Raw genomic sequence first — 144,179 nt, 5'->3', positions numbered from 1 at the left:
TTTAATGTGGATATTTTCTCCCCGGGCCTTCACTGTAAATGGACTCTTTATGGCTCAGTGGACTACCCCGGTTAACAAATGTCAAATAAATAAATAAGAGTAACAAGCCCTCTTCAAGCATACCCTTTACTGCTGAATTTGTTTCCTACCTTACAAGCTGATAAGTGATCAAAATTCCCATCTCCTCCATTTTATAATACTTCTATTTTAATCTACGTTGGGCTTCTGCATTCTTTTCCTTAGGAGTCCAGATGTAGTGCCTGAGAGGAACCAGTTCTTTAAATTGTTCTTCAGCTGCAACTCCCTAATTTTTTGCTTCACTTTCAGCTTAGCAAGTTTAGCATTCAGGGATATTCGTAAACTTTTTTAGATATTCTGCTGTCATCCACTTCAGTTTATACTATAGGCATATAATAGGGCCATGACTGGGAATCACCTACTTCATAATTTATCATTTCTCTCAAGTCCTGCGCCAGAACCTCCTGCTATGCATGAATAACTTATTGCTCTCACTTTTGTAATCAGTCTCAGAGGCATTTCTATCAAGGAAAGGTCAATTAATGACCTAACCTCCACTCTAATCTCAGTTGTCTCATTACCAGCAAGAAATCTATTATTTTTTTAAACAAGAAACATCTTTATTAAATTATTAGTTGTGACATAGGCAATCATACATTCATATAAATGAAAACAAACCATATCAACATATTTTCAGTTGCAAAGGTTATACAACACCTATATCTATCCAGTCGTTGTCAGTCAAACATTACAAAGCTCATTCAATTCCTGCCCTCCCTTAAACATCATTCCTCCTCCAAGACATTATTTTGCATGTATTGTTCCCACAATTCCCAATTTTGCTTCCACCCTTTTTTAAATATCTCAATTCCAGTTGTTTTAGCTCTGTTAATATATTCACTACTTCTAGTACAGTTGGTTTAGACTTTAATTACAAATTTCTAGTAATTGCTTTTCTGGCAGCCACCAGAATTAAACTCAGCAAGGCCTTTCTATGTCTAGATAGTTCTGATTCTGTATCATAGCTGAAAAAAAAGTAATTTTCTTAGTTATACCAATCTGCTCCCCCTTCTGCTAGAGTAGTCTGCAGGGAATTTTTTAAAATTTGCCAGCTCATTACACTTCCAAAAAATATGTTCCAAATTACATCTTTCTTCCCCATCATACCTCCAACAATTGCAATCTACCAGAGGAAAGATTCTGTGGAGTCTGCTTGGGGTATAAAATACTTATGTAAATACTTCCAAGCACTTCCATCTGGATCATCATTGTTCGGTTAAAGTTATCCAATGTTTGCCTCCCCACCAGAAAAAAAAAATTTCATATTTATCAATTTTGGCATCTCCTTTGCCCTTCTTTTAGCTATTATAGACATGAACACCTTATGATCATGGTTTACAATTGAAATGGGCCAATATGAAGTCAAATCTGATAGGCCTTTACCATCTTTAGATATTACAGCCACCACTGTTTTCTTCCGTGATGTTGGTGCTTCCCCTACCTTTAAATTACTGTTAAACTCAAAATATCTGGAAGGTTTTGTTTGAATCTATCTGCACCACTGGTGACCTGAGTTCAAGAATGGACTTAGACTGCTGGTAGGTTTGACTGTGGAAACAGGATGAAGTGTCCGGTGTCTGACTCTCTTATTTCAAGTGGTTTGAAGAACCCATGGGCTGTGTGAGGTCTTCTGAAAAGCAGAATACTCACAGGCCAGCTGAAAGTAAATAGGGGAAGGTGATGGTATTCTGATGTCCTTGTCTTAGCCACTCCCACAGCTGGGGAACATGGGAAAAGCCTGCATATATGGTCAATCTTAGCTCTCTAGTGTTACTACTGAATTGCCACAATGTTAACTTCTTAAAGAGTCAGGGCATCCATATGGTGAATGGTTTAATCCAGTGGAAATAAAGATGGATAACCTGACTCACATTTATCAAGCCACTACATATGTGTTCATCAGACACTTACAGTGCACCAACACCATATTTAAAAAAAAAAAATCCATCTTATCTCCTATATTTTCTGTCATATAAAATAATTATGAAAATAAAAAAGGGGTGGAATGGGGGGGGGGGGCAACAGTCCATTGAAGTCATATTTGTTTTTTTTAAATTTGGGGATCTAGGATTGGTCAGTTAGGGGTAGGAAGAGCCTTTAAGAAAAAAAAAAAAACTTTCAAAAGGTGTACTAACTTGCCACAGTATTTATTGTACTGACCATATGTACAAATCACTGCCATAAGAAATTAACACTTTGTTCTAAAGCAGGTGTCACAAGACCACATATTCATCCAATTACCAACAACTATACATTCAGGTTCACCTCTGGTGCCTAAAAACAGACAACAGGACCTCCACTTAACTTATGTCCAACTACTTAAAAATCTTTTAGGCTATATAGGCTATAGTAACAAAAAAGTGCCCACTTTTATTCAAGAAATGTATAAATTAACATACCCCAAGTTTATTGTACACTTTGCAGAGATTATAACTATGCAGTTATTTCCCACACTAGCCTTGGAACCATAACATATTGTCTTTTCCTTGTTAAACAATGCATTCCAATTTTACAATATATTAAAACAGACTTGGTCACAGAGTAATTTTCTAAGACATAGCTAAAACAAATGTACACTTTACACATAGAAAATTTGATTACACAATTCCCAGGCTCCACTAACAGGCACGTTATAGGTTCATAGGTAGGTACTAGGCTATCGGCCCTGGGGCCTATACAAGCCCAGCTAAAAAGGTACCCTGGCTTTTGCCACCCAAGCAAATTATTTTCCTATGCCACTGTCGAGCAGAGCCACAGAGGTGATCCCCAGGGTGAATTTCCTATTTCCCATCCAATCATCAAGTTTTTTTCTTGAAGAGTGTTAATGAGGAGCTTTGTTTGATATAGATAGGTAGTTTATTCCAGAGTATGGGAAGTCTCTGGGACAGGAATCTATCCCTCCGGCATGTTCTGTTTATTGTGGTGACAAGGTTTAGGTCCCTAGAGCATGTAGCTCGTAGGGATTGGGATTTCTTTAAGTGGAGCATGTCCAACAGCTCTGGGTTTGACATGGCATTGTATGTTAGGCAGAGATCACCTCTGAGTAGGCGATATGCAACTGAATAAAGCTGGAGTTTTTTGAGACGGTCTGTGTAGGGCATCTCTTTGAGGCTGGTAATCCTCTTTGTGAGGTATTTCTGCAGCCTTTCCAGTTGTTGTAGATGTCTTGTGAGGTACATACTAAAATGGGCATTGTACTTTATAATGGGTCTAATGAGTGATGAGTAGAAGGGAACAATGACCTCTTTTTTTCTGGATGAGAAACCTTTTGTGATGAGGTGCGCCACGTAAAAGGATTTCCTGACTACTGTGGCAATGTGATTATCAAAAGAGAGACTACTGTCCACCTGTGTCCCGAGGTCTCTTATCACACTTTTGGTGTTAAGTATACTACCACCTATGTTGTAGTTCATGGGTACAGAGTTTTTACCAAAGGGGATGACAATGCACTTTTTGGCATTGAGTTTGAGGCCATGGCTTTGACACCAGGCATCCGTCTCAGTGACGCCCTTTTGTAGGATGTCCACATCGTTAGGAGTTTCGATTATGGCTCCTAGTTTGCAGTCATCTGTGAACTTCGTTAGCCAAAGACCTTCTGTGTTGGCCTGGACTTCAGAGAAGTAGATGCCAAACAGGAGAGGACCCAGGACTGAACCCTGTGGTACTCCACTTCTCACTGGTCTGAAGTCGGATTTGGAGTCTGCTACTTTCACAGTGTGGGTTCTGTCAGTGAGCCAGTTGGCAACCCATCTTGTGACATAAGGATTTATACCTAGTTTAGTGAGTCTATCTATAATTCCAGAGTGGGGGATGGTGTCGAAAGCCTTGGCAAGATCTAGATAGGCTGTGTGAACCACCTTACCCTTGTCTACGGCTTTGGTGACTGCTTCAAAGAAGTCTATCAGGTTTAGGAGACATGATCTGCCTTTTAAAAACCCGAACTGGGTGGGGTCCAGAGTTTGGAGATTACCAATGTCTTTGTTTATAAGTTCCATGATGATACGTTCCATGGCCTTGCAGACCAGGCTCGTCAGGCTAATGGGGCGGTAGTTCCCAGGGTCCGTGGTGGCTCCCCCCCTTGTGGAGTGGGATAACCGTCGCTGTGCACCATTCAGTAGGCACAAAGCCTGAGGTGAGGCTATGATTGAACATGGTACTTAGGTGGGGTGCCAGTTCATTCTGTAGTTCATGTAGAACACAGCCTGGGATGTTGTCTGGTCCCATGGATGCTGTGTTCTTGACTTTGGAGAGTGTGTTTTTTACCTGTGCAGCCATGATTACAGCAACTTTGCATTCTTCCGGTATAGAGATGGGCTCTTTAGGGGGTGAGAGGGGGGTAAAGTTAGCACTGAACCTATCTGCCAGGATGTTGGCAATATCAGTTGGGTCTGTATATTTAGTGCAATTGTGCTGTAACTCGAGAGCAGATCTGAGTGTTGCCATTGAGATTCTTGACATAGCTATAGAATGCTTTGTGGTTGTCTTTAGAATCAGTGGCAATTTTGTTTTTTATTTATGTATTTTAACTTACTGGGCAGCAGGTTCATTTACTAGATTTAGCTATTATTCAGGCACCTGTTGATAGTCAAGTAGCAAATTCACATATCCATCAGTAGTTTCACAGGGTCACCAAAACTGAATGACATATATGCATGTCAGCCTATACCTGTTACTGCAATTACAGTGATATTTCTGTCCAGACCTTTGTTTGTTACTTTTACTGTTGTAAAAATGTTTTTTTTTCTGTTCAGCTAAACTTCTAACAAATAAATACCTCCTCTGATACCAACATTTCTTTTGTCCTAGCCACATGCACATTCTATGAATAAGATATAGCCTTGCAATAAAGCTGGTCTGAGTTGCCAAAAGCTGACTATGATTTCATTTTTCAGTCTAACTTAGGAAAAAGCACACACCTTGCTAACCATGGAAGAGTTTCATACGGAGTGGCAATACACCGACCCCTATTAGCAGGCTGTCTTTAAGAATAATGCAGACTGTAGCATGTTTCAATGAAATCTAAAATCATCTTTCCCCAAATCTTACAAAGAGAAGGAAAAAGCCGAGGAATGACTATCCAGCTGGGAAAAAGAGGGCACAAAACCTTGTTACAAATGTCATTTTTGACCATAAGCACTGATGTCAATTTCATACATCTTATTAATGGAAGGATGATCATTTTTAGACCTACAGCCACGTGTACTACTGAGAACATAGTGTATTTAGCTAATTGTGAAAAATGTCATATTTTTTCTATAGGTAAGACTAACTGCAAGTTAAAAGAATGTATTTGTTCACATTTATCTGAAATATCATAGGGGGATAGACACTAATGCACTTTATAAACATATCTCATCTAGTGGAGAAAGACACTCTTTTAAATTTACAATAATAGAGAGGATACATACCTCTCAAATGTACAGATTTTCACAGAATATCTAGACTTTTGCCTCATATTTTTGGTCTATTTGTCATAAGGTTTGGGGTTCTCTGGCAAATCATTGATGGTTGAAGTCACTAAACATATTAAATAATGACAGACATTTATGTTTCAGATTTTATATCCTTCAGAAAATACATAATTATGCAAAACCTGTTATTCTAGCAACTTTCTAAGTTTACAGGAGCATTATTTAAATTCTGTCCCTATTTTGGGCCTTTGTCCCCTCCCCCCATTCTTTCTGGCTTTGTCCAGATTTCTTACACTGACAGCTTGAGAGGTATGAGAGGATATATAAGAATGAACTTGGTGGTGATACCACATTAACTGAAGCTGCTGAATATAAATGGCTAAACTTTTTTCAAGGCTAACTTTGAACCAGGTTTAAATATTAAAAATAGTGTAAAACCTGTTCTAAAAATGAATCAGGCTTTCCATTTTTAAGTTTTTAAGATATGAATTAAATGCAATATTCTTGTTTTTAATGTATTTTATATAATATATATATATATATATATATATATATATATATATATATATATATATATATATATATATCTGGATTACTTTGATCCAGTGAATTTACGTTTCATCGAAACGTAAATTCGCTACCTCACTTTCGTGAAAGTGCATTTTTTCGAAAATGCACTTTCGTTTAAAAACAAACACAAAACCCAAACCAAAAAACAAAACACAAAAAAACACACTAAACACTATTATGCAGGGGGGCAAGCCCCCCTGCACCCCCCCCCCCTACTTTACTATTCGCACTTTGAGATTGCACTACAGTGGGGGAAAGGGAATATTCCCTTATCCCCACTGTACCTCGATCTCAGCAATAGTTTGCTTAGTTGTACATCAACACAAAATGTTGATGTACAAACTAACGTTACATGCAAACTGCATGTTTTTATTTCTTTTCTGTTATTTTTTTATTTTTGTTTTTACTCGAAAGTGAGGTCCCGAATTTACATTTCGATGAAACGTAAATTCGCTGGATCAAATGGGATCCATATATATATATATATATATATATATATATATATATATCTATGTGTGTGTGTGTATACACACACACACACATATATATATATATATATATATATATATATATATATATATAAAATATTTTTAACATCTTTTCTATACATCATATTTATCTTTCACTTATTCTGGGATAAAAAACTGTCTTTCAGCTTTTCCTGGTTAGGGGTTGCCACAGCAGAACTCCGGTCCACTAATGATTGGCAGTTAACTTTTACGGTGTCGAGTTGCCAGCCCGGTGCCTGTCTTTTAAAGAGGGAACACCCACACAAACTCGCACCTACCTGTATGTCTTTACATTCACTCGACCTCAGGGAGGACATGCAGACTCCGCACAGAAGGCACTCCAGCCGAGAATCCAACTGGAGAACTGAAGAACCTCTTGCTATGAGTAGACGACACTAACCGCTGTGCCACCACGGCCACATATTCTGGGATATTTCTTTAAATTATGTAATTATTTAATTAATTGATGAATGCTGTTTTTTATATATATATATATATATATATATATATATATATATATATATATATATAGATATACATATAGATATATGTATGTGTATATGTGTGTGTGTGTGTGTGTGTGTGTGTGTGTTTAACATGAGTAGTGATTGTTTATCTGCACTGACAAAGAGCCTGTTGTACTTGAAAGCTTTGCATATTAAATTGTGTTACATATATTTGGTGGTGGTCTTAGCTTCTTTTTTGATTATCATACTTTTAAGTGTAATGGGGATTCTAATGTAAACAGATGATCCTGTTTTTTTCTCCCTTCTTCTCTCTTTCTCCTTGTTCAGTTTTAAAAAAATGTAGGTGCTGCAGTGTAGAAAAAGAAGAAAAGACTGCCCAAAAGAGCATGACAAAAGAAAAAAAATGATGGATGTACTTTTTCTCATTCTTGCATAGGAGAATGACTGGATTAAGACCCTTAGCTTGATCTCGTAACAAGTTTTAAGACAAAACAGGTAAACAAAAAGGAATATTAAATAATATAAAGTTTTTTTTTGTTTTCTAGTAAATAAATGTATGCCTTTAGTAGCAACTTTGTATCTGGTCCTCATGTCTCCTTGAAAACAATCTGATAAAGAAAAATGGCTTGGAGATAATGTTTTCTGAAAGCATTCAAATGTTTTCCTTTCTGGGAGAGCTATAAAGATAAGAGAAAACCAGACAGCACTTAGTAGAAGCACAGGCTGTACCATGCATCTTAGCATTCATAAACTGTCTTTTAGGTTAACCCAAGTCTATGAGTGCAGCTGTCAAGACATATGTTCCTATTAGGAGGGTAAAACTTCAATATTTGAAGATGTACATAGTTTTGTGTGTTACTATTAAGTTAATAGGTTTTAGGAGATATTGGGCCATGTTTGTTTTTGTCTGAAGGATTTCAGTGAAACAAAAAGTTTCATAAGATGTGAAATAGGCTCAATTGTACAAAAGATCAATCTGCCAAACAGTGTATGCATAGGTTCATAGGTTGGTGCTGGGCTATCTGCCCGAAGGCTTATATTAGCCCAGCCACATTGTGCGGTATTCACTGCCCCTTTAGTAGTTCCCTAGACCCTTGTACTAGCAGCTAGTACCCTTGGCCCCTATCTAGTAGTGCTGTTGGTGTGATCCCCAGTGTGAACTTTCTGTTACCCATCCACTCATCAAGGTTCCTCTTGAAGAGTGATAGTGAGGGGCTCTGTCTTATGTACATCGGGACCCTGTTCCGTAGTAAGGGAAGTCTCTGTGAAGGGAATCTATCCCTCCAGCATGTTCTATTCATTGTTGTGTTGAGGTTTATATCCCTAGAGCATGTAGCTCGAGTAGATTTGGTTTTGCTAAGATGGAGCATGTTCAACAATTCTGGGTTGGACATGGCTCTGTACGTTAGACAGAGATCGCCTCTGAGAAAGCGGTATGCAACAGAGAACAGTATTAGCTTTTTCAATCGTGCTGCATAGGGCAACTGTTTGAGGCCAGTAATCCTCTTGGTTAGGTACCTCTGTGGTCTCTCCAGCTGCTGGGAGATGTCTAGCCAGGTACATTCCAATTGGTGCATTGTACTCAATAATGAGTCTGATGAGGGAAGAGTAGAGGGGCACCATTATATCCTTAGATCTTGATGCGAACCCTTTCGTGATCAGATGGGTCACATAGAAGGATTTTCTAACCACTTTGGCAACATGGTTATCAAAGGAAAGCTGACTGTCTACTTGGGTCCTTAGATCCCTTATTTCTTCTTCAGATTTCTGGGGATTACCTCCTATGTTGTAATTTGCGGGTACTCTGTTTTTTCCAAAGGGGATTACTAAGCATTTTTTTGCATTTAGCTTGACACCATGGCTTTGACACCATGCATCAGTCTCATTTAGGCCCTTCTGGAGGATCTCCATGTCGGCCGGAGTCTCCATTATAGCACCCAGTTTGCAGTCGTCTGCAAACTTGGTCAGCCACATCCCTTCTGTGCTTGCCTGTACTTCTGAGAAGTATATGCCAAACAGGAGGGGCCCAGGACAGAGCCTTGAGGCACACCAGTCATTACTGGTCTGGATTCGGACATAGATCCCACTACTCTTACTTTATGGGATCTGTCTGAGAGCCAGATCTGCAATCCATCTTGTGATGTAAGGGTTTATGCCCAGGCTGGTGAGCTTATCAATAATACCTGAATGGGGAATGGTGTCAAATGCTTTAGCAAGGTCAACGTAAGCCGTGTGTACCTCCTTTCCCTTATCTAAAGCCTGAGTAACTGTCTCAAAGAAATCCATCGGGTTCAGGAGGCATGATCTGCCCTTGACGAAGCCAAACTGTGTGGTGTCCAGCAACTGGAGTTTCCCAATCTCTCCATTTAGGAGTTCCATAATGATTCGCTCCATAGCCTTACAGATCAGACTGGTCAGGCTTATTGGTCCATAGTTCCTAGGGTCAGTTGTGGCCCCACCCTTGTGAAGCGGGACCACCGTTGCCGTGCGCCATTCTATGGGCAATATCCTGTGGAGAGGCTGAGACTGAATAGGGTATTAAGATGCGGGGTTAATTCCTTTTGGAGCTTGCATATGACACAGCCCGGGACACCATCTGGTCCCATGGAGGCAGTGTTTTTAGCTTTAGATAGAGCCTTGTCAACCAATGTATCAGTAATAATTTGACTTACACAATCCCATGGAATGGTAATAGGCCCTGTAGGTGGTGAGGGGGTGGAGAAATTTGCACTGAACCTGTCAGCCAAGATGTTGGCAATGTCAAAAGGGTCAGTGTATTTTGTTCCATTTTGTACTAGCTCAGAACAGACCCGAGCATTGCCATTTAGGTTTTTGACGTAGCCATAGAAGGCCTTATGGTTATCCTTGGCATCCTTGGCAACTTTCTTTTCAAAATTAGCTTTAGTTGACTTGATGAGAGCCCTCAATTTCTTTCTAATGCTGATCAGGGATGATTTTTCTACTTGAGATTTGGCCTTTTTTTGTATAAGTCTCTTTTGTATAAGTTTGTATAAGTTTGCTTATGGCTGGGGTCCACCAGACTGGTTTCTTCTTGCTTGAGGAAGGAGTCTTGGTTTTATTTGGGATAGCACGGTCCATGCAATCTTGAAGATGCATATAGAGTGCCTTGGTGTAGGATTCCGCATCCTGGATATCATTATCCTTCTGCAAGGGAATAGTGAAGCTTTCCACTTCTGAAGCAAGTAGTTTGAAGTTTGCTTTGGAAAGGTTTTTGACTATGGTTTCTTTGACTGGGGGAGGTGGAGGGGTGAGGATGTCCAGGGTTATCAGTTTGTGGTCGGATCTGACCAAGGAAGGAATGATAACGGCTGTGGTACAATGGGCACCCATATTTGTGATGATTAAATCCAATATGTTGTCCCCTCTAGTGGGGGAACATACTAGTTGTTCAAGGGCATTTGAATTTATAAATTCTATGAATCGCTGAGCATAGGAGTTGGAACACTGGTAGTTCGCCCAGTCTATACCAGGGTGGTTGAAATCACCCAAGATTATGGTGTTGGGTTGGACCTTTATATTTTCCAATGCCTCAAGGTATGCAGAGTGAGCATCTTGGGACATGGTGGGCAATCTATAACCGGCTACGATTTGAAATGTAGTTTTGCCTGTTGATAGTTGTGCATGGATGATCTCTGGGGCATCATGCTGCGCTACTGACCTGGAGATATGGGTATCCTTGATGAGTATGGATACACCTCTGCCCTTTGTACTACTACAAATCTGGTAACTGAGGCCGGAAGGTATGATATGAATTGTAACCTAGCAGTGCTGGGGTGTTCTCTTGAGCCTAGAACCAGGTTTCCGTCACTGCACAAACATCGATTTTCTCCATGCTGAGGAGAGCTTCGAGTGTGTGCATTTTGAGGTTGAGACTTCTGGCGTGGAGTAGCATTACCCTTAGTTTTCGGTTACCTGTAACATGCCTGTAGCATGTAACACAAAAGCTGGAATTAGACCCTTACCAAAAAAGCTGTTACACATAAAAGGTGGGAATAATAACTAATGATGCTTTCTGTAATATATTTAAATGTCAATGGTCTCACAGATAAATACAAAAAGAAAGAGTAGTGAACTATATTAAAAAAGTAGTGTGCAAATAGCTGTGCTGCAGGCGATACACCTGGAAAGAAATGAGCATGTGAATTTGATAAAAAAAAGTTTTTCCGGATGGTTATTCCGCAGAATACCTGTGACAAACGAAAAGAGGAATATTTATATTAATTGCAAGAGGAGCTCCAATAGTGATAGAAGAGGATAAAGATAACAATAATGGTAGACTTGTAGTGCTTAATGGCTACTGGCAATGGAGGAGGATTACACTAGCATGTATTTATATTCCATCTAAAACTGCTATAACAGAACTTAACAAAATACTGGGAGAAATAACCAGCATTCAGCAAGGAATATTACTTACAGGTGGGGACTGGAATTTGATTTGCAGCAGTGAAGATGTGTCTGGGCGGGGGGCAGAAGGGAAAATATAACAAAAGAGGGTATATTTTTGAAGAAAGGTAAGAAAACATTTGGCATGGAATATGTGAATTCAGTACTAAAAGTTTGGAGTGAATTTACATATTATCCACCAAGATACAAAAATGGGGCTAGGTTAGACAGAATTTACATTTCACAGGAACATGTGCATTTTATTAAAAGTCTTGATATGTACCCAATAACTATTTCAGATCATGTGTCAATAGTAACTAAAATAAAAACAGGGTAATGAAATAAAAGTGAGACACTGACGTTTTCCTACCTATCTGTTGGAAAGAGAGGAATTTAAGGAATGGGTAGTGGAAATTATTCAGGAGCTATTAGAGAAGATAGAAATTTCTTCTGAAAATATAGCTAGGGAGTGGAATAGAATTAAAGTGGAGTTTAAAAACAGGGTGTAAATAAAAGAAAGAGAGATGTGGTTAAAAAGTAACAAGACTTATTTAGTGGGATTGACAAATGTTAAAGCATTGCAGAATATGAGGAATCTCACAGAGCAAGAAGAGGAACTACTGCAGAATGCTAAACAGAAAACAAGGGATTACCTCAATAGTATGCATGAGTTTAGAAAGATTGCTGTTAAGCAACTGTTTTCTGATGATAATTCTAGAGAACAAAAATTTTTAGCAGAATGACCCGAGCAACAGAAAGTGGAAAGGGCTGTCGCCAATCTTAGGGTACCTATAACAAGGAAGATAAAAGATCCTGTAGAGGTACTAGAAATATTTTGGAAATTCTATGGAAGTCTGTATAAAGCAGAGAAATATGAAACTCAACAAATTTAAATGTTTATGCAAGAATTAAATATTCCAAGTTTAGAGGTAGATGAGGCTCAATTACTAACAGGTAGGCTAAGAGGTAAAAATGGTGATGTATAACCAGTCTGCAGGAAAGTCCTAGAATAGATGGTATTCCTATGGAAGTTTGTAAGTTAAGAAGGAAAAACTGATTAAGATTTGGAAAGTTTTGTTTAACAGTATTTTAAGAGGAGGAGAAGTACCAACATCCTGGAAGAAAGTGGTGGTGGCTGTTGTGATGATGTGAGGCATTGCCAGCTATGCCAGGAAAAGTAAGACAGTGAATGTGTAACATATGCCAGTATAGTTAGCTAGAGTTTTGTAAATAATGATATGTCATTTGTTTATCAAACTAGTTTGTACAGGTGCTTGTTTTGAAAATGTATTTGTAAAGCTGCATGTGTTAAAAATCTACCAATAGTAGGTCCTGCTGTGCAGCAAAGAAATACACCTGTATGTAAGACTGTATTGTAACTGTTGAAATGAATATATTGTAATACAGGATACTGGAAGAGAAGAACTTCATTTCTGTCCAGCTAACTTTGAAAAACAGTCTGAAATTAAATTACCTGGTCTTAGGCCATAAGGATTGTATCTCACAGTTCTAACTGCAGCCACAGATGAAATGTCTGTGATAAGCCTGCCTTAGTAGCTCTGTAGGAAGAGTGGAAGTATTAAAATTGTTTTACAACTTCCAGATGCTGTAACACAGCTTACCAAAGCTTATATATGTGTTTATGGTGACACATATGTGGTAGATTCTGGCTCAAGTTTCTAGTAAAGGGGGTAGTATGGTAACCAGAGTAAGATGACCAGATGTGATGTCATTCTATAGCCAGCACTGAAATTATATTTAGATATCGGTGAGAGATGTCACTTAACTTTCAGCAGTTTGTTTGTGAAACCTGACAAAGAAGGACCAGTCACCCACTTCATCTTTCCTTACTCTAGCAAGTGAACTAGGGGACAGTAATTCTTTAGATCAGTCAGGAAAATATAGTGAGATTAGTTAAGTATTGTTTTTCTGTATCTGTGTGACCCTTTGCATCTGTGTTATTTTTAATATTTCCTGTGATTGATACTCTGGTGTTTATTGTAAATGGATATTTAGTATTTTCATGTTCTTTTATTATTTATTATTAAATATGTTTAAACCTTTCTTTGTGGCTGGTCTTTTAGAGAATATTTTAATCTTTGAGAGTACTTATATTTATTTGGTGACACTGTGGCTACTCCTGAAAACCTTGCTGTTTCGTCAACCTTACCATTTGTATTAGTATTAATTTTACTCAGTATAATTGGGTACCCTGGTAAGACCCTTAGAGTAGCTGGCTTAGTGGGTGCTCTGGTAGCAGTGTATCTACCTTATAGCCTGGGCAAAAGCCTTTCCCAGGTGTGTGTGTGAAAACCAAAGCTCAAAGAAAGTGCGTGTGTCAGCTACTTTGATCAGGGACATTGAGAGCACTGATTTCACAGAGAGGGTGGTGAGGGACTTGGCTTGGAACACCCGGCTAAGGACCTAACTGTATAGCTGTGTCAGGGGGGAGTCTTATTTGGGCCAATAGTGAGAGGGGTGAAACCCAGCCCTAGGATGGGGATATGTTCCCTATGTGCTCTTAAGGGAAATTATGCCTGCAACAGAGAGCTGCATTTAGAAATAGTGTGTGTACCTATTTTTATTCAAGTGAACATCCCTCACCAGTGTCAGTGATATGGATTTAGGCTCCTTCATTACTAGCCCAGAGATGGGACATCACAGCTGTAATACCTAAAGAGGGTAAAGACCCATCAGATCCAGCTTCATATAAGCCCATTTCAATACTAAACTATGATTATAAAGTGTTTATGTCTATAATGGCTAAAAGAAGGGCAAACGTGTTGCCAAAATTGATAGATATGGATCAATGTGGATTTATGTAGGGGTGGAAAGCATTTGACAACATTAAAAGAACATTGATGATCCAGAGGGAAGCAGAATATAAGAAAATATCACTGTTGTTGGTGGGTCTTGATGCAGAGAAAGCATTTGACAGAGTAAGCTGGGACTTTATGAACAGGGCAATGGAAACATTTGCATTCCCTGATAAAATTATAAGGTTGATTTGGAGGATATATGAGGGATCGGAGGTGAAAATTAAAGTGGGTCAGTTCCTCTTTGATAATTTCTGCTTGAGCAGAGGAACCAGGTAGGGGTGTCCTCTTTCCCTTTTGTTATTTGCATTATATTTAGAACCATTGGCAAAGAAAAAAAGGTACTCAGAAATTCAAGGATATAATTGGTATGGTAGTCAAGAAAAGCTGGCTCTGTTTGCAGATGATATTTTACACCTCACAAAACCAGAAAAGGACATTTCAGTTTTGTGGAACATTCTGAGACAGTTTCAAATCTTTGCGTGATGCAAAATTAATGAAACTAACACAAAGTCAATAGCTGTAAATTATGTACCCACACACAAATTGGTTCCTAAATATCCATATTTATGGGGACATGATAAAATGAAATACTTAGGAGTATGGATTAAAATGATTCTGGTTTGGCAGCTAAGGATATGTGAGAAGAGACTAAACAAAAGATAATACAAACACTGAGAAATTGGAAGCTTTGTTATATGGATATGGATAGTAAGATACAAGCAGTCAGAATGTTTTAGTCCCTTTATTCTTATACACGTCAGGGATATTTTTATCAACCAGATGAGAAGCTGTGGATAGCAATTAATAATGAGCTAAAGGATTTTATCTGGAGGAGAAAATGGCAAGAATCAAAGTGAGATAAGATGATTCTCCCAATAGAACAAGGTGGATTGGGATTACCTGATTTGAAGGAGTATTTCAGAGCTACACAGTTAAGGCTCCTATACATAGGACAAACACAAATCTATAATTCAAATTAGAAAGGGATGATGAAACATTGGGGAGCCTGTGATTTTGGATACAGATCTTTAAGGAGAATAACAGTAATCATACAGAATATTATAAAGTAGCAGAACGTATTCTAAGAATTAAGCCAACATGGGGATGCAGAAAGGAGATTCTGCCAATACAAATAACAGCAATTAAGGATACAGATAATGGTCAAAAGGGGGGCTGGAAATTATTGGAAAAACTGGCAAAGGAACCAAGGTATTGGGAGCAAATAACTAGAGAGGGAAATGTAATAGAATGGGAAGATGCTAAGAATTTATTTGGCTTGCAGGTTAGAGATTGCCTTTCCTATCAAGGATTCATATCAGAGTTTAGGCAAAGAGAAATGAATGGGGGGGGGGGGGTCCTAAACGGAAGACCAGAACTAGTAGAGTTTTTATTAGAATCTAGGACAGAGGCTGCTGTTAAAAAAAGAATAATTAGTAGAGTGTACAAAATATTGCATGATAACAATAAGAATCAATCAGAGGTGGTTAGAAAAGATTGGAAAGAGAGACTGGATAAGCAATTCACAAAGAAACAATGGGGGATATATGTATGTCTCCCAAATATGCAACAAAATTTAGAAGATTTAGGATTTCTGCTTGGAAATGTTTATATAGGTGTTTTTATACCCGAAGTAGACAGAGAATTTTTCCGCAGGTGGACAACAAAAATTAGAGGAGTGCTGGGGAAGAAAGAGATAATTGGGAACATATTTTCTGGGAGTGTAATGAGTTGGGAGACTTTAAAGATTTCCTGCAGACCACTCTATCAGAGATACTGGGTGAGAAAACTGGTGTGTCTAGGAAATTATTTTTCTGAGGCTTTGATACAGAATTGGAATTGCCTGGACATAGTGAGGCTTTGTTGAGTCTAATTATTGTGGCTGCCAAAAAGCAATTTCTAGAAAATACAAGTCAATGTTTAAACCAACTGTACTAGAAGTAGTGAATATTGTAACAACCGGAATTAGGATGTTTAGAAAAGGGTAGGAGCAAAGTACATAGAAAAAAATGGGAATTGCGGGAACAATACATACAGTGGGGGAATGAGGCTTAAAAGAAGACAGGATTTGACTGAGCTATGTATTGTTTGACTGACAATGATTAGGCAGATTATAAGTTATGTATTATGTTTGCAACAAAAATTATGTCACTAGGGTTTGTGATGTATAATACTTGCAACTAAGATTAAGTCAGTACTGTTTGTTTTCATTTATATAACTGTATGCTTGCCTATGTCATAAGTGATAATTTAATAAAGGTGCATCTTGTTAAAAAAAAGATAAGAGTGGAAATTAGCCATTCATCAATCTGGCCCAGTATTTAAAATGATTCTTCAGAGGAATATATGGCATGAGCCAGCAGTCCAGCTGGCCAGACAGTCACAAAATATATAATTTACCTAAAACAATCCTAAAACACAATGTGTGAGTAATATCATTTATATATGGACAGCTGCCCTAGAAAATTAAGAGCTGCAAGCTCAGGCAGTTGACATTATTACTTCAACCCCATCCTCATTTTTGTTTACTAATCTAGATTGGCATCTTTGTCAGCCATTCTGTTCTTTTCTGTTTCAGACTGTACCACCACAGATAAGGCAGTGCTGAGAGAAGAATTCCTTGAGACTATCCTTCAAATTAAGCTTAATTTTTCAGTAATACCCCATGTGGTTCTGGATTACCCTGTCCCTGTAAAAAATCAGGATGTCTTTCTTTGCATCTGTGCTAGTTTAATTTTGGCCAAATTCTGGTCTGCAAAAGTGGTAGCATTCTTGGACCTCATGATTTCATGTACTCTAGTACATCTTCGTTAAACATAAGGGGTGAGACCAAAGGACTTTGGTAGCTCTGTAAGTGAAACTTTCTCAGGATCTAACTTGTCCCCTTTACCTATAATTTATTATATTTATGTATTTATATACTTATTTGTAACTGTGTGCTCCTTACTATTGTTTCAGTCTCTTTTGCCACTCCTTGAGCTTGCAGCACAGAAATAGCATCAGGCTATTTTTTTTTCTTTTGTTAAAAAAAATGTTCATTTTTGTTCAATGCTCTTCTTTTGAAATCTTTTTTGAAACTTCAAAATGTTATTGATCATCTTTAAAAAAGTTATTTGTGTTACACTATAAACTTATTTACATACAACATTCATTATAGGCATACCCTGGGATTCAATAACTATCGAGTAGCCTTTGCTCTAAGCCTGCACGATTGCAGTGTGTTAGCGAGATGAGCAGCAGCGCTCATTGCATATGCATGTTGCTAATCGTGCTTACATGATTCCATTCACCATTTCATGGCCAGCAACAGTGTTGGCAGCCAAGAAACAGTGCTGGAAGCATTAGCACACACACTGTAAACAAAAATACTTGCTTGTAGGCAAATGTATTATGTGAGCACTCATGGACAGCTTATATGAAGTAAAGGCAAGTGACATTTAAGCATGTAAATGCAGGGGGCATGCAATTGAGATACTTTACATAGAATACAATGTGAACAGTGCAAGGATAATTAAGAAGGGAGGAAAATGAAAAAAATTCACTCAGTTAATGCATTCAAATGTGATGATGCCTAAAAGAAACATTTTTCAATAGGAAGACCTCCATATTGATGGCAATAAAAAAAATCCTGTTTGCAACTGTTTACCCATATACATGTGTTAAAAACAGGCATGCTAATAATGGATGTGAGAGGGACACAATGCACCATTGGGGGTTAAATGTTATATTAATGTTGATAACATATCGAGTTGAGATAATAGTAGCAAGGACAGTGGATACATTATGGGCTATTTGCATTTAGTACAGTTATTGAATATGACACATATATGCAAGGAAGGTATGAGTAATAACTGCCTGTACTGCTGTATCTGCCATTCCACCCTGTATAAGCAAGGCATGAGCCATACAGCAGCTGTGTCATGCACAGCCAAAAGTGACATGTTTTAACATTTGTCTTTGGGCAACCATAGATAATAGAGGGTAAATTACACTGACACATGCCTTAGATAAGCTAGTGTTTTATATATATTTGCATCATTAGTGGTAATATGTTAGCAATCATAATACACAGGCCACAAATGACAACACACATCTGATGATATTGTAATACTTCAAGCTGTCTGATTGTAAATGGAACACATATAATACAGGATTATACTGTACATGCTCTCAAGACATTGTAGTGAACACTGCCATAACAGCAGTTAAACAACACAAACGTATATTATTTGCATTAATAATAAATTAATAAAATCTAAGAACAATAACTTCATGCATTGTTGTTTATGTAACATCGATGCATTCATAGCATGTTATCCTTGGTTAGAATTGAACAGCAAGCTATGTAAGCCCATTGACTACAAACATGTATGGATCACGTGTACCATAACAGAAGTCTTATTAAAGCTGTGAGACTTCTGCTACATGAAGTCATTACATCACATGATTGTGTTGCAATTTGTATGAGATAAAAGACCCGGAAGAGGTTTCTGCCACAGAACTGTCACATTATATCACTTGTGGATGTCATTCGTGCATAGCAGCAGTAGGATAAACAATGCTTGTAGCCAGCCAATGTGGGGTTTGAATAATGGAACACTGACTATGTGATGACAGAAGCTACATGACTTTGGAAACGATGCATGTGCCACAGTGCCACTGGTACTCCAGTGTGAGATGTTTTGGTCTCTGAAGCGGTGACATCATTTTCTTACTGCAAGGGAGATGTGTGCCTGTCATTTCTTTCTCACACAGCATTGCCTGCTGCCAGGTATACCTAGACACATGAGATAAGACAGTCATCACTATGATGGGAGAATAGCAATCAGACCAGATGAGTAGATAATCACAGATTCAAACACATACCTTACTAAGGCACAAGCATATAGAACATAGTCTCGTATACTCATGCCACAGGAAAAACCTTAAGAGTGCACTTTTGGCAAGATAACCTCATCACTGTGTCTTGGAGAAGATGTTTGTGGTAAAACTGGAATAATGGGATAGTGCAATACTTGGCCAGGTTAAATTGTTCACCTGACTGGAAGTTGATGCAACGTCTGTTCAGGAAACTATTTTTACTTGATTTTGCAGCCACACACAGACTTTCTCAATGTGAGAAATAAACCACTTTCCTATCTAGTTACATAATCTAGAGAACACAGTATTAGTTGTAAGCACCACAGAAGAAGACTGACATTTGAAGGGAAAGAGTGCACTTTTGACAGGATGTCCGCAGGAAGGATGTTTGTGTTAAAAGTGGGATAAAGTACAGAGGAAGCTGTGTGCAAAGTTAAATGTATTCTCTTCAGTGGAAGTGGACACAGTGCATTTGACATTGACGTTTTAGTCTATCTTTCTCTTTTCAAAATAGTGGCTCTTCACTAAAACATAACTTTTTAAACAGCTAAAACTTGTTACCCACTTTCATATGTAACTGCTTAGTGCACAACGTAGTGTTTAGGATAAACCATTTTTTCTTCATCTTACCTTTAAGCATCTATTGCAAGACAACCAGTTAATTGGAAAGCCCACATTCTGCCTCTCAGTAGTCATCTTGGGATTAGTGCTTCTGTTTTCTGCTGGTGAGAGAAGGAGTACATGGACATTAATTTCTGGAGACTGCTGATCACCAGAAAGCCTAATAACTGTTTTATAGGTGACAGTTTAGAATCTGTGCTTATATTCTGATCCTGGTGAGAGAAGGAGCAGAGTGCATTGATTCCTGACTGCTTCTGGATGGAGAGTGAGAGTCTGTCCTTAATGTAACTGATTGGTCTGGTTGCTATTTGAGGCCTCTACCAGAAAAAGGCTACAAGCCTACAGACCCTTGCATTATCTGGGACAAGACTATGGATCACCAAATGGGCTGTGCCTGCTTCTCTTCTTGGGATCAGTGCTAACATTTTGCTTCTGGTGAGAGAAGAAGCAAAGGAGTATTGTATCCCAACAGAGTGAAACTGTGGTGAGACCAGCATTAGTAGTAGGCAGGTAGTAGCCATTCATCTGACTCCCTTCTTTTCATAATTCTTGAAAAGCTAATTCTTTGTTTTCAGTAAGTACTGCTTGATTTGTTTATAACTTCAAAATATCTGCCTAAATACTTTCCTCCTTAAATTTTCAGGGTTTACGCATTAGTTTTCCCTCAAGTGTTTGACAGTGGTCTGTATAGACTCAGATACCTTGAGTGACATTTTTCCTGTAAAAGCACAATTGAAATTTCTCAAACACCTAGTTGCACATAGGACAACTAGTTTGCAGTAACAAGTGCTGCCCACACAGTTGCAAATCGGATACTCCTGACACTAATTGACATTCTCACTCCAACTGTCTAATCAATAAAAAAGGGTTAGTTGCCATGGATATGAACTTTCCTACTGTCTCCCTTACCAGGTTAGTGGATATGAGCATCCTGAGGCAATGTAGAAATTGCCTCATGTTTACTAACAACCAGTTAATTCTCAAACTGATATGGTATGTGAGAGATGTATTTACACATTGTCAATGGAGGCAAAGCTCTCACATAAAAGTACTCCTAATGTCAATAAGGTTGTCAGTAGTACACACACTGCACCCATCACGCACAATTCAAAGCAGATCTATAGACCCGCATATGCTGAGGCACTTACACGTAACCTTCCTAATCCACAAAGGCCTCATAGACAAAGTACATATAACAAATGCACTTGGCAGCCCCATATGTGCACTTTCAAAACAATACCCACATCAACACATACAGCTACAGGTCATGAAGCCTCTACCTCTTAGCCCATAAGACAAGCCACCACACAATCCAACATTCTAGTCATTGGAAACTCTATCATGAGACACACTGATGTCCCCCTCAACAGGTTGAGTAAGGAGAAAGTTACAGTCAGTTGCTTATCAGGGGCTAGGATCCACCATGTTATACATGCACTCAGGTCACTGGACCACAATTACCAATATAACTCAATCATAGTCCATGTGGGAGTAAATGACCTGAGACGTACCTCCCTAAACTATATGAAGAGAGATATCATGGAGCTCTCGGAATATGTACATCAGGCTGGTATGAACCTAGCACTGAGCAGCATTTTACCTTCTCCAAGGATGATGTCACAATACAAACAAAAGATTACTGACATTAGTAATTGGCTTAGTTTCTGGTGTCATTCAAGGGGGTGCATTATTTGTCAGCATGGAAGAAGATGGTCAACAGACCACTCTGCTTTGAGAGGGATGGTCTGCATCTCTCCCCTCTAGGCTTTCAAATATTAGCTAAAACATTGTCTTCCCCCTTAGTGCCTTTTTTAGGCAATGCCAAACTGAAAGTTCTTCCGACATAGCAAATCAAAACCAAGAAAAACTAAAGGTATTACTGCTCAATGCTAGACGTCTAAACAAAAAACTCCACTCCCTAGAAGTTCTTTTTAACTAGAGAATGCTGATGTCTGTGCTGTCACTGAGACATGGTTTAAAGCCGTGGAGAGCACACCAACAGTGCAAGGTTATAATGCCTCCCACACATTTAGGCCAGCTACTTCACAGGCAGGAACTAAAGGTGGAGGTGTCTCTATTTACATCAAAAATAAATATTCTTCAAGGCTGGTCAAACAGGACAATGCACTTGAATTGCTCCATGTTCAAACCACCATAGGTAAAATCCAATACTACTTCCTTGCAAGCTACAGGTCCCCCTGTATGACCCAGGAAACCCATACCATATATTTAAACTTATTAGAAACACTAAATATCCAACCCAATACCATATTCATGGGTGACTTTATTTACCCCACTATTAATTGGGAATCCAATACGACACCAAACGCACAGGCACAGAGATTCCTGGATTTTGTAAACACAAACTCCCTGGACCAGATAATCAATTCACCAATCAGGGGAGCAACCATACTGGATCTGGTCCTCACTAATATGGGAGATGCTGCATTCCTCCAACTGTAATGCCTTCTCCGTTAAGGTCAGACCACAAAATGGACTCCTTTGAAGTAAAATTAAAACCTGGACCCCAAGCTAAACCTGGAATATTCAGGAACTATTCTAAGGCTAACCTCCTGCTATTAAGTGAGAATCTGGCAAAATTTCAAGCCCCCATAAACCCTATGAACATTTCTGCCTATGCAGCACTGTTCACAGAAACCCTGTACAAGCATGTTAATAGCTGCGTGGAGGCAGCTGTACCCACCAGGAAGAAGTACAGAACTAACTTAAAAAACAAGCCATGTTGGTGGACTCACAAAATCAATTGGCTATATAACAGGAGGAAGAAAATCATGGTAAAAATTAGGAGGTGCAGCACCCAGAAGATTAAAAGCACTCATCAAATTAAACAAACAACTCAGAGAACAAATAAAGTTTACCAATGCCAAATTTGAGGTAAATTTGGCCTCCCAGGCCAAGGACAACCATAAAGCATTCTTTAGCTATGTCCGCAACCTCAAAGATAATACACAATTGTGTGCAGAGCACATTGTAAATGGTGCCACCTATATTGAGCCAGAAGATATAGCAAACCTCCTGGCTGATAAATTTAGCTCCAGCTTTACTCCTCTCTCCCCCTCAACCTTTCCTCAGAAAATATCAACAAATATTACTCCCCCTACTATCACTAGGGAACAGGTCCTTAACGCTCTTTCTAAGACCATGAACACTGCATCAATATCCCAGGATGCCTTCTAAATAGCATGAAGCAGACCCCACTCTGATGAACCTCCTGCATATCCACAAAACAAAGAGCAGCAGAACTACCCATTCTAAAGACTTAAACCTTGCCTGTGATATAAATAGGACCTGCTGGAGAGATAGGTATGTATCCCAGAGACTACCCCATCTATGGAACAAGCCCCCCATCCATTTGAAGCAGCATTTCTCCCTAACCCAATTCAAGTGCAACTTGGACAATTGGATGGAAAACCAGAAATTCATCCCTGGTTTGGCACCTATGTCTCTAAAGATACAGGTAATCTGTAAATGGTTCCTCTCCCAGGTCCATGCTTACACTTATCAAGGGTATCAGAACTTGTCAAAGATTTGGGATGTATGGCTCGGATTAAAAAGGCCCTTGTGGTTGTTAGGCTAGTAAACACCTATGATATTCTTGGGAACAGGGTTTGTACTTGGCTAGGGTTGTAAGGGCCCTAGGACCATTACCTTAGTAGCCTCCTATGATCCTAAGTGGTTCTTACCTGTCATTACACTCCAACACAGACACACATACCCAATCACACATAAGTTCCCCATGTTGGGGATTGAACCTACCTATCTAACTATACAATCTAAAAAGCAAAGCATTAGCTGTAACCATCAAAGAAGAAGCCTAACACTTAAAAGGAGAAAGTGTACTTTTGACAGGATGACCTCATCAGTGTGGGCTGCAGAGAGGATGTTTGTGTTAAAAGGGGGATAAAGTACAGAGGGAGCTGTGCCCAAAGTTATATGCATTCTCCTCAGTGGAAGTAGACACAGCATATTTGACACCGAAGTGTTATCTATCACTACACCATCCCAGACCCACGGGCTAGTTCCCAAAGGTTAGAATTCAACCTATTACCTACCTAGTTTATACAATCTAGAGACCACTGTGCATTAACAATACAATAGTTGTAAGTGCTGCAGGAAAAGACTGACTCTTAAAGGGAGAGAGTGCACTTTTGACAGGATGACCATATTAGTGTGTCTCAGAGAAGATGTTTGTGTTAAAAGTGTGATAAAGTGCGGAGTTAGCTGTGTTCAAAATGAAATGTATTCTCCTCAGTGGAAGTGGACAGAACAAATTTAACATTAAAGCATTGCATACCTGTTACTACACCCCTCCACCCAGACACACGTCTCTCAATGTCGAGAAATTAACCTCCTATCTATCTAGTTGCACAATCGAAAGAGCAAAGTATTAGTCACAAGCACCACAGGAGAAGACTGATGCTTAAGGGGAGGGAGTGCACTTTTGACAGGATGACCTCATCGGTGTGTTGCAGAGAGGATGTTTGTGTTAAAAGTGGGATAAAGTGTGGAGGAAGCTGTTGGCAAAGTTAAATGCATTCTCCTCAGTGGAAGTGGACACAGCATATTTGACACGGAAGTGCTACTTATCTGCCACTATACCAGCTCAGACACACGCACAAGTTACCAAAGGTTAGAACTCAACCTCTTACCTATCTAGTTTATACAATCTAGAGACCGCAGTAATAGCTGTAAGTGCTGCAGGAAAAGACTGACTCTTAAAGGGAGAGCGTGCACTCTTGACAGGATGACTGCATCAGTGTGTTGCAGAGAAGATGTTTGTGCTTAAAGTGGGATAAAGTGCTGAGTTAGCTGTGTACAAAGTTAAATGTATTCCCCTTAATGGTAGTGGACACAGCACATTTGGCACTGAGGCATTACTTAACTGTCATTACACCCCCCCCCCCCGAAACACAAAAAGGTTCCCCAGTGTGATAATTGTATTTCCTACCTATCTAGTTAGACAATTTAGGGAACACAGTATAAGTCTCATAATACTGTGGGGGGAGGGGTGTATTAACTGGTAAGCAATGCTGCTACTGCTCATCACAGGTTTTGTGACAAATGCATATGTGTGGACAGGCTAACATAATGACACTGTGATTGTCCCACGTAATGACATACCTTGCTAAGATTTATATACTGTCCTTTATGTACATTGTGTTACTGTGAGGGACTTGTTCTTGTTTCACAGTGTGGGATGTCAATGATAATTATAGTTGTAAAACACTGGATTAGCAATCAAGAATTCCTGCCACTTCATTCCAACATGATTGCGCACTTGCCTTGTCTCATGGTTGCACAATGTGCATTAACAATACAAACATACCCTTCCTAAGTAGGACAGTGCATTGCAAAATAACTGTGATGGATTATGTGGAAAATAACTGTGATAGATAATGTGGGAATAGTTTAACCAACATTGTAAAACAGCTGTAAGTGTTTACATTGGTGTGCAGACATACATTAACAAACTGGCTTAACTGAGTCAACATCACTCTGAAATCTAGATAACTTGTCAAAATTCAGTACAGACATACAGATGTTGTGGAACATAATCAAACATTATTTGCTGTAACTTTTTTTTACTTTCTGCCTGAAGTGCAGCACTGGAAAGCTTAATTGCACTACTGATGGGAAAGTATTTGAGGAACATGGGCGAATTTCTTGGCAAGGCTTATAACAGCCTCCGGGCCAAAAATCTAGTATCAGCCTACGAATCTATGCATAATAATAGCTTGAGGTATTGAACTCAGAATGAAAATTAGCAGTAATCTATATCGCTCTATGCCATCTTTCATGCAAATATGCATTTCTGATGGAATACAGAGCAGATATGCGTTAGGGTCATGTTTCAGGTGTCATAATTTACACATTTCTCATGACAGTTGCAGTTACTCAATCGTTTTATGCATGCTAGAGGTGTATTATGAAACCCATGAGGGACCAGGCATGGTATTACTGCTGGAAACATGGCTTATGGAAACAGCTGTGAATTAAAGAGGCTTAATGGATGACACAGAAGTCTTGGAAAGAGGAGGGCTGTTGGTGAAAGGAATACGTAATACAGACATACTAACACATTAGCTCATGTTTCTGTTCTGCACATATTTCTGTTGCGTTAGTGATTGCTTTATCAGCATAACTGTTCATGCAAGATCTGTGCAAGAGTGGCTTTACTTTAGGAAACAAGCACATTAGTATCACAGCAGAATAAGGGCGTGTTTGGAAAAGGTGTAGCCAACATTTACACCCACAGGAGTCATAAAAACATTCAAAAACATTTGGCATACATCTGGATTAAAAAATGAGAGAATTGCTAGAAAAATCTGCAGACTTGAGTATTATCTAAACACAACACATAGGGATTCCTACCTCACAAAGTTTCCATGTTAATACAAATTGCAGAAAAGGAGAATTTATGAATTACTCTTCATTACCCTCATGACAACTGTAAGCCATGCATTCAACATTGCAGCTTTTTCAAAAGTAGATTAACCTGACTAAACATAGCCAAGCACAGTAGTACAAAGGGTACCAGAGTAATGTAGCCGAAGGCAAAACTCACAAGATTTTGTCATAACCTGTGTACTTCCATTTAGTCTCAGGTGCAGTTGGTGCTCAGTGCCAGACATTGTGCAAATGCAGAGGAGGATGACTAATGACAAGGGAGGAGATACAAACACAGGGGGATAGGGAGACAGAGACCAAGTAGTTTATGACAGAAGCAGGATAATGTTCACTCATAACGATATGTAGGCAACAGCTTCACATAAAACAGTGTACTAAAAACAGTCTATAACACTTAGCTAATGCCTGGATTAGAACCCTTGAAAGTATGGAAAAATCTGTGTAAAGATTTGAGCATTATCTTGTCACACCACACAGGGCTAGTGCTACATTTGGGGACCCCCAGCAAGTTTCAAGTTGGGGACCCTACCCAGGAGAATATAAAAAGTGTGACCACATTGCCATCATGCCCCCCCCCCTTATCAAGCTCATGCAGAACCATTGAATGGTCACTGTATAGTGTTACTACATTCAGACCATTAAAAAGACTTAAAATGCCACGGTGCACACTGACCGGCATTTAGTACCAATGTTAAATTATGACAAGCCCCTATACCACAGCAAGTTAGTCACTCACAAGATGTACACACACACACACACACACACACACACACACACACACACACACACACACACACACACACACACACACACACACACACATACACTGACTGGCATTTCGTAGCAGTGTTGCTACATTATGACAAGCCTCTGTACTCATCAAGGTAGCCAGTCCCACAGAGGTACACAAACACACCTACACAGTCTCCCTCACACAGGGCAGAGACACAAGACAGACAGCTACACAGACTCTCCCACACAGGACAAAGACACCCACACATGATGAAGACAGCACTACAGTAAGACTGAAAATTAGGAATTTAAAATATTGGGCTTATAAACTAATAGTGATGCTAGAATAAGATTTTGCAGTAGCTACATTGTGTGACCCCACATTTTTGAGGAACAGACCAAAACTAACAAACATCTGGACATTGTGCAACATTCTCACGGCCCCAAATGATAAATTTTAACAATTGGCTAAAGTATTGGATCCAGTGTCTGTCAGCCTGGGATGACATGCTCGACAAGCCACGTTGCTTCACTAGGGACGGCTTGCACCTGTCACCCCTGGGCTTTCGAATACTGGCTAAGGCTCTTGCCACCCCCATAGTGCCTTTCTTAGGCAAGGCTCAAAAGACAAACCCACCTCCATAGACAACACAATGAAAAAAAAACTAAGGGTAATGCTGCTCATCGCCAGAAGTTTAAACCTCAAGATGCACACACTCGAGGCTCTCCTCAGTATGGAGAATATCGATATCTGTGCTGTTACAGAAACCTGGTTCAAGGCTCCCGAAAGCACCCCAGCACTACCAGGTTATACTTCATACCATGCTTTTCGGCCACAAAACTCAGACCAAACCACAAAAGGAGTGGGAGTATCCATATACATCAAAGATACCCACACCTCCAGGCTAGTAGCACTGCACGAAGCATCGGAGACCATCCATGTGCAACTAACAGCGGGCAAAACTGCCTTTCAGTTTGTAACCTGCTACAGACCACCCTCCCAAACTAAGGAACCCCACTCGGCTTTCCTGAGAACACTGGAGAATATGAAGGTCTCTCCAAACACCATTATATTGGATGACTTCAACTACCCAAACATTGACTGGGAAAACTACTCAAGCCCCAACACCCTCGCCCAATGGTTCCTAAAATTTATAAACTCAAATGCTATGGAACAACTGGTCACCACCCCCACAAGAGGGAAAAACATATTGGACCTGGTCACCAACATGGGGACTCTATGTTCCACACCAGAGGTATACCCCTCATAGGTAAGGTCAGACCATAAATTAATATCACTGGACATCCATATCCTGTCCCCACCCCCAGCCCAGAAAACCACGGTGAAGAACTTCTCAAAAGCAAACTTCATACTTCTCAAAACCGAGGTGGAATCCTTCAAAGCTCCCAGGCCAGTGGAAAATACGGCTCAAACCACAGAATCCTTTACAAACGCATTCTATGGACACCTACAGGAATGCATGGATCATGCTATCCCAAATAAAACCAAGACTCACTCCCCCAAAGGCAAGAGACCTGTCTGGTGGACCCCGGCCATAAATAAGCTATACAACAGAAGGAGGAAGCTACTACATGATAGAGCAAAATCCAAAAAAGGGAAGGCACCTCTGATCAGTACTAGCAAGAAACTGCGATCCCTCATAAAATCATCTAAGGCTAGCTTTGAAAGAAAAATTGCACAAGACACTAAAGACAATCATAAGGCCTTCTTTAGTTATGTCAGGAACCTGGGTGGCAACTCCCAGATATGCTCTGAGTTAGTGCAAAATGACAAAAAATACACTGAACCCACAGACATTGCCAACATCCTGGCAGACAGGTTCAGTGCAAATTTCTCCCCTCATCCCCCGCAAAAGAGCAAATGTCTATCCCAACAGAGTGTAGCCTCCCTGACATCACAGATGAACAGGTGAGAGCTGCCCTTTCAAAGCAGAAAACACAGCATCAATGGGACCGGACGGTGTCCCGGGCTGCGTCTTACATGAGCTTCAAGCAGAACTTAACCCTCACATAAAGTCACTGTTCAATTTCAGCCTTACTACAGGATACGTACCCAAGGAATGGTGTACAGCAACAGTGGTCCTGCTCCACAAAGGTGGTACCACAACGGACCCCGGAAACTATCGCCCTATAAGTCTGACTAGCCTGGTCTGCAAAGCTATGGAGCGTATCATCATGGAACTCATAAACAAAGACATTGGGAACCTCCAGACACTGGATCCTACCCAATTCGGCTTTGCTAAGGGCAGATCTTGCCTCTTGAATCTGGTTGACTTGTTTGAAACAGTTACCAGGGCCATAGATGAAGGGAAGGTAGTCCACACAGCCTACCTGGACCTCGCAAAAGCCTTCGACACAATACCCCACTCGGGCATCATAAATAAGCTCACCAGCTTAAATATCAACCCCTATGTCACAAGATGGGTTGCAAACTGGCTCAGGGATAGAACCCACATGGTCAGAATTGCAGGTGCCATGTCAGACTCTAAACCAGTTACAAGTGGCATCCCACAAGGCTCAGTCCTGCGACCTCTCTTGTTCAGCATATATTTCTCTGAGGTACAGGCTAACACAGGAGGACTATGGCTGACCAAGTTTGCAGATGACTGCAAACTGGGTGCCATAATCGACTCTCCGGCTGACACAAGCATCCTCCAAAACAGTCTCACAGAGACGGATAACTGGTGTCAGAACCATGGCCTAAAGCTAAATGCCAAAAAATGCATAGTCATCCCCTTTGGGAAAAGCAAAGTGCCCACATATTACCACATAGGTGGTAATCCATTAAGTACGGAAGAAGTAATTAGGGATTTGGGGATCCAAGTAGATAGTAATCTCTCCTTTGACAATCACGTTGCCAAAGTGGTTAGAAAGACCTTCTATATAGCCCACCTTATCATGAAAGGTTTCACATCTAGATCAAGAGAGGTCATTGTGCCCCTCTACTCATCACTCATTAGGCCCATCATTGAATACAATGCCCCATCTGGGATGTACCTTACCCGACACCTGCAGCAACCGGAAAGACCCCAAAAGTACCTCACCAAGAGGATCAAGGGACTCAAACAGATGCCCTATGCAGTTCAGCTAAGGAAACTCCAGCTCTACTCAGTTGCTTACTGCCTACTCAGAGGCGATCTGTGCCTGACGTATAAAGCCATGTCCAACCCAGAATTAATGGACATGCTCCACCTCAAGAAATCCAAATCCCTTAGAGCTACATGCTCCAGGGACTTAAACCTCAGCACAGAAATAAATAGGACATGCTGGAGGGACAGATTCATATCTCAGAGGCTCCCCCTCACTCTGGAACAAAATCCCAGTCCAGGTTAGGCAGAGCCCCTCACTGACCCTCCAAGAGAAATCTTGACGAGTGGATGGGAGATTGTAAGTTTACCCCGGGGATCTCTTCTGTGTCCCTGCCAGACAGAGGCACAGTAAACTAACCTTAAAAGGGCTATCTTCTGTGACCTACTATTCAAAGGCACAGTCTACTAATCTAAAAGGTTGGCAAAAGCCAAACACACTCTGGCTAGGCTTATAAATGCCCTAGGGAAGATAGCCTAGTATCAACCTATGAACCTACCTCCTAACCTCTCAGCATAATTCCAAAGCTGAAAAGAAAGCAGAACAAAGGTGTAACATTAAGGATAGTTACAAACATTGCTATGATAAAGAAATATATTAGAATAGCAGAGATTGCATTAGCATTCATTAAAATAATCAGTACATTTTGCAGAACTCTCAAAAGACTCAAGACTAGAGGAGATAAAAACAAAACAAAACAAAAAACAAGACAAAGACATAACATTAGGGATTTAAAACACTGTGCTTATGAATTAATAAAGATGACAGAATACTATCCACAGTGAAACCCAAGCTCTCAGCTGGTCAAATGTTGTACTCCTATACTGTCTCTATAGCATGGAATAACCTCCCCCTTCACTCAGAACTATCAGCAATCCTGCCACTTTTAAAGAATTCCACAAACTACATCTCTCATCTCATTGGTTATGCTCCTGTGCCCAACACACAATCCCAACCCCTTATTTCTCTCCCCAGTATTTCACCTCTAACTATTCTATTACCTCCACTTCCTTCCCTGTCACTTTATCCTGCCCCCCTTTAGCCCTTCTATCTCCTGCTATTCTTACACTGTACTTAAATCCCCACAGCTATGAACCTTACAGATATTGCACTCGTATTATTTGAATACATGCTATTGCACCTTGCAATTTATAGGTTCATAGGTGTGTACTAGGCTAATGGCCCTTGAGCCTTTACAAACCTAGCCCATAGGATTACCCTGGCATTGTACCACCCAACCTTAGTTCCTAGTACTTCTGTCGAGTAGAGCCACTGGCGTGATCCCTGGGGTGAATTTTTTATTTCCCATCCACTCATCAAGATTTCTCTTGAAGAGGGACAGTGAGATGCTCTGCTTGACATGTATGGGAAGTCTATTTCATAGCATGGGCAGTCTCTGGGTTATGAACCTGTCTGTCCAGCATGTTCTGTTGATTGTGGTAATGAGGTTGAGGTCTCTGGAGTGTGTGGTGTGGAGGGATTGGGATTTCTTTAGATGTAGTATTTCTAACAGAGCTGGGTCAGACATGGCTTTGTAAGTCAAGCAGAGATCGCCTCTAAGTAGGCAAAATGAGACAGGGAATAGTTGGAGTTTTTTGGGTCTGCCCATATACGACAAGTGTTTAAGGCCTAGGATCCTCTTTGTGAGGTACTTTTGCAGCCTCTCCAGTTGTTGCAGGTATAGTGAGGTACATGCCAAATGGGGCATTGTACTCGATGACTGGCCTAATGATGGAAGAGTAGACTGAGACAATGACCTCTTTCTTCCTGGATGCAAAACCCATAGTAATGAGATGTGCCACATAGAAGGACTTTCTGACCACAGTGGCAATGTGGTGGTCAACAGAGAAGTTGCTGTCAGCTTGTGTTCCCAGATCTCTTATAATGCCTTCTGTGCTCAGTGGACTACCATCAATGTGGTAATTCAAGGGAACTGGGTTTTTCCCAAAGGGGACGAAGACACATTTTTTTGGCATTGAGCTTCAGGCCATGGTTCTGACACCAGTCGTTGGTCTAATTGAGGCCTTTCAGTAGGATGTCAACATTACTTGGGGAGTTAATAATAGCTCCCACCTTGCAATCATCTGCAAACTTTGTCAGCCAGAGTCCCTTCATGTTGGCCTGGACTTCAGAGAAGTAGATACCAAAGAGGTGAGGACCCAGGACCGAACCCTGTGGGACTCCACTCATGACTGGTCAGCAGTCTGACTTGGAGTCAGCTACTTTCACACTGTGGGTTCTATCTGTGAGCCAGTTTGCAACCCACCTAGTGATATAGGGGATGATGCCTAGCTTAGTAAGTTTTTCTATGATTCCTGAGTGGGGAATGGTATCAAAGGTCTTGGCCAGATCAAGGTAGGCTTTGTGAACCACGTTACCTTCATCCACAGCTCTGGTGACTGACTCAAAGAAGTCGACCAAGTTGAGCAGGCATGATCTACCCTTCACAAAACCAAACTGTGTAGGATCCAGAGTTTGGAGATTCCCTATATCCTTGTTTATTAGGTCCATGATGATGTGTTCCATAGCTTTGCATATCAGACTCGTCAGGCTAATGGGGCGATAGTTCCCGGGGTCTGTAGTCGCTCCTCCTTTGTAGAGAGCAATGACTGTAGCAGTGCGCCATTCGGTAGGGACAAAGCCTGAGGTGAGGCTGTGATTGAACAGGGCACACAGGTGAGGTGCCAGTTCACTCTGTAGTTCATGTAGAGCACAGCCTGAGATACTGTCAGGTCCCATCAAAGCTGTTTTCTTGGCCTTGGACAGTGCTGTTTTAACCTGTGCTAGGTGCCTGGCAATATACTGGTATCATGATTGGTCCTTTGGGGGGGGTGAGAGGGGTAAAGTTAGCACTGAATCTGTCCTCCAGTATATTTGCAATATATGTTGGCTCGGTATATAAAGTACCATTGTGCAGTAGCTCAGAGCAAATCTTGGTATTACCATGGAGATTCTTTACATAACTATAGAAGGCTTTGTGGTTGTTTTTACTATCTGCTGCAATTCTGTTTTCATAGCTAGCTTTAGAGGACTTGATGAGGAATCTCAACCTTTTGTTGAGGCTGATAAGGGAGTTTTTCCAGTCTTGGGACTTCACCTTATTCCGTATCAGTTTCCTCCTTCTGTTCATGGCAGGGACCACCAGATTTGGCTTCCTTTTTTTGAGGAGAGCGTCTTAGTTCTATTGGGTATGGCGAGATCCATGCATTTGCATACGTGTTCGTACAGTGCATTGGTGTATGATTTAGCGGTCATGCAGCTATTCTCCAGTTGCATGGGTGCCGTGAAGTTAGCCATCTCTGTTTTTGGGAACCCAAAGTTAGCTTTGGAGAAGTTTTTCATGGTGGTCACCTTTGTTGGGAGGGTGGGAGGGATGTGGATTCCAAGGTGATTAGCTTGTGATCGGATCTAACCAGGGAGGAGTTGACTGTTGGTGTAGAGCAATGGTCACCCATGTTAGTAATGACCAGGTCAAGGATGTTGCTACCTCTAGTGGGGGTAAAATTGAGCTGGTCTAGGGCATTGGAATTAAAGAATTCCAGAAAGCGTTGGGCAAGTGTATTGGTATATGAGTAGTTTTCCCAGTTAATGGAGGGGTAGTTGAAGTCATCCAGTAAGAGAGTGTTAGGTTGGACGCTAATAGTCTCCAGGGTGCTTAGGAATGTGGAGTGTGAATCGTGGGACGTGGTTGGGGACCTATAGCAGGCCATGACCTGAATCGCTGTCTTACCCAATGTTAGCTGCACCTGAAGTATCTCAGATGCATTATGTTGGGCTACCATTCTGGAGGTGTGCACATCTTTTATGAATATGGAAACACCACTGCCTTTGGAACTTGGGTCCAAGTTCTGGGACTGAAAGGTGTGGAATGAGTTGTAGCCTGGTAGTGCAGGGGTGCTTTCTGATGCCTTGAACTAGGCCTCTGTTACAGCACAAATGTAGGTGTTCTCCATGTTAAGGAGTACTTTGAGTGAGTGCATTTTGAGATTTAGACTTCTAGCGTTGAGCAACATGACCATCAAATTGCATTTGTTTGTAGCTGTTATGGTGGTAATTTGGTCTTTGGAACACCACCTAAAAAAGGCATTATAGGGGTGGCAAGAGCCTTGGCCAGTATCCGGAAGCCCAGGGGTGACAGATGCAGGCCATCTCTGGGAAAGCATCAAGGTCTGTCAATCATGTCATCCCAGGCAGAGAGATACTGGATCCCCTTAGAATGACAGCAGAAATTTAGCCAGTTGTTGAAATCAATCATTTTTTGCTTGTACTGTGGTATAATTCTGGGTGATGGTAGGATGCTGCTCAGGGCTAGGGTCATACCCGCCTGGGCTACATAATCAGAGAGCTCCTCCATGTCTATTTTCATGTAGTCCAGGGAGGTACATCTCAGGTCATTCACACCTACGTGTACAATGACAGAATCATATTTGTACCTGTTGTTGAGGGACCTGAGTGGTGGATCCTGGCGCCTGACAGGTAGCTGACTGTTACTTTCTCCTTATTCAACATAGTGAGTGGGACATCAGTGTGCCTCACTATCGAGTCACCTATGACTAGTGTGTTTGGCTGCATGCTGTTTTGCCTCAGGGGCTTTGGTTGAGTGGCATACTGTTTGGGAGAGTTATGTGTCTCGTGATTAGTTATATTTCATTCATGTGTTATTTGAATATATGCCTTTTTACTTTGTGATTATAATCTTTCTATGCTGTTTTTTTTCTGTTTATCAGTTTCATTCATTGTAATAGTACTGCTCATTATTTCTTTGTTATATGTATTCATTTTTTCTTTGTATGTAATTTTGTGGAGCTTTTCTCCCCGGGCCTCCACTGACAATGGGCTCATTCCAGGCCCAGTGGACTTTCCCAGTTAACAAATGCAAGTAAATAAATAAAATATAATAAATAAACAGATTTTCCAAGTAGCATGCATTTCATGAATCCAGATTTTTGATGAGTAACAGACCAAAGATACAGGTCAAACATCTCACAACCCCTACCCCCTCTCCTAACCTCTCAGCTTAACAATTCCAGACAAAGCCAGAAATCAAACAAACTGCAGAACAAAGGTGTAACATCAGGAATACTTTAAAACTTTGCTATGATCAGCTTCGATAGCAGAACAGGGTTTGCATTGACATGCATTAAGACATTGCTACATTCTGCAGAATTCTCACAGCCCCTTCCCCCAGTGTCTCGGCACAATAAATATGGATGAATAAAACACAAAGGCCTAACATTTAAAAAAATGTGCTTATGACAACCAAAGATGATGGAATAACAATTTTGCAGTAAAATGCATTGTGTAACCCCACATGTTTTAATGAAAAGAGACAAATACCAGGCAAACATCTGAACATTGTGCAACATTCTCACAGCTTGTAACCCCCCAACCAACCTCTCAGCACAATAACTCTGGACAAAGCAAAAAATTATCATAGAACAGACATACCATCAGGGATAGCTGTAAACATTGCCGTTATACACAATACTAATATAACAGGGTTTGTATTAATAATCATTAAAACAACAGCTATACATTCTGCAGAATTCTCACAGCCGCTAACTCCTCTCCCAACCTCTCATCACAATAATTCCAGACAGAGCAAAAAATTATCATAGAACAAAGGTGTAGAATCAGGCATAGTTGTAAACATTGCCGGTAACCACAATACAATACTGGCCGAACAGGGTTTGCATTGGTATACATTAAAACATCTGTACACGCTGCAGATTTCTCACAGCCACTATTCCCCCACTACCAATATTTCAGCACAATTGTACACAAAACAAAAATGCATTAATGAATATTCTTATGCAAGACTAGCTAAAAAATGACATAATATCTGGACATTAATTACAGACAAGCCTTCCTTCCTCAATCTCTTAGCAGAAAAATTCTGAGCAAAGGTAAAATAAAACTGTTATAACCACAGCCCCTCACCCCCCCCCCCCAAATATTTTAGCACAAGAACTCAGCACAAAAAAAGTTATACAATCCTCTTCCTAGGTTGCTCCCCCAACAAAAAATAAAGTTAAAAATAAACTCAGCAACTTACCTTTTCTGCAGTTGATAGAAGGCTGCTACTAATCCTCTGCTTGCTTCTTCTGAACACAGACCAGAACAGTTCAGCTTTTTTAAATTGCCCTTAAAAGGACAGTTTTACAGATATTTTAGAAATTGCCCTTACAAGGGCAGTTAAAAATACAGCTCCTTTGCTGGTCCCAAAGTTGTTACAGAAAATCTTGCATCCTCCATCTGTCCTCACACCATAGCTCTCAACCTCTTAGCATGAAAAATCTGGACAAAGCTAAAAGTAATTGGGGTACAAAGGCTTAAAAAGAGGGACAATTTTTAAATATTGCTCATATAAACTTGCAAACTTGCTAGAATAGCAGGTTTGGTTTAGCATGCATTTTCTGAAGGATATGAAGTCTGAAACTTAAATGTCTGCCATTATTTAGTGACTTCAATACTCATTGATTTGTAGGAAAACCAAACATTTTATGAAGAGCAAACAAATATATATAGGAAAAATCTGGACATTCTCCAAAAATCTGGGCAGTTGAGAGGTATGTCTCACACAAATAATCCACAGAACTGACGCAACAGATCACTGATTACAGCAAATCCAATGAGCTAACTAGAACTTGCTTCCTTGACTGCTGCAGCCAATTAGGTCCCTTGCTTCACTGAAGTGAACCTGATTGAGTGCAGCAAACAGGCAAGTTTTTCAGAAGGAAAAAAAAAAACAGAATCACACGGTGACACTATACAGCCGTGAGAATGTCTGAGACACTGAGCAAGGAGCAGAAGAGACAGAAAAACTTGCGGCTGCTTTATGTGTGTGTGTGGGGGGGCTCATATGTAGGGAGATAATCAGGGGCTCCCTGTGGTCGCAGGTTCAGTAGGTGCCTAACGCTAGCAATGATAACTCCTACTTCACACATTTTAAGAACCACAATTGAAGGACAGTGAAAACGTACTGAAGCAGAAGGGGGGGGACATAGAGAGATAGAGACAGATGAGGAGTGGAACAGCAACAGTAGTTTGTGGGAAATGTAGGACCATCCTTATGGGTCATTACTCATACTTATTTCTTCATTATTAAACGGTCATGCTTTGTACAATAAAGTGCTTGCTATAGGGAGCAAGAAGGGCTAGGAAAGTACAACCAACATTAAGATATAAGCAGGATGGATAAGGGTGGTTTACTAAATCTCTCTGTCAGGGCTGCAGTACTTTTGCAAATGATGTTTTGCTGCACTATTCAAATTGTATGTTAATGAAATTTAGAAAATAGAGAGAAATGCAGATATTTGCAGTTAACTCTATTATAGGAATATAAAATGTCATGAAATAATAATTTGATCAGTAGCTATAATAGAATCCATGACACTATGCAAAAACATCAGTCTACAGACTGGGGAATTATCTCAACACAACCCAAAGGAACTTCTAGTTCATTACATCAAGCAACCTAAGAACTGTTACAGTAACTGTTTCACAGCAGTAATTTTATTTTGCCTTTACTCTGTATTCACAAGGCACAGTGGATTTAAACACATTTGCATGAAAGTGACTGGACTATTGTGGTTGAAATTAAATTTGTGGCTTTTGCCATAGGAAGTTGAACTGCATTCACTGCCACTCAGCATTGGTGTACGATGCCAACCTCTGTGTAAATGATGAGGACAAAAAGTAAAGACTTTCAATGGTACATTTCTGTCTGTGTGTTGTGTGTGATTTTAGTTTTTGACTATAGTAAGTAAGTGAAAATGGGTGTGGCAAGCAGAGGATAGGACAGAGGAGAAAGATTACAAAAATTTCCAGGAGGGTGGTGGGAGAGCAACGCAGCTATTCACTTCTTCACAACATAAATGTTTTATTGCACACACAATTTCATGCCTTTGGGAATCATCATTCTCATCATACTAGGGATGAGCAACAATAACAGAGTAATGTTGTTTAGTCAATTTGACGAAATCAAGTAAGTCAAGATGACACATGGGTGAAGTTCATAGCTATGTGTAGGGTGCATTTTTTTTCAGGATAGGGGGCTATGGACCATTTTTTTTTTTTTGGCAGAGAAAGGAATTTTGGCATAATTGCTTAGGAATTATAGGACCAGGTACATAGGGTAGGTTAGGTAGCAGGTGCAGGCAAATAGGATATACAAAACAGAAAGAGATAGTGATGGACATAAAAGGTTGGGGGAAATCATGACTGGGGATAGGTAGGGGAGCTTAGAAGTGCATACACATCCAGATTGAGAACAGTGAGAATGTAGTCTTCACTTTCAGAACTGTTATCACCGTCCCTTGTGTGCGCTGCCTGTGTCATTGCCAGACATTGTAGGACCTTTTCAGCCCTGCTAATGTGGGCACTGAGGCTCCTGTCCATTATACCCTCTACCAGTCCCATTAGCTCCTGTCAGATGACATAATTGCCATCTCCATCGCTACTGCTTCTGGAGGGTACCACTATACCAGCAGCCAGTGCAGAGCTACCTGACCCAGGTGGAGCAGATAGGGCAGGAGTTGTGACAGAAATGCTGACTGGTTTGTGACCCAGATGTGCTAGGTGTCTATGCTGCCTATGGTGGTGCCACTGCAGCCACCTGTGGAGCTATGGTAAGCTGAATACCAGTGGTCAGTCTACTTCCCTGTGTTGATGGGCAGTTTGTTTTCAGCAGCTATGTTTAAAAAACAACAAAATATAAGGAGAGATAAAAGGTGGGGGAGAAAAAATAGAATTAGATCAATGACATGACACATTACTTAATTATTTCAATACATAAAACACTAATGAGAAATACATAGGTACACTTTAGCCACATCCATATAAGATGGGAAGGCATTAATGTATCATAAAATCAATCACAACTACATGATGTGACTAATAGAATCATGTATTCCTATGACAGATAGCTGCTTTCTAAGGTAATAACTGCATTTACAAATACTGAAGTCTTAATGCCATGAAGTACTGAAGTTAAAATATCTTATAAATAGTAGTCTACAAAAAACTGAATATCTGTTTGTGGGTTTTGATTATGTAAACACTTAATCTGAGGTACTCATTGCCTTATTTAATAACCAAGAGCTGTTGGAGCAGACATGTAGGCTTGATATTGCTCGAGATGATAGGCAATGATGGAATACTTCTGTGCCCTGCAGTCAGAACTGTGCTTCTCTGATGTGACTTAATGTTTCCTGATGTGCTTCATGCTTTTTCTGCAATCTCTGGTGCAGCTGTACAGTAGAAAAAGAAAAAAATATATGTATGATAGCATAATAAATAACTGTATTGACTGGCTAATTAATGCCATATCATAGAAAACTTATGGGTCAGTATATTTACATAACCGAGCTGTGTTTACAGTCTTACATTCATCCTCACATTGGCTAGGGAGGTCCCTCTTATGTCTCTTCAAGTCACTGTAGTGGTGGTGACATTGCTCTCCAGTGCGTGGGATGCTGGTTGCCCTAGAGACAGCCTTGGCCACACTATTCCAAGCCTCATCCTTATAATGAGACCCTTGTCCCTTGTAGCCTCCAGATATAGTGCTTCTCAAGGAATGTCACAAAAATCCTGCACTCCTCACACATAAACTTTGTGCTCTAAAAGAACACCATCTCTATCATTGCCAGTCATGTCTAAAGAAGTAGAACCAGAAATACAGATTGGCACCCAATTCAGATCTCTTGTGTAACAGCTTGTGTGCAAAGATACACAGCCTTGCCAACTGCATTTGTGCAAGTGGAAACACAGCAATGGCTTGCCAGTCATATTGGCAATGAAAGTATCAAGAAGCAGAGAAGGTGTTAACAATGGCAGTGAGATCTGACAATGTGTGATGCTCAAACTATTTAGACATGTTCCAATGTTAAACCCTGATAAGCTTTGTGTTGTTGGTTATGATCACGGTTGCTTGGAAGAAAAATAGTATGACTTCTGACATATTGGCATGTTGGGAGTTGGACACTGGTAAAATTGAGCGGTACCACCTGGGAATCAAACCCAACACAGACTGTCATAGACACACATACATATGATATGTGAGAAATCAACAATTACAACAAAAATACTGTGCGCATAATACATATGTGTGTACATTTCACATTAAATATCATCAGTGTCATAATTTACACACATTGTATTGGGTTTCTATAGCAAGCAGTAATGCCACATTTCTTGTAATAAACAGTTATGTTAATAAGGTGCACTTACTGTGACATTCCTGAGCAAAATGTACAGACAATGGTAGGTACTGCCAAATATTGGTAAAGGGGACATACAACAACTCACACGTTAACAATACTTGAAATAGTTGATTTTCAAACAGCAACACAATGAAATGTGTAAATATGTTTTCAAAGATCTCTTTTTTAAAATTATCTCTTCAGATGATTCAAACTCTGTATCAAATGTTTTTTTTTCTCTAAGATAACTGTACCTACACCTTGTGCCACAGACAAAGTTAATTGGCAGATGAATTTTCTTCACTGAGTACTTATTCAGAGTGTTGTCATCCACACAGCACCAGTAGGTTGTTTGTGATACAGAAGGCAGCCTAAATTAAAATTTTCACTTATTTCCTTAGACATGGAACTGTAGTTCACTGCTGAGGGTTGCTGCCAGTCTAGAATGCACAATCCCTAGCACAAAGGAGGAAAAGGGTATTAAAATAGAGGAAGCATTATGAAAAAAAGTAGTTAAAATGTGTACTTTGATATTTCCTTGACTTGCTTGTGTTTCCACTTGAACATATGCTCATTAAACATCATTATCTTTATACAAACACTGCCATGTTTTGAATAGAATGCCAGAACATTCACAAGACACAGTTCAGATTTTTATCACTATGCGCCACACACATTATACTGAGAAGATAAAAAAGAGGTAGCCTATACTCAATATATGACATGGAGCAACAAAACAATTTCTAACATTTGTCCTGTGTAATTTGCAGTTAGATGTGTAGATGGCTATGATACTGGCAACAGGACAGATAATCTTTCCTCATATAATATAAAATAAATAATTTGAACACTTCTCCTCTTTGCTTCTGTTTATTTTGTGAAGATCTTTAAATATCTTTGATATGTGTTTTGCCTTGCAGTTGGTATATGTTTAATTGAGTAATCTACTTCCTTAGAAATGCAGACATAATTGTATTCAGAGGCAAATACTGTTCTCAGAAACAATTCATATCAGTATTAAGAATGTTCCTCTCCTAAGTTAGTCAATGTTAGTCACAAAATTTCTTATTAGTTCCTTCTCCCTGACACACTCTGATTGATACTGCAGTCAGAGTAATCATTCACACTTGCAAGCACTTAGTAGTTAACATTTCTAAGTGTTTGTTCTTGTAGATGTAGGGTGTACATGCAATCATGCATGTCCTTTGACCATATTTACCTTCCCTGCAGTTAGTGAAGATTTTGGAATTCATGAATATTAATGAGTTCCACTTCATTTGCATATAAATAGAGCTCATGGGGCTAAATCTGACCTATATCATGGTAATCATGTAGGCAAGGAAATGTCTATTGTGCAAGAGGAGACTGTTTATCCAGAGAGCTGCATGCTGCCAATTGTGTGTACAGTATGTTTTTAGTGTCACAATTAATTTGATGCAAAGCCAAGTTGCTGTTTTTTTTTTTTTGACAGAATGCTGTATTTCAAACTTAGAGATGGATTGCATTTTACCATACACCCATAGTTTAGTGTAGGCATTGTTTGTCCCTTGCTGGTGGCATAGACATGTATATCAGTTATTTGTTACAGTACAAACGTTTGTAAAGAATGTAACTTGATATTATGGAACATTATCTGTGCCCATCTAGCAAGTTATTGCAGAACAGTGTTGTACCAATTTCTAATAAGGCCAGGGGTTTGGCATTTTATAGCCCACAAATGTGTTAAGCCTGCGGTATATAACTGACTGACCTCCACACAAATGGACATCCAAGAACACATTTTGCCCATTTGTACTAGAAAAGCATACCTTTGGTTAATGCTACAATGTACTATTTAGTTACACAGCTGTTGTCCTCCTTTCATGATATGCATACTTTTCATTTCCTTTATTTTTTGGGGGGAGAGGGGTGATGGCTGTATTTATTTGTGTGTACTAATATGGAGCTTTAATTGTTTACTTATTTTGTATGTTGATGGTTATGACATGGAGGACAACACCAGTGGGTGCACTGCAGAACTTTCAAGTACTCAATACGGTTCAATAATTTGCACTCACTTCTTTGGTGTTAGGCTTGCCCTCATGTATTTTCCTACACCACCAACCTATGCCAATGACGGATGACTGTGCACTGGCTTTTGCACATTTTTAATGCATTTATTGCTCCATGGATGTGTAGGAAAGTAAAATGCTTGATGTACATTATTGTGCAAAGTCCATAGGTGGATATTGAGCAGTCAATACAGTATTACTGACATTTCTGTACACAGGACAGATGTCTCATCTTAGGGACATATAACTACTTGTGTATGGAAGTAAACAGTTTTTTTTTTCAAAAGAGTTCTACACTTACCTTGGTCTTCAGATGAGGGCAGAATAGAGTGCATACTTGCTATACCGTTTCCATGTCTATATAGTTTTATTGTACAATTTTCTGCACCATGCAGTCCATAGTAAGTCAAACAGGATCTAAAAAGCATTCTTCTTGGCAGACGTCTGGCAACAACAGCAGCAGCAACTTTAAAGTCTGCTGCACATGCAACTTTTTAATTGCAGCAGCAATTTCTAACCTTCTTTTTCTAAGTGTAATTGTGGCTGTAATCGAAAGAGTTTTTGGATTTTAGGGCAAATGGCTACACTGAGTGTACATGATTGCTTTCTATCTTCACTAATAACTTCACCATACCACATTGGTTAATCAGCACATAATTTGGCTATTTATGCTGTCATTAGCATACTCTGAAATTTACTTTTGTTTTGAGGGTTTACACTAAGTGTAGAGCCATTTAATGAGTAGCAAACAGAGAACTATCATGTATGTGGTGCACACAATAGCTCGTTATTTGGTATTCATTAAACCACAAGCTATTGTGTGCATGGTGTCTTGCACTGCACACATAGCAGCTTCACTTAATTTAGCTATTAATGAATCTGGACCATAACATATTGAAAATTTTTTTGAAGATCACAGATGAACGTATACCGATATTCTTCAGTTTTCTGTCATGTTGCCAGGTAAATTAGACCAGGAGACCAGACACAATAACAACAGATTTCCAATCAACTTGAATTGCTTTCCAGTTTTTGGAAATAAACCATCCACACTGCCACCACAAATCTGTTCCATACATACTGCATTTTGATTAGTCCTATCCCTCTTAGACAGACCCCCAACAGCCAGAAAGTAATGTCATGTTTATATGGAATTCAATATCTATTTTACAACAAAAATTATACAATCTATAATTATTTCCACATAAACATATCACATATAAGTAGTCAGCTTGAGTATATCACACCTCCAGAATTTATATTTATTTAAATTATAGAAACTCCTTTCCCCTAGTCAGTCTGGCATATTATGCCAGTGATTCATCATTCTGGAAACAGAAAATTTCAGCAGTTCTGAAAGCTGTTTCAGACTACTTTGGTGAATTTTTTTTTTTTACTCCTGTGTGTTATATTCCTTACCAGTATAGGCTGACAATTGTCTTCTAATATCAGCAGAGTATTACTAAGTACAGCTTGTGGCTAACTCATCTATTTGTCATATAAGTGTGTGCACAGCCCTCTTCATTTGAATTATTTTTAGATCACATACCTATCACCTTCATTTTCTAGCATTAGATAACATACCTATCACCTTCATTTCATAGCATTTCTGGTTAGATTTAACCATTTTTCCTTCTTTTAAAGAAAAGGTTATTTTTCCTCCATGCTAGGCCTTGTTCTTGTGCTGTGCATTTTTATCACTAGTTATTTTTAAAAACTCAAGTTTTCTTATCTTGCCTAATTATGCCTTTCTCTTAATAGTGCATTTGTATATGCAGTGTTTCTACAGATTTCTTAAGTGATCATAATGTTATGGTGTCAGCATGCTTATTACTTGGATTTTCAGATTGCTTTGCTACACTGGAGAGCAGATCTTCTGTATTTAAAAAGTGTGAGCCTTGTGAACACAACTTTTTACCCTAAGACATGTACTATGGCTTGGCTTTGAACACTTAAAGGACAATTATGAATTTTGTAAGGCTTTTAACAAACATACACTTACAGGCAAAACGAACAAGCTACATGGGTAAAGTGCCTGAAGAGTTTTGCATGGCTGAGGCTTCCACCTTTTATAATTCTTGTGACAGTTCCTTTGAACCTTCTGGGAAAGATGGTGACAAAGAAAAAAAAATGCAAAGGTACAATAAAGCTCTCAGGTGGAATCCACAAATAAGCAAATATTGCCTGCTAATTCTACTCCTTTTGTTTCTGTAGGAGTATTCAGATTGGCAGCCAGTGTGGTGGAGGAACCCCCAGTGAGGATGTATCATCAAGGCAGTATGTTTTTATTGTCTGAAATAGAACTTAGCAGGTTGGCTATATCCAGTCCTTCTCTAGTCAGAGCCATAACATCCTTCTTTTCCCAACATTGTCATTGTGTCACCATAGACAATAATTATGGGAGGATAATGAGGATTATTCTGCAGGTACAAATAGAAATGGACCAAGTATCTTATACACTAATAAAAGGGTGTAGAGGGACATTCCCACCTTGCCTTCCTTTACTGCTGCTTTTGCATTGGCTCAGCTTTCAGCATCAGTTGCCTGGAAGCCATCTGGCAACCTGCAGGTAAATGACATCAGCAGGTGCATTAATGTTGATGGTGTTTGTGCCTCCAGGATCACTGCTTCCTTCAATACATTCTATGTTCACACTGCCTTCAATGTTTGCAATTCTCAGTACCCTCTCAGCTCTTGGTACTGTGGTCAGTTTTTTTTGAGAATACTTTTTCTGCTGATGCCTTTGGTGCCACCTTATGTCTTGGATGCTGTGGACTGCAAGCCTTTCTTACAGATGGCCTTGTTGACAATGGCTTTGAGCAAGATAAATCTCTCTGTATCAGTAGTTGATACTGACCTTTCAGTGCTAATGACTTAAGATATATTAACATCAGTGCTGGTTGCTGCCAATATCACTCATTTTGCACCCATGTCCTTGGTTCCAAGCATGTTGTTGATATTGTCCACTATGTTAACATTGTATTCTTCCTTGCATGGAATCCCCCGGACATCTACTGCACTGGTCTTGACTGAAGACTCTCTGCTTTTTGCTCTTGTTGCATCTCATGCTTTCAACCAGTATGAGGGAGTATACAATAGTCACTGGAGATATTGATGAAAGATTCTGACCGCATTTCAGCTTTTCTTCTTCATCTTCCACAGAGTCTTCTCTCTTTCTGAAAAAGAATGAAATACACATTAGATTACCCCAATTTTGAGGAAATTTTGTAGAAGATGATACAGAGAAGGGGTAGCCCATTTACTTCACTATGTCTCTACATTTGGCCTTGTAAGAGGCTTTCTGCTTTCCACCATCATCCTTCTGGGTGGTTCCTCTGACAAAAAAAGATAGTTGCTCCTGTCATCAAAGAGGTTTGGAGAGAGTCTGATTTTGTGGTGCCTGTTACTAGGAGACCATATAACTTACTCAGGGTGCTAATGTACTTATCAAATTATGCTGCGGTTCTAGAGAGAGTGAGTGAGTGAGAGAGAGAGAGAGCTTGCAGATCAAATAACCAAGCCACTGAATCATTTGCTGGATAATGACCTAAAAAGCAAACTATGTTCATTGGGGTGATTATTTCATTTGCCTCTAACCTCACTGTGTGGCTACCTCATAATTCTCCCAGCAGTGTTGTAATTGTAGCTGGAACTGGTGTAGCATTCTGCCAACATGCCTGGCTGCGACATATGGATTTTATTGAAAACTCTAATCATCCTTTGACAATGCTTCTTTTGGTGGACACTAGTTATGTGGATCAAACTGAGAGAAAATCTGGAGCACAGTGAGAAAGGGGAAAATACCGTTGCAGCTGTTGATACAGGTTTGCAGTTTTACAACACCCCTTTTGTAGGTTGCAAAAGAGTCCTTGCCAGCTTTATCATCAGCATGACCAACAGCCATCGGGAAATCAATACTATGGAAACCAAAGTGACCATAGAATCCTCCAGAGCAATACCTGAAGGACAAAGGTAATGAACAAAATCTTGGATTCCACATCTGTCTTTCTGGGAAATGCAGAAGGCTTCCAGCGGAGTTGCCCAACTCTTCCATTTTGGAGACAGTCAGGGTGAACTATCCCACCATCTGCTTGTGTGAATGGCCATTATACAGGAGAAGCAGAGTTAGATGATTATATCCAGAGGTATAATACCCCATTCCATACCCCCACCTTGGGCTGGGTTCCCTGCCATTTTACAATATTCCATCCCATCAAAAGAGTATAGCCAGAAGTTTTAAACTTCCTTCAAAATGAGCTAACAAAGAGGTCCTACCAGACCAGTTAGGATCCAGATATTTCTCTAGGTTCTGTTTAGGTTCCAGAAAGATGCTAGACCTCTGGCCAGTAATGGATCTTCATGCCTTGAATGGGTTTGTACAAAAAAAAATATCCAGGCAATTACAGTGCAGTCAGTTCTTTTGTGATTTGCAAGTGGGGGTTGGATGTGTTGTTTGAACCTCCTTGATGCCCACAACCACTTAAGGATCACTAGAAAGTCTGGAAAGTTTCTGTGCTTCTAGGTTTACCTCAGCCTCCAGTGTGTTCTCTAAATACATGTTCATTGTTGTAGTGAACCAGAGGCTGCAAGGGTTGTGTTTCCTTATCTGGCTGACTATTTCCTAGGTGCCACCACTCTAGGGGCACTGGTTTCTGTGTTGTAATCTTTAGTCCATTTATTTCAGTCCTTTGGAATTATAGTGAACATTATGAAGTCCTGTGTGGAGCCTTCACATAACTAATTCATTAGTGCAGGCTGAATACTGTATCCTGCAAATCTAGCCTTCCAGTTCACATGATTCATTCTACTCAGAGAACTGTGTTTCAGATCCTCTAATCTCAGTCTTCACAGCTATTTGCCTTAAAACATTTAATTTAATGACACTGCCAATTCATTCTGTACCTTATGCTAGGTTTCATATGTGGTTCTGCAGATGACCATGAAAGTTCAGTGGTCTCTGTATAGACACTCTGTCCAACCAAGTTAGGCTTTTCAAGGTGAATAAAGAGCATTTACTATGGTGGATTAATATACCCATCTTTACTCTGGGCAGCCTCTTTTAGATCCCCATTGCTGTAGAAGTTGTTACCACAGACCTTTCTGCCCTAGAGCTAGAGCGCATTGTCAAGGGCGAACAACCCAAGATGTGTGTTCATAAAGACAGGCAAGTCTACACATCAGTGTTTTGGAGTTGAGGGGTCATTCTCACACTGCAAGCCTTTCAGGCTCCCTTCTCCAAGGTGCAATTGCCATTCAGGTTGACAACATTGATGTTGTTTGGCACCTAAACAAGCAGGATGGAACTCTTTCTCCTACCCATATTAGGAAGCCATGAGGGTATGTAAATAGGCTGCATTGATATAGGGTGATCAATACCTTTACTTTTGCCCAGCAAGTGGACTTGTTTCTCCATTTGTGCTACTTTTCAGGGGCTAGATCTATTTTCAATATTTTAGCCAATGATTTTAGGTTACCTGCCCAAATCTTCAACATAGATATAAATTATTCCTATGTCTAAGTTTATCATGCTGCCATCTCTAAGTTTCCCCAGGGACTTCACAATTTCCATTTGCTTCATTGAGGTTTGTAATACTTTTGTTAGAGGTGTGCTTACAATATGGCGTCCCTTTAAACAATGTCCCCTCCTTGGGACTTGCATTATATACTGGAAAATCTAACTGTATCACCTTTTGAGCCTTCCTTAAAAGTAGAGTTAAACTATTTGCTTTGGAAAACACTATTTTGATAGATGTAACTACCGCAAGGAAAAAGTGTTAGAAGCGCTGTCTGCTCAAACTCCTTAGTATTTTATAAAGATACTGTGTCCTTGAACATAAGCCCATATTCATTCCTGAAGTAATCACCAAAACTAATTTGAAACAATTTGTAAATTTGTCTGTGTTTTTTCTAAATGGGTCTACTAGAGGACCACATGTTTTACGTTGCTTGAATGTGGACAGACAACTGAGATTATATCATGACATAATTAAATAAATCAGATGTGACACATAGAAAGACACGTATTACTTAAGATATAGAAATCATGTAGCATGTGTACAGACAGCTTAATCTCATAGTTCTCAAATATAGTACTGTAAACAGTAGTACTTTGTCTTTTTAATGGTGTAGTTTTTGAGGTAGGTTAGAGGGGATGTTTAATTACACCCAAGAATTTGAATAATTTCTGTTCTGGTTTTCAGGCCATATAGGTAATCTGTAATACATTGAAGAAGATGCCAGGGATCTAATTTACTTTATTTCTAACTACTAGACCAAAGTATGTAAATTATGCTTCTTTATTGTGCTTTTAAATAGGTCTTAAGCATTACATATATATGTGCCTAAACTGGATGAATGAATGAATGAATGAAAGAATGAATGAATAAGTAGGCAATATTAGTTTAGGCCTCACAGTTCCAGGGTTCAGAATTGTATCTTGATCTCCTTTTGCTGTCTTTGTAGACTTTGCTTGTTCTCATGTTCTGTTTTAAGCATGTTTATATGGCTTTTCTCTGGATACTGTTGTTTCTGACAATCTTCTACAATATGTATTTACTAGACACTCAAATTACCCGTATACATATTGCATTTATTCCTATTGCCAAACTCATGGTGTGAATTGTATATGAGAGAGCACTTCACTTATATGGTTAACAAGTAAAGTAAAATAAATCACTTTGATGTCAAATAATGACATACTACTAGTATGTAGTATGTAGTAGTACTTCCGTAGTAAAGTTGCTTTTTTACTAATCAGTGGTGCTGCAGTATGTAAAACTGGTGTAATAACACTAAACTGTTTTTTCAGTGTGCAGCAGAGCTGTGAAAAAGGCATTGTGTGGCTGAATATGTAGGCTAAATGTAGGCTAGAATAATGGTAAAGCATTGTATGCTACCATCAACTAACAAAGAGTTAATGACATCCCATTTGATACCATTTCTGAAGGTCGGACTAGTTATGGGTTACTGCACTCTACAATCTAGGAGTACGGCAGATGTCGACAAGATCTTCTCTCATTAATGACATTATTGTGACTCACTAGGGTACAAGTTCACTACACCGTATCACAACAAACAGACAGACCATTTGCTAGCTGTTCTCTGCCCTTTCATAATTATAGCAGTTGTGAGAAAAGCAACAATAAATTGAGAAGCTGTTATTATTTTTTAAAGAAAAAAGTATGGAAAGTAAACTAGTTGCATTAGAGCTGTATCAATTTAAAAATGTGTGTAAATAAAATTTTAAAAGATAAAATGAGTTATATTGTACTTGATGTTCAGTTAAATATATGTGAATGGAAATATGTAAAATTGTTTATGCCTGCATGTGCCACTGTAAAATGTATTATAGTATAAAAGTATAACTAAACTTTGCTCCATAAATGTATGCAATGTTGTAATGTTTGCTGCTTGAAGCTTCTTGCTAGGTCACATGATGGTGTTGCCTTGTATGGATAACAGCTTGTAGGGATCCCCCCATGGCCAAGAAGTATGTAATTGTAGAAACAGGGTGGTATCTTCCAAAATTCAAACTAAAACTGAAATCTCAGGCTATACTGTTTTGGTACTTATAAACAGAGTCTATTTATTCAAGTTATTCCATTAAATGTTTTAGTGTAATCTGCTTGCTAGAGCATACCATGTAGACAATGCTCAAACTACATTATACTACATGTAATAACTATGAAAATTTTGTTTTATTCTTAAAACCACGAGATAGTAAGGCACATTGTGTCTTTTAGTCAGAAATAGATATATGTTTTATTTGAACATTATCCCCGGGATTCAGGGCATGCAGGAATAGTGCAGGAGCTGCTAGAGGCAATATGGCCACCGAGAGATCCAGGAACAAGCTCCTGGGACGTGCACAAGCACTCCTGCACTATTCCTGCACGGACACAGCTCCTATATGCAAATTACCCCATTTGCAGGTGAAAACCATGCAAATGAGGTGAAACTGCGATCCAGGAAGCTGGCAGCCAGCCGTGCAGGACTAATGTAATCTGCAGAAATGTACTCAGTTAGTAACTGAGTACATTTCTGCAAACTACAAAACAGAGCCATGACAGCTCCAAATAAAGGGTGTATACAATGTGTAAAGCATGCCAGTTGCCAAATATATGGCCACTGGCATGGAAAACAGTTGCAAAAATAGAAAAAAAAAATGTTTTTTTTTTGGTTGATTTCAGCTGTTTAAGTATAGGGCAGCGGTGCGCAAATGGGATCGGCCCAAAAATAAAAAAAAAAAACTTGAAATAAGCATTCTGTCCAAAATCACAATTTTACCATTATACTCAATGGCAGGCAGAAGACAACATGGCCAGTGAATAGTGGTTGCTAAGGGGGAAGGCTCAGTGTCAGACTTGTAACTAGGCAATAGCTGGCAATCCTATGCAAATGAGGGGAATGATATTGAATCCCAGATTTCCCCTCATGGCTAGCCTGCACCCAACTGTGTAGGTGCAGGAAGACCATGGTGCAAGCCTAACAGCTAGTTGACATCATAGAGGGGTGTGTCAGGCATACTGTAAGCTTATTGGAACCCTGTGACTCGGGTTTGCCCTTAGCTTAGCAGAGCTAAGCAAGGGGGTATGTCTGAAGCTGCCAAGCACTCTTTACATTTTCTAAATGGGTGTGTGCGCCGCTCACCGTGTTTTAAAGGAAAAAAAGTAAACCAGGAAATAGCAGCTCCATGCACATCTGAGTGTTTGTGTGGCATGCCCTTGGGCTTAAACATGAAGGCAATGGGAAGGGAAAACAGCAGTAGGAAGGTAATCAAGGAGAACTAGTATAGCTGGCAGGTGAAATGTATCAGAATCAGCCAATTACACAGGCAGCAGCCCAGGCCAGCACACCACTATAAACTATGCAAACACCTTTCCCTCTGTTTTTTCCCACAAACTCTACACCACCGGCATACACAAGTGGGGAAAGTTTACCAAACAAAATGATAGGGGCTGCAGCAACTATCATAAATCAACATGTGGAAGAGGCTGAGGCTGGTGAGGATGAGAATGCTGATGACCAATCCACAGTGAGGAGAAAGAGAAGAGTGTACAGACCCAGGATAGCTTACCAGGGCCTACATGAGCTGGATAGTGGAGCGCTATAGGGTGGACAGGAACCTCTCACAGCAAATTGTTGAGCTGTGCCGGCCATACCTCACACACAGAACCAACAGAGAGGAACCCATCCCAGTGAATACCAAGGTATGTGTAGGCCTAAGAATAGTAGCCACAGGTACCTCCCAAAGGCCAACTGGAGATATCATGGGGATCTCACAGGCATTAGCATCCAGGGTATTCCACCAGTTCCTGAATGCCATGTCAGCACATGCCAGTGAGCACATATATTTCTACAACAGCCGTGAGGTGTTGACCAGCAATATGCGTCCATTCCACCAAATAGCAGAATACCGTGCGGTAGTGGGAGCTATAGACTGTACGCACATATGCATCAAAGCACCACCTGGTGAGCGGGGTAGGGTCTAAATCAACTGCAAGGGCTTCCCCTCCATCATCTGCCAGGTTGTGTTCAATGCCCAGGGCATTATAATGAATGTGTGTGCTGGCTGCCCTGGAAGCTATCACGACTCCCACATCTGGCATATGACGCAGCTCTACCAGAGATTTGCCATTGGGGACATTCCTTATGGCCACCTAATGGGGGATGCTGGTTACACAGTGGAGCCATGGCTGTTGACACCTATCAGAATTGCACACACACCCGAACAAGAGCTCCATAATGAGGCACATGCACAGACCAGAATCATAATAGAGCATGAGTTTGGGATGCTCAAGTCATGGTTCTAGTGCCTGGAAATATCCGGTGAAGCCTTGCAGTACTCACCGGCTACATGTACCCAAATTGTCATCGTATGTGCCATGCTACACAGTATGATCCTGTGGAAACAGCTGCAGCAGGAACAGTATGGGGCAGGGCCACACAGCCCCCCACAATTGCCAAGGCCTGCACAGGCACAGAGTGAGTCGGAGGAGGAACAACCTGAGCCTGCCCCAGTAGGCAGAAGGAGGCGTGCCCAGTATGCCCAGGCCATGGCAAAGAGGCAACGCATACCACATACATACACTGACACAGTAGGAACCCAGGGAATGAAACCTCTCTCTGACTCGCACATACAGTAAAAGGGATGCCAAACATGACACTACCTGTGCTTAACCATGTATAGGGAGTGTACTATGTGCATCCGACATAGTCAGCCGTCCAGCACCATCCTCAATACTGGCACAGCCACAAGGTAAGTCACTCTCCCTATCATTCGCCGAATGGAGTAGTATGTTTCGTTACTTGTATCTATGGTATGGATGTGAGCATGCAAGGAAATCAGGTGGCTGAATGGGATGCCAGCAGATAGTAGACACATATAGTGGCAGCATGAAATCTGTAACAAATACTGGTGTCACCATAGTAGCCAGTACTAGACAAGGTGACAAAACTCACTGCAGGAAATGTGGTGGGCCACATGTGTGTCCATAGGACACACACATGCCAGTCAGAGAGGCTCACATACCCAACAACAGTCTCAGCCAGCAGGACAGGCATAGGCAAACACAAACAAAGGCTGTGCTAAGGCCTCTGATTGATGGCTATGGAGAACACCCCCCTCCAGACCTACACAGACAGACTACAACAGGTCAGGCAGGGGGATGCTAGTTCTGAAGGGTAAGAAGTCTGAAACTTAAATGTAGGTCAATCAAACGTAAGACCTGTAGTACACTGATATGCCTGTAGTCAGCATAATAGGTCAGAATACAGAATGAAATGGAGTACCTGAAATACAAGTACAGTCATAGCAAATATGTACAAGTGTCAGGTGTGCCCCCTCCCAATCCTATGCAGCAATGTAGTAACATGTATGTGTAGTTATAATAACAGTGGAGCACAGATTACTTGAGCTGGCCAAAGTAGCAGGATAGATTGTAGCATGTGTACAATATGCAGGGTTGTGTGTATTAGGTTGGTGTGTGTTGTATATTGTGTGAGACTGGTCAGTATATAGGCATGGTTAGGTTTGCCCTGTGGCCATTGCCCAGTACTGCCGATAACAGGGCCAAGTTCTCACAACTGCAGTGCCAAGAACAATGCATCCCAGCAAAACACATTCCAGCAGTAAGCCATAGTAAATCTTTGGAAGTAATATCTGTCACCATCTGAAAGATGGACATGGCATGAATGTGGGCCCAGACATACAAATAGTACACAGGTGGAAGTATCCCAGACAGACAGTGTATAATATGTTACTGTCAAATGGACACACCTTTGGAATTGTACATACAGGTTAGCAGCACATCAGTTGGGTTTGTAGAATGGAATACCGATGTTGTCTGGCCAAACACTGGCAAACCACAAAGGTCACAGGTATGAAGTATTGATAAAACTGCTGATATCCCTGCACAAGCCAGCATAAGTGGAATGTGCCATGCATATCTGTGAGTCATATGCAAGTAGTGTCCATAGCACACATTTACCCAGCTCTCCCCACCATCACCCACCGGTACCTCCCTGGTCTTATCCCTGCTGTTGGGAATGAGTACAATATGACCCCCACTTCTGTATGGCAATAGCCAAAGAATGAAGAATGCAGAACAGGTGTCCTATGCAGGTGTGTCCCTAACTGTAAGCAGCACCCTGCCAGCATCCACACCACTGGATCAATAATGACAGAAAGTATTGGCATTAACACCTTGCACACCTACCCGTCACCCCAGGAGAATATAGTGTCTTGCATTCTGGAACTGTAGGAGTGACACAATGCAACAGCCTACTACAGCTGGCCTGCATTACTACCAAATGGCCTACAGTCCTCTGCCAAAGGCCTATGTCTCACCCGTACTGCCAATGTATGTTATGTCATGGACTCCCAAATAAAAACATAACACAGTCCACAGAACCTAAATGCAAGCCCATGTGGATAGATCCCAGTAATATGTCCACCATGTCCTACTGCATGAACTGTGGACCAACACCAAATTACTGCTGGGGTGAGGTGATAAATACAGGGAACTTATCAGATAATGTTTGCATAATGTTTGGAAGAGGATAGAATAATAGGGGGGGGTAGGAGCATCGATGGCATGGAGTGTTTGAAGTCTGAAACTCAGCCATGTGCACATACTATCCCTGCCTGCAAACACAGGAATGAGGGGCTACAAACCTGCTCGTAAACCACAATGTGAAGGGGTAATGTCCAGAATTATGACCCCTGCCTCTGGGTAACCTGTGTGAATCTGTACAGTTGTGAGGTATAGCCACAGCAGGATATGATATACTGTCACATCGATGGATGTATCAGCATGGGATCCTCAGCCACCACTGTACCAAGGTGCTGAACCATTTACACAGACCCATCATCAAGTGTCTGCAGCTTCCCCTCCAGAATGGCACGATTGTGCAAGAATATATAGGCTGCAGTCCACAGTACTGGACACAGCTGCATTCACCCTGTGTTCCCCAGGACATTACTGCAAGCAGATATGTATACCTGACAGTACTTGATGACATAAAACATCACAGTGTAAAACAGTGCATATGTCTGAATATCTCTGCTAACACCAAAACCAAGCAGCAGAAGCAGCACAGACACAATTACCTACAGTAACCCGCTATCCTTTGGCCATTTTGACCCTATATTGTCAACCAATCTACAGATATCCCACAGAAACAGGTTGCTAGCTGTAGGTGTAGAACATAAAAGCCTGCACTGGAGTACAACCTAGTTGGAATGGATCCACACATTCAATACAGAAGGTCATACTGGGCATGCTCCCACACTTACAGAAATGAAGCCCATGTCTAGCAACAACAGTGTACTATACATATCTGACAGTCACAGATGTTTGTGCATAAACTCCTCAGTACACACCAGTCATGCTTTGCACACACATTAGATAGGAATAAACACATATATCCAAGGACAACACACTATAATAGGCCAAAAGTACATATACACAGATGTGTGGAATAGAGTGACAGACAGTGACAAAGAGCCACCCATCATGAGGCCTGTCCCACCCAGCACACATCCAATTGGCTAAAACCACATGATGTGCAAATGTCAATCACTATAGACATTGCCTCTGGTATCCCTCAACACTATAGTGTCTGTGGTGTTTGTGATAACTGTGTAACATGACTGTACAAGTCAATAGTCATCTAGCAGTTGTATACACGTACCTGTGAAATATAAACCTGTGTGTGCCTGAGTGTTGTGTGTTTGCTTCCAAATGAATGGGTTATGGCCCATGCACACACACTGCACTCCCCATTGACCTACTATGACAAGCCTGCTGATGTCTTCACCTTGAAATGCCCTATACAATGTGGTGTGTGCTGTAACTGCGTAATGCTATATTGTGATGTACTAGTTAGATAGGAGTTCTAATTCCAGACATAGCAACTGTGTGTGTGTGTGTGTGTGTGTGTGTGTGTGTGTGTGTGTGTGTGTGTGTGCGCTCATGTGTGTGTGTGTGTGCATGTGTGTGTGTGTTGGTATAGAGATCAATGCTTTTGAGGCCATTCACACTCACTACAATCTTCAAATGCCCTACTTTGGCAGGGCTGCTGATGTCATTCACTTTGAAATACACCTTTGGGGAAGGAGTAACCTAGTAAGCTCTGTGGTGTGTCCTATAACTGTGTAATTCTGTAGTGTGATGTACTAGTTAGGTAGGAGTTTTATACCTACACATGGCAACTGTAGAACTTTGTGTGTGTGTCTGTGTAGCAATCAATGCTTTTGACACCATTCACACTCACTACAATTTCAAATGTCCTACTTTGGCAGGGCTGCTAATGTCATTTACTTTGAAATACACCTTTGGGGAAGAAGTAGCACAGTAAGCTCCGTGGCATGTCCTATAACTGTATAATGCTGTAGTGTGACATTCTAGTTAGGTAGGAGTTTTATACCCAGACATGGCAACTGTAGAACTTTGTGTGTTTGTCTGTGTAGGAATCAATGCTTTTGAGGCCATTTACACTCACTACAATTTCAAATGCCCTACTTTGGCAGGGCTGCTGCTGTCATTCACTTTGAAATATACCTTTGGGGAAGGAGTAGTCCAGTAAGCTCTGTGGCATGCCCTATAACTGTGTAATTCTGTAGTGTGATGTACTAGTTAGGTAGGAGTTCTAATCCCAGACATGGCAACTGTGAAACTGTGTGTGTGTGTTTGTGTGTGTGTTTGTGTGTGTGTGTGTGTGTGTGTGTGTGTGTGTGTGTGTGTGTGTGTGTGTGTGTGTGTGTGTGTGTGTTTGGTTGTGTCTGTGAAGGGATCAATGTTTTTGTGGCCATTCACAGTCACTAGGCACTCCTAAACATGGAGAACATTGATATCTGTACAGTAACAGAGACCTGAACCAAGGCTCCAGAGAGCACCACCTGCAATACCAGGTACAGCCCTCACCACACCTGTCGGCCACCAAACCAGGACCAAAACAATAAAGGTGGAGGAGTGTCCATATTCACCAAGGATATTCACACCACCAGGCTACTTGCCCAACAGAATGCATCTGAAATACCCCGGTGCAACTAATACTAGTTCAGACTGCAATCCAAATTGTGTAGCTTGCTACAGATCCCCCACCATCCCCCAGGATTCCCACTACACCTCTTGAAACATACTAGGAAATATTATGATACAACCAAACACCCTAATACTGGGTGATTTACACTACCCTGTCATTAACTGGGAAAAGTACTTGTGTACCAACATGTGTGCCCAACAGTTCTTGGAAGTCATAATTCCCAATGCCCTGGATCAATTAACCCATAGTCCCACCAGGGGCTCAAATATCCTAGACCTGGTCTTTACCAACATGGGAAATCAATGCTCCACACCTATGGTCACCCCATCAGTGGTCAGGTTTGCCCATAAGCTAATCACCCTTAACATCCATATCCTTCCCCCACACCCCAGTAAGGAAACCTCCATAACACACATCTCCAAAGCCAACGTCATGCTACACATGTCAGACGTGACTAATGTCATGACACCCACGCAGGTGGGAACTGAAAGGACGACTGCTGAATCCTAAATGAAGGCACTGTATGAGCACATCCACTCGTGCATGAATCATGCCATCCAATATAGAACCAAGATGCACCCACCAAGAAAAGGAAGCCAGTGTGGTGGACCCCTGCCATAAACATACTGTACAACAAAAGGAAGAAACTGTTGTAGAAATGGGGGGAATTCCAGGATGCAAAATACTCCCTTGCCAGCCACAGTAAGAAGCTGAGATCCCTCATAACATCCACCAAAGCTAGTTACAAACATAATATAGCCAAATGTGCCAAAGACAACTGCAAGCCATTCCATAGCAATGTCAGGAATCTAAATGGCAATGCTCAGATCTGCCCTGAGCTACAACATGATGGTATTAAATATACTGCTCCCAAGGATGTTGCTAATATCCTGGCAGATTGATTCAGTGCCAACTGCACCCCCTCCCACCCCCAAAAGGGCCTATCTCAACACTGAAGGATTGCCAGATTCCAGTAATAATGGCCATGTAGGTAAAAAACACACTCTCCAGAGCTAAGACAACAGCAGCCATGGGACCAGTCAACATCCCGGGCTGTGTACTACATGAACTACAAAATGAACTGGCACATGAACTACGTGCCACATCTAATCATAGCCACACCTCAGGCTTCATGCCCACTGTGTGGTGCACAGCTACAGTTATCCAAGTTCACAAGGGGGATCCACCTTGGATCCTGGGAACTACAGCCCCAGCAATATGACTTGCCTGATCTGCAAGGCCATGGAATGTATTATCATGGAAATTAAAACAAAGACATTGGCAACCTGCAAACACTGGACCCCAACCAGGTTGGGTTTTTGAAGGGCTGATCATGTCACCTTAACCTGATTGACAACTTTGAATCAGTCTCCAGAGCTATGGATGAGGGTAAGGTAGTTCACACAGCCTATATGGACCTTACCAAGGCCTTTGACACCATCCCACAGTCTGGAATTATGCATAAATGTATGAAGCTGGCCATTAATCCCTATGTCACCTGATGGGCTGCCACCTGCTGTACTGACAGAACCCACACTGTAAATATAGGTGACACCAACTCCAGTCCCAGACAAGTGACAGTTGGAGTACCTCAGGGTTCAGTCCTGGGACTGCCCTTGTTTGGCATCTACTGCTCTGAAGTACAGTCCAACAGTAAAGGACTCTGGCAAACAAAGGTCGCAGATGACTGCACACTGTGAGCCAATATTGAATCCCACATGATGTGGATATTCTACAGAAGGGCCTTACAGAAGGAGATGCTTGGTGCCTGAGACATAGCCTCAAGATCAATGCCAAGAAATGTATAGTTATCCCCTTTGGGAAGGGACATGTACCTGTGAAGTACCACATAGGTGGCAGTACACTAAACACCTAAAGTGTGATGAGACATAGGGACACAGGTGGACAGTGGTCTCACCTTTGATAACCACATCACAACAGTCAAGAAATCCACCTATGTAGCACATCTCATCACTAAGGGCTTTACATCTAGGAAAAAGGAGGCCATTGTCCCACTGTAATCATCTCTCAGTAGACCCAGTACAGACTACAATGGCACATTACGTATGTACCTCACAAGACATCTGCAACAACTAGAAAGGCTGCAGACATAACTCACTAAAAGAATCACAGGCCTAAACCAGATGCCCTAAGCTGACTGTCTGAAAATCATCCAGCTATACTCTGTCACATATCGTGTACTCAGAGGCGATCACTGCTTAACATGCAATGCCATGTCAAACCCACAGCTGTTGAACATGCTACACTTAAAGAATACCAAACCCTCACAGCCACATGCTCCAGGGATCCAAATCTTGTCATCAGAATGAACAATACATGCTGGAGGAATGTGTTCCTGACCCAGAGACTCCCCAAACTCTGGAATAGACTGCCCATACATGTCAAGCAGAGTGCCTCTTTGGCCCTCTTCAAAAGGAACCTGGACGATTGGATGGGAGATAGGAAACTGACCCTGGGGATCATGTCAGTTGCCCTGCTAGACAGGAGTCCAGGAAAGTAAATATTGTAGGAAGACATAGCCAGGGAATTTTCATGGCTAGGCATGTATAGGCCCTAGGGCCAATAGCTTAGTACCAAAAGGAACCTGGGCAATTGGATGAGAGGAAATTGACCCCGGGGATCATGTCAGTTGCCCTGCTAGACAGGAATCCAGGGAAGTAAATATTGTGGGAAGACATAGCCAGGGAATTTATATGGCTAGGCATGTATAGGCCCTAGGGCCGATAGCCTAGTACCAACCTATGAACCTATGACTTACACTTTCCATTGCCCAACCTTAGCAAGGCTGCTGATGTCATTCACTTTGAAATACGCCTTTGGGAAAGGGGTAGCTCAGTAATATCTGTGGTGTGTGCTATAAATGCATAATGCTGCAGTGTGATGTACTAGTTAAGTAGGCATTCTAGTCCCAGACTTAGCAACTGCAAAGCTTTGTGTGTGTTTGTTTCTGTGTAGGGATCAATGTTTTTGAGGCCATTTACAGTCACTGCAACTTCCATTGCCCTACTTTGGCAAGCCTGCTGATGTCATTCACTTTGAAATACACCTTTGGGGAAGGAGTAGCCAGTAAGCTCTGTGGCACTTACTATAACTGTGTAATGCTTGTAGTGTGATGTACTAGTTAGGTAAAAGTTCTAATCCCAGACATGGCAACTGTAATAATATGTGTGTTTGTTTGTCTGTGTAGGGATCAATGCTTTTGAGACCATTCACAGTCACTACAACTTCCATTGCCCTACTTTGGCAAGCCTGCTGATGTCATTCACTTTGAAATACACCATTGGGGAAAGAGTAGATCAGTAAGCTCCCTGGCACGTGCTATAACTGCGTAATACTTTAGTGTGATGTACTAGTTAGGTAGGAGTTCTAATCCCAGTCATGGCAACTGTAATAATATGTGTTTTTGTTTGTCTGTGTAGGGATCAATGCTTTTAAGGCCATTCACAGTCACTACAACTTATATTGCCCTACTTTGGCAAGCCTGCTGATGTCATTCACTTTGAAATACACCTTTGGGGAAGGTCTAGCCCAATAAGCTCCATGCTGCATAATGTAACTGCATAATGCTGTAGTGTGATATGCTAGTAGGTAGGTGTTCTAATCCCAGACAGGGCAACTGTGAGACTGTGTGTGTGTGTGTGTGTGTGTGTGTGTGTGTGTGTGTGTGTGTGTGTGTGTGTGTGTGTGTGTGTGTGTGTTTGTATGTCATATGTATCCTGTGTGTTGGTAGCTGTGAGTGTGTAATAACAGGACTCATTGTAGAGTGGGTTTTGCAAATTTTTTATATGGTGGGCCTATTATATGTCACAATGTCCACCTTACAAGGATAACAGATGTCAGACAGCAGAGAGGCTGGGGTAGACAAACCATACCCCTACACGTGACATCATGGCTTGGGGAACAATATAGGCAACCCTTGTATTATCCATAGAACATTCTCCACCCATGTCGTATACACAAACACACTCGGCTAGGCAACAACCACTATGTTGGTAGTAACCTGCATATTGCCCAAAGATAGTAACCATGGTGTGATTGCAGTGCAATACAGAGGACATGGCACCCTGTCCCATCCCTACAATAGGCAAATCATTGCATACAGTGCACCTTCACTATGTTCCCCACTGGATGCCTGCAACAACTGTAGAGCCAGCAAATGTAACACACAAAGGACGTACCATGCCTTATACACATGCCCTGTATGAACAGATGCCACTGACACCAGGAAATACCTGTATCATGCTGTTAATGTAGGTGCAGGGTCAACCTGTTGTCCATTGCCAGTTCTCACCACACGAGGTCAGGAATGGCACATCTGATAATAACAATCTGTCTACACAACATGCCCCAGACACCCCAGGTACACTTCCACATGTCACAGAACATGCATGTGGGATATGTGCACATCCCAGACACCGTCCATTTTATGGAATATAGAACACATACATGGCGAGGATTGCACAGCACTGGCCAAACACAATAGTAACCCAGGTGACTGAATGGTGAATACAGTACTCACCTGTGTGGGCAAATCCAGACAATACACTCCTGAGCCACACTGCAGACCATTGTCATGTGGCCTGATGCCAAGGTATACCCTTTACCTAGCCTTGTACAGCCTTCTGGCACAGTCAACCACTACACACCTGTGAATCAATGCACCCATGCATGTCCGTACTGGAAAACCTGTGTGTGTGTGTGTGTGTGTGTGTGTGTGTGTGTGTGTGTGTGTGTGTGTGTGTGTGTGTGTGGAGTATAATGATTAGGACACCATTCACACTCACTACACCTCTGATTGGCCTACTGAAGCATGCCTTCTGATGTCAGACACCTTGACATACCTTTGCCCATATATCATCCTGATAACCCCTGTGGTGCATGTGATACCTGCATATACCTGTATTGTGGCAAACTAGCTAGTTAGGAGGTCTAATCCTCCTGACCCTGCCAACTGTGATAATGTGTGCGAGTCCCTGAGAGAGAGTGGCTATGTCGACCTTGACTCATGTTCTTGTGGACAGTGCTTTGTTACATGCCTAGCAGCTTATTGTAATTACCCAATGTGATGTTATGTCAAGATATTTGCCAGATGTACTGCTGCAGGGCCACCATAACTGTAATGTATTTCTGATAAAGCAGTGGGATGCTGTACAGTTGTATGTCACTAACTAGTGGGTAGTATGTGGCCATGTGACCTCTGCGCCACCGGTTATTATGTGTCAGGACAGCCAGGAGTGTGTGAATGAATAAACTGTGTGGACATATGTAGTCCAGTATTTACTTGCTATACCCATTTCCCTGGCTGTTAACATCCACATTGTCAGGCTTGTTCCACATGTCTTGCACTAAGGGGATCTGTGTATACCTCTGGGCTGACCAGAGTGTGCCAGATTGTCCACATTTAGTGGTCATATCTCTGCTGTAGTCTACAGGATCATTATTGTGATATCAGTGGTACTGTACTATGGTGACCTTATGATGTCTGTCAGTAACTGATAGCATACATGTCAGTAGCAGATCTGACCTCCCACACACAACATTTTTATTAAGACAACCCCTGTTACAGTAGCAACAGTCTACATATATACTTGCAATACATACATGACATCCCCTTGCACTAAGAGGTTGAGACCTCTTGGTACTGAGGTACGACTCCACTCCATGATCTGGATATATAGTAAAACATGTGTGTTTGTGTGTATATATATATATATATATATATATATATATATACACAGATACATATCTACATACATATATGGATATATATATATATATATATATATATATATATATGTGTACATATATATACATATACACATATATATATATATATATATATATATATATATACACACACACACACACACACACACACACACACACACACACACACACACACACACACACACACACACACACACACACATCTATATATGTCTACACATATACAGATATATAGATATATATGCACATATAGTTATAGATATCTACATATATATCGACATAAATAAATATATATATATATATATATATATATATATATATATATATGTTTACCTTTAGATGTGTGTATTGCACACAGACGAATTGCAATTGTGTGAAAGGCAGTCTGCAAGATTTGCAAACACTGAACGGAAAAAGGTTTGAATGTGCAATGAGCGAATGCTCAGTGAGATTTGTTCATTGCACATTCGACATTCTGGGGCAGGTTGCACTATAGTGGGGATCGGGAAATGGTTCCTTTCCCCACTGTTAGTGTGATCTTGGAGTTAGAATAATAAAGTAGGGGGGTGTGGGGGGTGCAGGGGGGCTTGCCCCCCTGCTTTACAATTTTTTTTTTGTTCGATATTAATGTTCGAAAAACAGCGAATCTGCTTTTCAATTTGCTGTTTTTCGAACATTAAGGACTACCGATGTTTACATTTTCGTGATTTAGAGTCGCTCATATGAGCACTCGAACCACTGTGATTCAAGGTTTTAAAGATAAACCTATATATATATATATATATATATATATATATATATATATATATATATATATTTATATATATATATATATATATATATATATATATATATATATACATACATACATATATGATGTACACATATATATATATATATACATATATATATATATATATATATATATAGATATATATACATACACATACATGTATATATAATATATATATATATATATATAGAGAGAGAGAGAGAGCTATATATGGCCATGTATATATGATGCACTATACAGATGTATATAAATACATCCATATGAATATATGTGTATGTACATGTACACATATATCTACATATGTATATGTATATATCCATATCCTTGTCATGTGTAAATATTACTGTTGTGTATACCTTCCCAGATGTATCACACCGTATGTATCTGATATGTGAATATTTAGCTATAACAACCTATGCGATGCAACAATAATATCACTAACAAGTACTACACCATTGTAGAAGTCACAGAAATTGTTCAATACTATTCAATATGTGTACTGACAGATATATTTGAAAAACAACAACTGTCTTCACAGCTGTCATGGAGTAGTGGTTAACTGTTGTGACTATAGTGTACAGAGTCCCGGGTTCAAGACCTGCAAAGGCTGTTTATTTCGTTACTGGACAGAACAAGGGCTGCTGGATACAGAGTGGTTAAGGCTGCTTTGAGCAACTTTAAGCACTTTTGCGTGAAGCTAAGCTGTGCTAAGGTACGGTTAAACATACGGGCGCTTACACCATGTAGGCTTTGCTTACCAGTGGGCAAATGTGCTTAGCTGTTATATTGCAGCAATGCTGACACCTGCTAAGCATGGCTCAGCCCTGGTAACCAATGCTCACATTCCAGTCTGATAACATAGCAGGGTAAGGACATCTGTAATAAGTGTATGTAATGCCATGTACATAACATGCGTCTATGTGCTGCCATTACAATAGCAAGGGGTGTGAGTCTCCTATCTAGGACACATGAGTATATATGACCTGTACAACACTCTTAGCCATGTGAATGTGTTACATACAAGAGTAGTATCCCAGGTTATATGCAGGCACACTGGCATGTAGTGTATCATTATGTTACTACTGTTGACAGTGCTTAACCGAATAAGAGATAATTACTAATTGTAGTACTAGAAACAAACACCCCTGCATGCAAAGATGTACTCTGAGTCCTCACTGTCATTTTCCTGATGTGTGAGCTGTGTCTCATGATATATTTCCTACTGGATAATGATCTGACATGTGGAAAATAACTGTAGACTACTGTGTGTATAGCACATGTCAGTGAGGGCTGACATCATGTAGTTATGGCATACCTATCAGTGTCAGATGTATGTCTGTCAACACATTCATCCTAATGCATAGCTAGTTGGTGAGCTGATGTCTGTCAGTCCTTGTGCAGATGTGCAGATGTCAGGTATCCATCTTGAATACATACAGGCAATCTATGCTTGACTGACACCGACATGTCTGCCCAGCTGTGTTATAAATGCCACAGATAGGACTCAACACCCTGTACTCATCACATGTCATGGATACGTCAACTACACTAACACAGTCAACAGAACATGCTTAGGTACAGGTCTCCAAGACAGACACTAACCATGTTATGTAATACATGTTGCATACATGTCAACTGGAGCACCTCACCGGCCCTCTGCAGGAGGCACCCAGAGGATTGGCTGATGTATGTCACTCTCATCTTGAGGGTCACCACAGTGGTGTCTGTTGATATATGGCCTGCTGGCACATGGCACATGGCATGATACCACTGTACACACATCCCCTACACTTCCCATCTCTCCATGGACAATAGCCTGGTACACACCTATGAACACCTGCACCAATGCACCCCAGTACTGACAAATGTGTACGTGTGCATTACTGAGAATATCAGTGTGTGTGCGTGTTTGTAGACCTGTAGTTGGGATTACCCTGAAGCCCTTCACACCCACCACACCACTCATTGCCATAGTTAGATGTGGCTGCTACTGTACCGAACATTGCATGTACCTTGTTACACTCCTCTCCCTAAGGGCTACCTGGGCCTTGCAGTACCAGCACAGCACTGGTGTACAAATGGGTAGATAGGCTTGGAATACCCACTGAGTTCTGGCAAGTGTGTGTATGTGTGCATGTGTGTATATATGTAGGGTACAGCATTCCAAGGCCACATACTCCTATTACAATATGCATTGCCACACAGTATTAAGGATAGTGATGTTGCCCATAGGAGAGGCATGACAATGCATCACCCTACTATGCCTGTGGCATGTACATTAGATACACATCCCTCTAGTAGCACTCTTGGGATGGTTGTATTGCAGTCCTGGTCAATGTGTGGTGGTGGGTATGTCAGAGTGTCATCATGGGTTCCAGTGTGTACAATATCCACAGTGGGGTGTGAGTGCTGAGTATACTATCATTACACCATGGTACCCCCGGTACATGTCCCATATACCACTGTATGGTGACCACTGTTGCCATTAACCATACAGGTAACTGATAACACTATCCAGCCCAGTTATGCATGTGCTGTGTACAACCTACCTGTAACACAATGGACACACTGACAAGGTAGTTAGCACTGATAGGCCCAGGTCTCTCAGATGTGTGTCTGACTGTTACGTGTTTGTCAATGTGTATATGATGGTATGTCACACTATGTATTGTCCATATACAACCATTACATCCCCTATTACCATACTGTACATGCCTGGGGATGTTCTGCATGTAACACATAACCTGGAACACACCTCATCCTAAAGGCTGTGTGATGTGTGCAATTAAAGCCACAGACATCAGTAGCACTACATACCTAGGTAAGGGTCTAGTCCCAGTGTTGCCAAGTCAGAGTATGTGTGTATGTGGAGGAATCTACTTCAGGTTGCAGAATATACATGTCCCAGGGAGTCATCTGTCTAAGAACTGCGTGGCATATGCTGACATGTCATAGGTATCATCCTGTGGTCATACATTCCATCACAACTACTGTTATCTGTGTAAATGGCCTCTTCCCCATTGTATAGGTGTGCAGCGATACTGGGGTTGGTATATATAGCTGGGTGTGACTGTTGTGGACACAGCCAACACAATTGCAGTTACTGTTGAGTGTATCCCCCATATAGCTGGTCATAATACTGTACAGTTCATGTTAACAGGCTAGGTATTTGTCTATCACACTATATGTGTTTCTACAGCTCCTCTCACCCTCCAAAGGGTAGGGGTGTGCCACCCACACCAGCACACATATGTTTACTGTGTTGAGGATTGCACTACAATGGGGAAGGGGACATATACCCTGCCGGTACATCTTCAATTACATTAAACTAGTGGACTGCTTATTCCACAATGAGTTGTTATGCGTAGTGTGGCTTGATGAGATTGCATAGGCTACAATAGGTTCCCTGCACAGGTAGATACATCCATGTGTACAGTATTCTCTGTGTAGTGCATCAGCACCTACGCCTCTGTGTGTACTATACACAAACATGTGGTGTGTACCACCCAGTACAGCTATCATTGTCCACTGTATAAGGGCTGCTAACAGCAGCCATCATGTACTCACCTGTATACACCACCCCCAGACCTATCAGCCATGTGGCAGTAACTGTTATACAGACCTGTGATATGTGTTCACCTGTACCCAGGATATGGCACAGCCAAGGTGTCACCACAGTGCCATATCCCTTGTGAGATATGACAGCAGACCATCCTTCTGCTGACACATGGACATCTACAACACAAATGGATAACATTATGGAGACCACAATCACTCAGTGTTAATGACAGCTATAATGCATCATGGCTGGACAGCTACACTACTTGACATGTAAGCATTAAACATTACTGCTGACAACATGTTACACAGCAGTACATTGGTACACTGTAGTACAGTCACTGTGTGCATCACAACCATATTAGCCTGTCTCTGCATCGATGTTATGGATGACAAGGATGTGGCACAGGTATCATCATATGCACAGGGTGTGTTGTTGGTTTGCCAGAGACCTAGGCTGGGCCATACGTTTCACATGTGTATGAGTGAGGGGTTTTAATTACTGATATGGCCATGGGGATGTGGTGTGTGTAGGTATGGGGTTGCCCTAGGTGTGTTTGTATTGTGTGTGAGTATGCATGCACAGTTTTGCCATGTGGCTGCCCTATACAGGTGTTTGTTGGACAGATGCAGACCATACCTGGCAGGGTGTGCAGTTCACCCCCTCCAGCCATGGACATGAGAACTGTGCCTGTCAGGGGTTCCACTGGCACCTCCAGGTACAAGCCTCAATATGCTACTCTCCCCTGATGATGACATATGTCCACTGGAGCAAGGTCTCTCCTAGGACTGGCCAGGGCCATGTGCACATGGCCTGCTGAGGTGTGGTGTGGACAGCACCCCCCCCTGCAGTGCCGGGGCTGGTACTGCCACTATGGGAGTGGCTTGGTGTCCTTACATGTCCACGTCGACCTCCAGATGTTGGTTTTGCTGGCCTATGCCCATGAGGCCATTGCAACGCTCCCACCACATGCTCTAGCATGGACAATCCACAGTCGAGGAGTCCCACCATCTCACTCCACTGTCTATCCTTGACCTCTGTAAAATAACGGAGGGTATCTGGAAGATCACGTATGTTGTCACAGCTGAAAGAGCAGCCTGATGCAGCCTCAGACCCTGTCTGGTGTACCGTTCCATATGTGCCTGGGTCTCCATGACAGCCCGAAACATGCATCTGGTGGTACCAGATGTGGCACTTCTGCCACGGGCACAATGACCAGCAGCCCTCCCACGAGCACCCCAGTACATCTGCCTATGTGGTACCCTGCCAGACATCCAGCTGTGGCTGCTGTGTTCAGATACCACACTGCCCTGTGCACTGCCACAAACTGCCAACTGTCCCTCTGCTATGGCCACTGGTGATGGGGTATCTATAGGCACTGTGATTGTGTGTGCGGATGGCGTGGATAACAATGGTGCAGTTTCGGCCTCTGACAACCCTGCCTGTACTTCAACACACCTATCATCATTTTCAGTGCCTGTATGGACACCAACATCAGATTTCCTGCAGGAGGGACCCTGACCCACCTCGCCACCTGTGAGGGGAAACAAGAAATGCACTTTAAGACCTGTACGCCATTGCTCAACAGTACACACACACACACGCACACACACACACACACACACACACACACACACACACCTGAAATTCCACCAAAATACCTACCTGTCCCTGAGTTTACAGACTTTCCCAAGTTTATTCTGTTAAGTTCCCCATCCTGCATCACACTTGGAAACTTGCACTCATTAATACCGATCATTCTTCTAATTGCCTAGACAAGTGATCACAAAACATGACCCATTATGCCATTACCTCTTTGACTTGATTGGAGTCCATTTTTACAAGGACTCACTGCTGTCATCCAGTGTTCACCCTGGGTTTGTCCAGACATCGTGAGCATGGCTCCCATATGTTAGGGGCTACTACAGTCACTCAATAATGTCATGCACATGACATGCAATCTGTTCCTCTATTAACTTATGTGGACAACAGTAATATTTGGATACACTCACTGGTGTTGTCTAGTAATTCCCAATGTATCTGTAGTGCTGCATATGTGGGTATTCTTTCACCTTCTGCTGATTGCAATTATAAAAGTATACCTGGTATCTAGTTTCCCTCCCAATGCATGTTCCATGCTACAGACCTTATTATACTATCAGCTGTCTTGAGATTACATATCAGACAAGTATTCCTGGTGTCTCATGTGTCAGTCCATGTCCATGTACTGCACAATTTCAAAGGGAAGTCAAGACGTATGAACAACCCCACAATCACACATGTGCATACATGGACACACACACACACAAACACACACACACACACATGCACACACACATCCTACATACATCAACCTCCCTCCACTCCACCAGATTGCACTTACAAACAAAATAACCTCCCACCCCCCACACACACTTACAGGTGAGGTTGCATGAAGATATTACACACAGACCTCCCATTACCCATCTGTCAACATGCATAACATATGGTACTCAACATCATGCAGTGCAGCTATAGTCAATCCATGCTAGCAACAGGGAAGTAAATAGTGTGGGAAGAAATAGCCAGGGAATTGTTGTGGCTAGGCTTGTATAGGCCCTAGGGCCAATAGCCTAGTACCAGCCTATGAACCTATGAACAGTATACATGTGTGTGATGCATGGGCTGTGTTAGCAGGTGATGCCCCTTCCCCTGGAAAACACTGCACCCATGTACACATTATTGCTGTGCACCTGTTCAGCACCCTGCCATGTACTGTACACCTTACCTCACAGGTGTACACACCAGTGCTGAATGTGGATTACTGTGTCAGTTATGTCTACACTGCTGCTCACAGCCCCTATGTGTTTGCCCAACACATACCTGGGATGATATGTGGACAAATGTCATTTGTGAATGCCTGTCATCTGATTTACAGATGTCATCATCAGCGGTGCATGTATGACCAATACAATACAATTACACTGACAACCATCAAACCTTACCATGGCTATGGGGAGTGTACACACCCTTATTGATATGACAACCTCTTCCTTGATATGCCATGGGACCACATTACTGCATATGTTACCATTACATGACCCTGATATGTGACATATGTCCTGTACAATCAAATGCAATGTCAAACAGTTGTGTTAGTTGTGCTGATGCTGATTGAGATGCATACACTTCCTGGGTGCATATTTGTGCATGCCCTTATCATGATGGTTTGTTGCACCTACCGTTATGTGTACTACAACAGTCACTATTCCTGGCAGGGATATACTAGCATGGGCCATCTGCATTTGCCAGTATTTGGTCAGTTTGCCCTACACATGTCCCCCAACTCTGCATGATTGCAAGGTCAACTCATGTGCACATCCCTTGGAGTTTACACACTGCCGTCACTATTGCTGTGGAGTCAGGGTTATGTTTGCCACAGTTCCTGAACTTGACTGTGTGCAGATACAGCCATTCGTAGCATCCTTTGGATCCCTGTTGCAGTGCACTGTTGTGTCATGATGAGACACCCTCCCCACCTTCAGCCTTTTTGCAGATGTTTGACAACTATGGCCTACACATGTGTGTCAGTTTGCAGTGTCCTAAACACTGAACACCATGTGTAACAGCCTAGTCCCAGCTAATGAATAGTAGACATACAGGTGTACACTGGCACGGGCATGGTACAGATGGGGATGGTGGGCCTGAGGTGGGGTGAGGTGTTGGTTGTGCAGCACATGTATCTTACGTGATACTGTCAGTAGGTTTCCAACATGGTTTTGCTACATCAGTACACATTGCAACGCATGCCTTTTGGGGACCTTTTCTGTTATGCATACGCTACCTGTAGAGAGGCCTGGCTGATGTTTCCTGTGGTACAACTGTCCCATCTGATTATCCTAACCCATGGGCCACACGTTTGCAGAGTCCAGGCAATTGCTGACATGGGTAATGCGCAGCTAGTACTTGCTAGACATTCCTGCAACTCCCGCGGTGTTGTGGCATGTTACTAGGCAGCCTGCATGACCAGTGTGCTACATGTGACATCTTCCATCTTGGATGGCCATCTGTTTATTTCCTACATTATTCCTGTCCCATACATCCTCACCACATACATGACTGTCTGTACTCTTTGCCATGGTATATGCAGTGGTGAGGTATGGCTACATGTTCAACTCCTGGGTGCTACCTCTTGGGTATGGGGTCCACGTCATGGCATGTAAGATGTGTGCAAGCCACAGCTGCCTCTGTTGCATGTAAGTGGGCACATTTGATGGCCAAACATCTTGGACAGCAGACCATTTCTTGGTGTCACATTGGGGACATGTACTTCCTAGAAGATGCATTTCCATGACAAATGCATGTGGTTAGTACCTCAACAGCTGCTTCCACTATATTTTATCTGGAGTGTGTGTACACATATACTTAAAGTATTTGTGAAGGTATGTATTCCCCATATTTGCTGTCCTAACATACGATTCCATATTACACAATCATTGTTCATGTTAGGACCACATTGCAGATTGTAAGGGTTGTGGGCTGCAGTATTGTGATATGCTGTAGTGTAGATCTGTAACAGTTGCCATTGTAATACTGGTATATATACTGTTATAGCACTGTATAAGGGTGATGTTTCACATATGTCCCTACTGTAGGCCATTTGTCCCACCATTATGTTCATCTCTGTGCACACATTTTGCAATGAAAGGATGTTAGTTATATTGCAGGAGTCTGACATACCCTTCAGATACACCATCGTGGTGACCAATGTGATGCAGTGCAGTTAACAGCAACAATACGTGAACATGTATGGCATGCATTATGGGTAGGTGTGTTAATTGCGTGCATGGAATATACCATGGCCGTAACATGACCGGTGTATTGGCAAACCTGAACAAACACCATACTCACCAGCTACAGACTGCTGCCTTGGAGGTATACCAGAGGGACCTACATAAGTGTGTGAGAGATGTGATGTCAGTAGCCACAGCTGTAGCATTGGTACAGGGTGGGTGCAGCATTACAGTACATCAAGCCCACAATACTACAGATTATAAATATCTGTTTATTACTACTACGCAGCAACAGTCTTTATATATGTCACCTCACATATGTATGCTCTAACTGTACAGATGCAGATGGATATGCAACAGTGGTCTACTGATGTGCACTGTGGCCTTACCTGCATGCTCCTCTGCCATTGTATGGGTAGCACCCACCTTCACTATGCTGTCCACCAGGTGTTGTGTGTGTGTGGGCAGGCAGGTGCCTCGAGGCTGGCAAGGGGCTCCTCAACATGTGTCAGGGGAGCTGGATGGCATGGCCCCCCGTTGAAAGCTGATCCCCCCTGACTGCAGCAGTACACCGACGGGCATTGCAAAGTAGTTATATGCAATGATGCCAGGCCTGCTCAAAACTGCAGTTATGCTGGCCGACATCGTTTTCCCAGTGGACAAGATTGTTCCACAGGGTGGTCCACTCCTGCTGCTCATGGGCTGTTCAGCCCAACAACACCTGGTAGTGCTGCATCAGGTGTGAGATGATGACATTATTCTCCTCTGCTGTATAAATGGGAAGCTTCTCCCGGGACATCTTGCCTGAAAGACATAAAGATGGAAGCAGGTCTGAGGACCTCATAGAGCAAGGTTATCATAGTTTTTAGTACATATCTCTGTCTCCCCTCCACCATAGCTGCAACAACAATCTGATCACACAACTCAATAGGTATGTCTACAGAACACCTACCATTGGGACATATATTGTATTGTACAACACTTTGTGCTATGTGTTTGCAGCCATGTTCCCTGTGGGGACACTATCATTGGTGGCCTGCTATGGACAATGTCACCTGCATGCCATTGTAAGGGCCACTATGGTTCCATATAGGCATGTGGTCTGTTTGCTATGTGATTGCTGCACATCTGTTGTTTTGTGTTATTGGGGATATCTATGCATGCTGTTGGACATGATCCAGGAATGTGTGGACCATTACCACCCACATATGTTCTATAACTGTGACACAATAGCATGTTTAGGGATCAGTTGCCAGCAGAACCACCTCTCCCACCTTATCTGGCCATGTTACCAGGCCACATCACATGTGGGACCCACCCTGGGGCCTCCTCATCTACTGTACCTGCACTACCTTCAGGTGGAACAACCTCAGGGGATGGTGTTAACCCCCGGGGGAGCACACACAGACATGATCCTGTCACCCAAGGTCAGGTCCAGGGTCTGGTGCATAGGGAGATCCACAGAGACTTGGGGGATGTGCTACAGCACCTTGAGGCCCTCAGTACACACTCACAGGCTCTGCATACTCCTCCTGCTCAGCCTGCAACCCAGGCACCTTCAGGGCTGTGAAGCTGATGTTGTAACTGGCCATGGGTGGGGGCCTTGGTCCCATTGTTTCCATATGGAGGCTCATGAGGCTTCCACATCACAGACGACACTCCCCATCCAGAGTGTTTACCCACCACATGTGTCATATACCAGCCCTGTAGGCTGTCTTTTCTATCTTCCAACCCAACCCATCTCCACAAATATACCTGCTATCCTTCCCCAAATTCCCAAACCCACCTTCACAAACAAGGGCAATGTGCTCCCAATATGGGGTTCACACCTGACATAACCATCCATTTGCACACACTTATTGTTGTATATATGTATATATTTTTTGTCAAACCAAACATATATATTTTTTATAAGAAACACACTCGAACACTAAAGATTATCTAATGGAAACCATTCTATATCATAAGTTTTCATTCAACCCTGGTTTATATAAAGCGCCTAATTTCAAAATCCACATCTTCTCTTTTTGATCTAATATTTTGTGTTTTTGTGACATAGTCAAATTATCATCCAATACCCTGTCTATCCCTATATAAATAAAATGTGCTCCTTTATGTTCTAACTGGTGCTTATATAAAGCACTTCGTGTTCTTTTACAGTTTATATCACTAACATGTAATGCAATTCTATTTTTAAAAATCCTAGAGGTTTGCCCTATGTAGAAAGCTCCGCATTTACATACCACCATATAAACAATCCAATTTGTATTACATGTTATTAGAATTCTAATATCAAAAACTTTGGTTGTGTTAGCAGATGTAAAAGACTTAGTTTTAGATACTAATTTACAGTATACACAATTACCGCAAAACATACTTCCTTTCATGATGTCTCTAAATGATTTTTTTATCCATGAAAGAAGATTTCTTATGTTTATTAAGATGCTCTCCAATATTCTTTCCTCTGCGATACCCAAAATTACAGTGGTCACCTATCATTTGGTCAAAATAAGGATAATTTTTTAAAATTGACCAATGTTTTTGTATGACCTGCTTAATTTTGAAGGTATTAGTACCATATGTTGTAATAAATCTCATTTTATCTGCCTGCACAACTTCTTTCTCTTGACTAACATTCAGCAACTTATTTCTGTCTTGCATCTTGCCATATTCAAGAGCACTAGAGACCATATTGCTATTATATCCCATATATATAAATCTCTCATGCATATTTGCTGCCTCTTTATCAAATTCCTGCTCATTGCTACATAGACGTTTCAGTCTAACAAATTGTGCTTTTGGTATGTTTTTGGCTATGTGTCTGGGATGACAACTTTTCACTTCCAGTAACAAATTTTTAGTAAAAGATTTTCTGTATATACTAGTCATAATTGTCCCATTTATTAATTTAGTGATGTTGACATCCAGAACATCTATATTAAATTGCTCTATCTTACTAGTAAATCTGATCCCAAAAGCATTGTTATTAAGATATTCATTGAATTCATACCATTTTTCAACTGTCCCTTTCCAGCCACACCAACAATCATCTAAATACCTTTGCCACATGTCCATATGTTGTTTGTATATATTCCCATCATTATATATCATCCTAGTCTCTAAATAGCCCATAAATAGGTCGGCATAAATTGGTGCAAAGTTGGTACCCATAGCCGTACCTCTCATCTGCAGAAACCAATCTTTTTTATACATGAATGAATTATGTTCCAACACCATACTCAACATTTTAAGTATGAAATTAATCTGGGTTCTAGTATAAAGCCCAGAATATTCAGCCCAGTAGTTAACTGCAGCTAAGCCTATTTTATGAGGAATACTGGTGTACAATGATTGAACATCTAGAGTACACAAATATGCATGTAAGGGGACATCTATATTATCCATAAGTCTCAAAAATTCTGTGTGTCCTTAATTCGTGCTCTAATTAAAGGCAATAATATTTTCAGTTTCTTTTCTAAATACATGGACAATGGCTCTATTAATGATCCCCAACTGGACACTGTTGGTCTACCAGGGGGATTTAAAATGGTCTTATGTATCTTAGGAAGTATGTAAAATGTAGGAGATTCCATATCAGCTATGATCAGTTGTTTACAAGTATCTCTTGTTAACATCCCCTTGCAAACTGCATCTTCTAAAATGCATCTATGGTAGCTTTAAAACCCCTGCTAGGATCAAATGGTAATTTCATGTATGAAGTATTGTCACTAAGTTGCCTCATTACTTCTTTGTCATAATCTTGAGATTCCCGTATTACTATTGCCCCACCTTTATCAGCTTTGACTATTACTACCCTGTCATCCTTTTGTAATTTATGCAAAGCATTTTTCTCCTGTTTACTCATATTGTTACTATAAATTTTAAATATAATATCCTGATTATTGTGTAGTTCATATAACACACGTTCCTCAAACATCTTTACTGCAGGATGATAGGGGGGCTGAAAGTTTGATTTTTTAACTTTAAGTTCACTGACTGGTACATTCTCTCCTTTATCATTGAAAAAGAACTTTAAATGTAATGAACGACAAAAATTCTTAACATCAGCAACAACAGACACATATGATACATGAAATGCAGGTACATAATTCAAACCTTTATTTAGTACATCATTTTCATCTTTAGTCAAAGCATAGGGTGTCAAATTGACTATCAAGTCATTTTCATTAGGCACATTATCTAATGAAGTTAAATCCCCAGTTCTCTTCTGAATTCCTTTTCCAGACTTCCAATTTCTATGCTTTCTTCCCCCTCTTCTAAAGGGCCTTTGGGATGCTTCATATCAGGTGAAAAAATGTCCCTTTGTTCTAACACATCTACATCAGTGTTTGTTAAATTTGATGATAATTCAGAGGTACTGGAATCACCCTGTGTTGTAATAACTGCTGTATTTCTTCTCAAGATAGAACGTGCCCATATATATATATATATATATATATATATATATATATATATATATATATATGTATATATATGTGTGTGTGTGTGTGTGTGTGTGTGTAGATATACATTATGAGTTGTATATAGCTATCTCTCTCTCTCTCTCTCTCTATATATATATATATATATATATATATAGGTGTCTGTATATCTGTAGATGTGTGTGTGTGTGTGTGTGTGTGTGTGTGTGTGTGTGTGTGTGTGTAGATATATATATATATATATATATATATATATATATATGTATGTTTATATAAAACACACACACATGTAATATATATATATATATATATATATATATATATATATATATATATATATATATATATATTTATATGGTTCATGTCAAACCAACGACATGCTAAAATAACGAAAGTCACTACATTGAAACAAAACCATCGACAGTTCAAAACATCGACAGTACATTTATACGTAAGTACAGTGCTAACATGGGTCCTGCAAGGGGGAAGTAGTATGGGTACAGTATCATATCATATCCTTTACTTCCCCCTTGCAGGATCCATGTTAGCACTGTACTTACATATAAATGTACTGTCGATGTTTTGAACTGTCGATGGTTTCGTTTCGATGTAGTGACTTTTGTTATTTTAGCATGTCGTTGGTTTGACATGAACCCATATATATATATATATATATATATATATATATATATATATATAGGGACAGATTGCAGGTAAGCCTATTACACACCTATGGCATTTCTGCATGCTACATTACACATTAACATGTCTGTCCTGCAAGTTGTGGCTCTGGAACCCACGTGTCCATCCTAACGGCATTACTTCCACCACCAGCTATTGGCCACACTAATATACATGTCTTGCATTACACAACACACACTATGATGGCTTACATCTTGTCACTCAGTGAGGATCTGCACAGTTGACAGGTATGGCCCACTACCCACAGGGACAGACACTATTGTCCATAGCAATTGCTCAGCTTGACATCATTACAACAACAACACCTGATGGCACATATAAATCATTCCACATCATCTATCCCATTATTATGGACCAAGTACTACATTCAATTACATGCATATATACTTCACATACCTGTTGTGGGAATGATGTCTCTTCTGGATAGCTTGCTATGTGGATGGCTGGATGGATGTACTTTTTTTTGTTTGTTGTATTTTTTTCTTGCTTTCACTCTCTCTCTCTCTATCCTGGTCTCTCTCCACTAAATGGATTGAGCTGCTTTGAATAGATTGCAGCATGGAGTTTGTAGGTGATGCACATGATCAGGTGATGGCCGCTGCACCAATCAGTGTCCACCACTTGCTACCTGCATGCAGCATGCTGTGTAGTACTTCCAATTACCACTGTCATGGCACCCCACTACTATAAATTCCTACATCATGTGGGCGTGGTCCCCTTACCTTTCCTGTATGGAGAACATCCTTCCTGTGTGTGGGCAGCAGTGTTACAGACAACAGGTAGCAATACCTCTTACAAGAGGACTTGCGGACTCAGGCCAGCTACATATCTGTATAAGGTTCCAGACATACAGACAGTGTGAGTAGTGTTGTTAAATGCATTGTATAGCACCAGTGTTACAAGGTTTGTGTGTACATACTAGTTTAACATGAAATGCAGTCTATCTGCATAGCTCTCAACTGTGGGCCTATCCACATGATGGCCAGAGGAGTGCCTGTTATGTTTTGTTTGTCCACCACATAAGTCTTGTGTCAGATATATCACTGGCATTGTGTGTTTTGAGTGCTATCAGTACATGGCAACATCCATTTGTGTTTCTGACTTCATATTCCTGACTAAGGGTATGTTGCAGACTATCCTGTAACACCAACAACTTTCTCAGTGTATATCAACACTATTTCACATATGGCCTTGTGTTCTGGCCTCTGGCCTCCACCTATATACCAGGCTTTGTCCATATGTTATGCAGTAAGAGGTTGTTAAGTAGTGGCCTATCATTATGTTGTGCTGCCATTCCTGCCATCATTCCAGTGCTGTTGTGGTCTCCACATATATTGTGGGTTAGGGTCCATATATATGTTGGCTTCAGCTGCACAACACATGTGCCCTTCTGCAGTCCAGAGGTGAGTTTATGTAACAGTGTTATATGCTCCTGTAAGTCAGTCTATGCAGGAGGGGTATGCACCATATATAACTTAGGTTGTTACAACATGTGAAGAATATCGGTAGTAAGCCACGTTAAGGTATATGGCTGTACATTTCCATACATTTCACCTTGGGAACATTGGTGGGCTAGTGCTTACTGTCATACAGACAGTGTTTGTCAGTGTGATAGTGATGTTTTCAGTTAAGCATTGTTATGTAACAGATACATCCTCATTGTGTTAACTTAATGCTTTTCCCCCCTAGGGGTTGAGTACAGAGTGCAATTTGAGGCTCCTGAACTATACATCTGCAGTACTTACTGTTGATTGATTGTTATCCTCTGGCCCAGTCTTTCCTTACTGTTGTACTACTTGAAGGCCTTGGCCTGGACAGCAACATATGTTATCCTTTTGGATTACTGTTTAAAATGATCTGCTTGAGAGTTGTATTACTCAGTTAGTATGTATTTCAAACACCTAACAGCTACATGACATGGCATATACAACTGTAATAGTACACAAATAAACATTTCTTGTGTATGCAAACCTGTGTGTGGCGTCATATCCTTCGACTTCTCTGTGGGTATATGTTTCTTGCAACAGTTGTCTTTTGTATGAGTGAATCATACACTGTCCATTTGAAAAGTTGGCAACTGAAGGAATACTGGCTGTTCAATATGCTGTGCACCCTCTAAATATGTATCTTCCTATACATATCTATGTGTGTATGTGTATTTACATATATATCTATATATCTATCTATATATATATATATATATATATATATATATATATATATATATATATATATATGTGTGTGTGTGTGTATATGTATCTTTAGAATGTTTATTGCTTCCACATTGTACATTCCCTATGGTAGCCAGACTACTGTTAATGTCTTGTGACCATGTTGTGTAGAGTCCTGGGTATGGGACTTGCAACAGTTGGTATTGTGTTGCAGGGCAGATCTGTTTCGCTATGGGGGAGTGGGTGATAGCAGTACTTACAAAAGGTATTTAGCTTGGGCCCCCATTAGCAGTGTCTTTGGTCATATATGTATTTATGTTCTCTTTTATATCTATCTATACATATATATATATATATATATATATATATATATATATATATATATATAGAGAGAGAGAGAGCTGTATATATATATATATATATATATATATATATATATATATACACACACACACACACACATATATATATATATATATATATATATATATATATATATATATATATAAATATATATATATATATATAGTTTTATATATATATATATATATATCTGCTTATATATATATATATATATATGTAGACATATATATCTATAGATGTATGCATATGTATTTTATATATATATATATATATATATATATATATATATATATATATATATATATATATATATATATATATATATATATATATATACACACATACATATACATCTACATCATCATCATCATCATCTTCTTTCGGCTGTTCCCGTTAGGGGTTGCCACAGCAGATCACCTGTTTCCATTTCTTCCTGTCCTCTGCATCTTGCTCTTTCACACCAACCACCTGCATGTCCTCTCTCACAACATCCATAAACTTTATCTTAGGTCTTCCTCTTTTCCTGTTACCTGGTAGCTTCATCCTTAGCATCTTTTCCCCAATATACTCAGCATCCCTCCTCAGCACCTGTCCAAACCAACGTAATTGTGCCTCTCTGGCTTTGTCTCCAAACCTTCCAACCTGGGCTGACCCACTAATATACTTATTCCTAATCCTGTCCACCCTTGTCACACCCAGTGCAAATCTTAACATCTTTAATTCTGCCACATCCAGCTCAGACACCTGCCTTTTTGTCAATGCCACTGTCTCCAACCCATTTAACATAGCTGGTCTCACTACCCTCTTGTAGACCTTCCCTTTCACTCTTACAGGTACTTGTCTTTCACAAATCACTCCTGACATTCTTCTCCACCCTCTCCATCCTGCCTGTACTCTATTCTTCACCTCTCTTCCACCCTCACTGTTACTCTGAATTATTGACCCCAAGTATTTAAACTCATCCACCGTCACCACCTCTTCTCCTTGCATACTCACCATTCCTCTATCCTCCCTCTCTTTCACACACATATATTCTGTCTTATTCCTGCTGACCTTCATTCCTCTTCTCTCTAGAGCATATCTCCATCTCTCCAGGGTCTCCTCCACCTGTTCCCTACTCTCACTACAGATCACAATGTCATTTGCAAACATCATAGTCCATGGGGACTCCTATCTGATCTCATCTGTCAACCTGTCCATCACCATTGCAAATAAGAAAGGGCTCAGAGCTGATCCTTGATGTAACCCCACCTTCACCTTAAATGCATCTGTCACTCCCACCGCAGACCTCACCGCATACATCTACATGTATAAATAAATTTCCTGTACTGTTGAATGACTGTGCTGGATGATATGTTTGTAAAAACATCAGGGTTATGTATATCTGACATGGTTTAGTGGTAAATCAATTTGGCTATGGTGTGCAGGGTCATCGGTTCGAGCCTTGGAAAGGCTGTTTATTTTGTTGCTGGGCAGAACAAGGGCCATTGGATACAGCGTGATTAATGCACTTTTAAGCAGTTGTATTGCGCGGGTTTGTGACTTTCGGTTACAGTTTCTTATACTCAGGTTTGCTTCTAAATTGCTTAACCTGTGTAGGCATTGCTTATCCCTGCACAAACAAGCTTAAACCTGCCTACTGCTGCTTAAAAGTGCTTACTGCTGCTTACCCCGCACTAATTTCTTTAAAAGAAATGAAAAAGGGTTGATAGGAAAGTGGTGAAAAGGGGCAGAAAGAGGGAAAGACAGTATGGAAAAATGATAGGGACGTGCAGGACGGGTGTAGGGAAGGTCCATAGCTGCCCATTTCTTCTACAGCAACAGCTGTGCATATACACTGATTTGGAGGTAGATTTGGACACTTATACCCCTGAGACAGGGGTGAGGACAACAATAATATGTTGTGAATCCAATTAGACCAGATTACATGTGTCCAGTGGACACGTGTGAAAATGGGCAGCTATGTATTGGGTGAGATTTTTTTTTTTTTGGGAGCAGATTTCCCTTTTTTTTAAGGTGAGAGTGGGTTGTTGGGGAGGGACAGTAGGTATATTTGGGGAGGTAGGTTGTGTAGGATAACAGACAAGACAGCATACAGAGGTCGTATATGACACATGTGGGGGTAAACACCTTGGATGGGGAGGGGTGTTTGGAAATCGGAAGCCCATGAGCCCCCTAGTGGAAACAGTGGGAATGAGGTCCCCACCCATGGGCAGTCCCCACTGCACCTTCATGGCCCCGAAGGTGGCTGTGCTGGGGGCTGACCCTCTAGTTGCATCACGTGGCCCTCAAGCTGGTGTAGCAGATCTCCAAACTTCCTGCAGAGCTCGCTACGCACCAGACCCCGGACCTGATGATGGGTGACAGTATCCTGTCTGTGCCCACTCCCGGGGGGGTGAGCCCCATCCCCTGAGGCGGTTCCACCCAAAGGTGGTACAGGCCCAGCGGACAAGGAGGTCCCGGGGTAGGCCCCAGATGTGCTAGTGCCCTGTGCCATGGCCAGTTGAGGTGGGACAGGTGGGTCCTCTGGGACCGGCCTTCCTAAACATGCCATGGTGTTTTAATTTTAAAACATGTGGGTTAGTAATAGTCAACACATTCCAGGATTAGGTATAACAGCATGCATAGATATTCCCATTAACCTGCAACACCAGATATGGAACAAGTCCATAGCAAACAGAACATATGCATATATGGACCCATAGTGGCCATTACAGCAGCATGCAGGTAGATTGATGGCAGCATGCCACCAATATGCGAGTATTTCAACATGGCACATGCATAGAACAACTGCTCGTAAGGTGAATGCTCTGACCACTACACTATCCCAGTACTGCTTTATTTGCATGTATCTGGATATTTAACTTCTTATGCCATTTAAGCTACAGTATGCATACCTAAGCAATAGGCAAACCCACGCACCTACAACTAAATTTAATCTGTGTGATAAAAAAAGGTATTTATATTATTATATTTTAAATATTGCTCTTATAAATTTGGGATGTTGCTAGGGTAACGAGATTTGTTTTTATGTACATCTTCTGACTGATTTGAAGTCTGACACTCGTATGTTTGTCATTATTTCAGACTTCATTGATGAGATCATCCCAGTGATTTGACAGGGTAAAATGAGGGGCAGGCCAGATGTATGTGCCACATATCTTGATATTCTGCATTGATCTATGCTGTTGAGGACATGCCCCCTGCACTTGTCCACGCTCCGTGTCCATTTAGGAGCTGAGGCAGCGCCCATCATTATTATGCATGGCGCACTGCCGTGCTACTCCTAAATGACTGCTTCTGTGCAGGAATAACCTATTCCTGCAAGGAACCTTACTGAATCTTGGGGTATCTGTTTGAATGTTTTAATTTTCCAGTTGCCTTAAGTTATTTATTTCAAGTAAATAATGTTGTTATTTAACTTTAAATGCTCGTGACAGATGTTTTGCTTATTAGCTTACATTTTATACATTTTACTGGCACCCACAACTGTGTGATGCCAACCCTTTGAAAAGTGACTGCTCAGAGTTAATTGCTGCCATCTATAAATCTAATGGTTGCTTGTTTTAAAGGTTTCTCTTGGGATTCCTTAATGTATGCACTAAGTGTACACCTTTTTGAGTGAACAGACAACACAAGCACAACGCACACCTTCTTCATCCTAATTTTAGTTGTCCTGTTGTTTTTCTTGCAACTTTAAATACTGAGGGGGATTCATAAAGGTTACCACAAAGTGTAGACTACAGGTAAATTAGTGTTATCTTTCTGAGTGACTAGAAAGTGGAAATAATGTGGTTGAGATGTTCTTGAATACAGATCATGTACACTTAGTGTAGGTGCTATTGAATCCAGCCTGTATATTAAACTGTGCTATTTTTTGTTAATTTTGACTAACTGGTGGCAGCATTCCATTAATTTGGGAAGGATAGATACTGTTTCTGGGGAATTAAGATTTATTTCCCAGTTTTGGAAAATTGTGTGTGTGTGTGTGTGTGTGTAGAAAATAATTTTGGTCAAGTTTTTAATTATTGGTTGGTTATTTAGAAAGTTTGCACTACAAGACACTGGGCTTAGTCTAGTTTAGGGTTGCCAACTGTCCAGAATTCTTCGAGACTGTCCGGAATTAAGGGACATTGTCCAGAAAACAGAGACTGCACTGTATTGTATGGAAAAAATAAAATCTTTTCTTTTAATTAAAAAAAATATATATTTTTTTAAAGGGTGTTCTTCTTTGAGAGCACCCTTTGCGTCCAGTCGGACAGATGTAGAAGTCGAGATTGTCTATGTCTTCATGTTCTGCACAGGTGAATTTGAATTCCAGAAAACATTTTGGACTTCGCAGCAGCTGCAGACCACCAAGAACAGTCAGACAAGTGAGAGATGTGTGTGTGTGTGTGTGTGTGTGTGTGTGTGTGTGTGTGTGTGTGTGTGTGTGTGTGTGTGTGTGTGTGTGTGTGTGTGTGTGTGTGAAAATAGTTTGGTCAAGTTGTTGTAGTTATTGTTAAGATTGTACTAGAATATACTAGGCTCAGAGTTTTTTGATCTGATATTTCCCTGGACGTTTGAGAGATCGGATTGTAGCAGCTGAGGCAGTGTGATGTCTACTTCCAGATTCAACAGTGAGTTTTTCACAATTTCAGGTAGTGATCATACTTTTTTTTGTTTATTCACGTTAGCACATTTATTTGTGAAAATCACTCAGAAGCAATATGAATCAGGTAGTTCAGGACATATCTACAATGTGCAAGAAGAAAGTATGCTTTATTATAAGCATCCTTTATATGGTTATAAAGAGTCGGTAAAAGCATACGTACCTCATAATCCTGAATGTTAAAATGTACACTGTTGTTTAAAAAATTACATCAAAGAGTCAAAGCAGGGGGATGTCATACTGATGAACTGTCCAGAATGTCCAGATTTCTCCTCTGCTCTACATAAAATTTGAGGTTTTCTGGCAAAACAATGAAGAATGAAGTCACTAAATAATGGCAAACATTTGAGTTTTAGGCTTCATATTAATCACAAAATGCATGCTAATGCAAAACCTATTAAGCTAGCAATGTTCTAAGTTTATAAGAGCAATACTGAAGTTTTGTGCCTGATTTGAGCCTTTGTCACTTCATTATTTTTGGGTTTATCCAGAATTCTAACCCGCGGTGGTGGTGCTGCAGTAGTTTTGTCTCCTCACAGTAAGATGCTGTCCGGTTCGATTCCCAGCTAGAGCGTCTTCTGCGTGGAGACATGCGTGAATGGGCGTACCTTCGTTGAAGGTTGTGCGTCAGGGCTGGGAACTCGGCACGTAAAAATCATCTACCAATCATTAGCGGACCGGAGTTCCGCTGTGGAAACCCCTAACCGGGAAAAGCTGAAAGATACAAATCCAGAATTCTTGTGCTAATAGTTTGACGAGTATGGACCACATTTTTATTTTCCAGAACAAAGGTTTTGAGGGAATAGAGTCCATAAAATGAGTGACTGCAAGTAATCTTTGCATGAGTTTAAATTTATTTAGTCAATTAGAAATTCAGTAAATCTGGGAGGAATGAGGTTAAATACAGGCTCAGAGGTCATAGCGCTGTATCTCAAAGCTATAATTGGACAGGTATGACTAACACTGATGCACATTTTTTAGGCTATGAGGCAACTTTATATGATTTGCACATTTTAGGATGGCAGAGGAAAAAGCATGACATAAGAGTACAGAATACAAATGTCTGACTGTTCCTATGGATTTTAGGTAAGCCTGTATACAGCAGCCTTACTGTTTTTGGCAATATTTTACTGTTCCTACTGCTCTGAAGCAGATAGTCTGGCATCACAGAGATTAAGGCTTTGGCCTTTCCTTTTGCTCTTCATCCTGTTTTACTTTTCATACTTTATGAGTAGTGAAGGACTTTCTGACTCATAATTGCATTACTTATTTCTGTGGTGTATATAAGACTACACTTAAATTACAAAAAGGCAGTTGCTGTTCAACATAGGTTCATAGGTTCATAGGTTCATACTAGGCTATCTGCCCAAGGGCATTTATAAGCCTAGCCCATAGTTATGTGGCTTTCGCCACCCCTTTAGTTTGAATAAAAACTATGCCTATCATTTTTCTGTGCCTCTGTCAAGCAGTGACACTGAAGTAATCCCTGGGGTATATCTGCGATCTCCCATCCATTGGTCAAGATTCCTCTTGAACAAGGCCAGCGAGGTGCTCTGCCTCACATGTACCGGGATTTTGTTCCACAGCATAGGGAGTCTCTGGGTGATGAATCTGTCCCTCCAGCACGTTCTATTTATAACCGTGTCAAGGTTTAAGTCTCCGCCTTGTGGTTCTGAGGATCTAGATTTTTGAGGTGAAGCATATTCATCAAATCTGGGTTTGACATGGCCTTATATGTCAGGCACAGGTCACCTCTGAGCAAGCGGTATGAGACTGAATAAAGCTGGAGTTCTTTCAGTCGGGCAGCATAAGACATATTTTTGAGACCCTTTATCCTTTTGGTGAGGAACTTTGGGGCCTTTCAAGCTGCATCAGGTGTCTGGTCAGATACATTCGAACGGGCATTGTACTCAATCATAGGTCTAATGAGTGATGAGTACAGGGGACGATGACCTCCCTTGATCTAGATGTGAATCCCTTCATGATCAGGTGGGCGATATAGAAGGTTTTCCTAACTACTTTAGTAACATGAGTGTCAAACGAAAGACTACTGTCAACTTGGGTCCCCAGATCCCTGATGACTTTTTCTGTGCTCAGTGGATTGTCACCTATATGGTAGCTAGGGGTAACCTTGTTTTTCCCAAGGGTATGACTATGCATTTTTGGCGTTTAACTTCAGGCCATGGCTCTGGCACCAGTTATCCGTTTCTGTGAGGCCCTTCTGGAGGATATCTGTGTCAGATGTGTTTTCGACTATGGCGCCCAGTTTGCAGTCATCTGCAAACTTTGTCAGCCATAACCCTCCTGTGTTTGCTTGTACTTCAGAAAAGTAGATGCCGAACAAGAGTGGACCCAGGACTGAGCCCTGTGGGACACCACTTGTGACAGGCTTTGAGTCTGACATGGCTCCAGCAACTCTGACCCTGTGGGTTCTGTCGCTTAGCCAGTTTGCAACCCATCTTGTGATGTATGGGTTTACATTCAAGCTGATGAGTTTTTCGATGATACCTGAGTGGGGTATTGTGATGTGATATATATATATATATATATATATATATATATGTATGTATCTACACACACAGAGAGTGAGACACACACACACACGCACGCGCGCGCGCACACACACACGCACACACACACACACACACACACACACACACACGCACACGCACATGCACACGTAAGTATGCATATAAACTCAGTCCAATGAAACTACAAAACCAGTGCCAACATGTGTCATGGAAGGGACAGAGTCTGCTAGCATGTTCTCTGGATGGGCTTTCAGTGCATTTGTGTTGTTGAGTTGCTGTGCAATGACCCAGCAACATTAATGAAATAAATTCTGTATGAGGTATAATGCATTTATTATATTATGCTGATCATATGAAATTAACCTTAACACTATATGAACTTAAGTCTTGGCATTTTTACATCAAGATCAAACTTTTTGCATGTATTCAAAATACATTTTAATTAAAATAACTTTTCAGTGTTTAGAGTAATTTTAAACCTTGAGCATTGCATATAATCTATAATTTCTTCAGTAGTCTTCCATATCATAAGAATTTAAAAGTAACAGAGATGGCCACTAATGACTGTCAAAGGAAGCAAAAGTAATTAAAAATGCAGATTGTTGCTGGGAGTAAAAAGTATGCAATCACAGCACTTTTCTAAACAGATGAGAGAGAAAACCACAGTAACTGATCTCATCATAAAGATTTCTATCATCCTGTCTAACATGACATCAGGAAGGCAAAGGCATTGACTGTGTGACAAAATTATGCTAGTCATGGAAGCCTTCTTCAGATCATTTTGGGGTATAACAAACTGAAAATAACAGAAACCATTTACTTTGATACAGAGACATTGGTAATACAGAAAAGTTCCAGATTTGCTGAAAAACATGTTGCTTTATTTTAGTTTTTTGGGTGCGGTTCTTCTTTAAAAGAACTATTTACACTGAACATCCATTCTTCCAATAGATGTTCTTTGTGTTTGACTGTTGCAGTCATCACATTTGGGTTATCCCTGCCAGGGTAGCCATCGGCTGGACCGAATACCAGAGACTTAGTATTTCTGCGTCAGTTGCTGTCGCTTCAGGACTGACATCAGGTTGTCAGTAGTATAAAGTAAGGCAGCCGACACCATTACATCAGTCTTTCTTGCCGTGGAGCCTGAAGCAGAAGCAGTATGCACGAGTGCTGGTTGGCCGCTACCTGAGTTTTCATCTTTCGAATTGAAGTTGAAGTCTTCTAAACTTAAGTACCCCGTTGGGGATCAGTTTTTCTTGCACTAACCGATGTCAGAAAAAGTTAATAATTGTCTCGCCTGTGGAAAGCAAATACCACACCAAGACTTCCACCCTTACTGCTTCACTTGTTTAGGCCCAGAACACAACGTCCCCCATTGTCGCTTTTGTGCTTTGTTCAGCGCCAGAACTATCCATCGTCGGGCCCTTATTGCAGCCAGATATTTTTGCCTACAGTCCTCGAATTCCGATATGGCTTCGGTAAGCCATCTGACAGCAGATCTTCCAAAAAAATGTAAAGATAAAGACAGAGATGGACCGCACAGGTCCAAACCTACCGACGACGCTTCCATTAAGCAAAGATAACTTATTTGGCACTAAGGCAGAAGAGGTCTTAAAAAAAATGGAAGAAAAAGCAAAATCTATGCAAACAGTTAAGGACTTCTTGCAGGTCCAGCCACCTAGGTTCAGCAGGCATTGTCCCACCAAACACTGGTCCTTTCCTACTCCCAGTAAGCCAGTCCAGCCTAGGCCCCCAGGGAACCAGACCACCCCAGATAACAGCCATAGGGAATTCAGAGATCTAGGCAGTGGACTACCTTCACTTCAAAACCAGGGAGTTCTAAGTCACCCCCTTATGGTAAGAACTCGCATTGACTCACCTCCCCCACTCCCTTCCTCTGCCCACCTTCACTTACCCCTAGGAGGAAAACTCTTCTTTCACACAAGCACCTGGTCCACCATTACCAACGACCACTGGGTTTTCAACATAGTGTTTCAGGCATACAAAATTTCCTTCCACACCCTTCCAACCCCAAAAGGTTTTCCAGATCTACCACCAAATCAGTGGGCAGAGGCTCAAAAGCAAATCCTTTCCCTGCTCTCTATTAGGGAAGTAGAGCATGTTTCTGCAAAACAGATAGGCCAAGGTTTCTACTCCAGACTTTTTCTGGTGGCCAGAAAAGAGGGCACCCGGCACTCCATCCTCGATCTATCCATTCTAAACACCTTCCTAGTGCTCTCAAATTTCAAAATGCTCACCCTCCAGCAGCTGCCACCCATGCTGTCCAAGGACAATTGGCTAGCCACCCTAGATCTAAAAGAGGCCTACCTCCACATTCCCATCAGGGAATCATGCAGGAAATATCTCTGTTTCAGGGCAGGATCTCAACACTTTCAGTTCTCTGTGCTTCCCATTGGCTTATCTACTGCTCCCAGAGTTTTCACAAAATGTATGACTCCGGCCATTGCCTTTTGTAGACAAAGAAATATTCAGATTTAGCCATACTTAGATGACTGCCTTATTCAGGCAGACAGCCAGGAAAAGCTGCTCAGGCACCTGGCCTTTGTAAAGACCCTAATAACCTCCCTAAGGTACACAGTCAATGAAAAGAAATCCAAACAGGTGCCCACCCAAAGGATTATCTTCCTGGGAACAAGCCTGGACACAGCATCTCAGATGGCATACATTACACCAGAGAAAGAATTTTTCCTGACAGCCTACTTCTCTCAACTAGCCACCAGGCCCCAGCTATCTGCAAGGAAGATCCTGCAGGCTCTGGGGGTCATGGCATCTTGCATACTGCTCATTCCATATGCCAGACTGCATATGAGGAAACTTCATTGGTACCTAAAAAGCCTTTGGTGTCAACACTCTCAAGACCTGAACACTCTTCTACCTATAATTCCTTGCCTCAGAAAAGATTTTCTTTGGTGGGCAACAGCATGCTCCCAAAACTAGGGACTGCCTTTCTCACCACCACCCCATCACACAGACCCTCACCACAGATGCATCAGACTATGCTTGGGGTACACACCTGGACAGCAGGTGCATACAGGGCCAATGGAGCCCACAGCATATCCCTCTGCACATCAGTCAAAAAGAGAGGATGGCTGTGCAGCACACCTTGATACCTTTCAAGCCCCTTCTCTCAACAGGGGCTCTCCTGATCAAAACAGACAACACCACTGTGATGTGGCACATCAACAAGCAAGGAGGGACTCACTCCTACCCCCTATGCAGGGTGTCCATGACATTTTGGCACACAGCCTCTGCCATGCAACTACATCTGTTAGTGCAATTCCTACCAGGCTCTCTCAACTCTCTGGCAGACCAATTAAGCAGAAATCTTCTGTACCCACATGAGTGGCAGCTCAACAGAAGAATTTTCACCCTAATAACTCAGAAATGGGGCACCCCGAAAGTCGATGTCTTTGCCTTCTACACCAACCATCAGTTCAGCAAATTCTACACCAGGGAGCATCACTGCATGACTTGGAAAGTGGATTCCCTGTCCTTCCCCTGGGTCAATCTATCAGTCTATGCCTTTCCTCTAGTACCTCTCATCCCCAGGGTACTGCTCAAAATAAAGGAGGAAAAACTAAAGACCATTCTTATAGCACCAGACTGGCCCTAGCAGCACTGGTACCCCTTTCTGCGCAGCCTGTCCCCACTGCCCCCATGGCATCTTCCTCAGATTCCAAACCTCCTGAGCCAGAGGGAAGGAGAATTCATGCATCCCCAAATGCAGACACTCAGTTTGGCAGCTTGGCTTATTCCCTAACCCTGAACCAGTCTGCCAACCTCAGTAAACAGTTTCTAGATGTTATCCATGAGGCCAGATGCCCTAGCACCAGAAAGTCTTATGCTGTCAAATGGAAAAGGTTCTGCACCTGGATCCAGGCTAAGGGAGCCAATACGGCACAGCCCTACCTCCCTCTCATCCTGGATTACTTAGCTGACACACTACACTGTGGCCTCTCTTTCTCCAATATAAAAATTCATGCCTCTGCTACTTCTGCTCATTTTCCCACTGAGCAGCCCCTTTTCTCACACCCTTTGATCAAACAGTTCCTATGAGGGGCTAGCAACTTCAGGCCACCCAGAAGGGCACCAACACCAGCTTGGGACCTTAACTTTGTATTGGAAAAGCTCACCCTGCCCCCTTTTAAAGCAGCTTCTTCTGCAGAGCTAAAATTTATCTCCAGGAAGACGGCATTTCTTTTGGCCATCACTTCAGCCAGAAATGTCTCTGAGCTGCAAGCACTCATGGCTGTGGAACCCTTCATCATCTTCCATGCTGACAGGGTATCCCTCAGAATTAACCCATCCTTCATGCCCAAGGTGGTGTCCAGTGTCGCTCTCAACTAATTCATTCATTTGCCCACCTTTTTTCCTAATCCCCAGAAAAAGGGGGAAAGAATTCTGCACTCTAGATGTGCACAGACAGCTCAGATTCTGTCTAGACAGGACTATATCCTTCAGAAATTCTGATCAATTGCTGGTTAGCTTTGCTACAGGGGCAGAAGGCAAAGCCATCTCCAAACAAACCATCTCCAAATGGATAGCACACTGCATCCATTTCTGCTACAAACAACATGGAAAGCCTCCCCCCAAGGGGGTCAGGAAACACTCCACCAGAGCAGTCTCTACCTCTGCAGATTTCCTCAGAGGAGTCCCCACTAGGGACATCCTGGAGGCTGCCACCTGGACATCTGTTCACACTTTTACCAAGCATTACCACCTGCCTCTCTTCCCCAAATCCAGGGTAGGGTTTGCTTCTGCAGTCTTGCAGGGCATCCTAGCCAGCCCCTAGATTCATTGACTGCCTCCACCCATTTCCTCAGCTTTGAGAAGCAAGCTAAATGTGATGACTGCAACAGTGAAACACGAAGAACATAGTACAGTTTTGTACACTTACCATAAATGTAGACGTTCGAGTGTATTCACTGTTGCAGTCCTGGTTTCCCTCCCTCCATCCTCCTTCCTTCTCTTTCCTTACAAGGGACATATTGGTATTTATTTTCCACATGTGGGGTTCATCCACCAGAACCTGGCTCCTACTTGGGGCCCCCTGACAGGTTAGGGCAAGAAAAACTGATGTAATGGCATTGGCTGCCTTACCTTATACGACTGACAACCTGATGTCAGTCCTGAAGCAACAGCAACCGACTCAGAAATACTAAGTCTCTGGTATTCGGGCCGGCCAAAGGCTACCCTGGCAGGGATAACCCAAATGTGATGACTGCAGCAGTGAATACACTTGAACATCTACATTTATGGTAAGTGTATACAACTGTACTTTCTTGCTACACTATAGCTTTTTAAGGAGACAAAGCCGGAGGATACTCTCTGTCTCTAGCTCTGCATCTCTTGCTTATTACAGTTCTTACACTCACTATTGTCTTGCAACAAAACTGCCTGTGACCATACCTGTCAACCTCTTAGCACAATAAATATGGCAAAGCCTAAAATAATGAAGGGACAAATTTTATGTACTGTAGTTATAAACATAGAAAGTTGGTAGAATAACAGGATTTATGTTATGCATTTTCTGAAAGATATGAAGTTTGAAACTCACATGTGTACTATTTCTGTTAGAGACTTCAGTTCTCAGTGATTTTTCTAAAAACTATAAATTTTATGTGGAATAGACCAAAAATATGTGGTAAAAATCTGGGCCGCCTGAGAAAATCTGGACAGTTGAGATGTATGCTTGTAATGGTTATTGTGCACTTTGTCAACCATTGCTTTCATCAACAAATGCTAGGAGTGGTCGAGATTGTCAAACATTCAGATATTGTCAGTCATGCAAGAGATAGCACACTTGCCTTTGGTGCAGAAGGTTGTGGGTTGTATTCCTACACCAAGTAGTTTGATTACTGATACTGTAGGGCAGCATACCGGTGGTGCTCCACTCCTGAGTGTGCCATCTTTCGAATGAGATGTTCAACTAAGACCCCATCTTGTTGAGATGGTGGTAGCTCAGGTGGATGGAAAAGATCCCACGGCACCTATCAAAAAGAATAGAGGAAGTTCCCTGATTCCCTGGCTGAATTTTCCCTAGTAGCATAAATTCCACCTCATGTCTCCCCCAAAAAGAGGCTAACAGCCTAGTGGGACTAACCCAGTCAACAATAGATAAATACATAAGATAGTCAAATGTTTGATATCTTGAAGTACTTTTTTTAAAGTGGTGAGTGGGGACTGGGAGAAGGATTGAGTGTGCACATATGTGTTTGGGTTTTAGGGTTAGGTATGGGTAAAAGTGTTATGTGTTAGTCTTAGCATGTGAGGGTGTGTCTTTTCAGGTTAGGTAAGGGGTTAGATCTTATGTTTGTAGTGTTTGTTGGTGCATGTTTGTGTGCATGAATGTGTGTTATGTAGTGGCAGTCTTACAGGAAGGGATTTTTTTCACCTTGGTAATGTGTGCTAACCCTAACCCTGTCTCAACTTTAATCCCACACCATACCTTAAATAAATCATTCCTGTAACACTAACACTATTCAGACAAATTGGAGTCTAGTGTTATGGAGGCAGAAGTTGGTTTTCCTTTTTTTTTTTTTCTCAAAATTTTTTATTTTTCAAATACAGTTGAATAAATTCCATAGTATTTGTATATAACATCTTAAATAACTATGTACACTATTTACATCAGCCTGACACTGTAACAGAGCTCAATATATACAATGACTTTATAGGTATAACAATCCAGTTATCAGAGTGTATCTGTTCACTTATTGTAAAGTGTCAATTAATGATAAAACTTTTTTCCATGGATTGTTAATAAATGGCTTAGGATGACTCCTTAATTCTTTAATTTCAATTTCCAACAATGCTGTGGTGGAAGTTGTTTGTGTTTCACTGTTGCAGTCATTACATTTGGGTAATCTGCTGGCAGGTTGCCCTCAGTCGGCCTGAATAACAAAGTCTTGGGTCGTGCGTCAGTTGCTGTCTCCTCTTCCATGACGTCAGATCATCAAGGGTATAAAACATGCAGCCGACGCCATTTTAATCAGTCTTTCTTGCCGCACGGTGCCCAAAGCAGAAGCAGTTCACAAGTGCCGGTCGGCCGACTCCTGAAATTTTCATTTTCGAGTTTCAGAACCGAAGTCTTCAAACTAAAGCTAAGTACCCCATTGGGGAAACTTTTTCTTGCTCCTTACCAATGTCAGTAAATGTTAATAATTGCATTACTTGTGGGAAGCAAATACCTCATAAGGATTTTCATTTGTACTGTATTCCTTGCCTAGGCCCTGATCACAACGTGCCTTGCTGTCGGTTTTGTGCTAAATTTAACCAACACACTATTAAGCGTCAGTATATTTTTGCTTCTAAATATGTTGGTTCAAGATTTAACTACCCTGAAATGTCGTCGATTAGCAATCCGACTGCCAGATTTCACAAAAAATGCAAGGAAAAAGACAGAGACAGACCGTCAAGGTCCAAAACCGACAACGAAGCTTCTCCTAAGCCAGTCACCAGTTCGCCAGTACTCAGTGAGGCACTTTTGCAGCCCCTGATACCTGTTACTTTTCACTCGCAGGCCTCTACCGAGATCCACTCGGAGTCTGGTATGCCGTGAGATTCACAAAGTATTGAACCCGCAGATGTCTCTCCCTTGGATGGGTCCGGAGCCGCTGAGCAGGCACCGGCTTCTGAGGGTGTTTTTAGGCCTCAACATTTTTATATTAAACCAATGCCATCAACAAAAACAAGGTCAAAAACAACTTCTATGTCTAAAAAAACCAATGTATGAGCCACGTGCTGAGGCCCCTATGCCTAAAAAACAAATAATCAAAATGGCTGAGGATTTAATTACCTTGATCAGGGGTTCCCAACCCCCCCCCCCCCCCAGCTAAGAGGCCTAGGCAAGGCACTGATTATGAATCTTCAAATCAGGTTTCCATTTCTTCTGATCAGGAATTTTCTATCCCTCCTTATGAGGATTCTGATGCAGAGGAATCAATCTCATCTGCATCTCCTCTTGAGGATTACTCTTTTGGAGAGACTTTGCATACTTTAAGGGAACATTTTCACTGGGAGAGTCAGGACTTCTTGGAATCAAAAAAGAGGCTTAGGGATTTCCTTCTTTTTCCTCAGCATAGGCCTTTGGCAATACCTCCAGTTTTAGACATTGTTGATGATGTGTTCTCGGAATCAAGCATGGCTCCTGATTCCCTGCCTCTGACTCCTAGTAAGCCAGGCAGATATTACAGGGCTCCTGACTCCCACAACTTTCTTTTCAAAAATCTTTCTGCTGATCCTGAGACTATTTCTCAGGGTCCCAAGGGTGTAAAGGCTTCTACAGAAAAAAATCCTACCCCTTCAGATAGAGATTCCAGGGCGGTGGATAGATGGGGTAAGAAAGTTTATACGTCTGCAACCCTGGTAATCAGGGCTTTAAACTGCCAATTTCATATGCTTAAATATCAACAGCATGTTATGGGAGTACTGAAACAGAAAATGATGTTGATTTCTGATTGTGTGGAAAATAAAGAGTTACAGGATTTATTGCATTCAGCAGAACAGGTTGGAAAGCATACTTTGCAATGTGGCTTTGATTCCTTGGAGGCCTCTTGTAGGGCTGCCGTTACGGGATCTGTGATAAAAAGGCTTGCCTGGCTCAAGGAGCAAAATCTGCCTGATCATGTTAAAGCTAAATTGTTGGATGCCCCTTTGCAGCATGATACTATGTTTGGTAATAAGGCAGAAGAGGTATTAAAGAAAATGGAAGACAAAGCTAAATCTATGCAAACTGTAAACGATTTCTTGCAAGTGCAGCCACCCAGGTTCAGTAGGCACTGGCCTACTAAACATTGGTCCTTTCCTGTGTCCAGCAGAGCCAATCAGGGCAAACTCAGGTGCTCAAAAGGCTCCAGATATCAATCACAGGGATCTTACAGGTCAAAGCAATGGGGTGCTTCCCCCTCCAAATCTGGAGGTAACAAAGCACAACCCTACAGTAAGCAGTCTCAATGACTTCCCTCTACCATCTCCAAGCACTTATCTTTTGGCAGCCCCCTTGGGGGGGAAACTAGCACTTCATGCGCAAAATGGGTAGTTAATAACCCAGGACAAGTGGGTATTGAACATAGTATTCCAGGGGTACAGATTTCATTTCCATACTTTGCCAATTCCAAATGGATGGCCGGATCTGCCACAAAACCAGTGGGCAGAGGCCCAGAAACACATCATGTCCCTCATGGATATGGGGGCTTTTCAGCTGGTACCAGAAAAGGAAAAAGGACAAGGATTTTATTCAAGACTGTTCTGGTACCCAGAAAAGACAATTCATGGCATCCAATACTGGACTTATCGATTCTGAACACGTTCCTGGACATTCCAAAATTCAAAATGTTGACTTTACAACAGCTACTGCCCATGCTAGGCAGGAATGCTTAGTTAGTAACTCTAGACTTAAAAGAGGCATACCTGCATATCCCAATAAGGGAATCTTGCAGAAGATACCTCCGCTTCAAAGCAGGTTTTTTGCATTACCAGTTCTCGGCACTGCCCTTTGACTACTGTGCCCAGGGTCTTTACAAAGTGCCTGGCACCAGTAATTGCATTCTGCAGACAAAGAAACATTCAAATTTATCCTTATCTGGATGATTGCCTCATTCAGGCAGAGGACAAGGACACTCTTATTCAGCATCTTGCATTTGTAAAAAGGCTTCTGTCATGCCTAGGGTACACCATAAACGAAAAGAAATCACAACTGGTACCCTCACAAATAATTACATTCCTGGGTGCAAGCTTGAATACAACTGCCCAGATGGCTTACCTCACGCCAGACAAACAAATACAATTGACAATATACTTCAAACAAATGGCAACAAAAAACGAGTTATCTGCAAGACAAATTCTGCAGGCTGTGGGGTTCATGGCATCCTACATTCTACTAATTCCATATGCGAGACTGCATATGAGGAAACTTCAGTGATACCTAAAAAGTTTATGGAGTCAACATTGTCACTGCCTGGAAACAATGATTCCTCTCATTCCCTGCCTACAACAGGAGTTTCTTTGGTGGGCAAAGACATGTCACCAAAACAAGGGACTGTTATTCACTCTACCCCCTGCCACCCAAACCCTAACTACAGACGCATAAGACTATGCTTGGGGGACCCACCTGGCAGGGAGATGCATTCAGGGCAAATGGAGCCCAAACCAAATGCATCTGCATATCAACCAGAAAGAAATACTAGCTGTTCAGAATGCTCTGACAGCCTTCAAGGACTTACTTCATTCAGGACAACTACTGATAAAGACAGACAACACCACAGTTATGTGGTACATAAACAAGCAGGGGGGTACCCATTCTTACCCCCTTTGCAGACTAGCCATGGCCTTGCCTTGACTTATGAAATACATCTTCAAGCTCAATTCCTGCCAGGAAAGCAAAATACTCTGGCAGATGACCTAAGCAGAAATCTCATGGACCCGCACAAATGGAAACTGGATCCACAAATCTTCATCATGTTAACACAGACATGGGGAAGCCCAGACATAGATCTATTTGCCTGTCCCCAAAACTATCAGTTGGACAAATTCTGCACAAGAACTTATCACAAAAAAAAGCATGGAAAGTGGATGCTGTATCCTTCAGCTGGAAAAAACTATCAGTCTATACCTTTCCCCCTCTGCCTCTACTCTCCAAGGTCTTACTAAAAGTCAGACAGGAAAAAAACAAAAATGATCCTAACTGCTCCGGACTGGCCTTGCCAACACTGGTACCTGCTTCTAAGGAATATGTCACACTTGCCTCAAACACCTCATCTACTGTCTCAGCAGAACTATCAAATTCTGCACACTCAGCTCTAAACTCTGAGTCTTGCAGCATGGCTAATCAATTGATTATTCAAACCACACCTCTCAGTAAACCTGTGATGGATGTCATTTTGGAAGCCAGAAGGCCTAGTACTAGAAAATCTTATGTTGATAAATGGAAGAGATTCTGTGCTTGGAACCAAGCACAAGGAATAGACACAGCAAGGCCCAATATTCCTCAGATTTTACAATACTTAACTGAGATGCTTGACTAGGGCCTAACTTTTTCTTCAATAAAAATCCATGCCTCTGCCATCTCAGCTCATTGCAACACAGAGCCTCCCCTCTTTTCTCATCCACTGCTAAAACAGTATCTCACAGGGGCCAAAAATTTAAGGCCTCCCAGGAGAGCACCAACTCCTGCATGGGGCCTCAATTTTGTGCTATAAAAATTCACCCTGCCTCCTTTTGAACCAGCAGCTACTGCGGATATAAAATTTCTATCTTGGAAGACAGCTTTTCTTTTGGCAGTTACTTCAGCTAGAAGGGTTTCGGAACTACAGGCTCTCATGGCAGTGGAGCCTTTCATTACATTCTAACCGGACAGGGTGGCCCTCAGGACTAACCCTTCCTTTATGCCTGAAGTGGTATCCAGTGTGGCTCTTAACCAGACCATTCACCTGCCAACTTGTTTCCCAAATCTGCAGAACAAGGGGGAGTGAATTCTGCATTCATTGGATGTGTACAGACAACTAAGATTCTACTTAAACAGGACAAAATCTCTAAGAAAGTTTGAGCAACTACTGGCAGCATTTGCTGCAGGATCAGAGGGGAAGGCTATACCAAAGCAGGCTATTTCTAAATGGATAAGCCACTGTATTCGTTTGTGCTATTTGCACCATGGTAAACCTGTGCCCAAGGGGATCAGATCCCATTCCACCAGGGCTGCCTCCACTTCAGCAGCTTTTCTCAGAGGGGTCCCAACCAAAGACATTCTAGAAGCTGCAACCTGGAGCTCCATTCGTACGTTCACAAAGCATTATCACTTACCTCTCTTCTCAAAATCTAGGGCAGACTTTGCCACTGCAGTCCTGCAGGGCCTTATAGCTGCTCCTAATGCTGTTTAGTTCCATCTTCCCATCCATAGCTTTGGGATTCTACCCAAATGTAATGACTGCAACAGTGAAACATGAAGAACATAGTACAGTTGTGTACACTTACCATAAATGTAGATGTTCGAGTGTATTCACTGTTGCAGTCCAGGTTACCCACCCGCCATCCCCCATTCTATACCTTTTTTTTCCTTCACTATACTCAAAAGCCTTTGTGGTATATTTGCTTTTAGTTGAAGGTAAATGTAATGTTTCTAAAGTGCATTTATATATATATTTACAGATTATTTATATATTTTTTGCTCCCCATTTGGGGGCCACCTGACATCTGGGGCAAGAAAAACTGATTAAAATGGTGTCAGCTGCATGTTTTACACCCCTGACGACCTGACGTCATGGAAGAGGAGACAGCAACCGACGCATGACCCAAGACTTTGTTATTCATGCCGACTAAGGGCAACCTGCCAGCAAATTACCCAAATGTAATGACTGCAAAAGTGAATACACTCGAACATCTACATTTATGGTAAGTGTACACAACTGTACTTTTTCCTTTCTTGATGTTCCACTCATTCAATGTTTAAGTAATTTGATATGGTATATGTTCAGTCTTAATTTTGTCTAAATGTTTTGTTTGATGTTGAGTAAGTTTGATCATACATAACAAAATCACCTGTAACACTTCATATCGATCATATTGTTGATCTTCAGTTCTGACATATTTTCTTCTTGTACTTTATTTTAGTTTACATTTATTTACTGGAGTAATGCATTGATCAAAACTAGCCATTTGCAAGTACTGCTTGGGTGAAATAATTCACAAAGAAGAAAAAAGTTGAAAAGTGATGCAGGAAGCTGTACATATCAAAAACAAAGTAGAAAGCAGTAATATATAACAAAAACTGTACAGTAGCAATTAAAAGATGTAACATTTACGAGAGAAATGCACATTTTGCAGTTTTACATGATTATATTTTAGGTTTACATCATAGTGTGAATGGCATAAGGGAGTGCGTGCGAGTCAGAGCAGGAGAGGGTGAGTGAGGAGTGAGGTGGATTTAAGAGGTGTTACCAGTAGAGAGATAATAAGGCAAGAGGTTGAGAGGCACTTATATGATGTGGCCTCCTGTGTTGCAAGCACAGTTTTATTTGGTGTGGAGGAATTTTGGCATATTAGACGAGTACCACGCGCTTAGTTCTGTGCAGCTTTGGGAGTGTCGGGACTGATTGACACTCGAAATGGGAGTGGAAACCCCAGATGACTGGCAGGCATGCTAATTCGCATGTTACATCATGTCCAAATAACCAGCGTGTCTTTAATATTAACATCTAAATTTTTCTTTCTATTCCAAATCTGAAGAAAAATTATTCACTCATGCAGCTGTACTGCTGTTTCATTCTGTTTTGTAATATCTTTCTACTGTGTGCACAGAACTATTAACTACATCAGTTCAACCTTTTTCTCCTGTTTTATTGATCATGTATTCACTATGTCTGATAACTGTTTGCTCTCTAATATTTTGTATTTTCTACTTGTATGTCTTGTATTTTTACAGAGCTTTTCTCTCCAGCTGTCTGCCTAAAAGGGGCTTTCCAGCCAGACAGACCATCCCACTAAACAAATGCAAGTAAATACATTTATGATTATCTGTATTTCCTGATGATTATTATCAGCAAAACTCCAAAGTTAGGGAAAAAGCAATAAATAAATAAATAAATACATACATACATAAAATAAAAACAATTTGAGGTGAGGTGGGGAAAAGCCTCCAAATTACAGATACCTTCAAAATACTGATACTGTTTATTTAGAATGTTGGTGAAAAGGGTGGCTAGGAGTTAACATGAATATTCTGCTGTAAAACCACCCTGTAACTGTAATGATTATCTATTTAATGCTGATTATCAATATATACTGTCATCTACTATTTCTCAAAAAAAATCCAGTTTTTAGAAGGATGGAGTAATATTTTGAGCCAAATTTAGTGACTGATGAGATGTATGGTTATTAGTATTTACTGATTCTAATCCACCTCCTTTTCCTAAAACAAGTCCAGATTTAGGAGACATGAAGCAAACCTCTGAGCTAAAATTAGTGAATCCCTAAACATTAAGAACAGTTTAGAGGCATGGCTTTCTCATCTTCATGTGAATTGCTATTTAGTTTTGGGGGCACTGTTGAAATGTACTTAAATTTTGTTGGTGGTACCTCAGTCAGAAATGGTGTTGAAGGCTGTCCATAAATAAACAGATGATTTTTTTAACTTACATGGGTGTTGTTGCCTTTTCTGTAAATAACAAGCACTAACTTTGACTTTTGCATGCCAAAGTTAGATATGGTCATCAATATTCATTACAATCATTTCGGCATAGAAATGAATATTCAAGCAGCTGCTCCATTGCTGGGCTGGAGACGTGGTTGGGGCGGGATTTGCTACTGCACATCTTGCGAGGTACTAATCTAATATTATGCCAGAATTTTTTTAAGTTCAAATCTGAAAGTTGTGGGGGGTTGCAGTTTATTTGTGCGGCCTGGTTTGTGGGGATAGGAGTGAGAGGTTGTTTGGGATTAGTGTCTGAGGTTGTAGTCTGTACGTTTGGTGTAAAGTTTGGCAGCTAATGATGGGAATGAGTTAGATTTAAGAAGCTTGAAGATGAGAGAGCCTTGAAGCAGGCCTATATTGTACTACGTTGGAAGCCATTTAGCTTTATGGGGATGAGTTTGTGGTGCTCATCTGAGGATGAGTTAGTTATTTTCCTGTTTTTGTGAGCTTATATTGTTGATTGCACTTGTGGGCTAAAGTATTGCTTAAAAGTAACAAACAGGCTAATACACTCAAGTGTACCAGCCTTTGATAGCAATTTAGTCGAAAACAAAGCGTTTACTGCATTTTTTTCTGTCTGTTTGCAAAAAAACAAAAAAAAAACAAAAAAATATTTCTCCTTTCCTAAACTTTCCTAGCTAGTTGTTCCAGTGATCAGATTTTGCTGATCCCTGGGCTTTGTATTTGGTTTCTGTGTTCCTCCATTTTCTTGTGTGGCCAGAGGTAGTTTCTTTACTCACCAGTGGGAGTGGGGAGTACTGAGCTGCTTGTTTGTCCTCAGAGGAGTGGTTAGAAGCAGCAACTAGTAATTCGTCGGCCATTTTGGGTCATTTCCTGTTTTTTCCAGCCCCCTGCTGTAAAGCACGCTTTGGCAGGCTTTTCTGGCATTAGAGAACTAGGCATAGCTCCTCATGGTCCCCTGCAGAGTTCCTAAGCCAGCAGAGAGCAGAAAAAGCAACTTTCTTGATCATAAGTATTTTTAAGCTTTTTAGTTTGCATTTTTCGATCTTTTGAGCTTTTCGACTACTGTTTGTGCCTATATTACTGTTTTTTTACCTTATTTTCCTGTTTTTGTGAGCTTATATTGTTGATTGCACTTGTGGGCTAAAGTATTGCTTAAACGTAACAAACAGGCTAATACACTCAAGTGTACCAGCCTTAGATAGCAATTTAGTTGAAAACAAAGCATTTACTGCATTTTTTCTGTCTGTGTGCAAAAAAAAAAACAAAAAATATTTCTCCTTTCCTAAACTTTCCTAGGTAGTTGTTCCAGTGATCAGATTTTGCTGATCCCTGGGCTTTGTATTTGGTTTCTGTGTTCCTCCATTTTCTTGTGTGGCCAGAGGTAGTTTCTTTACTCACCAGTGGGAGTGGGGAGTACTGAGCTGCTTGTTTGTCCTCAGAGGAGTGGTTAGAAGCAGCAACTAGTAATTTGTCGGCCATTTTGGGTCATTTCCTGTTTTTTCCAGCCCCTGCTATAAAGACGTGTTAGCCGCTTTAGCGCTGATTTAGCTGAGCTGCTACCGTTGCACACTAGGGCAGCGCCGGTTAATCAGATTTAAACTATTAGAGCTACCTAAAGTCCACTCTTCAAATTTTACCTTAAAACTACCTTCCTCAAAGTATACTACTGTTCTATTTAGTGTATCCTACAACTATAAATTATCTCTACTTGACTCCCAAGTAGACTATTCTCTATCTGTATAGCAAAGCACTTGCTCCTACAGTACTTATCACCTCGATACAGCACTCTTGTTATAGAAAGTACCCAAAAAAGCAAACCCCATTTCTCGGTCACCCACATCCCCCAGAACCTTTTCTTAAGTTTTTCTGTCTATTCCTTCTAGCATGTCGAGGGATCAGTTGCTAATGTCCTCTCCTGCTCAGCTGGTGAACCTAGAATATTCAGGCAACGTAACAATTGCCTCATGTAGAGAGACAGCCCTCTCCTCCTCCCACAAAACACAGATACATGCGAGATGCAACTATACGGCCAAACTGGAGGCTGAGCTCTCTCAACATAGGACTGGCATGACCAGACAGGAGGAGAAGGTAACCACACACACTATAGACCCAGTCTCACATAATACCATCACAACCTCAAATCATACACATAAACACACAAAGACATACTCGGAGGCTCTGATCAAAAATCTACCAAAACAGCAGAGGCCACCAAAGCAGACACCCAAACAACTACCACCTCAGAACACAACACCTGCAACACATAGACCACACAGTCAGAGTGTCAAGCAGTCACAGCCCTTAAGGCCAAACACAATGCCAGACACACTAGTCATTGGTGACTCCATAGTCAGACACACTGACGTCCCCGCCACCAGACTGAGTAAGGAGAAGGTCACAGTAAGCTGCCTGTCGGGTGCTAGAATCCGCCACATAATGCATGCACTCAGGTCTCTCAACAGCAGGTACAAGTACGACTCAATCATTGTCCACGCTGGTGTTAACGACCTGAGACGTACCTCCTTGGACTACATGAAAAGAGACATAGAGGAGCTCTCTGATTATGTAGCCCAAGCAGGTATGACCCTGACCTTGAGCAGTATCCTACCTTCACCAAGAATGATGCCACAATACAGAGATAAGATGATCAGCTTTAACAATTGGCTTAAACTCTGATGTCATTCAAAGGGGATCCAATGTCTGTCTGCCTGGGATGACATGCTGGACAAGCCACGCTGCTTCGCAAGGGACGGCTTGCACTTGTCACCGCTGGGATTCCGGATTTTGGCAAAGGCTCTTGCCACTCCCATAGTGCCTTTTTTAGGCAAGGCTCAAATTCTAAACCTACCACCTTAGAACAAAACAAAGAAAAAAAACTAAGGGTAATGCTGCTCAATGCCAGAAGTCTCAACCTCAAGATGCACGCACTCGAGGCCCTTCTCAGTATGGAGAACATCGATGTCTGTGCTGTGACAGAAACCTGGTTCAAGGCTCCTGAGAGCACCCCAGCACTATCAGGTTTTACCTCATATCATGCGTTACCGCCCCAAAACCCGGACAATACCAAGAAAGGAGGAGGGGTATCCATATTCATCAAGGACACCCACACCTCAAGATTGGTGGCATCACACGATGCATTGGAAACCATCCAGGTGCAATTAACCATAGGCAAGACTGCTCTGCAATTTGTAGCATGTTACAGGCCACCCTCGCAAACTCAGGAACCTCATATGGCCTTCCTGAAAACACTGGAGGTGATAAATGTATCTCCGAACACCATCATACTAGGTGACTTCAACTACCCTAATATAGACTGGGAACACTACTCAAGCCCAAACACTCTAGCCCAAAAGTTCCTGGAATTCATAAACTCAAATGCCATGGAACAACTAGTCACCATCCCCACAAGAGGAGAAAACATACTTGATCTCATCATCATGAACATGGGAGCACAATGTTCAACGCCGGAAGTATACCCCTCACTGGTGAGATCTGATCACAAACTAATCTCGCTGGAGGTCCTCATCCCACCCCCACCCGAAATGAAAAAGACCACAGTAAAGAACTTCTCGAAAGCCGACTTCACACTTCTAAAGACTAGTGTGGTCTCCTTTAAGGCCCCTGAGCCGGCGGTTAACATTACTCAAACCGCTGAATCACTTACAAATGCCTTCTACTAGCACCTGCAGGGCTGCATGGATCAGGCAATCCCAAGCAAAACAAAGACTCTTTGTACCAAAGGCAATCGTCCAGTCTGGTGCACCCCAGCCATAAACAAACTCTACAACAAAAGGAGAAAGCTACTACAAGATAGAGCAAAATCCTTAAAAGGTAAGACACCACTGATCACTATAAGTAAAAAGCTAAGAGCTCTCATAAAATCATCCAAAGCTAATTTTGAGAAAAAAATAGCTAAGGACTCTAAAGACAACCATAAGGCATTCTTTAGCTATGTCAGAAACCTAGGAGGAAACTCCCAGATATGCTCAGAATTAGTTCAAAATGATGTGAAGATTACTGATCCTACAGACATTGCCAACATACTGGCTGACAGGTTCAGTGCAAACGTCTCCCCCCCCTCTCCCCCTAAAGGAGAGATATCTATACCAAATGATTGTAGCCCCCCAAACATCTCTAACGCCCAGGTGAGAACTGCTCTCTCCAAGGCAAAGAACACAGCATCCATGGGACCTGATGGTGTCCCCGGCTGTGTGCTCCATGAACTCAATGAGGAATTAAACCCGCAGTTAGGACAGCTGTTTAATCTTAGTCTCACCTCCGGATACATACCCAGGGAGTGGCGCACAGCGACTGTGGTCCCATTCCACAAAGGCGGTGCCTCCACCGACCCTGGAAATTACCGTCCCATTAGCTTGACAAGCCTTATCTGCAAAGCCATGGAGAGGATCATAATGGATCTCATAAATAAAGACATAGGGAACTTGCAGACTTTGGATCCAACCCAGTTTGGCTTTGTCAAAGGCAGATCATGCCTTTTAAACTTGGTTGACTTTTTCAAACAGTCACCAAGGCCATTGACGAGGAAAGGCAGTCCATACAGCCTACCTAGACCTGGCGAAGGCTTTTGATACAATACCTCACTCGGGTATCATTGAAAACTCATCAACTTAAATGTAAACCCATACATTACAAGATGGATTGCAAACTGGCTGAGTGACAGAACCCACAGGGTCAGAGTTGCCGGCGCCATGTCAGACTCAAAGCCTGTCACAAGTGGTGTCCCACAGGGCTCAGTCCTGGGCCCACTCTTGTTTGGCATCTACTTTTCTGAAGTACAAGCAAACACAGGAGGGTTATGGCTGACAAAGTTTGCAGATGACTGCAAACTGGGCCGTGAAGTTGAAAACACATCCAACACAGATATCCTTCAGAAGGGTCTCACAGAAACGGATAACTGGTGCCAGAGCCATGGCCTAAAGTTAAATGCCAAGAAATGCATAGTCATACCCTTTGGGAAAAATAAGGTTACCCCTAGCTACCATATAGGTGGCAATCCCCTGAACACAGAAGAAGTTATTAGGGACCTGGGAACCCAGGTTGACAGTAGCCTTTCATTCGACACTCATATTGCTAAAGTAGTTAGGAAAACCTTCTACATTGCCCACCTTATCATGAAGGGATTCACATCTAGATCAAGGGAAGTCATAGTCTCCCTATACTCATCACTCATCAGACCAATGATCGAGTACAATGCCCCATTCGGAATTTATCTGACCCGACACTTGCAGCAGCTGGAGAGGCTACAAAAGTTCCTCACCAAAAGGATAAAGGGTCTCAAAAATCTGTCTTATGCTGCCCGACTGAAAGAACTCCAGTTATATTCAGTTGCTTACCGCTTGCTCAGAGGTGACCTATGCCTGACATACAAGGCCATGTCAAACCCAGATTTGATGAACATGCTTCATCTCAAAAAATCTAGATCCCTCAGAGCCACAAGGGCGGGAGACTTAAACCTCGACACGGTTATTAATAGGACGTGCTGGAGGGATAGATTCATCACCCAAAGACTCCCTATGCTGTGGAACAAAATCCCGGTTTATGTGAGGCAGAGCACCTCGCTGGCCTTGTTCAAGAGGAATCTTGACCAATGGATGGGAGATCGCAGATACACCCCAGGGGTTACCTCAGTGTCACTGCTCGACAGAGGCACAGCAAAATAATGGGCATAGTTTCTCCAAACTAAAGGGGTGGCGTAAGCCACAAAACTATGGACTAGGCTTATAAATGCCCTCGGGCAGATAGCCTAGTATGAACCTATGAACCTATGAACCTATGAAGTAACATATTTTCTTTTCTATTCTTTAGTGCATGTGGGATGGGTGAGAAGAACTCCTTTGCCTACAGCTGCTCAGGCTGGGATGGATAAGTAGGTTAAGATTCTCTTAACCCAGAAAAGAAGTGAGTTAATATTTGCCCTGATTTCTCACTGTGCATATGGAATTTTACTGACTGGTAGAGCCAGAAATCCTTGTATTTGAAGAAGGTGGTTGCTTCCATTGGTGTGCCACAAAGGGTAGTGAGACTGAGTGACTATGGTGATTTTTTTAACTTTTGCTGTAGTGCCAAATGGCATGCTTTTTGTTGTTTTTGTGGGGTTAATTATTGTTTTGTGGTCAATGAACCAGGAATTGAGTGAGTTAAGGTATTTTTGCTGTTGTGTTTCAGTTGCAGAGTGGTTGTGCTGGACCTGGAGACTACAATGTCTTCAGCATAGAGGATGAGTTGTAGAATATGATGTCATGAGGTGTTTTATTAATGAAAATAGAGAAGCAAAGAGAAGAGAAGAGGACCTAGGAGAGAACCTTGGGGTATTCCCATTGAAAGAGGCGTGGGCTAAGAAAAGGAAGAGCCAAATGTAATCAAATGTGTTTAATAAGAAGTATTTGAAACATGTGGTGGATGTGTTACTAATGCCAATGTTCTGAAGAGGAGAGGCAGATGGTTGATTAGGTCAAATGCTTTTGCAAGATCAAACTACCTTGGTTTATGTTAAGAAGAATGTCATCAGTTTGGTAGTAAAGTGCTGTCACTGTAGTATGACCTGCCAGGAATACATTCCCATGATATTTTAGGTTAAGGAAATGATATTGCTGAATGTCATTTGAGAGTTGGCTATAAATGATGTTTCTGGCACCTTGGCAAGAGTGGGTAGGATCAAAATAGGATGAAAGTGTGATGTGTTTTGAGGTTTATATTGTTTGGGCAAGGGGGTAATGAGTGATGTTTGCAGTTGTTTGGCACTGCATTTTGTATCAGACAAAAGTTAAAAAAGTGAATGAAGAGGCTAGGTTAGAAATTGCGTACAGCGATACTTAAACTAGGGAAAATGTGCTATGTTCTTCATGGGTTCTGTGGGGTATATTTTCAAGTAGGTTACTGTTGTCTTTATGTGAGACTTTTTAAAGTAGAAAGGGTAGATGAAGAGACTGGGCTTGAGGAGAGAGGAGTGGGGATTCCATTGATGGTTTGGGGAGAGTAATTACATTCTCTGACAAAGTCAGACCAGGTGAATGGTCCCTGATTAGTCTGGATTACGTTTAGAGAGGATTCGTTGCTGGAGTTTTAGCAAATGTCTGTGACACTTTGTATAGAGCATTCTGTTTTATCCATATAAAAAATGTAAGATGTTGGTTCGGCTCTTTACCAACTACATCAGCTGCAGACTTTCCTATGAACTTGGTATTTGTCCTGTATCTCTAACTAGTGGTGGCTCCCACTTCCATTTTTGCCAGGACACGGTATAGACACATTGGCTAGCTGGTGAGGCATGTGAAGACCAAAAAAGTTAGTTACATATTGTCCACCTCTCCACTAGCTAAGTGTAGTGAAGTATGCCTGTCATCACAGGAATACAGTCCTATAAATGAAATATTACAGTAACTTTTTCAGAATAACATGTCAGGACCCTCAGCTGTCATACAATGCACTTAGCCAGTGATTTTTTTCTCAATTTATTTTAATCTCTGTAACCCACTGACCAAAGTTTCCCTTTTCAGGGGCAGCCAGGGAACACTGTCTTAAGTAATTTGCACAGAATCATGCAGTGGGCATGTGGAGGTAGAAAGAGTTAAACACTGTACACATGACTAAAGTTAACAGTTCATTAACAGTTCAGAGCCTTAACTTATGCAATACCAGAGTGGCTACAGGTATAATGAGTAAACATTCTGTTTCTCTATACTGTCCAGCAGAAAAAGGTAATCTAAATTGAGCAGTTTTAGTTTAACTAAGAAAAGGTCTCTGATACTTTAAATATATTTTCATAAATCAGCTGCATTTATTTGGCATCTCTACGACACTCTGTTACAAAAGCCTTCAAATTACAGAATCTTTATACACTCAAAATTCACATGACAACCTCTATCTGTTACAGTCAGAATTCACAAGACAACCTGTACAGAGGTACATTACCAGTGGAAGATTTATTAACTTCATAATTTCGTATGACTAACATAAAAAATTATTTTATATTCAGATTACCCTCACTCTCTGCCGTCTATTTTCATGCAGAAGATGTTTAATAAAACGTGTACATTTATATATTTTAATCTTTCACCTACTCCAGAAAAATACATTTGGAAGCTTGGGAATGTAAAACAAAGATGTTCCAAGGTGATATAACCTTACAAGGATTCATAAATGTGGCTGTTAATCCAGGCACAGATGTCACATCCAAACTGCACTGCACCCACATTTTGAGCTGCAATGCAAAAAGGAACTGGGATAAGATAGTGCAGGATTCCCATTTGTTAGCAGTGTACCACCATCAGGAGACATGTACTCAGAGCTGGATCATAGTCAAATGGAGCCCCTAGGCAGAGTAATGGACCAGGGCCCGCCTCCCCACCACAACCATTCCATTGTCCCATACTTGGCTGTCTCTCTCCATTTACCATAAACACTTCTCAAACCTCTCAGTGTGTATACTATTTTCTTCTTTACTTTTGCACTGATTACAGATATTTGATTTAAAACCTTTATTTCAAATGTTACAACTCAAGCACTGATGGCTTTTTTGCTACTGAAAACAATATAAAATATGCTCACATTGAAAGCAGACTTAGCATGAGCAACAGTAAACTTCTCTTCCCTTGAAACTCACATTCATTGAAAATGCATCTGGCCAGTAGTGGATTATGTGCACATTTACATCCACAGACATCCCACAAATCCAGCAATTACAGCTACATTATTGACTACATCTTTCACAGATGTTGGCATAAAAAAAAACATAACTATAATGACCAGTGTCACATATTTCAAATATGTTTCACGCAAACATACAGTAGCCAAAGTATTCCATCTTAATTCTCATTCTCTGTCTCTCTTACAGACACACACATACACACACATACACACACACACACACACACACACACACACACACACACACACACACACACACACACACACACACACACACACACACACACACACACACACACACACACACACACACACACACACACACACACACACACACACACACTAATACTGCAAAGCCAGATTATTGACTGTTTAAAAATGACTAAATAAGCGTATAAGGTATTTTCATCCACAGAGAGCCCTTGACCCCCTGTGGTTACTAGGCATACAGTCCTGGAAATCATTAAGGATTCTAGAACAAATTCTCAATTGTTCCAAAGTGTTGTCATATTAAATCACTTGTTCAGTGTCATAGAGGTAAATGAAGCCAGAATGATTCAGACCCTGCACCCTTGCCACAAGAAGCAGCTCATTTGCAAGTCAGAGCTTTAGACCTTTGTGCTGACAGACTAACAGTTTTAATTAAATGCAAAAGTTCTTTGTAATCCAATCTTGTATTAAAGCCTGTACCACAATAATATGTAACAAGACCTACGTAAGGGATGCTGAAGATTTGATGGTTCTGGTCATCACTAAATAATACAGACTGTCTTCTACTTCTTTCGGCTTTTTCCTGGTTAGGGGTCGCTACAGTGGATCACCTGTCCACTCATGATTGGCAATGGAGTTTTACAGTGTCGAGTTGCCAGCCCGGTGCCCTACCTTCCACAGAAGGCACACACACACACGCACGCACACACACACACACACACACACACACACACACACACACACACACACACACACACACACACACACACACACACACACACACACCCCTAGGGCCAATTTAGAGTATCCAATCCACCTACAGCATGTCTTTGGGATGTGGGAGGAAACCGGAGCACCCGGAGGAAACCCACGCGACCACAGGGAAGACATGCAGACTCCGCACAGAAGGCATTATCTGACAAAGGCAAAACCCTTTGTATTTGCTGAAAGCTTTTAAGAAGGTACTGCAAAAATATGTTACTAAAATGCAACTTGTTTAGACTATATATTACACAATCCAAGTCTGTTAATGAATTATCTCATTCCTTAGTGTAGTGAATAAAGCAAAACAATTACAGACAACATAAATGCTTTAGCAGTAGCTTTTGTTCAACAACCCACAGGTTATAAACAAATCTGAAATATTACTGCATATAGCATACATTTGCTTTTTTTTTAGGGGAGGGCTGTTACATGCTTGGCGGACAACTACATCTCATTTTTGACCTGCCTAGGTCTTCTCTGGTAGTCTATTCTAAATCACTTTAAAAAGTTGCCAGAACATGCTGTGCATTAACATGTCTGGGTCTGGCAGTTGGTTCTAAGGTTCTTACTCGTTGTGCCTAAAGTACCCAATTTGACTCTGACAAGCCCCCATAACTAAGTGGGACATTTTATACACATGCACACACACACACACACACACACACACACACACACACACACACACACACACACACACACACACACACACACACACACACACACACACACACACATTCCAAATACTTGGGGTTAGTTTTGTTTATGTAAATCTTGCACCCGATCTTGCTCCTGTTTCATTGGCTGAGAGCAGGAAGCAGCAGGATCTGAACATGGACAAAGCAAGGAACTTCTTAAAGTGATAGTACATGGTCACTGTAAAAAGTGAGAAAACTTTTATTTTTATTTTTTTTTTAATTTAATGTTATGTTTGCCCCCCCCCCCCGCCCCCGAAAGCATGGGGCTCTAGGCAACTGCCTAGGTCATCTAGTGATGGATCCAGCCCTTTATGCATTTTCATCTCAATTGGGCTCTGCCTTAATTTGGATTTATTTTATTTTATTATACTTACTTAGTGTTCATTAATCTTAAGTGGAATAGTCCAAACTGACCCTTTTTAAGCTACAACTTGAGCCTCAAGACAGATAGAGCTATGACCAGTTAAAACAATCAATATAGTGTACACATAAAACTCTGTTGTACAAAATGCAGCTAATGTACAGCAGTCACATGAGCTTAACAGGAAACAGATTAGCCAAAGGGCTTTTTATTCAGTGCACAGTAGTTCAAAGAGACCACTGCAAAATCTATTATGTAAAAAGACCGAATGCAGAAAAAACAAAGTCAAACGTTGAAAATCTGGCAATATATATGCGGCTGAAGCATAAAATATTGAATATCATAGTGTGTAAAACATACTGAAATATTAGATGTCAACAAAATCAGTATATTACCTAGCAACACTATCAAACTTTGCATCATGAGTCTGTAGTCTGTGTCAGCTTCCCTACCCTTTGTCAGCTGAAAACTAGACAGGCTTTAATCTCATCAAGTATAATTCTCTGAGGTTCAACTCATTAATCACTGGTTTCAGCTGGGAATCACTACCAGTGCAGTTTGTATTAGTGTCCCAGCAGTAAATATAAGGTTTTAGGATTTTCATTCTTCACTGAGGTTGCATGAGCCTGGAGTCAGTATAGATAAATAATATGTGTGTGACAGTCTAAAAACTTTCTTTCTTCATTGGTTGAAGCTTCTTTAAATGATTTGTTTTGTCTGGATGAAGCTCCAACCAGTGTGGACACATACAGATGTAGTGGAACCAACTCCGCCAATATAGAGGACTGTAATGATATCAAAACCAAATGTAACAGTAATAGTGATCTGCACATTTAGAATGTTGTAAGAATTTGTACAAAACACTGTCAGTAAATGTAATAAAATTGGAATGTAGACTATCTATGCCATTCGTAAATTATCTGAAATGGAAAGTACTATGGTGGGTATGGGATAAATTCAAGCAGTGATTAGTAATTGTAGTGACCATGAAGCCATAAGAAAGCTAAGCTCTAGCACTGAACTGTGCACTATCACAAACAAGAAGCAACAGAGGCTGAAAAATATTGTACTTTAGATTATGTGAAAGAGACAGAAAGCCTATTAGTGGGTATACAGAAATTGTTCTAGAAAATACATTGCTGGAGTTGTACAAACACTGCCAAATAAGCAGTGAAACTCAGAACACAGAAACAAAAGAAAACCTACACAAACATATTATTTTACATAAAATGAAGAATACTCCTTGATATCTGAAAAAAATATATATTTCAGAAATGGAAAACTCAAGATTAAAAATGTGCCCAAAGAAAAATCTGCAACAAGAACTAATGACTTCACCTTTAACCCCTTAATTGGTGAACATTTGATGGTCTTTCTGCAGAATATTGTTTGTTTTTGGTTATTTTTGCTCTTTGATTTGCTCTTTGATTTAAACGCCTGTATTTCCAAAATATTGCAACATGTATTCATAAAAATTTCACAGAATGTTAATGGCATAATTGTTTATAAAATACGAATGCACTGGGCTCCTATCCCCAAATAAGATAAAGTAACAGCTATCTCTTGATTTCTAATAAAAAAATCATTTTGAAGTCATGTTATATATACAAAGAAAGAAAACATAACTTCTATACAAAAACAAGTATTTTAAGTCTGAAATCACGGCAACATGACAGATTTATGTTGTTGTAGCTTTTGTTTATTTTCATCTGAAGACATTTGAAAACCATACATTTATTTCCAGCTGACTGTTTTGTAAAAGTTTCATTGTCAATTTGCAAAGACCATTCCTGAATTCCATTCTAACTTCAAATAGGCTCTGTCTTTCTCTATCAAGTAAAAATATTCTTATGAAAATTTCCAGCAAGACTTGTTGATAATCCTTTCATTTTATTTTGCACAACTCAGTAGCTTTTACAAAAAGTAGACAGGGCAATCTCAATTATGGGCATGCCTTTCAAAGCATGTAGAACATGCATATTTTGATATAATATACACAAATGTCAGAAAAAATTACTTTGTCCAGAAAATAGTATTTTTTATTCCAGTTTTATAAGAACATGCCAGTAATATGTGATATATACTGAGTCTGTAAACATGAAAACATGAAAAACATGCTTTGATTTGTGAAACACATGCAAAGCCAGATCATCCAAATGGCTCTATAAGACTACTGGAGGTACCTAGCAATAAAAGATCATAATACATTATGACCCTCAGATACATAATCCACTTAGCTAGTCATTCTACCTGTAGAAACGCATATACTGCTTTATCTTATTGTAATGTACATTACTGCAGATAATGTAATGCTAAGCTGGTGGGGTCACAGGTACAGTAACAAAAAAAATCTGTATTCAGGAGAAATAAATAGGATTGTTACTTGTGACATAATGACAACTAAGTAAAGAAGTGCTATAGGCTATTTCTGTACTCAGCATAGTGAGCAGAAGTTTACCACAAAACCCACTGGGGGGGGGGGGAACTAATGTAATGCAAAATGTCGGGCTGGCAGAAAAGGTACATGAACCAAAGCCACAGGATTCTGTCTTTGAAAAGGTATGTCTCAGTCACACTTTGAGATTTCATTATAACAGTTTTAGCTAATAACATTATGGTATTCAATGAATGCCTGTGAGGTCACTCTGTAAGTCACCTGCAGTTCGAGAGAGAGAGAGAGAGAGAACAAGAGAGCGATTCACCTATAAAACACACCCATGACTGTGACTCATACCTTTCACCTTCTAGTACAGCAAACCTCTGAGTTGGACCCTACAGCTATAGCTGTTTGAAAGCATGGTACTGTACCCATGGTATGTTACAAGTGAAAAAAATATCTACATACTTTCTGGTGAAATGTATAAGATTACTACTTCTAATATAATAAGACTTTCTGGAGATTAGTTTATCTGGCATGTTTTTCATTGGTCAAATAGATCCAGGTAGAAACCAGCTTGCTAGACTATAACAACGAAATCCATCTGAAAAGTTAAATTTACTAATCTAGGTATAGGGATTAGTGTTACAATGTTACAGAATTTATTTATTTGTTTGTTCACAGGATAAATACAATGGTCCAATGACACTTTTCAGGCATGACCCACGCCAAGAAGGTACAGTTACATTAACAATTACATTAACAATTAATGATATTCTAGGCTGCTATACATCTTGAATCACCAGTTCTATAACATATGAATATAAAACAGTATATAAAAGACATGGCTGATTTGAAAAGTGCATTAAAGCACATACCTAGCATAAAGGGTTCAAATGAAATTGCATGTGTGTGCTGAAGGCTAGTGTATGTGCCACAGTACCATGAGTAGAAACATGGAAGAATGCAGATTGTTGTGTTATTGCTTCTTGTTCCTGAGGTAGCATTCTTTCTACTATGCCATATGATAGAAGAAAAATATTTCATACAATGTTATATTTTATTTTCTGTGCCTGAGGCAGCATTTTTCCTAAATCACATGCTCACATGGTAAAAGAAAATATTCTCATACTCAGCAAAATGTTATAAATAAAAAAAAGAAATAACAGATCTATAATTAAACTGTAAAGTATTTTCATTAGATATTTAGTAAATGACTTGAATAATGAACTATATTATAAATTGCATTAGTTAGCATTTTTCTATTGGATGACTAACAATAGTATGATTGATAAAGTTTATTTTGTTGAAGCTTTCCTATAAGAGATTAATAATTCTTTTACTCAGGGAGACATATTTTCCAGGGTATGTTCTCCCACAGGTGTGTTTCTTTTATTTATTAAATTACTTTAAACCTGCCAAGCACTGAAGTATTATTTGTGTTTAGTTTTTACCTTAAACAGGTGGTGATGTGCAGATTCAGATTTCCTCAAACTGCCTGGGGCTGTTTCTCCAGAAAATCACTTTTACTGGTTCCTTTGACAGTTTTCTGTCTGGTGTATTTTCTGCAGAATCAGTTCACAGCTGCACATCTTTTTACAACTTTCCATCTTGGCAAGCCTTGAGGTAAATTAAATTGTGTATGAGTGTGGTATGAGACTGTGCATTTTAACATTGTAAGTCTCTTTTACAAAGAGTATGAGAGCGAACATTTTAACATTGTAAGTCTCTTTTACAAAGAGTATGAGACCAAACATTTTAACATTGTAAGTCTCTTTTACAATAAGTATGAGAGTGGGCATTTTAACTTTGTAAGTCTCATTTTACAATGACTATTACAGCGGGCATTTTAACATTGTAAATTTTTTTTTACAATGAGTGTGAGAGTGAGCATTTTAACATTGTAAATTTATTTCGCAATAAGTATGAGAGTGGGGATTTTACATTCTAAGTGTCTTTTACAATGAGCATGAGAGCAGACATTTTAACACTGTAAGCCTCTACAATGAGTATGAGAGTGGGTATTTTTACATTATTAGATTTCTTTACAATGGGAGCGAGTGTGGGTACTTTAAAAGAACCAGGACATGATACTCTGGTGAGATACATGTTTCAGAATTGTAACAAAGATAGTTGTCTTTATTTAGATAAATGGCATGAGCTAACTAAAACTTATGGTAAATCAACTTTTCCACCTGCAGTTTCTTTTGACAAAGGAATTTTGTTAAATTCACAAAAAAACTTAGAGAGAAAGGTAATAAAATTTCTGTAGGCTGCTGGTCAGCCTTTAATGCATGGCAGATAGAATATAAAGATAGAGAGAAAGGTGATATAGTTCGTAGTTTAAAACATAACACTACTAAACTTAAAGCACAATTACAAGTGGCTAATAGGACAGTTAATAATCAACAACATTCAGATTGTCAGGGACAAGGGGATTATGGGCTTTATCCCCTTAGGTAACTACAGAAATTACAACTTAGCTGTGGCGAGTCATCTGAAGATGACTGCTTAGTTTTGCCCACCGCACCACCACCATGTTATAATGCACCACCATCTTCCCCTGACCAACAAGATTCTACTATTTCTTCCTCTACCTCAGAAATCACTTTCTCACCACCTACTCATGAAAGGCAACTTTCTGATTCATGCAACTCCACTAGCCAAATGACTCAACCCCTCAATCACCTCCATCCACTAGCCAACCTAAGACTTCTACTGCTTCTTCCATTTAGATCGTACGTGATCAAAGACACACCAAATGTTTATTAGCATTCTGAGGCAACATAAAAAGTAGGTACTTTCTCCTCTTCCTAGACAGCAAAAGTTACGATCACAGAAGTATATTACTCAATTTCTGATAATTATAGATGGGGACGGTTATTTTAGTCCTGATAAATTTAAAGATAAATCTACTACATCCTCAGAAGAAGAGGGAGATAGTATAGATGCCCAAACCACTCATTTATATCCTCTACGACAAGTCCCAAACCCAGCACATGGTTGGGATTGTAGAATATGAATGGTCAAAGCATGTGTTCAAGGAGATTGAGTATGTGAAAACCTGTATGTATCGATTTGAACTTTGTACTATGAACTATTGAGTAAACTGTGAATAGTGGAAAAGTACTGAAAAACAAGAGCCTGTTTGATAGCAGGAAATGTGCCTTATATGGAAGTGTATTTGATTTTCTTTCTCTGCCTAGCGATGTAGTAATGTGAACTGCTTCAAGCCTATGGGTAAACCACTGATTAGTTAATTGTCTTTTGTACTATTTTAATTGGTCTAGTTTATATTTTACTGTCAGCAATATCACCAGCATATAAGCTTATGCATTCCTTTGTTCGGGGAGTCTCCCTGGTACTTTCCAGTAGGCTCTCACAAGTGTGTAATAAATACCACTGAAAGAGAGGAAGAAGTGTCTTGTCTTCATTTAAGGTAAAATATTAAACACAACAATTGGTGCCGTTTACTCGGATATGAATTGACAATGGCTGCGGTAATTGGGGATTGAACGAAGTACTGCTAGTAAAAGGGCCCATGACAGAATTTTCTGTTCTGGCAGTGTTTCTTTCATTTCCTGTACTTACCTGCTTCACAAATTTGGTATTGATAATTTTATAGAAATGTAATAATTCCTCTCATTCAGTTGTTTTGAGGTAAGTGGCATGCATTTTTTTTTCTTTTCCCTCTGCTATTGATTGTGCAGTATGAGAGTGGGATAAAATGAAACACTGGCAACATAAGAGTGAAAGGAGATACAAGAGTGGGGAAAACAGTCTTTACAAAATGTCATAGCTACCTCTGTAAAATACAGAATAGTTTATTGTGTGAAAATGGGAGCATGGGAACCATAAAAGAGCCAGAAAGAGGTACACCAGCTGGTTATATGTATTTTCATGTGTCCCGGGACAGCTGTATGTTTATAAGTCAGTGGGTTGCCCTCACTGAGGACAATGGTAAACTCGCCTTTCCAGAAAATGGTAGTTTTAATAAAAATATTTTGCTTAATCTCCAAGGGAAATTAAAGAGAAAAGGGAGAAGAATACCAGGGTTGTGCTGGGCAGGATTTAATGATTGGATGACAGAGGCAAAAGAAAGAGAAAAGGATTTGGTTAAAGGATAATCAGCAGAAATTAAAAGAGCAACTGAAAGAATTACAACAAACTGCTAGTAATTTAGATATAGTAAACGGTAAATGTTTGAAGGACCCACCCTTTAAGGGGCTTTATCCTGTGAAGGAATTAGCTAAATGACAGATAAATGAATCGTCGGAAGACGATAATGCTTGGCTCCCCCCACCACAAACTGCACCACCGATTGCACCCCCACAGTATCAGCCCCCCTCGCTCAACAAGGAGCAGAAGTACAGCAGCCAGATTCCACCAATAAAGACCCCACCCCTAAAGAAAGAGAACAAGCAGTGGGCAGTCACTGTCATGACTCAGATCCTGACAGCGATAGAAAAAAGGGACCAAATATTTGTAGTAGGACTCATAAAGAAGCAAAAGCCGTAATGTATTTTAAAGCTAAACCTACTGTAAAGGTAAAGGAAAATGACATTTACACCGACGAAGGCATTTTGGTCAGTTCCCCGCTATAATTGACAGTGGGGATGGGTATTTTGGACCAGATAAATTTAATCCAGATTCAGGATCGGAGTCGTCAGACGACGACAGATTGTTACCTTTGAGGGAGGTACCTAAACCAGCTCATGCTAGAAGTGCACAGGAACCACTGACCATTGTAGTACCTAGGGCATGGTCAGCAGTTGATTTTCAAGCCATTACTAAATCGTTACCGCCTATTCGCACTAATCCAGCTAAGTTCCAGCGTGTGCTGGCAGGACATATTTGTTTACAAACTCTTACGATAGAAGAAGTTAAGGCAGTTCTTCAGTACGCCATACCGGCTGATCTGATGAAACAGATTTGGGTCCATGCCAATGTCCCTACTCTGATTCCAAAACATGATGCACATGGAGATAATGGGTTTGAAGTGGTTAGACAGCGCATAGTAGATGCTATCACAATAATAGTTCCACCCACACCCAAATGGTCCAAAATCAAGTCAGTTCTTCAAAAAGAAGATGAACCTGTGGGCGAGTATTTAAATCGTCTCATTGAAGCCTTTGAGGCTTATTCTGGGTACCCCAAACCCACCGAAGGGCCGGCCCAAAGTGGATTATTGGCTGCTTTCATAGATGGATTACGCCCACAAGTACGGGATAAGCTAAAGGTAGTGTGTTTAAACTGGCCTAGTCTTGGATTGCACGAATTAGTTACACAAGTGCAATACCTCTCTAACCACTTAGCACAGGAAAAAAAGGACTTACAAGAGAAATTGGTTAAAGTGCAGATTCAGATGTGCACTGCCTATGGTCAGTGTGGACGGGGAGGACGTGGATGGAGAAGAGGGAGAGGGAGAGGTGGATGCCAAGGGGCTGGAAACCAAAATAGACAAAACTGGTAGGAAGATCGATCAGCCACACCCCAAAATCAAACGGAGTGTTTCAATTGCGGCCAAGTAGGCCACTGGAGAAATGAATGTCCGTATCTGGCAGAGTAACCTGCCCCACCCACTGATATGTCACCTCAGTGGACTTCTAATTGGACTCCATCCAATCGGCAGTCATCACAATGAAGATTCCCTGAATAAGGACAACAGCAGTTGTGCCCTTTCATACATGCGGATCAAGATGGACCACATGTTATGTTACTTGTCAAAAATAAACCGTACCCCTTCTTGATTGATACTGGAGCATCCAAATCTATGTTAGCCAGTGAAGCAGCAATAAATGTCCCCCTCTCCAGTAACGTAATTAGAGGGGTAGGTGTCTCTGGCATTCCTAATGAATATTCTGAAACCATCCCAGTCCCAGTAACTTTAGGACCTTTGCAAGACAATCATGCATTTTTAGTAGGACCCTCTGCACCTTTAAATTTATTGGGAAGAGATTTGCTCTGTAAGATGGGAGCAACTATCTTCTGTACCACTGAAGAAGTATATTTACAAGTACCTTCAGACAAACAAGATAGTATTTTGGCTACTTTAGATGAAAATGGCACTCTGAAAACAATGTGTATGCAGTCCGACCTCGATAAGAATAAGCATTTAACCTCATTACCCTCTCATCTATGGACCACTCATGATAATGATGTTGGGTTTCTAATTTCAGCCACTTCTGTTAAAATAACCTTAAAACCCAGAGCAAAGTTACCTTGGGTACCACAGTACCCTTTGACGGTAGAGGCCACATCTGGTATTGCCCCCCTGTCATTTCTGCCTGGTACAACAAGGAATTATAGTACCTACAACAAGTCCATGTAATACTCCAATTCTACTGGTAATGAAACCTGGTAAACATGCTTACAGGTTTGTGCAAGACTTGCGAGAAGTCAATAAAGCTGTCTTGCCTGTTCTCCCAATTGTACCAAACCCAGCTACTATTTTAAGCTGTATCCCACCTACAACACATTGTTTTATGGTTATAGATATTTCATCAGCTTTCTTCTCTATCCCAGTACATGCAGATAGTCAGTATTTGTTTGCATTCACTTATAAAGGCCAACAGTATACTTGGACCCGACTACCCCAAGGGTATGTAGAATCTCCAACCTTGTTTTCCAGAGAGATGCACAGACAACTGTAGGATTTACAATTACCACCATGTTCAGTATTCATAGGTTCATAGGTTGATACTAGGCTATCTACCCTAGGGCATTTATAAGCCTAGCCAGAGTATGTTTGGCTTTCGCCACCCTTTTAGATTAGTTGACTGTTCCTCTGTATAGTAGGTCACAGAAGGTAGCCCTTTTAAGGTTTGTTTACTGTACCTCTGTCAAGCAGCGAAACAGAAGAGATCCCAGGGGTAAACTTACGATCTCCCATCCATTTGTCAAGATTTCTCTTGAAGAGGGTCAGTGAGGGGCTTTGCCTGACATGGATTGGGATTTTGTTCCAAAGTGAGGGGAGCCTCTGGGATATGAATCTGTCCCTCCAGCATGTCCTATTTATTTCTGTGCTGAGGTTCAGGTCCCTGGAGCGTGTAGCTCTAAGGGATTTAGATTTCCTGAGGTGAAGCATGTCCATTAATTCTGGGTTGGAAATGGCTTTATACGTCAGACACAGATTGCCTCTGAGTAGACGGTATGTAACTGAGTAGAGCTGGAGTTTCTTTAGCTGAACTGCATAGGGCATCTGTTTGAGCCCCTTGATCCTCTTGGTGAGATACTTTTGGGGTCTTTCCAGTTGCTGAAGGTGTCGGGTAGGGTACATCCCAAATGGGGCATTGTACTCAATTATGGGCCTGATAAGTGATGAGTAGAGGGGCACAATGGCCTCTCTTGATTTAGATGTGAACCCTTTCATGATAAGGTGGGCTATATAGAAGGTTTTTTTAACCACTTTGGCAACGTGATTGTCAAAGGAGAGATTGCTATCTACTTGGGTCCTCAAGTCCCTAATTACTTCTTCCATACTTAATGGATTACCACCTATGTGGTAATTTGTGGGCACTTTGTTTTTTCCAAAGGGGATGACTATGCACTTTTTGGCATTTAGCTTTAGGCCATGGCTCTGGCACCAGTTATCCGTCTCTGTGAGACCCTTTTGGAGGATGCTTGTGTCAGTCGGAGAGTCGATTATAGCACCCAGTTTGCAGTCATCTGCGAACTTGGTCAGCCATAGTCCACCCGTGTTAGCCTGTACCTCGGAGAAATATATACCGAACAAGAGAGGTCCCAGGACTGAGCCTTGTGGGACACCACTTGTAACTGGTTTAGAGTCTGACATGGCACCTGCTATTCTGACCATGTGAGTTCTATCCCTGAGCCAGTTTGCAACCCATCTTGTGACATAGGGGTTGATATTTAAGCTGGTGAGCTTATTTATGATGCCCGAGTGGAGTATTGTGTCAGTGGCCTTTGCGAGGTCCAGGTAGGCTGTGTGGACTACCTTCCCTTCATCTATGGCTTTGGTAACTGTTTCAAAGAAGTCGACCAGGTTCAAGAGGCAAGATCTGCCCTTAACGAAGCCGAATTGGGTAGGATCCAGTGTCCAGGACCCAATGTCTTTGTTTATGATTTCCATTATGATACATTCCATAGCTTTGCAGACCAGGCTAGTCAGGCTTACAGGGCAATAGTTTCCGGGGTCTGTTGTGGCACCACCTTTGTGGAGTGTGACCACTGTTGCTGTGCGCCGTTCCTTGGGAACATATCCTGTAGTAAGGCTGAGATTGAACAGTGACTTTATATGAGGGTTTACTTCTTCTTGGAGCTCGTGTAAGGCGCAGCCTGGGACACCGTCTGGTCCCATTGATGCTGTGTTTTTAGGTTTGGAGAGGGCAGCTCTCACCTGTGCATCTGTGATCTCAGGAAGGCTACACTCTGTTGGGATAGACATTTGCTCTTTTGGGTGGGAAGGGGGGGAGAAGTTTGCACTGAACCTTTCTGCCAGGATGTTGGCAATGTGCGTGGGTTCAGTGAATTTTTTGTCATTTTGCACTAACTCAGAGTTGCCTCCCGGGTTTCTGACATAACTAAAGAAGGCCTTGTGATTATCTTTAGTGTCTTGTGCAATTTTTCTTTCAAAGCTGGCCTTAGAAGATTTTATGAGGGATCGTAGTTTCTTGCTAGTACTGATCAGTGACGCCTTCCCTTTTTGGGATTTTGCTCTGTCATGTAGTAGCTTTCTCCTTCTGTTGTATAGCTTATTTATGGCCGGGGTCCACCAGACAGGTCTCCTGGTTCAGTATGCAGATGATATTCTTATCACTTCACAAGATACCCAGTCTTGTATAGAGGACTCACTTCTAGTTTTAAGATTTTTAGCCGAACGAGGTTTTAAGGTAAATAAATCTACATTGCAGTTTGCTCAAGAAAACGTACTATACCTGGTACACATAGTTTCTATAGGTTCATGTCAAATACTTCCAAGCAGAATCACCTCCATTCAGACTGCTCCCTGCCCTGTAACTCAGAGACAACTCAGGGGATTCCTTGGCCTAGCAGGTTATTGTAGACAGTGGGTGCCCAATTTGTCAGAAATTTTGGCCCCTCTGTTACAGCTTCTAAAAAAAGAGGTTACAGACCATCTGCCTTGGTCCCCTGAACATGAAAACGCCTTTCAGGCTATTAAAACAGCATTGATTAACCCACCTGCCCTGGGGCTCCCAGATTATTCTAAACCCTTTGTTTTCTTTTGTTGTGAAAGAAATAAAACTGCCCTTGGCCTGCTGGCGCAAGCGCGCACAGGAGGCTATCGACCTATAGCATATTACAGTACTCAGTTAGACCCTATTGCTTCTGGCTACCCACCGTGTTTATGAGCAGTGGCAGCTGCTGCTGTTTTGATAGATTTGGCAGCACCATTGACATTAGGACATGACACTATATTAGCAGTACCTCATGCGGTACAAGCATTACTTTTAAAAACAAAGACTCAATATCTTTCTAATGCTCACCTCACTAAATATGAGTTAAGTTTATTAAGTAATCCCACTGTTCATATTACACGTTGCCCACCACTAAACCCTGCTTCATTAATTCCAACTAGTGACAAGGGCGAACCACATGACTATGTGCTTGTAGTTAACAATGATCTGTCTCCTAGATTAGATTTGCAAGATGTTCCTTTGCTTAATCCTGATTTAGTTTTTTTTGTAGATGGATCCTGTTTACGAAATAATTTTGGCGAACGTCAGGCTGCATGGTCAGTCTGCTCGTCATGTGAGGTTTTACAAACTGGACAATTACCACCTGGCACTTCTGCACAAGTCGCGGAATTAGTGGCACTTTCACATCCATGTAAAATGACCAAAGACAGATCTGCTACTATTTATACTGATTCACGTTATGCCCATGGTGTTGTTCATGATTTTGGTACCCCATGAAAGGAAAGGGGGTTTTTGACGTCCTCTGGGGCACCAATTAAAAATTACCTGTATATTGATCATCTCTTACAGGATTTATTACCTTCCAAAATTGCTGTTGTCAAGTGTGCAGCTCACCAGTCTAACGACTCCCTAGTAGCTAAGGGAAATAATTTAGCTGACTAGGCTGCCAAGCAGGCTGCTCTTTCAAATACTGTTCAGGGAAAACTTCTGCAGCCTATTTTACAAACAGTTACTTTTGACACTACTGTATAGAAAGTTTTACAAAGTGAAGCATCGGAATCAGAAAGAAAAACATGGCTGGCCCACAATTGTTTCCAACGCTGTGTTTCAATTTGGCAGCACCCTGATGGCAGATTAATTTGCCCTACATCCATGTTAAATTCTCTTATAAAAGCGTATCATTTGCCAGCTCATGTAGGGGTACAAGCATTGATCAAACAAATTCAGAAGGATTGGTTTGCCCCAGGTCTTTCTGCTTCTGTGCAACATTCTTTGAGCATATGCTCCATTTGTTTACAGCATAACATTTCAAAGGGCACTCTGGCTCCCGCTCAACCTGTGCCAAAACTAATGGGACCATTTTGTGCCTTACAATGGGACTTTATTGAACTTCCACCTTGTGCTCATTTTAAATATCTTTTGACAATTGCTGATATTTTTTGGGGGTGGTTAGAAGCCTACCCGTGTGCTAAAAATTATGCTATTTCAGTTGCAAAAAAATTGTGTTATGAATTGATACCTCATTTTGGTGTTCCTTGTCAAATATATTCTGACTGAGAGACACATTTTACTGCTAAGTTGGTTGATTCATTGTGTACAATGTTAGGTATTACTTTGAAATTTCATTGTCCATACAGACCACAGGCATCAGGTATTATTGAATGTATGAACCAGACCTTGAAAACCAGACTTGCTAAAGTCACTTCAGAAACAGGACTAACTTGGGTACAGGCCTCACCACTAGCCTTACTTTCTATGTGGTCACAACTGCATCCTACTAAGGGTCTTTCTCCACATGAAATTCTCATGGGTTGCCCTTTGCGTATGCCCATGACACCACCACCAACTTTTTCGGAATATGATGCATTTGATAATGATATTCTTTTGTATAGCAAATCTCTTGTTTCTTTCTTACAGTTTCACCACCGACAAGTAATAGCTGCTCAACATCTTCCTGATCCTTTTCTAGCATCTGCTATGCAACCAGGGGATTGGGTCTACGTTAAATCCTTCTCTAGAAAAACAGCACTCCAGTCGTGCTGGAAGGGGCCCTTCCTGGTTCTTCTAACGACATCATCTGCTATGCGACTGCAGGGATCTACAACTTGGATCCACATTTCACACATCAAAAAAGTTGTGCCGTCTGAAGATCAACAGCCTTTACCTTTTTCAACTCCAGATTCTCCTCCCATTGCTATTCATACTCGCAGTAGAACTGTTCCATTACCTGACAATGCCTGAGGCATTTACCCTTTTGGAAAACTCCAAACTTCTGACACTACACAGACTCAACCACCATTTCCACAAAAATATTGGACAATCATTTTGGTGGTCATTCTTGTTATACTATTATTTTTGCTGTGGCCATTTTTATTTCCTTCTCCATTGATGCATCACACCAAGCGAGCCATTTGGCACCCACCTTTCAACACCTATCAAGCCATCAAATATGTTTATGTTTCTACATTCAACGTCTCTAACTGCTGGATCTGCACTTCCATTCCCTCTGTACATGGGGGATTGTCATTGGCTGCGGCTCCACTAAGTATCAATGATACATGGACTAGTCTACTGGACAACACTGCGAACATTGCATCCAGTAAATCTATTGCATTACAACTTTCTCTCCGTCGCAATGGCACTCTGTGTTTCCGATGGAATTACTCAAGTCAACATCACTGGACTCGAAAAATGGGACAAAGTATCTGCAACACGACAGTCGAATACCAGTGCAATTATACAGAAGGAAAACGCCTAGCCTCGGGCTGTCCAGTTTCATTTGATGCCATTCAGCCAATATTGAGAAATGCCTCATTATTTAGTTCTCGCAATATCGTATTTCTTGCCATATTCCATGGCATAACTACGGGCAGTGACCATTCTTCAAATGTTACCACCCTGGTGCAAGACTGTTATTTATATGCGGAAGAAAGGCCTATAAATGGCTACTGGAAACCTGGTCTGGTAGCTGTTTCTTAGGTTATCTAGTCCCAGCCATCCGACATACATCTGCCTTACCTCAAGGAAAAATTCGGAACGTGCGAGAGGTTAAAAAGCCTGCGAATCCATTAGGCCAAATTGATGCATCATGGATTTATCATCATGACTTAGCTCATGCTGGCACCAGATGACTATCTCATATGGACTTGGGTGATGACATCATATCATGGGCTGGTATAATTCCAACATAAGGAGCAGCAAAATCAATCTGGGAACTGAGAAAACTGTCTAAATTGCTTGAAGTATTAAGCAATGCCACGTTTTCTGCTTTAGAACTAGTGACTGATGAACTGACTGCTATGAGAGCTGTAGTCCTCCAAAACCGTATGGCTCTCGATTTCACCCTAGCGGCGAAAGGCGGAACTTGCACTTTAATCAAGGAGGAGTGCTGTATGTTTATTCCTGACAATCAGCACGAAATTGAAAGTCATCTCGAACTCATTCAGAGAGTCTCCAAACTCTCTAAGGCCAAGGAGGCCGATAACTCAACGTGGGCATGGCTAAATAACCTGTTCTCAGGTTGGGGAGGTGGACTTTTAAAGTTAATCCTATTAATCGCAGTATTAGCTCTTATTGCTTTTCTTGTTGTGTTTTAATCAAAGCATTGATTTTGAAATTAATGTCTTTTAAGACTACTAAAAAGGTGCCACAGTTTTATATGCCTGCAGTTATTGATGATGAAATAAAAATATGTGACAATGTTTCTAGGAACTAGCCACATGGTTATGTTAGATTTAGGGCAAATGTATGATAGACTAAATGGTGATGCTTACACAGTATCAAATTGGGGATTGTAGAATATGAATGGTCAAAGCATGTGTTCAAGGCGATTGAGTATGTGAAAAACCTGTATGTATTGATTTGAACTTTGTACTACGAACTATTGAGTAAACTGTGAATAGTGGAAAAGTATTGAAAAACAAGAGCCTGTTTGATAGCAGGAAATGTGCCTTATATGGAAGTGTATCCGATTTTCTTTCTCTGCCTAGAGATGTAGTAATGTGAACTGCTTCAAGCCTAAGGGGTAAACCGCTGATTGATTGTCTTTTGTACTATTTTAATTGGTCTAGTTTATATTTTTGTACTGTCAGCAATATAACCAGCATATAAGCTTATGCATTCCTTTGTTCGGGGAGTCTCCCTGGTACTTTCCAGTAAGCTCCCACACGTGTGTAATAAATACCACTGAAAGAGAGGAAGAAGTGTCTTGTCTTCATTTAAGGTAAAATATTAAACACAACAGGATGAAGCAGCCCCTGCTACCATAAATGTAGTTTGCCCTTGGTTTTCAGACTATTTTGAATTTCCTCCTCTCAATTTGAACAAATCCAGAAATATATGTAAGAATTTTGAAGGAACATGTTCAGCTGCAAAATCCTACCTTGGAGGATCTTATAGATGTAATGGACACATCTATTCCACCAGATTTATTTAAACATATTTGGGATCATGCAAATATGGATGGTTTGTGACGTTGTTAAAATAAAATCGTTTCATTTTGGAGCTGTAATCTGCTGTGGTGGTTCTTTAGTTCTGCAGTTTGTTTCCTTTATTTGTTGGATCACATAAATATACCAGATTCCATTCCCCAATATGCAGATGCAGAGACTTTTCAAGCAGCTAAGTCTTGTTTGTTGCAAGCTATTACTGCAGTATGCTCCAGTACCTAACTGGTCCCAAATACATGCAGTCACTCAGAGAGAAGATGAGTCAACTGAATCCTATTTTTAGTTCATAACAGATGCCTTTGAAGCCTTCTCAGGTTATACAGAACATACCAAAGGTGCATCAGCAAGTGTTCTCTCAGCTGCTTTTGTTAATGGTTTATTGCCCCCCCCATAAGAGACCAATTGAAAAACGTTTGTTTGACTTGGCCAAGTTTAGGACTTCATGAACTTGTTAATCAGGTACAGTATTTAGCAGACACTTTTATTTGTGAAAAATGAGAATGGCAAGAAGAATGACAGGAAAAACTATTAAACCTACAGCTTCAGCAGTTTACTAAAACAGAGGGGAAAATAGAAGAGGAAAAGGGGAACATAATGGGCTTAGATTTTCTCAAAATCAAGGAGCATATTCTCAGAATAATCAGAACCCATTAGGTCAAGGAATGAATCCATGTTTTAATTGTGGCCAAAATCATCATTGAAATGTCCTTTCTTGCAACCAGCAAATACTACACCATCTCACAGTACATTTGATAATCAGCTGCCATCACAAGGTCAGCAGAATATCCACCAAAATGAGAGGCAACAGCCTCCTATGTGGAACACTCCTTGGCAACCTCCAACCTGGCAACAAGATAATCGGATGGCCATGAACAGGAATCACAGCTGTTTCCTTTTATACTTGTACAGCAGGAAGGACCATAAATCCAAGACAGTAATATCCCTTTCCTAAAAGGTAATGGAGTTTCTAGATCAATGTTAAATGCTTCTGCAGCAAAGAATATTCCTTTCTCCCATAACTCAGTAAGAGGAGTTCCTATTCCATTAGAACCACCGACAGACCAACATGCATTTCTGATTGGGACATCTGCACCTCTTAATCATTTACTGAGGGATCTACTTTGCAAGTTGCAATGTACTATATATTGCATGCTGGATGGGATATATTTAAATGTTTCCAATGAATCTCCGGTAATGCAGATGTGTGCTGTTGCAGAAATTCTATCTGAAGATATGCCTTTCTCTTACCTTGCTAATGCTGAACTAGTACAGCCATCAGATTTAGAATTACTGAATATGGTTCCTCCACAGCTATGGACAACCTTTGAGAATGAGGTAGGATTTATTAAAGATGTTACACTAGTACAAATCACTTTGATGTCTCATGAACCATTGCCCATGGTAGTACAATATCCTTTTTCTGCAGGAGCAGAGGCAGGAATTGAGCCAGTTATTTCAGCATTACTACAACAAGGCATAATTATTCCTGCTAGAAGTCCATGTAATACACCTATTTTACCTGTGCAGAAACCAGGTAAGGACACTTATAGATTTGTCAAAGATCTGACAGCTGTAAATACAATCATTATGCCTGCTTTTCCTGTAGTACCTAACCCAGCAACTATCCTTAGCTCAATACCTCCTTCTGCTACCACCTTTTTGGATATAGATATTTCTGCAACTTTCTTTTCTATCCCAATACATCCCGATTGTTGATATTTGTTTGCTTTTACTTACAAAGGGCTTCAATACACTTGGACGTATTTAGCCTAAGGATATGTAGACTCACATACTTTATTTTCAAGAGAAATGAAAAAAACAATTAGATAAAATACAATTATCTTGTGGGTCTATGTTAATACAGTATGTAAATGATCTTCTCATAGCTTCCAATTCTTATATTGACTGTCAGACTGATACTATTTTCTTACTAACTAAATTAGCTGAGTTAGGATTTAAAGTGAACTGATTTAAGCTTCAGTTTTGGCAATCGTATGTCCAGTAGTTAGGGCATCTACTTTCTGAAAATGCATGACACATTATACCCTTCCATATCACAGCTGTTCTGGCAGCACCCAGACCCACTACCTTAAAACAGCTTAGGGCATTTCTTGGTCTAACTGGCTATTGTAGGCAGTGGATATCCAATTATGCTGAGACAATTAACCCCCTACTAAAACTACTAAAAAGGATGTACCCCTTTAAACCAGTTGCTTATTACAGTACAAATCTTGATCCAGTGGCAGCCACACTTCTAACTTGTCTGAGACCTTCAATTAGTAGACATGGCAGCAGGACTTACTTTAGGTCATGATACTTTTGTTGCAGTTCTGTATGCTGTTAATCCTTTATTGTTAAGGACTAAAATACAATATCTTTCCACTTCTAGGCCTTCCAAATATGAACTAGCTCTACTTAATAATCTGTCTCTGCAAATTATTAGATGTCATCATTTAAATCCAGCTTCACTTATACCTATTGCTGATGAGAGTGAACCTCATGATTGTGTTTTTATTGTTAACAATGTGCTTCCTCTTAGACCTGATCTTCAGGATACTTCTCTACAAAACCCTGAATTAATTTTGTTCATCAATGGATTGTGTATCAGAAAGGAAGATGACCAACTGACAGCGGCATTTGCAGTTTGCAATATTAACAAATTATTATTGACTGGACAATTGCAAGGAAATGTTTCAGGCTAAATAGCTGAGCTAGTAGCACTAATGGGTCTGTATTACCTCGGCAAAAGACATATTTAGCGAATATGTCTTCATTGCTCACCAGCCACCAAAATTAACTTCACTGGACCATAGAATTTTTACCATGGTTCAGAAACACTAGCCCACCAAGCATCCAGAACACCATAAACATTAAATCAAATCCACCAAAGTGGGGGGCTTTGGCCCCCACACCCCCAATGTGGTGGGCTGTGCCCCCACCCCATCTGTATATACTAACTCTGAGGACACACTACAGTGGAGAAAAGGGCAAGTTGAGATGATGATCAAGTGTTTCCAAACCATGGGAAAAATTCCATAGTTTGCTGAAGTTAATTTTGGTGGCTGGTGAGCGATGAAGATGTATACATCTTTTGCTGATGTAATATAGACCCACACTAACAGAGGCTTGCTACTGTATATCGTGACTTTAAGTATGCCTGTGGTGTTGTCCAAGATTTCGATACATTCTGGAGAGAAAGTTTTTTTTTTTACATCTGTAGGTACTAAAATCAAAAACGCAGTGTTTAAAACTGAACTGTTAAAAGCTTCGCTTTTCCCAAGGGAAATAGCTGTTGTAAATATGCTACTCAGAAATCAGATGATTCATTTGAAACAGCAGGAAATGCATCTGCTGATAGAGTGACAAAACAGGCTACTTTAAATCCTGTTCAGGCTTCTTTCTTGCAGCCTCTTCAAGTTGAAAGTGTAACCTATAACTTTACAGAAAGTATTGTCTTTTCAAAACCAAGCTGACAACTCTGAAAGAGTAAGGTGGATCCATGATGGCGGCTGTCATTCCCCATACTCAGTTTGGCTCCATCGGATGGAAGGTTAGTAGCATCACAAACTCTTATCTCAATTGGCATGGGCTAACATTTACCCTCCCATCTAGGAAAAAATGCTTTGATAAAACATATTTTGACAGATTTGGTATGCACTTTATGTTTCAGAGGTTGTGCAGCATCTTGTACAGACATGTAACATTTGTTAGAAGTTTAGTATTTCTAAATCTGTAACTGTTCCCATGCAGCATATTAAAAAGTTGTTGAGACCTTTTTTGTTTTATCCGGTGTGATTTCATAGAGTTACCATAGTATGCAAGGTTTAAATATGCATTAATTTTCATTGATGTTTTTTTCTGGATGGGTGGAAGCATACTCATCCATCAAGAATGATGCCACTGCCATGGTGAAGAAGCTTTTGTATGATATTATATCTCGTTTTGGGGCATCATGTTGTATTCAGTCAGACAGAAGTACTCATTTTACTAGTCAGATTATTCAACAACTTTGTAAAGTCTTAAATGTGTGTATTCAATATCATTGTCCACACAGACCACAGGCTTCAGAAAGAATGAAGCAAACCTTGAAAAGTAGATTAGCAAAACTCACTGAAGAAACAGCACTAAAATGACCAGATGCATTGCCTCTAGTCCTATTTTCTATTCACAGTTCTATCAGTACACCAAGAAAGTTCTCCCATCATGAAATCCTCATGGAATGTCCCATGAGGATGCCGGATATACCCTTACTGGAAAATTTTGACCTGCTAGTAGTTGTTGAAACAATATTTGCCTACTGTAAATTACTTGTTTCTATTCTACAGCATTTTCATTAACAGGTAATTTATGCTCAGCTCTGGCCTGATCCTAATGTGAAACATGATGTCCAACTAGGAGACTGTGTGCTTGTTCATTCCTTCTCCAGATGACAAGCCCTCCAACCAAAGTGGAAAGGCCCAGTCCTGGTACTCTTGGTTACAGCAACAGCAGTCAGACCTGAGGGATCTCCAACATGGATCCACATTTCACGTCTGAAAAACAGTGCCAAATGAAGGAAGCCAACCAGTTCCTTTCAACCTACCCTATGCAACCTTGTCTGATGAAGAGCCAGTTTCCTCTGGTTCCAGAAGGAGAATTAGAGACACTGAGGATAGAACCAGGGACTAATGCTTTGGAGACATTAGAAGAATACATTTTCTCTGAGTCAAGTGACCAAGTGCAACTCATGGAATCTAATTCAAAATAAAAACCTTTTTGGAATTTGTTTGGAGTGCAGCAGCAAACTATTTATCACAAAGCAAACGTGTTTCAATCCACTCCAACCTTGATCAGTTCATCATCATTGCCTAATTGTTGCAGTGATGATTGCAATCATTATTTTTGTTCTTTTACTACAGTTTCTGATCCCTGCTGAAACTGTAAATACTGTTCAGTTTCTTGACAGAAAAGTAAAATCTAAACAAAAATCAGCAGATTGGCATCCGAATTTTAGCACATTTCATGCCACTCTGAACAGATATGCTAAAACTTTAAATGTTAGTAATTGTTGGGTATGTGCCCACATACTCACTGCTTGTGACTATGTAATACTGTTATTTCCAGTGCTCATAAGTGAAACTGAAATTGGGACAGTTTTTTCATCATTAATATTAGGTTATGCATCATGGCATAGTGTTACATCATTCAATAAAATTGCTGCACTTAGACTTTCAGTAACTGTCAAGGGGGGTCTACTTCAAATGAGCGTATGCTCATTTGAGCAAAACCCATATTACTGAAACTAGTTAGCCAGAAGTCCATAATAATGAAACCTGAAAATGACGAAATGCAAAAAATCGACAAAAACTTACCGGATAACCCTCACCTTCCAGTAACGAACACAATCAAAGAAATCACCAAATGGCCACTACACCAATCCAACTACAAACCCTTCCCATAAGTCCACACTACCTTAAAGAAACATGACAAAATATACACAACTAAAACACCACAATTCAGTAATTACATTGTTTTTGCAGGGGGGCAAGCCCCCCTGCACCCTCCCCCCATGTGGGGGGCTCTGCCCCCCACATCCCCTGCAACTTAAATATACCAACTCCAAGATCACACTACCTTGTGAAAAAGGGCATATGTACATCTATTTAGCTACTGATGTAACTGACTGCATGTCAGGAACTCTTTTTTGATGTTCTGTGATTCGTTATTTTAAACTTTCGTTATTATGAACTTTTGGTTAATTGGTCTCGGTAACATGGGTTTTGTTCAAATGAGCATTTGAAGTAGACCCCTGTCAAGGGTCATACTTGTTATACTAAAAAAGGGGCTCTATAAGTTGCAAATGCAATATTACTAGAGGAAGTACCGTAAAAGATATGGTCATGCTGAAAGACTTTTATTTTACTTGCAGTAGTCTAGCATATCCCTGGCTACCAGCAAACTGGGTTAGGGTGCTGCTATGTTGGAAGGATTCTTCCAGCTATTTGTCATATAGATGCCCTGCCTAGTGGTAAAATTTGTAATGACAAGATACTCAGACTGTAAAAAATCTAATTGGAAGAGTAGATGCTTCATGGATTTAGCATCATGATTTGAAGCAAGCAGCTTTTAAAGGACTTTCTCACATGTGGACCTTAGTGATGATGTTATTTGTGGAGCTGGCATATTACCTGCTTATGGAACTGTAAAGTCAGTATGGGAACTGAGAAAATTTTCTAAATTACTAGAGGTGTTAACTAATTCTACTTTTGAGACTATTAACTTGATTACCTTAGAACTTAGTAGCATGCATGCTATACTACTTCAAAATAGAATGGTACTTGATTTCATGCTTGTGTGATAAGGGGGTATGTGCATGCTTGTGCACTAGGAATGCTGTCCATTTATTCATGATAATGAGCTCGCAAAACGTAGCCATTTGGAAATCATCCAAAAAGTGGCTGAAAGGTCAGAGACTAAAGAAGCAGACAGTTCAAAATGGACTTGGTTAACTAATTTGTTTTCAGGACAGGGAGGTGGTTTATTAAAATGTATTATGCTTATTGCAATTAGCATTATAATTCTGTTTTTGCTTTTATTTTTATGTAAAATTTTAATAAATAAACTCATTGCATCAAAATTATTGTTACAAGGTTTACATATTGAATTTGAAAATGTATCACTTACGGATCAAATTAATGAAAGTGAAATAGAAAGTGGAGACAAGGAGTTACTTTACAAAAGTCTTGGGGGGAGGTGTATAACAATATATTCAATGGCATGTATGTGATGCTTTCTCAGCATCAAATGGGGGATTGTAAAGAGTTAAAGTGAAATTACATGTGTATTCAAAGGGTTAGTGTATATGCCACAGTACCATAGGTAGAAACATGGAAGAATGCAGATGATTCCCCAGAATTCAATAAACTCCATGTAGGCTTCTTGTAGAGCCTACATGAAGTATATCCATTTACATGACCATGAAGTGTTTTTGGCAGCATGCAATGCACATTCGTGATGCGCAGTGCACCTAAGTGTGGTTTTGTGGTGTGTCCCAGTCATGATGGCCACAAAACATCGTAGAACAACATTGATAATGAATTTGTGTACATGACAGCACTGACCATCTGCCCCTATTATGCTACCTCTGAAGAGCATGAAGTCCTAAACAAAAATGTCATTCATATTTATTTCCATGACTAATAAAATACATTGATCATGTAACTACCCTTATGGGGACATGGGTTAAGTGTTGGACTAGAGTGCAGATGGTCCTAGGTTCTACTTCAGGGTATGCAAACTTTTCTTATCATGGAGTGACATTGCAGTGTATGCAAATAAAGTGGTACTGTAAGGATGTAACTATTGTTTGTTTTTGGGGATAAATTTGAAAAAGTTGCATGCTGCTTAGCATCGGGCAATTCTAGGTTTGTGCAGTGGTAAGTGGTGCACACCATTTTCAAATCCATCAAAATCCAGAGAGTGTGCACTCTCAGTAAGCACAATTGATGGGAAAACATGGTATTTAAAGGGGAATTACCGGGAATTGCACTTTATACATTGAGCTCTAACTTGTGCAGCAGTGTTTGGTGCTGGTGAGGATGTGTGATTTAGAGCACTGAGCTGAGGTGTTCAGGAGTCCAAGGTTTTTATTAGGCTCCTGGTTAGGGATCATGGCCCACACCTGTTGCAGGAGGACTATACTGGCTCATAATACAAATCAGAAGCCTAGGATAGTTTGCCAAGGGCTCTTACTAGTACGACTGGTATCCCCCGCACTGGTGAATAATGTTGTCACTACTATGATGACCTCCATAGTTGAAAGAGTGATACCTTTGATCAGGGATTGCCAGGTAGGGAACACCCTGGTGATGTGTAAGTATGATTTACATGTATTACCTGCAAATAATCAAGCTGATTATGGTAAACACTTGTATTCATAATGCTTTTTCTTTTCCTTTTTTTCCACAGCAGCAGAAGAGAGGGCCTCAAATGGGAGGTTCCATGGTAGGCAATTGGCAAGGATGAAACAAGCATGCGGTAAGTAAGAATAACTATATAGAGCACTGTTATTGCAGCCTTAACAGTTATAGATGGAGTTGCAATATCATACATTTTTTATAAACTTGGAAATGCATATCAGAACATTAAAAGCAAGTATGCATGCATTACACTGTGGTATAGCTTTCAATACTAATTCTTTCTGCGGAACACCCAGATTTAAGAATCACTGCTTTGCTGTGGTCATTGTAGGATTCATGGTTGTCTGGCAAGTACTTTATATTGAAGTCAGTAAATAAAATAGTGTCAAAATGTTATGTTAATACAAATCCTTTGCAACATTCCATGTGTGTAATAGCAGTATTTGAAATATATTCCTAATTATGGGTCCTTGCACACCCAATATTTTATGATATGTCAAGATATCCTGCTCTAAAAGGTGGAAAGGTGTGGTCTGAAATGCAAAGCAATAGTTGCACATTCTCAGATAACAGTGAACATGAGTCTATGAAGTGTAAAACGAAAGACTGTTTGCATTATACTGTATTCCAAAGGAAAGGTACAGTATTACAGTAGACGCTGCTTGTGGGTTCTAATTCCATACACCCCAAATATATAAAGCATCTGATAACAATACTGTATTAACTTTTCATCAATAAAAATACAGTACTGCTATGTAATCGTCATTATAGCATTTGAAGTGCAGACCTCCAGACCTGTGGCTTCAATGGCCTGCAGTCACACGTAATCACTGTACATGTAGTCCAAGTAATAAAGGAATTTCTTAGCAGTTGTTATTGTTTAAAGTAGACTGTAACAGAATACAATAGAATTATTTTTGGAAACTTGTATGTTGTGTGAAGTTACTAATGTTCTCCATGTTTTGTCTCACCCCACCCCATATCTTTTTTTTGTTATTTCTGTGTTACTTATTTCTATTATGATTTATTTGTTATTATTAATATATTATTTATTTAATCATATTTCACCTTATTATATCATTGTTTATTTCTTATGTTTTGTTCATTATGTATAATTTTATCTTCTGTTGTTGTTAAATACTTTTCCATTTTTATTATTTATCATTCTGTTTGTATTATATTATTTAACAATTTTTTATAATGTTAGATTTTTTCTGTTATTCTAACATATATACATTTGTTTCATGTTTTATTTCATTTTTGCTTTTGTTTTATATTTATGTTATTTTTCCTGGTGATCCACTAATGCATAGTCCACCAGATGCAGCACCAAGGCCCAGCACTCCTGGGGTGCCATCTGGTCACACCCCCCCCTGCTGCACTTGCCCTACCTGGACCCTCAGGTAGATGTACCCCAGGGCCAGGTGTGTGGTTCCCTCTGGGAGCCAGGGCAAAGGGGATGCATACATCACTTGTGCAGAGTTGCCAGATGTGTTATGTAGGATTATACACCAGATTGTGGGCACACACCTACTCTGGATGGAGAACATGCTGTCTATCCTTGTATGGTAGACTAGCCATAGGGGCGGATGCTGGCCACTGCCAACCAGCGGTGCAGGGACAGAACAGTGCTGACAGTCCAGTGGGTGAGGACTTGAGTCACACTGTTACTGCACTGATGTCCATAGAACCTCGATTTTCCTACCTCCACCCCAACCAAGGTGTTCACCACCTATTGTTTCCTTCACTGACCCTGTCCTTGTCTTGTATGTCTTGTCTGTTTGCAAATGCTTCCTCACCTTCCCAACTTACCTGCCCTAGACTTGCCTATGTCCCTTCCTCGACATTTCACTCTCTCCTTTAAAAAAGGGCACCTGTCTCCCCAAAAAAATATCATCCCATACATAGCTTTCCATTTTGCAGATGGGCCTACTTGACATGCCTAATTTGGTTCATTTGACTTCGCAACAGAATTATGTTGTTGTCACCCCTCTCTCTGGAGGTGATAGTCCAAATGTAGCTTAAAATGTATATATGTGCCCATTTGTGACTGTTGAAGAAATGGATAGCTATGGTTCTTACACCTTCATGCACATTCCTACCTTCCTTTCACTTTGTTCCCCCCACTTGCTTCCCATTTTGCCTATTTTTCCTATTTTTTTCTTTGAAGAATTATTGTGCAATGGTATGCTATGCACACCATTCCTAAGCAATGTTAAGTGACAGTAGTATCAGTGAATATATGTAAGACTATAGTACACACTTGTAAAAGTTTTGCCACTACGCTATTTCAAACCCGGTACCATTGGACTTCAACATCTATGCATTAACCCAACACACTCCCACATGTGCAGAGGTCCTCAACATAAACATACCCAGACAAAGGAGACCTCCGAGGCAAATACACACATGATCTCCACAGCCCTTCACACCACATACTATGCATAGTCCACACACTTGTGTCTCACAGCCACTAAGGCTTTACCATAAACCCAACATATTATTCTTAGGAGACTCCATTGTGAGACACACAGATGTGCCTCTCACTTGGCTGGATAAGGAGAAAGTCACAGTTAGTTGTCTGTCAGGTGCCAGAATCCACCATATCACATACACACTCAGGTCTCTCAACAACAGGTACTGTTATGAATCTGTCATAGTCCATGTTGGCGTGAATGACTTGAGACGTACCTCCGCCATGATTGAGCTCGCTGATTATGTGTCCTAGGCAAGTACGCCCTTAACCTTAAAGAGCATTATGCCATCACCTAGAATGATGTCTCAATATAAACAGAAAATGATTGACTTTAGCAATTGGCTTAGTTTCTGGTGTCATTCCAGGGGGATCCAGTACCTGACAGCCTGGGAAGATATGATCAACAGACCACAATGGTTTGTCAGAGATAGCCTGCACCTGTCTCACCTGAGCTTCAGGTTTCTGGCAAAGGTTCTTGCTTCCTCCATAGTGGCTTTTTTAGGAAAAGTGATGAGGTTAAAACTACCAGCATAAAATTTTCAACAAAACACAAATTGAAGGTTATGCTGCTAAATGCTAGGAGTCTAAACATGAAACTGCACTCATTGCAAGCATTCTTAACCCTGGAAAATTCTGACATATGTGCAGTCACAGAAACCTGGTTCAAAGCTGCAGAGAGCAGCCCAGCCTTACCTGGTTACTCATCCTATCATACATTCAGACCCCAAACTGTGGGCAGTAAAGCCAAAGGAGGTGGAGTTTCAATATATATTAAAGACATTCCTCGAGGCTGGTCAAACAGTATAATGCACAGGAGACACTCCAGGTGGAGTTAACCATGGACAAGACCCCTATTCAGACCATAGCTAGCTACTGGCCTAGCCCCCAAATCTGTCTCAAGATGCCCATTCCACCTATCTGGATATGTTCAAATCTAACAAGATTCAACTCTTTTCCCTGATTCTGTGTAACTTTAACTACCCAAACATAGACTGGAAGTACTACTCATGCCAGAACACAAATGCGCAGAGATTCCTCGATTTTGTCAGTGCAAACACCTTGGACCAGCTAGTTGATACCCCCACAAGAGGTGAAAATATATTGGACTTGGTATTAACCAACATGAGTAACCACTGCAGCATCCCTAAAGTATCATCCTCCCTGGTAAGCTCTGCCCATAAAGTGGTCACCTTTGAAGTCACCATCTCCCCCAATTCCCACCTAGCTAGGGTCAGACATAAAAACTTATCCAAAACTGATTACAGCCTCCTGAGGTACGGTATAAACAGCTTTGCATCTCCCTCTCCCTCTGTAGGAACTGGCACCAATATCCAAAACAACACCAAAGCACTATACAAGGACTTTTATAGATGCATGGAATCAGGAATACCCGACAGGACTAAATCATCCTCCGCAAGGAAAAGTAAACCTATCTGGTGGACATCTGCAATAAATAAACTCTATAACAAAAAGAAAAAAATGCTGTGAAAGACCAAGAGGGAGGAGTTGCCAAGTTGGAAGCAATGTCTCCTTCGCCTGAACAAGCAAATAAGAGTACTAGTGAAATCCTTCAAGGCAAACTTCAAGTCCAAATGGGCCACATCTTCTAGAGGCAATCATAATGCCTTCTTCACATATGTCTGCAACCTCAAAAGAAACACCCAGATCTGTTCAGAACTGTTGGTCAAGGACACCACGTATACAAATGCCGTAGATATAGCAAACTTGCTGACTGACAGATTCAGTGAAAACTTCACCCCTCTGTCCCTCCAATCAGTAAATCAGGACATCCCCAGTACCTGCCCCCTTCCCCTTGTATCTAGGGAACAGGTTATCACTGCTCTCTCAAAGGCAAAAAATAAAGCCTCCATGGGACCTGATAACATCCCAGGCTGCATCCTGCATGAACTCAGGCAGGAACTTGCAGCTCCATTAGGCACCCTATTCAACCAATGCCTGAGTACTGGCTTTGTCCCAGCTGAGTGGAAGACAGCCACTGTAATCCCTTTGTACAAAGGTGGAGTGTCAATCAATCTGGGAAATTATAGACCCATCAGCCTAACTAGCCTGATCTGCAAGGCCATGGAACGAATTATCATGGAACTCATTAACAAGGACATTGGCAACCTCCAAACACTTGATCCCACACAGCTTGGGTTTGTCAAGGGAAGATCATGTCTGTTAAATTGGATTGACTTCTTTGAAACAGTCACCAAAGACATGGGCGAGAGGAAGATGGTGCACACCTCCTACCTTGACCTGGCCAAAGCCTTCAACACTGTTCCCCACTCTGGCATAATAGATATACTCTCTCAACTAGGCATCAATCCATATGCTACCAGATGGGTAGCAAACTGGCTCACTGATAGAACCCACCTAGTCAGAATAGGGGAAGCCACTTCAAGCAGTAGACCTGTAACAAGAGTTGTACCCTAGGGTTCAGTCTTGGGGCTTCTGTTATTTGGGATATACTTTTCTGAGGTGCAGGCCAAAACTAGTAGGCTATGGCTGACCAAGTTTGCAGATGACTGCAAGCTGTGTGCTGTCATCAATTGGCTTAGTGATGTGGACATCCTCCAAGAGGGTCTCGCTCAGACAAATGACTGCTGCCAGAAACATGACCTCAAGCTGAATACCAAAAAATGCATCATCATCCCCTTTGGGGAGAGTGACATCCCCACAGATTATTGCATTAATAACAATGTCCTGAGCACGCAATCAGTCATGAGTGATTTGGGCACCCAGGTTGATAACCTGACTTTTGACCACCATGTTGCATCCATTGTATGGAAAGCCTTCTATATGGCCTACCTCATAAGTAAGGGTATCTCATCCAGGGACAAGAAGGTCATAACATCCCTGTATTCTTCCCTTATAAGGTCCATTATTGAATACAACACCCCTTTTGGCATGTACCTCGCAAAGCACATGCAGCAACTGGAGAACCCAAAGAGGTTCCTCACCAGGAGAATCCAGGGCCTCAGACATCCATCATACACAGATAGGCTAAAAGCCCTATCCCTCTACTCAGTTTCATACAGAATCCTCATAGTGGGAATGTTCTTACTAGTGGGTAATAGCAGTTAATGAGTAATTTATAAATAAAGACATTAAACAGGAATGCAGCCTGGTAGCCAGTTGTATTTGGCTATGGTACGGTGGTGGTGCTCATGTGATGGGCTAAAATGAATAAAATGTAGGATTCTGTTTTCCACTCTTTGGATGAGAGCTATGTTTTGTTGAAAGTGTAGGGTAATGACTGGGAATGAGGATTTTAGTTTTTGTAAAAGGACATGAATTGCAAAGGAATGTTATTTCTTTGGTTAAAAGATTGGATAGTTTATGGTCAGCTTTAAGACTGATGAGAACTTTTTGCATTTCCATTTCAAACTGTAGTATAAAAGATACAGTTTGGTTTAATTGTATGCTGAGGTATCTCTACTAAATAACAAAAGTTTCCGCTAGCTAAGTAGGGTGGTATTATAGTAGTCAACCTTATTTTGCTTCCAGATAACACTTGTAGACTTGTTAGCATTCAGGAATAGTTTGTTGGTGCACATCTAATTGCATTGTAGACTAAAGTAATTCTGCAAAGAAATCATTATTTCAGTGTGGTAAGTGGCTGCTCTGGTGATAACAGTGTCATCAGAATATAGTAAGTTCCCAGCTTTGAGTAGCTCCCAAGGTGAGCCATTTATAAATAGAGAGAAGAGCAATGGACCTAGAACCAAACCTTGAGGGACTCCCAAATTGTCAGGTGAAGGTTATGTTGGGTAGGTAGTCACTAAACCCTGTTAGACAAATGGTACTTTATGTGTTTGAGATGCAATAGACTATGATCTAAACACTTGAATGCCCTTTTTGGGTTTACAGACATAGTCCAAGTAAGTTTAACTGGGCCTATATTTTTCGGGATAGCACTGGTAAGAGTAAAATACCTGCAGAGGTACTATACTTGGGTCAGAAATTATGTTTGTTTGTAAATGTCACAGTCTGTAATGAACTGTGATATTTTATGCAGGAACTTTTAAAGACTTTGGTTTTAGGCTCAAGGTTGGCAATTAAATAGTAATTTTTTTAACTAAAAAAATGTATTTTCAATTAAAATAACATTTACATAATATTTTTAAATATAATTTTAAACAACTATATACAATATTTACAGTAGCCTGACTTTCAACTATATACACTGTATGTTAGTAAATACAGAATTGACAGATCCGTTATCAGAGATACACTATTGATTATTGCAGAATGTCCAACAAATATATAACTTTCTTCCAAGGATTATTTACCAATGGCCTGGGAAAGATTAGTAGTTCTTTGATTTTTATTTCCATCGATGCAGTTGTCTTCAGTAAAGTGTAGAATTCTTCCAAGTTCGGAGGTGTATTTGAATTCCACCTTCTGGTTATGCATTTCCTAGATATAGCAAGTATTGTCCATACCAAATACATATTTGTTTTATTCAGGTAGGGATCTTCATTTGCATTTAGTATAATCAATGCTTTAGTTAAGGTAAAGGATTCATTAAATAATATTTGTAAAAAATTATTAATTCCATTCCAATATGATTTAATTTTATTACAGTCATAAAAAATATGAATCCAGTCTGCTTTATTTGTCATTTCACACCTCCAGCAAAAACAGTCTGGAGTAGTACTGATCTTTTTAATTCTATCTGGTGTTAAAAATGCTTTAAATAAGTATTTCCAGTTAAATTTTTTTCAGTATTGTGTGTTAGAGGTGTAATTAACTGATAGTAAGATGTTAGATTTAATGTCTCTGTTAACTGTAATGACTGACCTTTTGTTAAGAACTGCCAGTATGATGGTTTGGGAATTGTTTTATATATTATTAACTCTTTATATAGATTTGAAATGGAATTTTTCTTTTCACAACTATTATATATAAATTCATATAGAAAACTTATTAGATTTGGAATATCTTTAAATGAGGAATTATTAATTAATCTGCATAAATCTTGAGTGTACATTAGAATGCTTTCTAAGGTTAACCAGTCTTTTGTTGGAATATTGTAAGTATTTTTTATCATGTGTATATCTAAAACATTTCATTTTTTTACACATTGAAACCAACATAAGAATCCATTTTGTTCCCAGGAGGTTGTTTCCCTATATATTTTGTGAGGAAAGTTCTTAGTGATAGCAAACGGGGTTAAAAGGTCAAACCAAAGTTTTAGATCTGTTTGCATTGATAAGTTTCCTAAAGGAATTGATGTAATGATTAATCAGTGATGTTTTAGAAGGTTTTGTTATATTGTATTTGTATACTTATGCATAGTATGTACCAGGGTTTGCAGATTAAATTGATTTGTTAATATAGCCATTGTTAATTCTTTCCAGTTGGAAAAATAATTTGGATTTATCCAGTCTATTGTAATTTTAAGCACAGATGCTTTTATATATGTCTCTATCTCTGGGAAGTTTAATCCTCCTTGTTTCCAGGGTCTAATGTGATGAGTTAGAGCTACTCTATTCTTTTTGGGATACCATAAACATTTTATTAAACATGAGTTTATTTCTTTCAGAATGCATCTTTCAGGAATTAACTGTATTGCTAATGCTAGATATAGCATTTTTGGCAATAAGACCATTTTTATTAATTGCAATCTGTCTTCAAACGTTAATATAATTTTGTTCCACTTTTCTATATATATTTTTGTTTCAATAATGTTTTTATAATTTATTAATACTGTTTTGTTTAGATTTTTGCATAACACTATTCCTAAATAATTTAGCGTAAGTTCTTGTTTTCCTATGATGGATTTATCTTTAACTTGTAGTTATTTTTTCTTATTTTAAAATAGAAATTTTGATTTTGATCTATTAAAGTGTAGACCTGAAATCTTATAGAATTTCTCCATTACTTCTTCTAACTCTTCTAATGACTTTCTGGAGTTTGATGCTTAAAGGATGTCCCCTATATCTGACACTTTTTTCCCTTTCTTTTCGTGATATATACTGCTAATGTTATTTGCTTTAGATTATATTTTAATTCTTGTAGAGAAGTTATGTAGATATCTGGGGGAGGTGGCTAATGAGTTTACTTTTAATTTTTCTAAGGCTAGACAAGTTTTGTGTGTTAGAATTTCATTATATTTTTTATTTAATTCCTCTATTTCTTTTTTGGCTTCTGGGCAATTCTGATTTTTTTTTAGATTTTGCTGTCAAGAGTCTGGTTTGCAAGTGTAATGATTCAGATTCCCACTCTCTAACTATGTTTTTGTACCAGCTAAAGGTCTTACCAAATAAATACACTTTTAATGAGTCCCATACAATGACTCTACTGATTTCTGTTGTATTATTAATTTCAAGAAATAATTGTAGTTCTGACAACATTCAGGGTCTGAATTTTTTAATTTTTATGATATATGATGGAATTCTAGTTGAGAAGATTAATGGTTTAAACTCTGTTTGGAGTTTCATTATCAGA

General features: G+C 40.6%; 1 pseudogene; it reads left to right on the top strand.

Moving 5' to 3' along the window:
• Positions 1-46,009: 46,009 nt before the first annotated feature.
• LOC122810632 lies at positions 46,010-125,142 on the top strand (annotated as a pseudogene).
• Positions 125,143-144,179: the final 19,037 nt, after the last annotated feature.

The sequence above is a fragment of the Protopterus annectens genome, chromosome 9.part0 (genome assembly GCF_019279795.1).
Source record: "Protopterus annectens isolate FY-2018-M chromosome 9.part0, PAN1.0, whole genome shotgun sequence".
In the NCBI taxonomy this organism is placed as follows: Eukaryota; Metazoa; Chordata; order Ceratodontiformes; family Protopteridae; genus Protopterus; species Protopterus annectens.
This window is presented reverse-complemented; position numbering and strand designations above follow the sequence as displayed.